Source organism: Lathyrus oleraceus, chromosome 7 (genome assembly GCF_024323335.1).
Source record: "Lathyrus oleraceus cultivar Zhongwan6 chromosome 7, CAAS_Psat_ZW6_1.0, whole genome shotgun sequence".
Lineage (NCBI taxonomy): Eukaryota > Viridiplantae > Streptophyta > Magnoliopsida > Fabales > Fabaceae > Lathyrus > Lathyrus oleraceus.
In genome coordinates this window covers 493,752,331-493,896,509 of record NC_066585.1, presented here as the reverse complement: position 1 = coordinate 493,896,509, position 144,179 = coordinate 493,752,331, and positions in this window count along the sequence as shown.

Genomic DNA, 144,179 nt, shown 5'->3' with positions numbered 1-144,179 from the left:
CCTCAACTTAATAATTTGAAGTCTGTTTTTCTATGTTCATCTTCAACTTAAACTTAGCTAAATAATTTGAAGCAACTAATTGAACACGCACTAAAAGTGTAAATTTTAATAAAGATATAAAATTAATTTTTTAATTATTTTTTCTAATATAAATTCTCTATAAATGAACAATTACGCAAGATATATTAAAAAAACTTATCACTGGCCATGTGGCACTAGAATGAGTATGAATAATAATGTGAAGATGTTATGAAAGAGCAACAATTACATGTTGAGAGATAGTGATAGATACGTAGATATGTAACATATAAACAAGTAGAATTAAATTGGAACTGGGGAGCCCCATGAAACATAATATAATAGTCATTAATTTGAGAGTTGTGATTGTGAAGGAGAAAACAACCCACGCCAAGGACAGAACAGTTTCAAGGATCGAAGTTATCTATTACCTAGTCTGGATAAGCTAATGTTGTCCAGAACAAAGCATTTCGCATCACATGGTTATGGGTCCTTATCAATACTCCATCGTGTCACACACTCACTTATATATTTTTTTATTTAAAAATATATATTTTTCTGTTTAAAATAATTATCTTATTTGAAAAAAAATTATTCCAAAATAATTATCATATTCAACTTTTTAGTCAAATCAGTCATACTCCTAATCATTTTTTAAAATATTTTTTTTTAGAATAATTATTTCTCACATTAGAATTAATAAAAAAAAACTTTTTCATGATATCTTTTCAGTTTTTATGCATGCATTAATTATAAAATGGAATAAACGTTTTTATAGCCTTTTTACTATGGTCAAAGACCACTAAGACCGGACAAATACCACTACTCAATCTAACTAAAGTTTTTCAGTGACAGACGAATATGTGGACCTCCATTCACGAGTTTCGCAAATGAGCGTGTCTCACGCTCATTTCCACCGGGTTGATCTTGAACTGAAATAAGCTTTTAACACTGGGTTGAGCTTTAACTGAATATTGGTTTTATCATGCGCTAACAAAGAACCTATGAGATTTTACCATTGGACTAATCTTGAACCTTGAAAGCTTTTGAACAGGCTGAACTTTTGAACCTACACGGAGACTTGATCACACAATCCTCAAACACTAGCTTTTTACAGGTTTAGCTTCGAACCCAAACAAACAATCCCTAAATGGATCAAATGTTTAATCAAGGTAAAAATAAAAACTTCCTTAGTGAATTTATAAAACTACCGTTCAAGAATTACAACTTCTTCACTCGCAAAATGACTTTATCGAAAAGCACTTTGGCCTAACTTTTAGTGAGAAAAAGTAGACAAAAAGAATTTTTAGAGAGAAAATGAAAAGTGAAAAATGAAATAACATTTCTGGATGTTGAAAAATATGGGAATGAACATCTATTTATAGGATAAATATTGACAAAAAAAATAGAAAAATTTAAGATCAATAATGAAGTGGCAATCGATTGGCAACATATCCCAATCTATTAGAGGCTTATTGTATATCTGCAAGATTATTATTCCAACACTTAAGTCAATGTTTGGAGAGATAGAAAGAAGCAAGTGTGAATGAAAATAATACTTAAGGATGACTCAAATTTACTCGTATGTAAAGGTAATAGTTAGAACCGTCGTTGGTTAATCGACATAAAATATAGAAGACCATTGGATATTGTTTAACGGTGGAAATGAGCGTGAGACACGCTCATTTGCGAAACTCGTGAATGGAGGTCCACATATTCGTCTGTCACTGAAAAACTTTAGTTAGATTGAGTAGTGGTATTTGTCCGGTCTTAGTGGTCTTTGACCATAGTAAAAAGGCTATAAAAACGTTTATTCCATTTTATAATTAATGCATGCATAAAAACTGAAAAGATATCATGAAAAAGTTTTTTTTTATTAATTCTAATGTGAGAAATAATTATTCTAAAAAAAATATTTTAAAAAATGATTAGGAGTATGACTGATTTGACTAAAAAGTTGAATATGATAAGGAGGTTCGAGAGTTCAAACTACTAAAATATCTTAAGTTTATTGGATATTGTGAAGAATAATTACTAGGGAGAGGACTAGATCGTTTTCTTTTTCGACTGAACCTCTATAACTCCTGGTGTCTTCTCTCTTCCATTAACTCTTTATATTTCCTCATTTTATCTTCTGCAATTTTATTTTCCCCTGTATAATGTCGCATCTCGAAAAATAAGACCTTGCGAGCACGTATCACACTCGCGGTTAACTAACAAAGTTACCACCGAACTTTATTTATTCTAAAAGAGAAAAGTTTAAATATCGATAAAACTATTACAAGAATTACATTGATATGGTCATCGCAATCAAATCGGGTTCGGGAGTCGATTATGCAAGGATAATGTATTATCACCCCTCATGTCTATTGTACTTAACGAGAACCATTTAGTTAGTTTGCACATAAGTGTTAGCTTTCAAATGTTTGCTTTCTCTAGTTATTAAAAATTCAAAGAGAAAGAAAAATGGGTCGCAAAAAAGTTTTTTATTAAGGTGCAAGGGTTAAAAGGTAAATTTTTTATTAGGGTGCCTGACGGGACTTTGAATCTCGCTCCTACGTATCTCCAAGAGCAATGGAGAACTCAAGGCTACGTAGTTATGGGTAGACAATATTTATTTGTTGGTCAATTTTAGCAAAAACTACTTTGTCATAATCGAATGGGAAACATTGCATACCCAAAACAGTTAGAAGAATGGGTGTTTGCATCACAACGAAGTTGATTTCTATATCAACATTCGCAGGAAAATGTCACTTAGCTTACTCACACATTTGTGGATGAGGCATTGTTTTATATTGTCTCAAGACGAAACATCTTTCGTTTAAAAGAGAGATTGAAGTTGAAAGCCAAAAGGCAAAATGGTTAGGATGTGTTTGATTATTTTTAGGGTTGGAAGACGAGTATTTGGGACTTGCAAGCTATTACGGGTTGGGTCTAGCACTCGGGACTAGTATTGGACATTACATTCAAGTAGTATTTTTCTTCCATTTTTGTTATGAAAGAATTTGGAATATTTACAAGTGTTTTGAGTGGAAGACAAGCGCTTGAGCTTGCAAGCTATTATAACTTGGGCCTAGTATCCGGGACTAGTATTGGACATTAAACCCAAGTATTATTTTTCATCCAATTTATTGCGAAAGGAAGCCACATTTGAATTTTGGAAGGAAGACAATACTTGGACTTGCAAGCTATTATAGCTTGGGTATAATACTTGAGACCATGACTACACATTATACCCAAGTAGTCTTTTTCTTCGATTATTGTTGAAAATGGTCAAAGTCTTGAAGTTAGTCAATTTTTTTTACCCGAGAAAATGGTTTGATGTTGGGTCAAGCGTTTTCAATTTGCGTTGCAAAGAAAAATTAAATTGGTTTGATTTTTTGTTTGGTTTTTGAAGTAATTTAAAATTGATTTTAAAATTATTTGCAAAGACTTTTTATGCTTTTGAATTAATTGAACAATCCAATAATCAACTAAAATAACTAATATAAATAATGAAATAATTAAACAAAATGATTTATAAAACAATTAAACAAGGACAATAATTAAATAAAAATGATCAAGAAAAATGGTACAAAAAGGGCTAAGAGGTGAAAACGTCAAAAACAAAATAGGCTCAACCCAAATAAAACACACAAACCCTAATTAAATATACATATCCCTTTTTAAAAAAAATAATAAAATAAATTTAAAAAGACAGAAGAATCAACATCTAGAGAAGTGCAAATAGAATATGAATTGGGCTCAAACCAAGTAAAACCCTAGAATCCTAACTAAATATATATCTCTTTTTTAAAGAATAAATAAAATAAAATAAAATGAAATAAAAAAGTAAAAGGGTAGGAAGTGAGAGCCGCCCCCTTCTATCCCTATTTTATTAACTTAAATTAATTAATTATAAATCAAAATTTGAAAAAAGTCAAAACTTTTATTTTTCCAATTCTAAAAACGCGAAAGTTTTTCCATCTGCAAAAAGAGAAAGAACAAATCCATATTCTCCCTCATGAGAAAAAGCATAACGAATGTTCATTTCTCTCTTGTATGAAAAACAAAATAGCAATAAAAAATCAACACTTCTTCAACTCTCAATTACTAAAAACAAATAAAGGTAAATATGGAAGAAAAAAAGAGAATTATTGGCGGCGATGAACGACAGAGAGCAAATCAACAGTGCTAACGTAAAAGTATAGCAAAAATTGAGTTTCCGACGGTGGCTTGGGAGATGTAACGGCGGAGCGACTCATGGATGATGTTTGGCAGTAACGTGATGGTCTTCCCAGGGAAGGAAAAGGCGTTTGGTGGCTAGTCTGTTCGTGTAGTGGTTGCAGCGAATGTTTCTGGCGAGTGTGGCTTGGATGGATCTGTGATCCGCTGTCGTACACGGGTCAAAAATGAGTTATTAAAAATGTAATAAATGGAAGCGACACTTGATTCGTATTGCAAGGACTCTAAGTTAATTTAACCAACGGAAATAAACGAAAATGAGGGTTTTAGATTTTTCAGATAATTGAAAATAAAGAAAACGATTACAATAATGATTAACAGATTAATCCACTGGTTCGGTAATTTTAAACTCATCATCGATTATTATATATTCAATTCCCTAAGTGGATTCAATTCCTATTTGATTATAGTATCAATTAACAAGCATGCTCATCAATATGTGAATTATATTCCTATTTGCCTCATTAAGCATGACAGCTGAAGATCGGGCGAAGTTAATGAATAAGCTAAGTTAATACGCAAAGTTAAGGTACATGCATCAATCAAATTTAATCAAAAATATTATGAAAAGATAGTTTAAGTTCCAAAAGAAGTTACGAATAAATAGAATAAATAAACATTTGTTATTAATCACATTGGTACATCATCATCATTTGGGCCTTCTCTTTCATATGATAGGTTGCTGTCTTCTGGTGTTGAAGCCTACTTTGATGAGTGGTTTAGCAAGACTCTAGCGGATTCCCGGGCTAGAGAGTCTCAGATTCATGCTCACATTGATATGGTAGCAAGAGAAGCTAAGGAAAGAGAAAATAAGAGAAGAGAGGAAGAAAAAGCAAGCAAAGAGAAGATTATGGTTGAGCTCATTGTTGTGAAAAGTGTCATAGATCACCTTCAAGGTTCTACACTTATGTTCAACCTTAGAGATAATGATGCTTCTCCCACTCCTTCCCCTGCTGATTTACCTTAGTTGTTCTTGCATCATGGCATATCATATGCATTTGTATTTTGTATTATTTATATTTTGTTGACTCTATCTTCTACTATTTTGGATATTGATCTTGGATATTGCTGTTAACGATATACATATGGTATGCATGTTTTAGACATCATTTTGATATGTTGGTCTGATGATTGTTATGATATATTTACCATTTCTTATCTCTTACTTTCTGAAATTGTGTCTATTATTGTTGTGCATGTATGCGAGTTTCGAGTGCTTGACTAATTTGAGTGCATGGCATTATGTTCTAGGGTTTTGTTTATAATGGTGATTTGTTTGTATTTTGTTTTATCTTATAATATTTATCAAAGGGGGAGTATTTGTTGAGATATTATCGATGTTTATGCGCAATAAGTGTTTAATGCAAGGGGAACATAAATGCTAAAGCCTCAAACTGTATACCCTCATAATGTTGTGTTGATCAATTGATGAACTCTCGACAAGTGTACCAATAGTATCGAAGTAATAATTAAAAAGATCATATCCATGAGGATTGTAACTTAGCAAAATAATTATGTGCGAGTAAAATTAATGCAAGGGATGGGGGGGGGGGGGGGTCGTTCGAAAATTGGTTCTAAAATGAGAAACTATAAGATTAAATTCAAGTCAAGAGAAGATATTAGGTCTTTATTTTTGAATCCCCTTATTTTTACCTGTTGATGAACTGTGTATCTGTTGAGTTTCAATTAAGTTATCATCTCAATGTGAATTAACATAACCACTACACCCAATTCCTTAGTGTATAGCTTACTAATATATACAATAATCCCCTAATTCCTTAGGCCAATTCAAAGATGAATTAGGCGTTTTAATTCATAAGCAACAACTTCTAATTATTTATCCCTAGTTAATTACAAAGTTGAATAAATTGTCTAGTTCAGATAATTAGACTAACGATTAGAAATTTCTAATGATCTAAATCGATTTGTACGCCCGTAAGCAACAACAAGCATTAAACACAAGAATAATTTAAATAAGATAATAACATTAAACGTATTCAACAAATCTCAAATAGACATATGATCCAATAGAGTAATAATAAGGTTCATCTCAAAAGGACCTAATCTAGAGAAACTAAGCTACTCATTTATAAATTAACAAATACCATGAATGCAAAAATATTCATCATCAAAATCTATGGAAGAATTGCTCTCCAATGGGCTATAAACTCGCCCATTCAATGTCCTTAGCCGTCAATTTCTATCTTAAATTCAGAATGCATGAAAAACTATCCAAAAGACCTTTAAATAGAAAAAAGCATGCCAGCAAAAAAGTGCATCATCGCACTATGATAAGTCAGTATCGCGCCACGATGGAAGTCTCATTGCGCCGCAATGAGATGCTTCGCGGGCGCGAGAATTCTAGAAGTGAATTTTAACTTTTTCATCTCTTTTTTTTCATATGTTATACTAAGTCCTTGTTTATTTTCTGGCCTTGACTTTTTTCTCAATTATTCATACTTGTACATGGATTTTGGTCATTTTCCTTCCGAATTCATTTGAAATTTTCATAAAAATCATGTAATGACGACTATCACCACAACACAAAACTTGAATTGTTGCTTGTCCTCAAGTAACCTGTCTGCACACTAAACATTCATCAGAGTTAAAATGCTTACCCTTACCAATGAGTGTCGCCTTTTTTTAATCAGCACTTCGGTTCTCTGCTTCAACTCAGAAAATATCTTCCGATATATAAAATACAGCAACAAACAAGTTTATTAATTTCAAGTAAATAAAAATATAAATAAGGGAAAAGTTTCATCAGAGATAACTAGTACTCTTCCTTGGATCATAGTACTAAAGGGAAATAACTAAAATGTAACAAAAACCAAAAACTGAAATAAATCTAAATAACATTGATATGTGGGTTGCCTCCTACAGAGCGCTAATTTAAGGTTTTTAGCTTGACCATTTGTTTCTCTGTTAGGGAGACATATATGACATAAAGGACACATCATCCTTCTTCTTTCTTTTGTTTGGTAGGACTCTCATTAACTTGAGGTATTGATGATGTTGCCTCCGTATCTTCTTTAATATGATGGTGACAAACAAGACAAATGAAATCTAATACTTTATCTATTTCTTCTTTTCCATCTTTTTTGTTGCCAAAATAGCTTATGGGGACATGGTTTTGTCGAAGATGTTCATGTTCAATATCCATGTCTAAAAAAATTCTTGCATTTGAAACTTCATCCAGAACCAGATCATCCTCCTTTTGAATTCTTGTTCTTTTCTCAAAGATATTCTTCCCCTTTAGTTCTTGTGTTATGAATTCGGTATTTTCATCTGATGGCATGCATTTTTCTTCTTATTATTCTTTTTCAACTCCTCCATAATCAAATGCTTCCCATTCATTTTTGACTTCTCTAGCAACTTCTTCATCCCTAGGATTATCCAAGATATTCACAACAAGAACTCCACTTGATTTAGTTGCCCATGCATTCTTCCATGATCTTGTATCTTTCTTCCATTTATGTTGACTCAACATGAATTAGTTTGTAGCTTATTCTATAGGAGATGACTCCCTTTCAGGTATTTCTAGAGTGTCCTCAGTTGTTCTAAAGTTATTTTGAGCATCCCTAATTAATTCATTAAAAGTCTCTTCTAGAAGGGATGACTTCCTTGGTGGTGGATCTTGAGGAGCTTCCTGGTTGAAAATTTGAATTCGATTGTGACTCCAGTTAAGACTTGAATGATCATCCTGTCATGGGTTATAGGTGTGGATGTAATGGTTTGGCTCTTGATAGTGTCATATATAATGTGCTTCTTCAATGGATGGTACACAATAACCATTGGCATGACCTCCACCATAGAAGTCACGTTGTATGACCCATTATACATGTGTTAACACTTCAATTATGCAGTCAATTGCTTAGATAACACTTCAGTTATGTTAATAGAAAAAGTTGAAAGTAAGCTCCATTATACATATGTTATGTTACCTCGCATGAACAATCAGAAGAAAAATTCCTTAGCAGCATTGAACTAGATAAAAACTAAATAAGAACATAAATTTGGAAATTAGAATAAAGCGAAAAATATTTACAATAACAAAAATTTAACTAAAAAAACTAAAAACAAAAAAAATTACAAATCTTAAAATTGTCGCACAAAAATATCCTTGTTAAAATCAACAATCCCCGACAACGACGCTAAAACTTGATGACTCATCGACAAAAGTACCGATAATGTCGAAGTAATAATTAAAAAGATCATCTCCATGAGAATTATAACTTAACAAAGTAATCATGTGCGAGTAAAATTAATACAATAAAGGGGTTTTCGTTTGAAAAGTGGTTCTAAAACGAATTATAAGATTAAATTCAAGGTGAGAAAAGCGATTAGGTCCTTATTTCTGAATCCCCTTATTTTTACCTTTTGATGAACTGTGTATCTATTGAGTTTCAATTAAATTATTATCTCATTCCTAATTAACATAACCACTACACTCAATTTCCTGTTGTCTAGCTCACTAATTTAATTAATAATCCCCTAATTCCTTAGGCCAATTCAAAGTTAAATTAGGAATTTTAAGCATGTTAATTCATATGCAACAACTTCTAATTACCCATCCCTAGTTAATTACAAAGTTGAATAAATTGTCTAGTTCAGATAATTAGACTAACGATCAGAAATCACTAATTATCTAGATCGACTCGTACACCTGTAAGCGACAAAAAAAATAAACAGAAGAATAATTTAAATAAGATAATAATATTAAAAGTACTCAACAAATCTCAAACAAACATATGATCCAACAAAGTAATAATAAGGTTCATCTTAAAAACACCTAATCTAAAGAAAATTAGCTGGCCATTGATAAATTAACAATTATTGGGTCAGTATGAGGAGCATCCACATTGGGTCAAGAGCAACACAAAAGTGATAGAGACACCACATATTCACCAAAAACCTTAAGATGATAGGTATATGAGTCCTCTCATTTATAAAGTGCTCAACCTCCATTTTTCTAAGTAATTCAGGGCTTCCAACTCATACTTGTACACAACAATCTCCCCCCTCAAGTGTGATTCCATCCACTATGTGAAGGTAAATTGTGATCCAAAATGCAGCGAAAATTAAAAATTTCCTTTAGTGATCCTTACGAATGGGCATGATCAGTAATAAAAACCTTTACCTCTTGTGGAGATTGAAACCTTTGATGCAGATCTAAGGAGTGATCACAAGTGTTGAATGGTGACAATGCCTCTACTCATTCCACATGAATGGGTTCCTTCAGTCTCAGTGCTAGCTGCTACGAATGAAGGCTTTGAGTGAGTGAGAGAGAGAGGGAAACAAAATTTCATCAAGTGAAATGCTTCTGCACAAGGGTTCTATTTATAGAACCACTTGTATGGGATGCAAGCTAAAAAACCCACTTAAGTGTATGTGGCCCATATCTTATGGTATACCGAAAGTCACTTAAGCGTGTGGTACCTTACCATATTTCGTATTCTACTTAAGTGCACCTTACCTTACGGTGTTCTACAATTAACTTAAGTGCACCATACCTTACGGTGTTCCTTATTTACTCTATCTCTCATCAACCCATCCTTTTGTGTGTGACCCTGTAGGTTTTTGCGATATTGGCAATTATATTAATTTACGTATTTAACATAATAAACAGTGAGTGGTATCTAGCAATACATCACAGCTACCCAAGACACGAAAATGTCATGTGATCTGACAAATCCCTTTTTGTGATAATACTTGTGTGTACAATTACCATTTTCCCCCTTGTGTCTATATTGAACACAAGCCATAGACCGTGTCATCCTTGTCTAGTTCAATATTGGGCCCTTAGACATTTATCCTGTTACGCAGGATGTGCAAATTCCATCTAGGTCACTCATGTCCCTCAGCATGCTTCGTGGAGTACCCATCAACTGTCTTTATGGTCATCCAGTTACGGACAATGTTTGATCAACAATAAAATATTCGACTCCACATTTAGGGTCCATAGTGGTTTCAGGTCGAATGGTGGTAAACACCACTATCGCCATGAGAATAACTTATGACACTTTGCATAACATTTTATGCAGTATTCTCATAGCGGGTCAATCTAGTATAAATATTACTCCTAATATTCATACCTATGTTTAAGACTTGATAACTCCTTATCCATGATCCATGAGATGTGATCATCAGTCTATATACATAATAGTCTTAATGCTTTAATGTTATCCCACTTCACAACAAAGCTCGACTACAAATACTTTAAGAATAACGTCCTTATATTTAATGGGATCTCATGATTAAGTCACACTTGATACATTAAACAGACTAGTTATTCTAGGAACTTTATTAAACAAACATAATAAAGAAAAAGCCTTTTATTATTCATTAAATAATTCGATACAAGTACCAAAAGTATTGACCTCTAGGGATTACACCAACAATCTCCCACTAGAACTAGAGCTAATCAGGCATACCCCTAATATCCATAGATCTAGTATGACCATCATGCTTCTGCTGTGCAAGAGGCTTTGTCAGTGGGTCAACAATATTGTCAAGTGTAGGTACTATGCATATTTTCACATCTCATCTATCTATCATCTCTCGAATGAGGTGATAACGCCTAAGTATGTGTTTGGATCGTTGGTGAGATCTAGGCTCCTTAGCTTGCGCGATAGCACCATTGCTATTATAATAGAGATCAATGGGATCCACAATGCTAGGAACTATGCCAAGTTCACTAATGAACTTTTTGATCCAAACAACTTCCTTTGTTGTACTTGAGGCAACAATATACTCGACCTCGATTGTAGAATCATCCACTGTATCTTGTTTTTAACTTTTCATCTCACAATGCCACCGTTTAAGTATAACACATAACTAGATTGCAATCTAAAGTCATCCTTATCTATCTGGAAGCTAGCATTGGTGTATCCAATTATAGCAAGCTCTTCCCGACCTCCATATATCAAGAATGAGTCCTTAGTACTTCTCAAATACTTAAGGATATTCTTGACAGCTACCCAATGAGCATCATCGAGATCAGATTGGTACTTACTCATTGCACTTAAAGCATACGAGACATCTGGTCGAGTACATAACATGGAATATATGATAGATCCTAATGCATATGCATATGGAATCTTATTCATGTGATTGCTTTCTTCCTTAGTTGAAGGGGATTGTATTTTTGATAGACATAGGCCATGTTGCATAGGTATGAATCCTTTCTTGGAGTCATGCATATTAAAGCGTCTCAACACTTTGTCTATGTATGTACTCTGACTTAGGCTAAGCATATTTTATGATCTATCTCTATAGATCCTGATTCCTAATATATAGGCTGCTTCACCTAGGTCCTTCATAGAAAAGTATTTCCGAAATCAAGTCTTTACTTCTTGTAGGGTAGGGACATTGTTTCCAATGAGTAATATGTCATCTACATATAATACCAGGAAGACGATCATGCTCCCACTATCCTTCTTGTAGACACAAGGCTCATCTTCATTCTTGATGAATCCATATTGTTTTACTATTTCATCAAAACTAAGATTCAAGCTTCTGGAAGCTTGCTTCAATCCATAAATTGATCTTTGTAACTTGCATATCTTTTGGGCTTCTTCTGGTATGTCAAATCCTTCAGGTTGTGTCATGTACACATCCTCAAGAAGATTCCCATTAAGGAAAGCAGTTTTGACATCCATCTGCCATATTTCATAATCATGATATGCAGCGATACCAAGTAAAATCCGAACAGATTTAAGCATTGCAACTGGTGAAAAGGTTTCATCATAGTCAACCCCATGAATTTGTTTATATCCATTTGCAACCAGTCTTGCCTTATAGGTATGTACCTTACCATCAATGTAAGTCTTCTTTTTGAAGACCCACTTGCATCCTATATAGGATTAGCTCCTACAGGAGGCTCTACCAAGGTCCAAACCTAGTTTGTGCACATGGAATCCATTTTATATTTCATGGCTTCTAGCCACTTCTCAGACTCAGGACCAGTTATAGCCTCTTGGTAGGTCACAGGCTCATCTTGATCCATGAGTAATACATCACCTTGATTAGTTATGAGATATCCATATCTCTCAGGTAGGTGACGTATCCTGCTTGACCTACGCTGATCTTGTTCTACTTGAGCAGGTTGCTTTTCCACAACTACTTGTGTTTTCTGCTCTAATTCCTCCATAGGTGTATCAATGCTTTGTGATTCTTGAATTTCTTCAAGATCTACTTTCCTCCCACTGATTCCTTTGTAAAATAAATCCATTTCTAGGAAAACTCCAGTTCGCCGACAAACACTTTGCCCTCAGAAGGATTGTAGAAGTAATACCCTCTTGTTTCTTTAGGATACCCCACAAATTAGCATTTGTCAGATTTGGGCTCAAGCTTAGTTGAAATTTTTCGTTTCACATAAACTTCGTAACCCCAAATCTTCATGTAATACATATGTGGTTTCTTACCACTCCATATCTCATATGGTGTATTCTCAACCTTTTTGGATGGAACACAGTTAAGTGTGTAAGATGCTGTCAATAGTGCATGTCCCCAAAAGGAGTTTGGAAGATCGGCGTGACTCATCATGGATCATACCATGTCTAACAAGGTTCGATTTCTTCATTCAGATACACCATTCCATTGGGGTGTTCCAGGAGGAGTAAGTTGGGATAGAATCCCACATTCTTTCAGATGGTCATCAAACTCTAGGCTTAAATGTTCACCACCTCGATCTGATCAAAGAGTTTTAATATTCTTACCTAGTTGGTTTTGAACTTCACTCTTGAATTCCTTGAACTTTTCAAAGGACTTTGATTTATGTTTCATTAAATATACATAACCATATCTACTGAAATCATCAGTATATGTGATGAAGTACTGAAAACCTCCTCTGGCAGGTATGTTCAGTAGTCCACATACATCAGTATGTATAAGGGCCAAAAGATCATTAGCTCTTTCACCTTTTCCTGTTAATGGAGAATTTGTCATCTTTCTAATTAAACAATATTTGCAAGTCTCATATGATTCATAATCAAAAGAGTCCAATAGTCCATCTTTATGGAGTTTGGAAATGCGTTTCTCATTTATGTGGCCTAATCGGCAATGCCAAAGGTAAGTTGGATTTAACTCATTAGATTTCATCCTTTTAGTATTAATGTTATAAATAGGAATTTCAAGATCAAAGACATATAGTCCTTTGTTCATTTGTGCAATAGCATATAATATATCATTCAAATAAATGGAGCAACAATTGTTCTTTATTATAAATGAAAAACCAAACTTGTCCAAACAAGAAATGGAAATAATATTCTTGCTAATTGCAGGTACATAATAACAGTTCTCTAATATAATTATTAAACCACTAGGTAAAGCAATACATAAGTTCCTACGGCTAAAGTAGCAACCTTTGCTCCATTGCCAACTCGTAGGTCAACTTCACCTTTTGCCAAATCTCTACTCCTTTTTAGCCCCTGCATATTGGTACAAATGTGAGAAACACATCCAGTATCTAATACCCATGATGCAGATGTAGATATATTAATTTCAATAAAAAATACCTGAAGTTGAAGTCTCTACTCCATTCTTCTTATCTTCCAAGTACTTTGGGTAGTTTCTCTTCCAGTATCCGGTCTTACCGCAATGGAAGCAAATGCCATCCTTTGATATGCCTCCACTAGGCTTCAAAGCAGGAGTAATGGGTTTGGGTTTGGCAACTTCCTTGCCTTTCCTATTACCATCCTGCTTGGTGGGCCTTTTGTTCTATTCCTTTCCATTTTCGATCATCAGAATGGACTTCCCTTTTGACTTCAGATTCTGCTCAGTAGTTCTTAACATGCCTAGCAGTTCAGGAAGAGTTTTGTCCATATCATTCATGTTGAAATTAAGGAAAAATTGACTGAAGCTCTCTGGCAACGATTTCAAGATCAAATCAGTCCCAAGTTCCTTTCCGAGTGCAAAACCCAACTTCTCAAGGTTCTCCACATACCCTATCATCTTGAGCACATGGGGACCTACAGGGGCTCCCTCAGCTAACTTGCCTTGAAAAAGGGATTTTGAAACTTCAAACCTTTCATGCCTTGCCTGCTCTTGATAGAGCATCTTCAGGTGTCCGATCATATCGAACACTGCCATGTTCTCATGTTGCTTTTGCAACTCCGAGTTCATGGTAGCTAACATGAGGCAAACAACTTCATTGGCGTCATCGACATGCTTCTTATAATAATTTCTTTCTTCCTTAGGTGCATAACTAGTAGGTTCCCCTTCAGGAACAAGTTTATCTAAGACATACAACTTTTTGTCATGCTTGAGGACAATCCTCAGATTTCGGTGCCAATCCAGAAAATTTGTCCCAGACAATTTTTCCTTATCAAGGATTGATCGCAAAATGTTGTTAGAGGTATTTGTTGTCATGGTAATATACATGAAAAATATGAAAATATAAGTATCATTAAAATAACATATTCAATTAGGCCTTTAATTAAATATGCTCCCACTAGTTTACTCAAAACAAATGACCCTCACCATTTGATTCGGAAAATCCCGTTGGAAGATTTTCTAGTGGGTCGAGATCCACATTTCACTTTGTTTTAAGTCCACGTAGACGGATTACACAAAACTAGGTTATTTAGGTAGTAACTCCTTCCAATTGTATCTAATATAACTCTCATATATTTTAGTTGGGTGAATAACTCCTTATTGCCATCCATCATATGGATCATTTCAAACTCTTGCTTCTAAACATATATAATCTTATCATAATCTGTTTAGTTAAGTTTGACCCATTTTTTTTAGCAATTGGATATTACAATTATCCCATCGCACCTTACTAATATAGAACATGCACCTCGCGTAGGCGAAACCTACATTATTCGATACTAGTCTTGATGAATGCTAAAACTTAGAAAACATAAACTTAATATTTAATTTGAGGGAATTTGCAATTATTTTGATCCCACCGGCTTATTTATCATATAAATCGTCTCTCACATGCATCAACATACATTCACATGCATCAACATACATACAAAATGAAACAGTTAAGTCCCCTAGTGCAATTGTTCTCCCAAGCCAATGAGAGAACCTAAGTTAACCTAATAACGATCTAAGTTTCTCCAAGCAAGATACTCAAGGTTGTCCTCCTTTTTTATTATATTCTTCTCTTTCTTCATAACATTACATTCAAACGGAGGGAGTGAGATGACAAAAGAAGTTACATTAAGAGATTAAAAGAGAGACACGACATATATGCCGTATTTTAAATAATAATAAATACATTATTATTATTAATTTAAATACTGTTAATTAAATAAACCAAATTAAATTTCGGCGATTGCTCATACTACGCAAAGTTAGCCAGGGGTCCCGCTGCCCGGTCAGCGAACGGTGGTCAAGGGGGCAGCGCCCTGACGCAAAATTTTAATGAACAGTTCATTTGAAACTGACGTCGTTTTTTGCATCAACACTTGATACTTTAAAGCATAACTCTTATGCAGTCACAACCCTAATCGCATAACTCTTTGACAACACAACCTTTGTACCGTCATGAATCCTATTGCATCAATTTGATACCCTTAAACACACCTCGGTTGATGATTCAGTATGATTGATCAACACGTCATTGCTTCACCATACTAATGTCGAATTCCGAAGAAAATGACTATTGGTCGCTCAAAGGAATATCAATCATTAAGTTTTTGAATGAACGAAATAGAAACAGTATATCATATATACCATATTTTGCATAAAAATTACTTATATCATATATATAAATTGATCGATCTCATTTGTGTAACCTATGGGCGATCGATGTATCGTTGCATCACCATACTAACGTCGGATTTTGAAGCATAGTCAACATCAATCATCCAAATCGTACACGCATGATGTCAAATTTAATTACTCGTTTATTATTTAATTCATTATGTATTTTAATTGTATTAATACAGAAAATACAGAAAATACACATCTATCCGATGCATGGTTTCATAAGTGGCTCTGATACCACTGAAGGTAAATTACGATCCAAAACGCAACGGAAATTAAAATTTTCCTGTAGTGATCCTTACGAATGGGCATGCTTAGTGATAGAAACCGTTATCTCTTGTGGCGATTGAAACCTTTAATGTAGATCTAAGGGGTGATCACGAGCGTTAAATGGTGACAACGCCTCTACTCAATCCACATGAACTGATTCCTTCAGTCTCAGTGCTAGCTGATACGAATGAAAACTTTGAGTGAGAGAGAGATATAGGGAAACGAAATTTCTTCAAGTGAAATGCTTCTGCACAAAGACTCTATTTATAGAACCACTTGCATGGGCTACAAGCTAAAAAATCCACTTAAGTGTATGTGTCCCATATCTTATGGTATACCGAAAATCATTTAAGCGTGTGGTATCTTACAACATTTCGTATTCTACTTAAGTACACTGTACCTTACGATGTTCTACAATTCACTTAAGTGCACCATACCCTACGGTGTTCCTTATTTACTCTATCTTTCATCAATTTGTCCTTTTGTGTGTGATCCTGTAGGTTTTCGCGACATTGGCAATTGTATTAAATCACGTATTTAACATAATAAAAAGTGAGCGGTATCTAGCAACACATCACTTCTACCCAAGAGACGAAAATGTCATGTGATCTGACAAATCCCTTTTTGTGATAATACTCGTGTGTACAATTACCCTTTTTGCCCTTATATCTATATTGAACACAAGGCATAAACCGTGCCATCCTTGTCTAGTTCAATATTGGACCCTTAGACATTTATGCTGTTACGCAGGATGGGAAAATTCCATCTAGGTCACTTATGTCCCTCAACATGCTTCGTTGAGTACCCATCAATTTTCTTTATGGTCATCCAGTTACGGACAATGTTTGATCAGCAATAAAACACTCGACTCTACATCTAGGGTCCATAGTGGTTTCAGGTCAAAGGTGGTATACACCATTATAACCATAAAAATAGCTTATGACACTTTGCATAACATTCTATGTAGTATTCTCATAGCGGGTTAATCCAATATAAATATTACTCCTAATATTCATACCTATGTTTAAGACTTGACAACTCTTATCCATGATCCATGAGATGTGATCATCAGTCTATACATAATAGTCTTAATGCTTTAATATTATCCCACTTCACAACAAAGCTCGACTACAGATACTTTAAGAATAATGTCCTTATGTTTAAGGGGATCTCATTATTAAGTCACACTTGATACATTAAATGGACTAGCTATTCTAGGGACTTTATTAAACAAACATAATAAAGAAAAAGCCTTTTATTATTCATTAAATAATTTGATACAAGCACCAAAAGTATCGACCTCTAGGGCTTACAATAACACTATGCTCCTCCCCAAGTGGAAGCTCTTTCATCCATATACACTTATATCGCCTTTGCGGGCACTACAACGGAACATGCCGCCTGACCACCACATTGTTAGGAAGATTTTCGATACAAGATTCGGTCCCTTAGTTGAACCATCGACTATGATCCTGCTGATGGATCATCATGAGAAGCATCCACATTGGGTCAAGAGCAACACACAAGTGAGACATACACCACATATTCACCAAAAACCTTAAGGTGATAGGTGTGTGGCTACTCTCACTTATAAAGTGCTCAACCTCCACTTTTCTAAGCAATGTGGGACTTCCTAATCACACTTGTACATAACAATACCATGAGTGGGTAAGTATTCATCATCAAAATATATGGAATAATTGCTCTACAATGACTCCAATATGCTCCCAAATCACCCATTGAATATCCTTAGCCGTCACTTTCTCTCTTTAATTCATAATCCTTGAATAAGTAGCAAAAAATACCTTTAAATAGAAAAAAAGCGCGGCGGTCAAAAAGTGCCTCATCACGCAGCGACAAGTCAGTATCGCACCACGATACAAGCCTCATCATGCCATAATGATGTGCATCTCGATCACAATAATTCTATAAGCGAATTTCATTTTTTTCATCTCTTTTTCTTCATATTTTTCACTAATTCCTTGTTTCTTTCTTGCATTGGATTTTTGCTCAATTCTTCATACTGTTACATGGATTTTGGTCACTTTTCTTTTGAATTCATCTGAATTTCCTCTTAAAAATCACGTAATGGCGACTGTCATCATCTATAAAACGGGATTCAAGAATTTTTTAATTCCACTTTAAATTCAAAGAATTGCTTAAATCAAATCACCAATAATATCTCCAAATTTGACAAACATAAAAAAGGGGGAGACTGAAATTATAGTTATCATCGATATCATCTTAGTTTTGATGATTGGTCAATTTATGTGTATGCATTATTTGATTTATCACATATTTGTATTTTTTTCAATTATGTGTTCATGCATCATTATTTGTAATGTATGTTTGTAATTCATTCAGAATCATTTGCATTCGTTTTCTTCGGTTAAAATTAGCATTGTACCTTTGATAACCTCTTCATTCAATGATTTAGGAGTTGAATCCTAGAAAATGTTTATTTTTTTAGCCAAGCAATTTAATTTATATCATTGTGTTAAATATTGCTTTATTCACAAGTTATAATGCTTGAATAAAGGCTATAGAGATGCTTGATTCAAATCATGCATAATGTGACTCAAACCATGAACTCGTTTGAAATCTAGAATTTTACACAAACTTATTTTGATTCGACAAATGAAACTGTGATTTGAATCATAACTCTCTTTGACTCGAATCATGGATCATACATGATTCAAATCATGACTTCATTCCCACACTTTCCATCATTTGATTCAAGTTGTTGTTTCTTTAATTCGAAACATTACTTCACGATTTGACAAAATCTCATTATTTTCTTGTTTTTCCAGTGCGTTTACCCTTTAGCACCATTTCTCTCATTTCTTATCTTTTGTCTATGATATCTAGAGAGTGTGTCCAAAAACCAAAAAGGTGATGAGAAGAAAAAAGTGTAACTCATCAAAAGTGTGGTAACATAATATCTTGTAACACCATTGTTTGTTTTTGTAGTAGAACAATAAATCAAAAAAATAGAGTTGATCAATCATGGATTGAATATATCAAGTTTTGAACTTTAACCAAGAACCTAGAAACCCATTTTTTCTAAGAACCTTGAGATAAACCAACTGTGTATTTTTCATTCACCAACACACATCTCCTTGTTGATACCTTGTGATTAATATCCTAGAATAGGGATCTTGTGAGAATTAGTTATGTGAGTGTGTGTGTGTGTGTGTGTGTGTGTGTGTATGTGTGCGTGTGCGCACATATGTGTGTAAGAGAGAGAGATTCCTTAGGTACTATTCATCATCTTCAACCTTTATCAAGAATAATTTTTGTGGACCTCCAACTCTAAATATTGAGTGTGAGGGGTAGACTAAATTTACATTAGGGAATTCTAATGTTTTTCTTTGAAGTTATGTTTTTGTGTATCAGGTAGAAGAATTGTTTCTTGGGCATGGATTCTGGTTGTGTTATTAATAAAGAGAGAAGAGTTCTCTATACTCCGTTAAAGTCTTTGGTGAAACCATGTAAAGGTTGTCGCATAACAAAGTTTGGAGTCATCCAATTATTTGAGACTAATGGCAATCGCTCAAACAATTCGTCATCAGATCCGAGGAAAAGATGTTGTAAAAATGAAGCTTGGAGCAGGTTATTGTGGATAGAAATATTTTTAGATCAAGATTATTGATGATCTTGAATGTAGCAATTAAGTATTTACATCAACAAAATCAATTGTTATTTGATCTGTGTGTAGGCTAATGCAGTGTGGCTATTAGTGTTCAGATTGATGATAGTTTGTTATGAAATTATGTTCTTTGCAAGAAAGATGTTAGACACAATGGCTGGGACATTGTGTACAATGTGGTTATAATAGATTAACAGATAATGAGAAATAAATCATAAAGCAGTAAATAACATAAAGTATTGTTAACTGAATTCAGTGTAACATCACCTCCGTCTGTGGGGCTTCTAACCCAAGAAATAAAATTCATCCTCAATAGTATTAGTATAAATAGTATTAGATGAACAAACCTTGTTCAATGCCTCTCTTCCTAGTAATATATGTGTCATTCTATTTAGGAATCCCCCTAAATATAAGATCCCCTATCACTTCCTCTTAATCACTATCCTAGTGAGAAATGCTTTCAAAAGATTAAAGATGTTGAATTATAACTTAACTAACAATTAATCACTATGCTTTGGTGATTTAGTTTAGGCTTCTTTAGAGGTTTAGAATAAACAACAATAATACAAAGACTCAAATAACAAAACCTTAGCACACTAAAACTTCAATATCTTCGTGTTTTTTTCATGGTTTCTTTGTTAGGTCTGAGTCTCTCTCTCTCTCTCTCTCTCTCTCTCTCTCTCTCTCTCTACCGCTCCATCTGCAGCGTCTTCAATATGATATAATTTGATGCACGTTTGTTTTTTATGAAGATTTGATTTGCTTGTCAAAAAAGATATGATTTTAAAATCAATTTAAATCTTATATTTCATATGGTCTTGGATAATCTTTTTGCAAATCTTCCTTAAATCCATATTGATAAAAGATACAAAACATTGTCGCAACCTGAAAAATACAGTGCGAAAAAAAAACAACCGGCGAAAGAAAAAGACAGAAGAGTCGCCACCGTGCGTTATTCATCCCAAAGGAGGGAAAGGAAACGCTCGAAGTAAACCTGAAAAAGGAAAGGACAAGACGGGGTCTCGCAACCAAATCTTGGGTTCGGGAGTCGGTTATGCGAAGGGAAGGTATTAGCACCCCTACGCATCCGTAGTACTCTATGGGATCCACTTTTGTAGTTCTTGTCTAAAGGGTGTGGGTTTATCTTGTGCTGTTTGCCAAAAAAAAAGGGTTAAATGAAAATGACTCGCGCGGATGTCGCATCCACTGCATACGTATCTCATCTGAATATGAGAATCAGAGTCTTCATAGCTCGGCTGACCTATGGGTTGGGGGGTGTGTGCTCGCTAAGACATCGCGTCTTATGCCTACGTATCTCATTTGGCCTGAGAATCAGAGCAAAACGTAGTTCGGCTAACTACGGGGTTATGGATTGGGTTTTGGACGAACGACGTCACTACGCAATCTACCGGATGCTCGACCTTTGGAGACTTACTCGCCTTTAGTAGAAGGAGTTAACGTGTTGCTTTGGGTTTTAGGGTTTGGGATGCTCGAGGGCAAAAAGGCAGTCCTTGATGAAGGAACCACGCTACCTGCAGGGATATGAATACAAAACACAAAACATGTATCTCAAAGTAAAATGCCACCAAGGGGCTCAAACGTTGCCTCCTATCGAGGTCTTCCAGCTAGGAAAGCAGTAAAATGCGGGAAAAATGTAAAAGTACCACGCGGATAAAGATCCGAAGTAACAACAATTAGAGGAATGGGAAACCCTGAGATCCTTCCAAGCTAATGCCATCAAAGAAAAGTGAGTCAGTACAGGTAATCGGAATGAACCTCCAGGGGTTATCCCACAAATAAAGTGGGAAACCACGCAAGTTATCCCTGCAAAAGTCATGTGAGCCCTCACAAAAATTCAACAAAAGGGTTAGTGAAACACCATAAGCATTTTTTTCATGATCAACAATATGGTTTCAAAAAACTCAAACCCTGTGGCATACATTTCAGAAATTAAACGGTTAAACATTCAAGGCATTGTTTATACATTCATATACATATTAAACCCATGGGCAAAGGTAATGGGAATAATGGCAAACCTGATTGGAGAGCTTGATTGAAATTGAGTTGCACCCGTGAGGTTTACAAAACAATCTTCAGGGTTTATGTGAGGCAGAGGTGATTCTGTGTAGTTGAGTTCCCTTCGGGGTTTGGAGGCTGCTCTGAACTCCGTTAGGTCTTCTCTCACTATCTTTTTCCTTAGGGTTTTGTTCCAAGGAAACCTCAGAGTATTTTGCTTCTCTTCAAAATCCCCCTTTGTTTTGTGTTCTCTCAAGTGAAGCCTTGGTATTTATAGACAGAATTTCATGGTTTTGTGGGCTCAAATGAGAGAGACCCTAGTCCAAATTTTTTTTATTATATTTTATTTATTTAATTAATTAATTAATTAAAATTTTTTATTATTTTTTTTTTGTAAAAAATTATTATTATTATTTTTTTTCGTTTTTTTTTTGGATCTAATTCTGATTGACATGATGAAATGCAATATGAAATGCTAAATGAATGCATGAATGAGGAGGGCAAATTTTGGGGTGTTACAGCTGCCCCTATTCAATCATCAGTTAAACCGAGTAGGATGAAAGCGAATAGCTTATCAGACAAACGGGGTGAGCTGTGATTGAATACCAAAGACAAACCGAAAATTTGTGCTCCGAGAATACCACAAAAACGCGGAAATACACCGCGCTGTTTATCTTTTTCCAATCCTCTGGCTTAATCTGGAGTTTCGATCCTCTGGCTGAACCTATACTCAATTTAGTCCTCTGGTCGGATATTAATTTTGATCCTCGGGCTGGATACGATTTTGATCTTCTAGCTAGATCTTCTTCGATCTTCTGGCTAGATCTCCTTCGTTTCGATTCTCTGGCTGAATCTATTTCCTTTGATTCTCTGGCTGAATCTACTTCGATCTTCTGGCTAGATCTGAATTGTTTTGATGATAAATTCCCATCATTAGGATCCCGCATCTGAGGCATGCGTTGGTTGACCCTCTTTTGAAATCTACACCCAACCTTCATATTAGATATGCAGCTTCGAGAATATTACACTTTTGGGCTTCGTACATATTCTTCGGGCTAGAACATGTTGTAACGACTCCTCAATTAGACTTGCTGGGGAAATAAAACTTGTAGGCGACTTCATTGGGGAATCTTCAAATTGAGCCTTAGGCTGGCTTACTGGAACACGATTCTTAGGCTGAATCTTCGAAATGACCCTCAGGCTGGATCACTGGAACACGATTCTCAGGCTGAATCTTTGAAATGACCCTCAGGCTGGATCACTGGAAAACGATTCTCAGGCTGAATCTTTAAAATGACCCTCAGGCTGGATCACTGGAAAACGATTCTCAGGCTGAATCTTCAAAATGACCCTCAGGTTGGATCACTCATGCTTGATCCTCTGGCTGGATCTCATGACCTTGGTTGTAAAGTAATTCTTCAGTCTGCTTGGAAGAACCTGTTTATCAGCTTATGTGTATGCTTGATATGATATGCATGCGAATGCAAATGCTATGCATGGTGTAAAAGAAAAAAAGAAATCTGCTAGGGGAAGCAAACTCCGGTAGGGAATAGATCGCTGTATCAATCCTTGAATGCTCTGTGGGGAATGATCCGTCTGCCGGGACCGATGAGCCACCAAAAATAAATTGGCTGCTTGAAAAGTCGACCTTGCGGGGGGAGTATCAACTATGGAAACTTGGTTCGGCGAGGCTCTGTGAGGAGAGTCTGTGGGGAAAACACTTCCTGGGGAAATGTCGTAGGAAACGACCTTTGCTGGGGATATGAACTTGCTAATCACCCTCAAGCTGGGGATTAACAAATCTGTTAAAAATAATCTGCTGGGGATAAGATGAACACTGGGAACACCACCCTCTTGTCCGTTGGGTATGCAACCACTCCGCTGTTGCTAGGAAGATACAGTCTGACACCGTCAACTCCGCTGGGGATATATAGTCTGGAGACTGTCAACTCTACTGGGGATAGACAGTCTGGATACTGTCAACTCTGTTGGGGATAGACAGTTTGGATACTGTCAACTCTGTTGGGGAACATGCTCTGCTGAGGAGAGACTTTGTCAACCGCTTGGGGATGAGGATTCATGACTTGGCATCCGGTTCCTGTGACCTGCAACCAAAAATACACATATGCCTCGGGGGAATTACTCGGTTTGAATTCACCGTTCGGGATTAAGCACATTCAAAGCAATTTTAAATGTTTTCCTGTGCGAATCATCTGCAAAAGCCACCATTATGTTCATATGCAATATGTTTTATCAAAAATTCGGACATTTTTGCAAACAAACTGATAAATGAAAAATAAAGAGGCTCTTTAACTGAATTATTCGACTCTTACTGGGGAGAAAATTTGTGCCAGGAATAGGCGAGGGTATCAGGAAGCTGATCCCTGAAACGACGTGATCGCTATAAAAAAAAGAACTATCCTAATGGCAATGGGGATACGGGGTCCCACTGAGTTTCGACTCTGCTATGACTCGTATGTCCTCAAGACGCTCTGCTCATCTTGCTTTCTGAAGTGGATGATTAGTCGATCTTTAACCTTCGAAGATTGCCGGATTGAATGAAACGGTGATATAACACTAATGAACTCAGATCACAGTCATTCGCTTATTCCCTAACTTTTGCCTGGATCGCCCCTTTTTCGGGTTTTCAATCCACCGGGATACCCATTTTTGCCTGAGCCGCCCTTTTGGGTTTTCGACTCACCGGATGTACTCTCTTTTTTATATCCCTAATTTTTGCCCGAACCTCTTTATTCTTTTTTTTGGTTCGTCGGGATGCCCCTTTTTTGCCTGGACTATTCTTTTTACTGTCCAGCGGGTCTATTTTATGCGAAGTATTTTTTAACCGCGTCTGAGTTAATAGGGGACGAGAATCCTTCGCCCTCCATGGTTATTAGCATCAAAGCTCCGCCATAGAAAATCCTTTTAACCACGTGCGGACCCTCCTAGTTCGGTGTCCATTTGCCCCTGTGATCTGTGTTGGGAGGAAGAAATCTTTTGAGTACCAATTCACCGTCTCGATACTCCCGAGAGCGCACTTTCTGACCAAATGCTTTCTTTATTCGTCTCTGACCGAGATACGTCAATTCTGGGTACGTAGTTCCAGCATAGCACCATTTCCCTGTTGGTTTGATTGATGACCAAAGCTGAGTCCCCGTATACATCCAGGGATTTAATCTGTATTTTGACGGCTTCCTCAAGTCTTAGGATACAAGCTTCGTATTCGGCTTCATTGTTGGTGCAGGGAAAAGTTATTCTGGCACCAAATGGCATATGAACCCCATTCCGGTGTGATCAACACTATACCAACTCCGCGACCATTGACGTGGACCGCCCCATCAAACATCATAACCCATTTGGATTCAGGGTCAGGCCCCTCCTCCGGGAGTGGTTCCTCTCAATCTTTCGATTTGAGAAACATGATGTCCTCATCAGGAAAGTCAAACCTCATAGGTTGGTAATCATCAATCGGTTGCTCTGCAAGATAGTCTGACAAGACACTTCCCTTGATGGCTTTTTGTGAAGTGTATTGGAGGTCATACTCTGTCAGTATCATTTGTCACCTAGTAACCTTTCCGGTAAGTGCTGGCTTTTCAAAAATATACTTGACTGGATCCATTTTTGATATCAATAGAGTCGTGTGAGTCAACATATACTGTCTTAGTCAGTGAGCAGCCCATGCCAAAGCGCGGCAAGTTTTCTCGAGCAATGAGTATCTTTGTTCACAGTCGGTAAACTTTTGCTAAGGTAGTATATTGCATGCTTTTTTCGACCTGACTCGTCATGCTGACCGAGCACACAACCCATCGACCTTTCTAACACAGTCAAGTACATGATCAACGGTCTTTTCTCTCTGCTTGTAGACTGACCCCGATCTTGATCTCTTTCTTGTCGTCTTGGGTACCAACGTTGATGGTCTCAACCACCTCCTGATAAGGTGTAATAGCTCGGTCCTCCTGTTTCAACAATCTGGCTAACCCTTCAGGCAATTCACAATCTTCCTCAGCCCCTTCTTCGGCTTGATAGATAGGATTGTCGAAGTCATACTTGGCCATAGCAGTGTCGTTAGCAGTGAGATCCGGGTGGTCGGCTCTGCATGATGGAGGATCATGCTTTACCTTAGAATGAGAGATTTTTTTTTGGAAAGAGAGAAAAAACGAAAAAAGAAACATTGCCATTTTTTTTGTAAAAGTAAAAAAAAACCGAAAGAAAGAGAACACAAAATTGTTTGCAAAAGCCGTCCTTTATTGATGATAAAAATAAATTACGAAATGTAACTAAATGGATGGCCCTACAAATGAGCCGTTACACCTTGGGCAAAGTGTAAGACTTTATTATGCATGTAATAAAGGAAAACAATAAAAATCACTCTTTCAGCAGAGTAACCCGAACGGTTTTTTCAGACGACCAATTGTCGAGCTTTTCTCCCGGGACACACGGGCGAATCCAGCTATCTAAGTCACAGTCGCTGTCAGCCTTGTCTTCATCTGCAGCATTGACGACGTGGGGAGAAACCAAACCCCCGCTGGAGAAAGTATCGGCTTCATTCTTCTGAGATCCCGGAGCATACCCCAATCCAAACTTGTCTTCTTTGATGACTGGCTCCACAAATTTGCCCCAACCGGGCATTACCAGCTTCAACCACCTCGACAGCATTAATCCCCTGCTCGCCGTGAGCCGGCATCGGGTTCTGGATAACATTAGGCACCGGAGCAAAATTGATAGCCTGGGCATCTCTCAAATCTTGTACCTTTAACTGGAGAGCCTTGCAATTATCTGCAGTATGGCCAGGTGCGTTGGAGTGAAAAGCACATCTGGCGTTGACATCATAACCTCTGGGCAAATTATTGGGATCGATTGGTGGGGCCAGAGTTCTCAACGTAACCAGATTCATGTCAATCAGCTTGGGAAGTAATACTGAATAAGGCATTGGGATTGGCTCGATGACCCGGTCCGTCTGCCTTGGACGTTGTTGATAGTGTCTCTGCTGACCCGGATTACCTCCTTGTTGTTGATTGTTGTACCTGGGTTGTTGTTGCGGATGATATTGCGGTTGAGGAACAGGTGTTGGAATAGTGACTGCGGCCACTTGATCTTGATAATAATTAGGGCGTCCTCTACCCCTGCCTTTGCCGGCATACACAGCGTTTGTCTCGCCTTCTTTTCTTCGCTGACCGTTACCAGCAAACAGTCTCTTGGGACCTGATGAGTTGGAAGCACTATTGTCTTGAATTCGGCCCATCTTCAATAGACTCTCGATTCTTTCTCCAGCAATTACTATCTCTGCAAAGCTGATTGACGGGCAAGCAGCCAATCTCTCAATATAATTGCCTTGAAGAGTGTTCATGAACATGTCCGCCATCTCCCTTTCAGACATAGGGGGTTGGACGGACGCAACAATCTGTCTCCAACACTGAGCATACTCTCTAAAGGTTTCCTTGGCAGTCTGAGACATACCTTGCAAAAAAGTCCGATTTGGAGCCATGTCCAAGTTGTATTGATATTGCTTGATAAAAGCCTCTGCCAAGTCTTTCCAGCTCTTGATGGTAGTACGAGACAAATGAGAATACCATTCACGAGAAGCTCCAGTTAGACTGTCTTCAAAATAGTACATCCATAGCTTTTCATCTTCCGTGTGAGCTCCCAACCTTCCCAGATAAGATTGGAGATGAGTGCGTGGGCAAGAAGCCCCGTTGTATTTCTCAAAAGTAGGGGGTTTAAACTTGTGAGGAATCCTTACTCCCTGAACCAGACCAAGATTTGTGACATCAAAGCCTAAGGAATTTTGAGACTCCAAAGATTTGAGCTTCTCAGCAAGCTTATCCATACGGCGAGTGGTCTCGAGGGCCTCGTCGTGCAAAGAAAATTGATCACACTGATAATCTTCAGTAACGGGGTGCCCGTTAATCCGAATTCCTTGATTCACATTGTACCTTCCGCCAATACCATTTCCAACATTCCCTGTGTTGCCAACATTACCCGGGTTTCCATCAGCATTTGCGTTACCCGCGTTACCAGTGTTCACAGGGTTATCAGCGTTCCCAGGGTTACCAGGGTTTCCCTTAGCATTTGGTATCTCCAAATTTGGATTGGGCCTCGGTTGCTCAACCAATTCCCTCAGCTTTTCTTGGCCTGCTGCCATACCAGTCATCAATGTCATGAACTGATCCATCCTTTCACGCATATCAGCCAGCTCTTTCTGTACTTGGTCCATCGCTAGTCGTGGACGGTTTTCCTTTATCGGGTATCTGTGAACTCGCTTGGGACCAATAACTGCCTGATACAGGGAACAAACATTAGACACTGCGGTGACACCTGTAAAACAGACAAGGGTTAATATGCATGGTATGCGATGCACTGCTTGTTCAGTTTTAAGGCACCCCCGTTTTGAAAGGGAATACCCTGCAAATGAATAAGCATGAGATGTTGGATGCAAATATGCAGATGATGTTATGCAATGCAAAGGCATGTCAATCAGAATTACTGGATCCGCTTGAACATCTGTCAGGTTGCACTGCCTGGAGAGAAATTAAGAGGATCAAGCAAAGCACACCAAACAAAGGTCATGGGATGGATCATGTTATCCTTAATATCAACCATCCATTTTTGGCGGATTATGGTTTACACCTTATCAACACCCAAGTTTCATTGATATTAAGGATACCTGAACTGATCAACCATGAATCAAGGGTTTGTTGCAAGTCACGAGCATGGAGTTTAGGTTAAGAACCACCCAAAAGGAGTGTACTAAGGTTTAAACCTGCCAAACATGTTCTACAAAAGGTTCCCATAGTCATAATCCCATCTTCCGGATATTATCAGAGGAACGACTACTCGTATTCCAACAATATTCTCAAGAGAGACTCTTATGAGTGTAGTATCGCGTAACAATCGTGTCAAATCTTACATTTGAACGACTTTCGCACTACGTCCTACAAATAGGCCAAGATGGGTTTGGTAAACTAAGGTCCTTGGCTTCTTAGGTCTATATTGGAACAAGTAATGTCTAACCACAACTTACTTGTGTGACATTATTGATCTCAACATGACCTCCACCAAGTGAATGGGCTTGCAAGTCGACTCGCTAAGGAATAACTCCACACAAGTCGACAGGACTATGCCATTCTCCTATCCTAAGTGCACTCGAGTTCGGGTATAGAACTCATCTCACAAAGATCACCAAGCAGCCAGCCAACAGAAACAGCAATGATATATACACAATGCAATAAGGTAAAGCAGGTAAATAAATAACTGTACAAAAGCATGAACACCCAACAAACAAGAAATCACACAAGCTAGGAGGGACTCGCTTAGGGCAGATGGACCAGCAAGAGGTCAACTTCTTTCAGTCCCCAGTGGAGTCGCCAGCTGTCGCAACCTGAAAAATACAGTGCGAAAAAAAAAACAACCGGCGAAAGAAAAAGACAGAAGAGTCGCCACCGTGCGTTATTCATCCCAAAGGAGGGAAAGGAAACGCTCGAAGTAAACCTGAAAAAGGAAAGGACAAGACAGGGTCTCGCAACCAAATCTTGGGTTCGGGAGTCGGTTATGCGAAGGGAAGGTATTAGCACCCCTACGCATCCGTAGTACTCTATGGGATCCACTTTTGTAGTTCTTGTCTAAAGGGTGTGGGTTTATCTTGTGCTGTTTGCCAAAAAAAAAGGGTTAAATGAAAATGACTCGCGCGGATGTCGCATCCACTGCATACGTATCTCATATGAATATGAGAATCAGAGTCTTCGTAGCTCGGCTGACCTATGGGCTGGGGGGTGTGTGCTCGCTAAGACATCGCGTCTTATGCCTACGTATCTCATCTGGCCTGAGAATCAGAGCAAAACGTAGTTCGGCTAACTACGGGGTTATGGATTGGGTTTTGGACGAACGACGTCACTACGCAATCTACCGGATGCTCGACCTTTGGAGACTTACTCGCCTGTAGTAGAAGGAGTTAACGTGTTGCTTTGGGTTTTAGGGTTTGGGATGCTCGAGGGCAAAAAGGCAGTCCTTGATGAAGGAACCGCGCTACCTGCAGGGATATGAATACAAAACACAAAACATGTATCTCAAAGTAAAATGCCACCAAGGGGCTCAAACGTTGCCTCCTATCGAGGTCTTCCAGCTAGGAAAGCAGTAAAATGCGGGAAAAATGTAAAAGTATCACGCGGATAAAGATCCGAAGTAACAACAATTAGAGGAATGGGAAACCCTGAGATCCTTCCAAGCTAATGCCATCAAAGAAAAGTGAGTCAGTACAGGTAATCGGAATGAACCTCCAGGGGTTATCCCACAAATAAAGTGGGAAACCACGCAAGTTATCCCTGCAAAAGTCATGTGAGCCCTCACAAAAATTCAACAAAAGGGTTAGTGAAACACCATAAGCATTTTTTTCATGATCAACAGTATGGTTTCAAAAAACTCAAACCCTGTGGCATACATTTCAGAAATTAAACGGTTAAACATTCAAGGCATTGTTTATACATTCATATACATATTAAACCCATGGGCAAAGGTAATGGGAATAATGACAAACCTGATTGGAGAGCTTGATTGAAATTGAGTTGCACCCGTGAGGTTTACAAAACAATCTTCAGGGTTTATGTGAGGCAGAGGTGATTCTGTGTAGTTGAGTTCCCTTCGGGGTTTGGAGGCTGCTCTGAACTCCGTTAGGTCTTCTCTCACTATCTTTTTCCTCAGGGTTTTGTTCCAAGGAAACCTCAGAGTATTTTGCTTCTCTTCAAAATCCCTCTTTGTTCTGTGTTCTCTCAAGTGAAGCCTTGGTATTTATAGACTGAATTTCATGGTTTTGTGGGCTCAAATGAGAGAGACCCAAGTCCAAATTTTTTTTATTATATTTTATTTATTTAATTAATTAATTAATTAATTAAATTTTTTTATTATTTTTTTGTAAAAAATTATTATTATTTTTTTTTGTTTTTTTTTTCGTTTTTTTTTGTTTTTTTTTTGTTTTTTTTTTCGTTTTTTTTTTTTTGGATCTAATTCTGATTGACATGATGAAATACAATACGAAATGCTAAATGAATGCATGAATGAGGAGGACAAATTTTGGGGTGTTACAAACATAAGCAACAAATGTTCTTAGAATGAACCAAAAACGCGCTCATAGTTACTCACTGAACATGTCTTCCAGACTGAGGACAAATGTTGCACACATACTGGAACATCTTATCCCACATGTTTTCTCTTCACAAATTCATCTTGTTTTGCCCATGTTGTTTTTCCTAAAACAGCCAACCAAAGGAACAACAACATCCCCTTTGGAAAATTTTGACTAAAATAACTTACAACCTTTTTACAAGATATAAAGGAGTAAATAAACAACAACTATCATTCATGAGAATACACACATACACACACATCAGAGCATATTGCATCAGTAATAACATACATCAACAACGAAAGACTTACACACATGCTCACATAATTGAAGGCCAGATGTCAGGGCAGATGTTCCATCATATGAGCTCATAACTATTACTCCCCCTTTTGGCTATAATTTGGCAAAGGTATGGAAGTAGTTCCAAAGACATACCCAGAAGGGTAACAATACAATCATATCCAGTTTCTGAACTTGAACACTAATTTTGATTAGCATGAGTATTTGTCATTAGTGTAGTAATATGCATCATACATGCCCATTTTAAAGGGACAAAATATTACATAAAAACATCATAACATTATTATTCAAAACAAATTCTTCAGAAGCAGCACAAATAACTCCAACCTGATGACTTTATTCTTCAGAGCTTGATTCTTCTTCTTCACTTGAGGATTCCGCACTTCCAGCTTCTTCTTCTTCCTCCATATCATGCTCTTCTTTGGACATCATCTTAATCAACCTATCCACATTTTTTTCTGAAGGTGTTTGATTTGATAGTTTCTCCAAGGGATTTTGAAACTTCCTTGAGTTTAAGCAATACATCCTTCTTGGTGGATTTGGATAAAAGGGAAGAAATCTTTTAAGCAACTTTATCTTGATTTCTTGATACCATAATGTATGGAACATGTGTTCCAAAAAATAACATGTAGTCAAAAGGTCAGTGGCACTTCCTTTTTTCTCTTCATTTCTTCAATATACACAATATTGGGGTGTTCCTTCAAGATAATTCCAGTTATCACAAAATTAAAAGCTATGGGAAGCTTAATAACATAGGAATCATCATGTTTCATGATTTGCTCAAACACATACTCTCCAAAGTTTAACTTGTATTTGTTTCCTATTTAATATATCAACTTAGCCAGGGAATAAGTTTTCCTGGATTGTGGTTAGATGGTGCCCAGTTAGCTGCACCAATCTTGTTCACCACTGCATATTTTACGCTCAAACTTCCATAATGGAGTAGACCTTTCTTTGGCCATTGCTTGACTTGCCAACCTATAATTTCTTTTGCTACTTTTTTAATGGAGGATACTTCATTAGATTCTTCGGTCTTAATTTTCCCTAAATATTTATTAATGATTTCAGGAGATAATTTCACACAACAACCTCTTACATACACCTTCATAAACTCTTTGCATCCTTCAACATTGCATTCATTGGATATGTTGACAATGAACTCCTTGATCATTTTCTCATAACAAGGACCAATTTCTAATATAGTCTTCATTAGTCCAGCATCCTTCAACAAATCTATAATATCTTGAGAATCAAGAGCTTATTTGCTAATCTCTCTTTCAGAAGAAATTCTTCTCTGAAACACATACTTCCACTTCTGCACACTTGCTTATGAGTGGAATGATACATTATCTAAGGGGGAGTGAGTATGTTTACATGAACTATTTTTACTCCAATATTTCTTATAGAAGAGGTTACAATGTCTAGGACATCTGGTTCACCATATGTCTCGGAGTCACTTGTTTGCACAATTTTTCTTTAGGGACTTCTTCTCATTAGCCTTTTCCTCTACTTTCTTCTTTTTCATAAGCTTTTCTTTAGGTCACTTGGTAACATTCTCAATAATCCTCTTCATGATATTGGCAACGGGAATATCAGCATCCTCACTGTCTTTATCATTATCTTTACCCTTCTTACTTTAAGCCTCATCCTCTACATGATAAGGTTACATATCAATCCAATATTCCGAGGAAGTATCATCCTGATGAGTGTCAAACAAATGAATATCCATAGCTGGTTCAATATAGGGTTCAATTTGTGGTTCACCAGATGTTGGAACATATGTTTCAACATTTGGTTTAACATGTGAATCAACATGTAATTCAACATGTGGTTCCTTAAGAGTGGTTTCAGCATGATCAATGATTTTCCCAATGGGGTTAGTATCAACTTCCTTAGAAATATTCATAGATTCAACGAGATTATGAGCAAGCACACATGGTTCCTTTTCATATGTACTAACCTTTTCAGATGTTCTCTTCGTCTTTGCGGTAACACTCTTTGATCTTTTATGGAAATATCAACTGGAACAACAATTTGCAATGGTACATGGTTGAAAATCACATCAGGTTCATCATCATTTCTACTTTATCCCCGAGCCCTAGATGTCTTCTTTGTAGATTCATCTCCTATCCTTAACTCCAAACATCTTAACCCCATAAGAATTTTTAATTGGCTTTGGTTCAGATGACTTATCATCATCAGATTTTTGGCTTATTTTTGAATGTGTATGATGAACTCGAGAGTGAGGGAGATGAACGGGTTTTTTCGAATATATATATATATATATATATATATATATATATATGTATATATATATATGTATATATATATATATATATATATATATATATATATATATATATATATATATATATATATATATATATATATATATATATATATATATATATATATATATATATATATATATATATATATATATATAGATAGAGAGAGAGAGAGAGAGAGAGAGAGAGAGAGAGAGAGAGAGAGAGAGAGAGAGAGAGAAGGTTCTTGAGATGTGCAAGAGTGAATAATTTGAAAAGGAAATTTTAACTGTATGATTAGTTTAAAGTCACATGTTCCACTTAGAAATAGAAAATACCCTCTACAATTTGTACGTCTCCTTTCCATTAATTGCTACAATTTTCACATATGTAAATACCAAAAGTTGTATCTAAGTCCTTTGTAAATATATCAGCAATTTGATTTTCAGTTATTACATGTTCAAGATTAACAACTTTCTCTTCTACAAGTTCCCTGATGAAGTGATGACGAATGTCAATGTGTTTTGTCTTACTGTGTTGCACAAGATTATTTGAAATATTAATCCCACTTAAGTTGTCACATGTTAATGTCATGACATTTTGTTCGAAATTGTACTCGTTCAACATTTATTTCATTATTGAGTGCACATGCTTCCTGCATCAATGTACTATACTTCTGCAGTAGATAAAAATACATAATTTTGATTCTTGTTGAACCATGAGATCAAGTTGTTGCCAAGGAAGAAACATCCACCAAATTTACTCTTTCTATCATCAACACTTCATACCCAATTTGCATCACAATACCCTACCAATATTGAATTGGTATCATGAGAATAGAGAATACCATAGTCACAGGTTCCATTTATGTGTGTCATCATTCTCTTTACTTTATTCAAATGAATGACCTTGGGTTTATCTTGGTATCTTGCACATACTCCTACACCAAAAGTGATGTTAAGTATGCTTTTTGTGAGGTATATCATACTTCCTATTATACTTTTGTAGAGAGTTTGATCTACATCAACTCCATTTTCATCTTTTAATAACTTCACATGAGTTATAGCTGGTGTTCGATTATAGCTAGCCTTATCAAGACCAAATTTATTCACTATACTATTTGCATACTTTCTTTGAGATGCAATTATTTTTTCTTCCATTTGCTTTACTTGAAGACCAAGAAAGTAAGTGAGTTCTCATACCAGACTCATCTCAAACTCAAATTGCATTTATTGAACAAAATACTCCACCATCTTGAAAACATCAAAAGTGTTAGATTTTTCTTTAATAAGGTTGATCCAAGTGTATTTGGAAAAATTATCCACCCGCACGAAGATATATCTTTTTCCACCCATACTTTCCACTTGCATAGGCCCCATGTGGTCCATATGCTACAACTTAAGAACTTTAGAGATGATTAGATGCTAGAGCTTCTTGTGAGACATCTTGGTTTTATTATCTATTTGGCAGTCTCCACAAACTTTTCCTTCTTCAATCTTGATTTTTGGTACTCCCTTGATTGCTTCTTCAGATATCATATTCTTCATGCTTTTGAGGTTGAGATGACCAAGTTTTTGATGCCATAGTTTGGTCTCATATACCTTGGATATCAAGCATGTTGAGGACTTGTTCTTGTTTTGAGATATCCACAAATAACAATTGTCTTTGGACCTTGAACCTTCCTATACACAGTTATTTAAAATGAGTAATCACTTAAGTAGAAGAATGTGAAGAAATCGCACCCTAGGTCTTAAGGAATCCTTAAAGGTACCTTAAGAAGGTCATCAAAATCCCTCAAAAAAATCTAGATAACCAAGCTTAGATAATGTAAGCGGTATAATAAAAGAAGTAGCTGACCTAAGTGAAACCCAAAGTAAAAAGATGTTTCACCTAATTTTTAAAACATTCTCGAGAAACTAGAAAGAAGCATCACACACACACGCGCGCGCACACACACACACACACACACACACACACACACACACATACACACACACACACACACACCACACACACACACACACATATATATATATATATATATATATATATATATATATATATATATATATATATATAAGATAATAGATTATTTAGAATCTTTCTGTTTTAATTGAAAGGATCTAAAGGTAACTGATCGGAAAAATAGCAAGTGTACTATTTTGCCTATTATAGTAATAACAGGTAAATTCCCCGAATGTCGATCTCAAGGACTGCACGTCAATGTGGAGTTCAAATTATCATTCAATTAAACAAAAAGTATGATTTGGGTTTTTAGACTCGAAATTATAAAAATAAAGGCAAAGGCAAATAAGAATGAAAATAAGGGTTTGCAAGGTAAGAGGAACAATGCCAGGGAAGGTGTATGATTTATCCCTGTAACAACTCTGAGTCACTATTGCATCAACAAATATCAATTACTACTAGTTCTCAAGGGTATTTTCTCCCAAGTCCTTGGTGAGAAAACCTTTAATCAATCTACCCTAATTTCTATGTCCATAGGCAATTAAGGTGAAGTTAAGCTTTATTATATCAAGAATACTCTGGTTCATACAGGGTATCCATAGTCCTAGGTGATATTTACTGTAGAGTAACCTTATGAAAACCTTATCAATGGCGGTCCAGCCTAATTGACAACCATAAACAATCTCGATTGGTCCGAAAGTGAAAGCTTGAAACACATCAAAAGGTTACTGTAAGAATAATATTATAAATGCAAAAGTATACTCAAATTCGTTACAATTCTAAATCAGGGACACCCCCTAGCATTGAGGGGTTTAGCTACTCATATTGTTCAAAACAAATGCAAGATAAAATTTACACATTATAAGTATTTGGATGACTTCGATCTTTAATCGCTTCCGCTCATGAAAACCTTCATCTCTCCGAACTCCTTGCTCTCTATAATACTTGATTGCTTGAGAATAATATGTTTTGCCTCGTTCCAAGATGATCTTTTCTCAGGTAGAAGGTTCTCTTTTATAATGAAAATTTCAAGCAACGGGTGGACATGTTCAAAAATCTCTCTGCAAGCCCGGTGAAAAGGGAAAATTTTGGTCTTGGGTTGACACGGCCCGTGTCAGCTCACTGCTTCCTGTGACACGCCCATGGTGCTTGACACGACTGGGGATACTGCCTGATGTAACACCCTTCTAAATACCCCAAATTATTATAATTAAAGTAACAATATGTTCATCAGAGTAATTATGCCCCGAAGGGTGTCACACAATCATTTCACAACAATTATCAAAATATCCTGTCATGCTCATTGTTTAATCAAATAAGATTCTTTGCATAAATCGCAGCGGAATAATTCAACATCAATGTAAAACATGTAACACAATACATGTCAATCATTCAACAACAGAAATCAAATAAATTAAAACATCCCCTCCCGATGTTACATCTATCAGAGCATGACCCATAAGAACTATTCTAGACTCCAAGCAATTGCTTCTACTCAACTCATTTCTCGTTACCTGAAAAATAGGTGTAAGGGTGAGTATCTCAATCAATATAATGAGCATTATAGAATAATATGTAATGCCAAGTAATTAACACATTAATTCACCCTAATCAGACTACGCATTCAGCAACAGCAATATTCGTTCAAACATCATACTCGACAGTAGATTCTCAACCATATTCAACATCAACAATATGACACACAATACACATATAATACTGGAATACATCCATTCATATTATATGCCATACATTTATTATGCAATGAGACTCTATGCATGCGGTACCGACTATTTGTGAACATATAGTTCAACCTCACCGTCCAAATCCAGGCACGGCTACCAAGCTCACTAGTCCCACTCATTTGAGACATAGTGACTCACTCACTAATTCCTCACCATGGGAATTAGCTACCACCCCAAATGGGCCATGAAATGCACGCTAATCACCTAGCATGCAAACATCAACAACAATAATCAAAATGATCTACTCACTAATTCCTCACCATGGGAATTAGCTACCACCCGAAGGCCACAATATGCATGCTAATCATCTAGCAATGCAACATCAACAACAATCAAGAATAGACACATGCTCACACTCTAAGCCATAATACAGTCTATTCACACATGTATACATTCACATCATCATGTATACCATCACACATTATCAACATAATTAATCACAAAAGCATATCATATCATGCCACAAAATCAACCACAGTATTAGCCCGTTCTACTAATACCTATACCACTCAAAACAACGGGAAATGATCCCTACAACATCATACCTCAGCTAAGTCTCACTACTCAGCCTAAACAGTCAAAAACTGCACAACAACAGCACAGGAAATCACAATCCTGCCCATACGCGTATTGCCTATGCCCATACGCGTATTGCCCAAATCCTGACCAAGCCATACGCGTATTGCCCACTTCCATACGCGTATGCTACGCGTACCAACTTCTCATACGCGTACCAACAGAGACAATTTTACGTTAAAAACATCATCTTCCTCATCCATACGTGTATTGCCTAGCGCCATACGCGTACCAGCCATCTCATACGCGTATTGCCTAGTGCCATACGCGTATGACCAGAAACCAGCATTCTCAGATCTGCAATGACTTTTCTGCTACGAGTTCTATTCGATCTAACCTTCCACGATTCAATTCTTACACAAAATCACTCCTATCGTCTTATACACTTCATATCCTGTTCAATCTCACAAAATCCTAACACTATTCCATCTAATTTCTACGGATTTGCTTCGATTTATCATCCAATTCCATTCATCAATCATTTTCACAAATTCACCATACTCATCCAATTCAAAGGTAAATTAAAGGTCTATCACTACCCATGACATATTATCATATAATACCCGTTAATCAACGATAAACCCCCCTTACCTGAGTTAATCCGGCAGCTTCCGAGCTCCAAGCTTCTCCTTCCTTCAACCTTCGTTCTCTGGCTTTTTGCCCTTTCTGCCTCTTTTCCCTTTTCACGTGAAAACCTTTTTCCAAAAATTGGGACTTTTTATTATTCCAACTTATATACTCCAATAATATTATTCCACTAAATAATTATCCCAATAATTATTATTCCAAAATAATAATAATAATAATAATAATTCAATTATTTAATTAAATCAATAAATATATTATTAACTTAATTTAAATAATTATTATATTATTATCGGGGTGTTACAACTCTCCCCCACTAAAAGAGTTTTCGTCCTCGAAAACATACCTCAAACGAACAACTCCGGATAAGACTCCTTCATTTGGCTCTCAAGTTCCCAAGTCACATTGCCACCTGCTGGTCCTCCCCAAGCTACCTTCACCAAGGCGATCTCTTTACCCCGCAACTGCTTCAACTCTCGATCCTCGATCCTCATAGGTGATGTTTCAACAGTCAGGTTATCTCTCACCTGTACATCATCTATTTGGACTACATGCGACGGATCATGAATGTACCTCTTCAACTGAGACACATGAAAAACCCCATGCAAATTTGCAAGCGACGGCGGTAAAGCGATACGATAGGCTACCTCTCCTATCCTCTCTAAAATCTGATAAGGACCAATAAATCGAGGTGTCAACTTCTTCGACTTCAAAGCTCGACCAACACCAGTTATCGGAGTAACACGAAGAAACACATGATCTCCCTCTTGGAACTCAAGTGACTTCCTCCTCTTATCATGATAACTCTTCTGACGACTCTGAGCAATTCTCATCTTCTCCTGAATCATTTTAATCTTTTCCGTAGTTTGTTGAACAATCTCCGGACCAACCACAGCACTCTCACCGGACTCATACCAACATAAAGGTGTCCGACATCTCCTACCATACAAAGCTTCAAACGGTGCCATACCGATGCTCGAATGAAAACTATTGTTGTAGGTAAACTCAATCAAAGGTAAATAACAATCCCAAGCACCTCCTTTTTCCAAAACACAAGCTCTCAAAAGATCCTCTAATGACTGAACCGTCCTCTCGGTCTGACCATCAGTCTGCGGATGATATGCAGAACTCAATCTCAGCTTAGTTCCCAAAGCCTTCTGCAAACCTTCCCAAAACTTCGATGTAAATCTAGGATCTCTGTCCGAAACAATACTAGACGGAATACCATGCAAACTTACAATCTTCTCAATATACAACTCAGCTAATCTCTCTAACGGATAATCCATTCTGATCGGAATGAAATGAGCCGACTTCGTCAATCTATCAACAATCACCCAAATAGCCTTAAAATTCTTACTTGTCCTCGGCAAACCAGAAACAAAATCCATACTGATACTATCCCACTTCCACTCTGGAATAGCCAACGGTTGCATTAGCCCAGACGGCTTCTGATGCTCAATCTTTGACTTCTGACAAGTCAAACAAGAATAAACAAAACTCGCAATTTCTTTCTTCATCCCCGGCCACCAAAATAACTTTTTCAAATCATGGTACATCTTCGTAGCTCCAGGATGAATACTCAGGCCACTACGATGTCCCTCTTCCAGAATACTCTTCTTAAGTTCGGTAACATCCGGAATACACACCCTATTACCAAATTTCAAAACACTATCCTCATCAACTCTGAATTCACCACCTTGACCTTGATTCACTAAAGTCAACTTATCAACCAAAAGCACATCGGATTTCTGACCCTCTCTAATCTCATCCAAAATACCACTCGTTAACTTCAACATTCCCAGTTTAACACTATTGTGAGTACTCTCACACACCAAACTCAAGTCTCTAAACTGCTCAATTAAATCCAACTCTTTAACCATTAACATAGACATATGTAAGGATTTCCGACTCAACGCATCAGCCACTACATTTGCTTTACCCGGATGGTAATTCAAACCAAAATCATAATCCTTCAGAAATTCCAACCATCTTCTCTGTCTCATATTCAGCTCTTTCTGATCAAACAAATACTTCAAACTTTTATGGTCACTGAAAACTTCAAATCTTGATCCATACAAATAATGCCTCCACAACTTAAGAACAAATACCACAGCTGCCAACTCTAAATCATGTGTCGGATAGTTCCTCTCATGAACCCTTAGCTGTCTCGAAGCATAAGCTATAACCTGCTTATTCTGCATCAACACACCACCTAAACCCAACAATGAAGCATCACAATAAACCTCAAATAATTCCGACGAACTCGGTAATATCAGAATAGGAGCAGTAGTCAACCTTCTCTTTAACTCTTGGAAACCTTCTTCACATTTTGAATCCCAAACAAACGCTTGCCCCTTTCTAGTCAACATCGTCAACGGTAACGCCAACTTAGAAAATCCCTCAATAAACTTCCTATAGTAACCTGCAAGTCCAAGAAAACTCCTTATCTCAGAAACTGACTTCGGAGCTTCCCACTTAGATACCGCTTCTATCTTAGAAGGATCAACAGCAACACCACCTCTTGAAATTACATGACCAAGAAAACTAACCTCTTCTAACCAAAATTCACACTTAGACAGTTTAGCAAATAACTTCTTGTCTCGTAGAACTCCCAAAACCACTCTCAAATGTTCGGCATGCTCTTCTTCAGATTTCGAATACACCAAAATGTCATCAATAAACACCACAACAAACTGATCTAGATACGGATGAAAAATCCTATTCATATACTCCATAAATACTCCAGGCGCATTAGTCACACCAAAAGGCATTACAGAATACTCATAATGCCCATACCTCGTTCTGAAAGCAGTCTTCTGAATATCCTCAGTTTTCACACGTATCTGATGATACCCAGATCTCAAATCTATCTTGCTGAACACACTCGCACCAACCAACTGATCCATCAAATCATCAATCCTCGGCAAAGGATACCGATTCTTGATCGTCACTTTATTCAGTTGCCTGTAGTCCACACACAACCTCATAGTACCTTCCTTCTTCTTAACCAACAACACTGGTGCACCCCACGGTGACACACTTGGACGAATAAACTTCTTATCCAACAAATCTTCCAACTGACTTTTCAATTCAGCTAACTCAACAGCAGACATACGGTACGGAGCCATCGATATCGGTCTAGTACCAGGTACTAAATCAATCGAGAACTCAACTTCACGCTCTGGCGGTAACTCATTCACCTCTTCCGGAAACACATCAGGAAAGTCACACACCACTGCTAGATCACGAATCACCAGTTTATCTTTAGCCTCTAAAGTTGCCAACAGCATAAACAACTCTGCCCCATCTGCCACTTCCTCATTCACCTGCCTGGCTAATAGAAACAGACTCTGCCCTTCCTCAATCTCAGGAAATATCACCGTCTTATCAAAACAGTTGATATAAACTCGGTTAAACACCAACCAGTTCATACCCAAGATAACGTCAATCTGCACTAATGGAAGACACACGAGATCTATCCCAAAGTCTCTACCAAAAATACTCAAAGGACAATTTAAACAAACCGAAGTAGTAGTCACTGAACCCTTCGCAGGAGTATCAATCACCATACTTCCACGCATCTCAGATATCTCTAACTTAAGCTTCACAGCACAATCCACAGATATAAAAGAATGAGTAGCACCTGTGTCAATAATAGCTACAAGAGGAAAGCCATTAATATAACACGTACCTCGGATCAAACGATCATCTACAGAAGTCTCAGAACCCGATAAAGCAAAAACCTTGCCTCCTGACTGATTCTCTTTCTTCAGCTTAGGACATTGTGGACTGATATGACCCAACTCTCCACAGTTGAAACAAGTCACAGTCTTCAACCGGCAATCTGCAGCCAAATGACCACCTTTTCCACATTTGAAACACTTCTTCTCGTTACTGGTACACTCATGGATACGATGTCCAGCCTGACCACATCTGTAACACTTAGCAGGAGCACTAGAATCTCCTCCACTAGGCCTCTTCATCCCACTCTGCCTCTGAAAACCCTTGCCAGCTGCATACGGTTTTCCACGATCAGTCTGATTCTTGCCTTTCCTATCAATTCTCTGCTGATAGCTCTCAGCTCTAGCCTTGGAATCCTGTTCAAAAATCCTGCAACAGTCCACCAAATCAGAAAACACTCTAATCCTTTGATACCCAATAGCCTGCTTGATCTCGGGACGCAACCCGTTCTCAAACTTCACACACTTGGAAAATTCCCCAGCAGCCTCAGCATAGGGAGTATAATACTTCGACAGCTCTGTGAACTTAGCAGCATACTCCGTAACAGACCTGTTACCCTGCTTCAATTCCAAGAACTCTATCTCCTTCTTTCCTCTGACATCCTCGGGAAAATACTTCCTCAGAAACCGTTCTCTGAACACAGCCCAAGAAATCTCAGCATTTCCAGCAGTTTCCAACTCAGTGCGGGTAGCAACCCACCAATCATCAGCCTCCTCTGACAGCATATGTGTACCGAACCTGACCTTCTGGTTATCAGCACACTCAGTTACTCTGAAGATCCTCTCGATCTCCTTCAACCACTTCTGAGCACCATCTGGATCGTATGCCCCTTTGAACATTGGAGGATTGTTCTTCTGGAACTCACTCAGCTGACGAGCAGCTCCCATTCCCACAACATTCGGATTTCCTCCAAGTACTCCAGCTAGCATACCCAGAGCCTCAGCAATCGCAGCATCATCTCTACCTCTTCCAGCCATCTCTATTCTGAAAACCCAACAAGCTAAACAAATAAGTACTGATAGGGTTACACAACACCTATCCCGTACAGGGGAAACAGAATAATTACGACTCGACACGACCGACTATGCTCTGATACCACTAATGTAACACCCTTCTAAATACCCCAAATTATTATAATTAAAGTAACAATATGTTCATCAGAGTAATTATGCCCCGAAGGGTGTCACACAATCATTTCACAACAATTATCAAAATATCCTGTCATGCTCATTGTTTAATCAAATAAGATTCTTTGCATAAATCGCAGCGGAATAATTCAACATCAATGTAAAACATGTAACACAATACATGTTAATCATTCAACAACAGAAATCAAATAAATTAAAACATCCCCTCCCGATGTTACATCTATCAGAGCATGACCCATAAGAACTATTCTAGACTCCAAGCAATTGCTTCTACTCAACTCATTTCTCGTTACCTGAAAAATAGGTGTAAGGGTGAGTATCTCAATCAATATAATGAGCATTATAGAATAATATGTAATGCCAAGTAATTAACACATTAATTCACCCTAATCAGACTACGCATTCAGCAACAGCAATATTCGTTCAAACATCATACTCGACAGTAGATTCTCAACCATATTCAACATCAACAATATGACACACAATACACATATAATACTGGAATACATCCATTCATATTATATGCCATACATTTATTATGCAATGAGACTCTATGCATGCGGTACCGACTATTTGTGAACATATAGTTCAACCTCACCGTCCAAATCCAGGCACGGCTACCAAGCTCACTAGTCCCACTCATTTGAGACATAGTGACTCACTCACTAATTCCTCACCATGGGAATTAGCTACCACCCCAAATGGGCCATGAAATGCACGCTAATCACCTAGCATGCAAACATCAACAACAATAATCAAAATGATCTACTCACTAATTCCTCACCATGGGAATTAGCTACCACCCGAAGGCCACAATATGCATGCTAATCATCTAGCAATGCAACATCAACAACAATCAAGAATAGACACATGCTCACACTCTAAGCCATAATACAGTCTATTCACACATGTATACATTCACATCATCATGTATACCATCACACATTATCAACATAATTAATCACAAAAGCATATCATATCATGCCACAAAATCAACCACAGTATTAGCCCGTTCTACTAATACCTATACCACTCAAAACAACGGGAAATGATCCCTACAACATCATACCTCAGCTAAGTCTCACTACTCAGCCTAAACAGTCAAAAACTGCACAACAGCAGCACAGGAAATCACAATCCTGCCCATACGCGTATTGCCTATGCCCATACGCGTATTGCCCAAATCCTGACCAAGCCATACGCGTATTGCCCACTTCCATACGCGTATGCTACGCGTACCAACTTCTCATACGCGTACCAACAGAGACAATTTTACGTTAAAAACATCATCTTCCTCATCCATACGCGTATTGCCTAGCGCCATACGCGTACCAGCCATCTCATACGCGTATTGCCTAGTGCCATACGCGTATGACCAGAAACCAGCATTCTCAGATCTGCAATGACTTTTCTGCTACGAGTTCTATTCGATCTAACCTTCCACGATTCAATTCTTACACAAAATCACTCCTATCGTCTTATACACTTCATATCCTGTTCAATCTCACAAAATCCTAACACTATTCCATCTAATTTCTACGGATTTGCTTCGATTTATCATCCAATTCCATTCATCAATCATTTTCACAAATTCACCATACTCATCCAATTCAAAGGTAAATTAAAGGTCTATCACTACCCATGACATATTATCATATAATACCCGTTAATCAACGATAAACCCCCCTTACCTGAGTTAATCCGGCAGCTTCCGAGCTCCAAGCTTCTCCTTCCTTCAACCTTCGTTCTCTGGCTTTTTGCCCTTTCTGCCTCTTTTCCCTTTTCACGTGAAAACCTTTTTCCAAAAATTGGGACTTTTTATTATTCCAACTTATATACTCCAATAATATTATTCCACTAAATAATTATCCCAATAATTATTATTCCAAAATAATAATAATAATAATAATAATTCAATTATTTAATTAAATCAATAAATATATTATTAACTTAATTTAAATAATTATTATATTATTATCGGGGTGTTACACCTGACACGGCCCGTGTCAGCTGACACGGGTGGCCGTGTCAGGCTACTGTTTTTCCTTTCCTTTTCCTTCTGCTTGACACGGCCAGTGTCAGGTGACACGGGTGGCCGTGTCAGGCCTCCTGTACCTGGGTTTTTCCATTCCTTTGCTTTCCGGAATTCCGCATTGTCTCGCTCCGAGTTCCTCAGTTCTTCTACCTGGACCTGTTGGACAAAAACACAGATATCCCACGCGTAAAATCACAGAAATATAAGTAAAATATGACAATGAATGGAAATGCTTAATCATTATGCAAGAAGTAAAATTGCCTTTGAAAAGTACTAAAATGCTTGCACAGTGTCTCAAAATCCTCAGTTTCTTGTCGGATCAGTAATGAAAACTTAATGAAAATGGTGACTGATCAGTAACCACCTTAGATTTTCTATGACTAATGTACCTGGACCCAAGAAGAAATAGGGACCAATAGTGAAACCTTAGTGTTTTACAAGTAGGATTTACTGCTTGGAATTATTAACATTGAAAATAGTACAAAGCAACCATATACCTTTGAAGTATACATTTGATGAAGTCTTTGATCTTGAAGAAGAACGATGATGGCAAATGCCAACAATTGTGATCAAATCACTTCCTTTAAGAAAAATCTCAAAGTATATGATTTGTAGTGATCAGTCTGAATAAATACGTATGTAATTGACCTATTTGTCTTGTAGCTTTACCAACTCTCACATTCAATGATGTGTAGAGAAGGATACACCATTTGGTGTTTTCCCTCTTAGGAAATATTTTTCAAGATTTCTTGATAAAAAAGGTAAAATTATTTTAATGTTGAAATAATCAGGAAAATCTAATTAAACCCTTACAATAATATTTATAAATATTTTACTCATCATAATTTAAATTCTTCTAACCCATAAAGATGAGATTCCTTCAAGTTTTTTTTATAGATAAGAGATGCAAACAATGACAATGAGTGGTACTAAAACAAATAAATTCAACATAAATCCCAAATTTCACCAAGAAGGAAACTAATTTCCGATCAGATCCAAGCTTAATGTGTGCCTCTAGAAAATCAAATAACATTATTTTTGAAGATCTCCCCAAACCATGAGATATTGAAAATCTAATCGATTAGAGAAATAATCTAATCGATTAGGAGACTCAAAAAAGGAGAATTCGAATTTGATTTTTGAGCAGCATAATTTGAATTTAAAGCTTGCTTAGTCTAGACGCTCAAACCCTAATAAAAGCACGCTATAAAAAGGTATCTTATTCTCACTCATTTTTTCATCACACACTTTTTATTCAACATATTTGGTGAGATTATTCTTATCATGAATCCCATAAGATTAAGTTCCACCTCCATCCCTTTCACTGATGATTTCACAACCAAACAACAAGAAATTAGATTCTTTCATCACTTTGCCAACCAAACTATTGTGAGAGTTCATACCCTAGCCCCTAGAGATTTCAAAGAATGCAAATTCTTCAAGAATTTTGAAGAACTCAATCTTTCCACTTTTCTCTGTATTCCTTAAAAGAGGATCTATACCTTCATTGTGAAGATGTTCTTTTCAAACCTTCATCTTTCCAAGGGAATACTTCAAAGTGAAGTAAGAAAACATAGGATAAATCTCTTGGTGCAAGAATTTGAAATTTTTCTAAGCCTCCTTCATGAAGATATAATCACTGAGCTTGAAGAAAAAGCCAACATATACAACTGCATTACCACTGCATCACCCCTTATGAAAGAACCATCATCACACATAGCTTACCCATACACTGCTGAATACATCCACCCTAAAAATCGGATGACTCATTATGTAATGAATCACATCCTTTTTCCCAAACAAGGTAACTTCAGTCTCTTAATCCAAGTAGATGTATAAACAATATGGTTGATAGAAAACAAAGTCAAGGTAAAGTGGGCATAACGAGTAATTGACTACATGTTAAAAAGCAAGACAAAAGGGACACACCTTCCATATGGAAATCTAGTCACACAAATATTGGAAGAAATAGGATACAACTTTAAAGATGAAGAGTTAAAAGAAAAAAACAATCCTAATAGGAAGCTTTGTCCTATCATCAATGCAGTTCGAACTAAAAGATTGAAAGATTACTAAAAAGGCACCAACAAAGAAGAGAAAAACCAAAAGTCAGGAAATAACCATAAGGATCGAGAGCTCAGACAACTCCCCTCTGATACTTATAACCAAATACCTTATGAAAATATTGAATCAAAAAATAGATATACTCAATGACAAAATGGACTTCATAGTACACTACTTCATTCCTGACTAAACCAAACTACCACATCACCTATTTCACTATGATGATCTTGATGCAGAATAATCTCACTTAGATTTATTAGTTGTTTTTTTCCCAAAAAAAATTCAATTTGGCAATTTCATTCTTGTATCATTTAATTTCTCAATTTTCATTTTTTCAATTTCAATTCTTGTAATTTAAATTCCTTAGTAATAATATAAGTGTTTGTTTCCTTTCCCTAAATTACCCTTGTTTGCATATTTACCTTTAGCAATGCATCTTTATCCTCCTTTTTGATTTTGACAAAGATGGGAGGTATACTCTTAGGGGGAGTATGGTATATTCTGTATCTAACTCCGGAGGGACCTAACCAATACAAATATATCTATATTATTTCTTCTACCACCTCCCCTGAGAGATGTGTTATCATCATTAAAAAAGGGGAGAATGTGGAACCTTATTTTGCAGGTGGTATGCTTTTAACAAGGACATTAACTTTTGATTGTGACAACTAAAATATTACGATAAGTCAAACATGAACGATTAAATAGATAAATAAGAAAACCTATTTTTAGGATTTGATAAACTTGACGATCCAATGATGGCAAACAAATAATAATCTAAAGCCTCATCTCAAGCCACTCTAGCATGTTTCAACATAAAGAGTAATATCTGACGAAGATTTGAAGCAATATTTGGTGATCTCCTAATTTAGTAATGAGTGAACGATTGTAAGGAAAAAATAATTTATTATAAAAATATGTGGCTAAAAGAACACATACACTAAAACATTTTTCAAACTGTCTTATCATAGAAAATATCTTCAAAAATGTCTTGAAATTGTGCCAGATGACTCGGGAGCTGTTAAAATAGCTAGAGGGAAAATCTTAGCTTATCTAATCGATTATTTTCTTTGTCTAATCAATTACATTAGTTCAAACTTATGCCCCAGGAAATTCAGACAACGCCTTAATGATGTACATCAGCTAGATATATTTTCCTTCCTTTTATGGAACTTACAAACTATTATTTTCAACTTCTAATCAGTTAGACATTGGTGTTAATCGATTAGATTGTTACAAAATGCGTTAAATGAAATTTCCTTTTTGAGCCAACCTTAGATCTATAAATAGAGGTTTCATTTCTCGTTTTAAATCAGCCAGAATTATGTTTTGACACTTTCATCTCTTTCTCTCTCTCTCTCTCACTCTCTCTCTCTCTCTCTCTCTCTCTCTCACACACACACACACACACACACACACACACACACACAGTAAACATTTATTTAAATTTTTCTCACTATGTTTTTAGCCTAAGTTCTTTTATGATGAAAGCCCCTTTGTGAGGGAGATCATTTTGAAATTCTGGAATGGGTGGAATTGTGAAATTCACCAAGGGAACCTTTTTGTGTGTACCTTGGTTGAATATTTTCCAATTAGAGATTTGTTTTGGCTAAAGCTAAACCCGTAAAAAGCTTTTGATTAGAATTGGGTATGCCAGTCCTAGTTTAGGTTGGAGATTAGCCTATGATAAAATCTCATAGGTTCATGGTCAGCCCGGAATGAAAACCAAGATAGGTTAAAGCTCAACCCGATATCTAAAAGCTTCACAAGTTCGAGATCGAACTGGTGTTAAAATCTCACAGGTTTTTGGTTAGTCAGTATAAAACCAAGGTATTGTGATCAAAGGTTATGGAACTTGAAGACTAACTGATCCAAGGTTCATGTTTATGGAGAGAAGACTAACCGCTTTAATCCACCATTTGGGAAGGAATATTTAACCCTTCAATCTCAAGCTTATTATGATGAAAAGACATAAACGCATACATCCATCATCCTGTATATTGTGATTGAAGATCAATCATTATTTCATTGTATAAGGGAGTGCATGAGTATTTCCTGCTAAAAGCTCTCAAAGTATTATTGGAAACTCTCAAGATCAATTCTTGAGGAGAGGAGCAGGTACTTTTGTTTCCCTCTATAAATATTGGTATTCCTCTTTTTCCTTAACTCCTTTTATTTCTGCAACTTATTTTCCGCATTTTATTTTCTGCTACTTAGATTTTATTAAAATGGTTTTAAACTCTGATTTATTTTCCAAAGTTTTTCCAATCCATATAGTTCACCCCCACCTCTTGTGTGTGAAATCTCAAGTCCAACACTCTACGAGGGACGCACATGTTGTAATACCCCAAAATTTACCCTTCACTTTTCTTGGAAGCATAGGATTATGTTTCACTCTTCATCAGCATCATACTAGGTCATACTCATTGCATACTGCATTAGTGACATGGAAATCAGGGTTTGATTGATCACTCCTTAACAGAAGGAGCCCACATAAAGCAAGATTGGGAATTGGACTTCATCTTCTAAATATGCAAGTCTCAAGGGTCTCAAGGGGTTCCATATGTCTTATTATGGTCCTCAGTTCATCAGTGGAAGATTTAGAGCTCCCAGAGTGTGCATCTGGATTTAATCAGGAAATTAGGGTTTCATGGCTACCCGTAACAGGAAATGTTTGGTTGGAAGTAGAGGGGCTCATTCATGTCATGATTGGAGAGGAATCTTGGCCTAGGAAGATTCACAATTATCTCACAAAGATCCATTGACAATCAGTGCAATCAGTGCCCGATCAATTTTGCCCTAAACTAGGGTTTGGTATAAAATCAGTTTATTTCTGATTCCTTGGGTGAAACTCTTTTCCATGGCCATCCATATGTGCACAAGGGTCTACATACCAAAAATCAACTCTTTATTTGAGCCAGAGGTGCTTCAATTGATCAATGGAATCGTGAATCAGACAGTTTGGGAAAAGTCAACTGTGGGGCCAGAAAAGTCAACTCCTGACATTTTAAAAGTGGAACCTCAAAATTCATGCCTAAGGGAGCCTACATGTGAAATTTGATCAAGGTTGGGTCATGGATTCATCATTTAATCAGGAGTTGGAAAAGTTACTAAATTTGGAAATAGTTGATTTTCGATTTAGGACAAGTTTTCATGATTGTTACACCCACTTTAAGCCCATTTTCCATCAAGATGCAAGCTCCATTTGAAAATTTCTTCAACATGAAAGTTGTTCCTCTTGTTCCAAGATTTCTAGATATATAAATTTTGTTCCATTTGGATTAGAATTGAGAAAGCTATGGTTGGTCAAAGTGAGACATTATTTTAGAACACTTAGAAAATTTTCTAAGTCCAAAATCTGCAAAATTTGTCAAGACTTCTTGGTCAGATTTCTTGCACTTCAAGGCATCTTTTGGAAATACTTTCTTCATGACAATTGTACCTTGCTATTTCCTCTTTCACATACTTTTGGAATCATCCCATTTTGATCATTGGTTTGAGAGATGCACTCATCTAAAGTTGGCATCATGAACTGAATTTTTAGGCAGTATTTAGGCCAAACTGGCCCAACCATTCTGCAGATGATGAGACACGATTTTATGGCCATTTTCCACCTCTTTCCACTCATCATTTCAACTTGTGTTCAACATGAAAGATGTTAAGCTCCATGCACTCTTCATACTGTTTGAATTGCCTTGCCATTTGGTCATATACTCATCAAGATACATAGTCATAAAGTCACCCTCTTGAACTTATTTCCAAGCCATGCCATGCTGCAGCCAGACCATAAAATCGACCAGCCCCATTCTTTACCTCTTTTGGATATGTACCTTTGTTTCCACTCACTTAACCTTTGCCAAAATTAGAGCTTGCTTTCACCACCTCACTTTTTGCACATTTTACATATGAATCAAAACCAAACATTGCAAGCCCATTAGACACTTTAAATCCAACATATATAAACGCTAAAACCCTAACCTGAAGGGTGCAGGCTGCTATTTTCGAGTTAAGCAAGCAAGCAAGGCAAGTTCAAGATCTGTTTTTTCCATTGCTTTTCCATTGCACAAGCACTCAAAGTTGCAGCATCAAGGCTCATTTCCTTTCATCCTCTCTAATACCAAGAGGCAGTGGACCTTACATCCACTAGGTAAGCTTTCTAATCCATTCCCATGATTATGGCTTTGCTCATTTCATGCTCATACCATGCTTACCATGCTCAGGTTATGCTTGTTACTATTTTTTTTCATGCCATTACCATGCCATTCCATGCTTGCTTTATGTTGTCAACAATATGCCATGCTTGTCTATGAAGCCTTCACCATGAGGCATTATTATTGAGCTTGAGTTTACACTATCCATATCCGTGTTCATGAGGCCATCTTTCTGTTCACTTTTCTTTATGTTCAAGCCATTATTTTCACTGAAATAAAATACCATGATGTTCTACTCATTGCACACTTGAACTTTGCTTTTTATACCATGTCATTTGGAGCACTATAGCATTTGTAATCTTGGTTAGAAGATTGAGAAAATATCCTGCTGTTTTGTCGCGTTTTCCGTCATTTGCATGGGGTTAGGGTTTGGCATGGTGAAGATGGAGACGTGTCGCTCCCAAGGCCCTTCGATCCCGCGCACTACTTGTTATCATAACCGTCCGTTCCCATTTTTGTCATGTAGTGTTTTAAAACAAGCTGACCGGTTGAGCAATGTTACATAACTTTTTTAATAAAATGTTTTTTTTTCTTGTCACGCTGGAATTTTCATTGTGGACCGGGCCTCCACCATTTTGCTTCCCACACCTCACACGTCTGGCCCATGATCCACCAACAGTCCAATGTCATTTCCTTTTTTTAAAATTCTTATTTTTCTGTTTTGTTTTAATTAATAAAAATATTTTATTTATTCATAAAAATACCAAAAAATACTTTTCACATTTCTTAATGTTTTATTTAATTTTATTTAATTTTTATTTTCATATTTATTTAATGTTAATATTTTATTTCAATTATTTATTTCAAGTGGATCATTTTAACACACATATTTTTATTAATTTTATTTTCATGACATAGAATTATTTTTAGGTTCTGATTTTTGGGATGAGGGTTGACCAATGTCTCATGGTCAACCTGACCTTTTCTTGGAATTTCATTTCCCATTTTCAGTTTATTTTGGATTTATTCTTGACCTAGTTTGCTTGGTTGACTTTTCATTTGACTTCTGTTTTATTTCAATTAATTTATACACTAATTCACATTATTTTTAAAATCTTTTTGGGGGATGATGATGTCCTGACCCCACCTCATTTAGTTTAATTTTTCATAATTTTCTTGATTAATTTACTATTTATTTCACATTTTTTAAGTTGACTTAATTTTTCAGTTGACTTTTCTATGATTGATGTTTGACTTAGGGATTGCTTAGGGCAATTGAAGAGATCTTTTGATCCTCCCTTGTTCATCTCATATGCCATGTATTAAAGGCCTCTCATCTTGATTTTATTTGATCCTTGCATCATTTCCCGATTAAATTATTCAGTGATCCTTTGTGTGCATAGTTTCATCTGTCTGATTCATCTAATACTTGTTATACTTGTTTCTTTCATCCATGTTTAATATTGTTTGATTGTTTAACATTTTCATACTCTCATGCATTGTTTAATGCTTCATTATTTCATTGTTTGATTCTTTGACTTGATCATATACTTGTTTACTTGTCTGATCTGATTAATATCTGTTGCCTACTTGTATGATGTATGAGACATATATTTTTTACTGTTTGATTGCCATGAACAATCCCCATTCATAACAAATGTACCCCTCTCCCATGAAATGTATAATATTTATTCTTTCATTCTTTATTCATCTGTTAATATAAGAATTAAAACGAACATCCGATAACCATTTCTAAACAAGATCAAAAGCTCGATCCAACGTCGAGTATTCATTTTCAAAACTTAACAGAACCAGCACGTATTCATCCATTCTCTTGTAAGTCGATTGCTTCTTGCATCGCCATTTCTCTTGTAAGTCGATTGCCTCGCGCATCGCCATATACCTTGTAAGTCGATTGCCTTAGGCATCGCCATCTACCCTTACCCATGGTCCCTCTCTTTGCTCCATCCGTCGACTCTTGTTCCGTTTAGGTACCATCCATTAGGTAGAACCCTTTGTATGATAACATAGGTAGGATTCCCTCATTCTTTGTATGATAACATAGGTAGAATTCCCTTATTCTTTGCGTGCTAACTGTAATACCTCAAAATTTGCCCTCCTCTTCTTGAGACTAGTTTGACACATTGCATTTCATATTTTAGAGCATTAGGCATTGCACTTTGCATCTCATATGAAAATAATAAGGCCATCCTCCAAAGTCTTTCAAAAGATGGAGAAGTTACATGATTCAAGCCTGAGGGTCTCTATGAATTGATGATCAACCATCTGAGGGCATGGGCTTCAGGTAGGGTTTCTTGATTCTTCAAAGGTCTTGAGTATTATCTTATTTGCAAGGATATGTCACCATCATCATGGTCCTATCATCATCAAGGGTTTCATTGTTCATTCTCAAGTTCCTTTGGATTAGGGTTGTGACCTCTGGTCAACCTTAATCAATGCCTTTCTTCCAACTAGGGTTTCTCAAAGAGATGAGGTATTTTCTTGGTATGGAGATCACATGGTTATCATAAGGGGCTTACATGTGATAGGGTTTCATTTTTGAGCAATTTCCCCAAGTGGTGGAGGCTTAAGTGGATCAAGACATTTCAAGGTCATTTAAGGACCAAAAAGTCAAATGTGCAGTCAACTGAGGGCTATGAGGTGGGGAAATGAGTTGAGACACCTCAATCATGTTCAAAAGAGGTCCATTCATCATTCTAAACATCCATCTTGGAAATTTAGAGGTCATGACAAAAGTTACCAAAAATGGAAAGTGACCTGTAATTTAAAGTTTCCAAAAATGGCAAGGTTTTGGTCCACATTCAACTTGACTTTTCAACATCAAAGAAGTTTCAAATGGATTTTTGGTGAACACTAAAGTTGAATATCTTTGTCTCCCCTTTCTAAAAAGTCCTAATTCATGTCCATATGGTGAATGGTTGAGAAGTTATGGCCATTTGATCACAAGGTGGGCATGGAAATTCAAAGTGGCATAATTTTTGATACAAAGCTCCAATTTGGTCCATTCTTTTTGCAAAATAATCCTCATGACCAATACTTTTCAAATGAACCCTTTCCATGCATGGAAAAAGTGTGTATGATCATCATTCCTCAAGTGATCATTTTGGAGGGAAATTCCATAATTCAAAATTGGCTTATGATACAAGCAAAATACCATTCAAATCTTGATTATTGGTTGATTTTAAGGGAATTCAAGCCTTGCATGAGTACTGTTCACGTGTAGCATGGCCATGCTAGCTCTCTTTTGCATTTTTGCAAATTGATCCAATATTCCCTAATCATGTTTAACCAATGCCTAATTTGGATTTCAGTGAGATTAGTGAACCATATAAAAGCCAAACCCTAATCCATAACTGCCATAACAGAATTTTCAGATCTCAAATTTTCATTTTCCCTCCATTTTTCTCTCTCTTCGAATCCTTGATTTCTCCACACAAACACCAAAAATTCTTCAAGATTCTTGATCATCATCCTTCATTGATCAAGAATCAACCTCTGTTTTGGACAATTGAGCCAGAAATCGTGCAATTCAAGAACACTCGCATGTTGATGGATTTTTGAAATTGAGGAAGATTCAAGTGGTTTCAAGTGTTGCTTCTTGCTTAGAGCTTCAACTGAAGTATAATGGAGTAGATCTGGAGCATATGAGAGCATGAGGATACGATTTCAGAAGCTTCCATTTCAAGTAAGTGAAAAATTCATCATCACCTTTTGTTGTTTTATGCACATAAACATGTAGATCGTGATTAGTAGAGAATGTACATGTTTTTAGAATTGAAAATGGTGGAGAATTGAGGCTGTTAGGTTAGATATAAGTTTAGATCTAGAATAAGTTTTGCTTCGATCTGAAGAATTCATGGAGAATTAGACTAAACCAAGGCCATATTTGAGATCCTCGTGGAGAGACGGTTCGAACGGTATGAGCCTTTTGAAATTCTGGAAAATCTCACGGCGGCGCCACCGTGGCGCTCGCCGGAGAAGACGACCGGAGCTGTAGCTCCGGCGTCTGTAACATATTAGGGTTTAGCTGACTGGGATGTTACGTGTGGCACTGCGTGGCGAGATGGTTGGTTGAGATTGCGTTGACCCAAGCCATGTGAGAGTTGAAAGGTGACTGGGACGCTGAGTGTGTAAGTGAAACACATCGTTTCATTTAGTCCTGCGTGGAGTCCAGGTGTTAGCTTGCGTGTATGTTCAATTGGTGGAAATTGCTTAGACTGCCTGCGTGTGCGTTTGGCTTGCTTAGTGTGCATGATGACTGTGTTAAATGATGTTGTGCGTTTTAATGTTTGAATATGGACCGTTTGATGGCTTTGCGCGCGTGATCTAATGGATGAGATTAATTCTGAGTTTATTTCAAATATTATTTTCCCTCCATTTCTTTTTAAATATGTCAATTATTTTGTTCATCTTTGAAAATTCATTAAAAGTTGAAAAATGATCCAAATTAACTCAATTTTTTTTTCATAGCTTTGTTTTAGTCCTCGTTTTTTATGGTATTATTTTCATGATTTGTTGATGTCTGATATTTTAATTGTGAATTTTTGATTGGACATTGTGTTAATTTGATATGTTGCATTCAATGCCTTGTGAAATGCTATGTGTTGATCTAATTGACCTGAGTTTTTGTATACTTGATCTTCACATATAATATGAACTTTTGAGCATTGGTTTGAATTTTTTCTCATATGCTATCATTATTTTTGACACATGGAGATTAATGTGACAATTTGTGTCACATTTTTGGCATTCAATTTGTGCATTTTTGTTCGCTTATCATTTGAAGCTTTCTGGATTTGATTTTTTGCACATTGCTTATTCATGACATGAGGAACTTGCATAAAAAATTTCAAAGCCATTGCATGTTTTTCTGTTTTGATTTGGATTTTCTAATTTGGATGTCCATTTTGTGCTCATTTGTTGGTCTTTGCATTACATGGATCATTTGATGCCTTTGCTTTTTGAATTGATGCTGGTTCTTTTGAGGAAATTTTGTGATATGTTTTAACTTGCTTTATGCAAAAGATTGACTTCTGTTTTGATCATTTGGTTTGGTTTTGGACCTAGTCTTTGTACTAGTGTTTTGTACATGAACTAACCTTGACTTGTGTTTCAGGTTTGGACATTTAGCATTAATGGTTGAGTTGCTCACTTTGTGAGATGCAAATGATTGGAATTCTAACTTTTGTTTGTTTTGTAGGATTCTAAGTGATAGGCTTGAGTTCATTTGAATGCTTGAGCATTGTCCATTGGGTTGTGTACAGTTGGATGGTTTCACTGTTTGTTTTCTGATTTTATGTCTGAAGTACTAACTGGTTAGCTTTTGTACAGGTACATTAGTTGCTTGCTTTTAGCTCTTGCTTGAGCTTTGGATTGTGGTTGATACACCACTTAGGTAGTTACCTTCTTACTCCATGTAGTCTGGAAGTCCTGTCACCTTTTTGGCAAGCATTTTGCTGGCAAGTCCTCCTTAAGAGGCTCTGTTTGTGTTTGTTTACATTTGTGCCAAAGACCTCCAAGATGAGGCATGTGACACTTGATAAGTCCTCCTAAATGAAGAGGCAATTGACAGATAAAAGGGATTAGTAGCCAATCCCCCGTTATTCAGTGAGTCGTTCATTATGCTTGCACTACGCGTTGATGCTTCTAAACATGAACCCAAGATCTTTGTCCAGTGTCTGTCAAATGGAATAGGATCCCTTTTTTTTTTCCCACGCTTTCTATGTCATGAGCTCACCCTGGCCAGGGTTAAGAGCTATGAGGTCTCATCCTCATTACCATTTTGATCTGCTCACCCTGACGTTCAATGTCAGTGGTTAAGAGCCCAGTTGATCACCCTTACAGTTTGGCTTGTTTGTCGAGGTCGATACGACCCCTCTTGACTAAAGCCTACCCATTGTTTGGGCCTATTGTACGGATATAGTGTGTGATGCTTGTTCACTTGTGCTGGTGTGTTTATCTGCTTTCCTCTTCTCATCTCCATTTCTGTAGGAGTTATATGATTGATTTCTGAGGAAGTAGGATGCATGGTTAGAGACCTCAACTTAGGGATTATTGATGGCATGACAACTATTAGGCTCGAGTCTTAGTCTCCCTAGTAGTTTGTTGTTTCCCTGGTCTCTGGTTAGGAGAGTGTTGTACCCCTGTTAAGGGGAACTACGTCGCCCTGATTCTCATTCCAAATGAGATACGTAGGCAGGAGGTTGCGAGCAATCTCTCCGGGCACCCTTTTTCTTTTTTGCTATGTTGTCTTGTGTGTGTTCACCCTCTTCTCTGTTTTGGTGTGAGTACTTGTATGTTTATACCTTGGGGGATTTCTTCTGTCATTCATTTGGGGTTCATTTGTGACAGTTGTCACTCACTTGGGGTTCATTTGTGATGATGGTTATCATCTTTGGGGTTCATTTGTGACGGTTGTCACTCACTTGGGGTTCATTTGTGATGATGGTTATCATCTTTGGGGTTCATTTGTGACGGTTGTCACTCACTTGGGGTTCATTTATGACGATGGTCATTCTATTTGGGGTTTAACTGTATCACTTGGGGTTCATTTATGACGATGGTCATTCATATTGGGGGTTCATCTTTGGGGTTCATTTGCGGTGACTGGCTGGATATTTGATTACTTTGTTGGGGTAATCTGATACCCTTTTTCTTTGGTGTTCGCTGGTTAGCGTGTGCTATTGTTTGGAGTCGGATGTGAGTCCATGTATTGGCATTCTGTTTCCTTTTGTTCGGTTGTTGTTTGGAGTTGGATATAAGTCCATGTATTGGCATTCTGTTTCCTTTTGTTTTTGTTGTTAGGAGTCGGATATAAGTCCATGTATTGGCATTCTGTTTCCTTTTGAGTGTTTCTTTTGACGTCTCAACGTCTCTTTTATGGTGTTTTGTTTCGGCGTGCGTTAGCCGAGCTACGAGTGCTTTGATTCTTCTCTGGATAGAGAAGATACGTAGGCATAGGATGCGATATCCTAGCGAGCATGTCTCCCTTTCCCCGAACCACGTTGACTCTGATGTTTGTTTCTGACAAACTACGTAGGCCCAGGATGCGACATCCTACCGAGTCCTTTTCCCCCATCTTCTTTCACCTGTTTTCTTATTCCAGTTTGTGCAATTTCTTTGAGCAGTTTATTAGCAACCTAATTCTATTCTTTTCCTATTCTTTTGAGCGTGGATCCCGTCGAGTACGGCGGACGTGAGGGGTGCTAATACCTTCCCCTTGCGTAACCGACTCCCGTACCTTGTAATCTCTGGTCGTAAGACCGTTCCTTTCCCTTTCATAGGTTAGTCCTGTGCTCCCTTTCCGTCATAGGATGAATAGCGTCGGTGGCGGCTCTGTAAACTGTATTTTCCCGCCGGTTGTTTTTCGCGTTGCGACAACTGGCGACTCTGTTGGGGATACGGTTGACCTCTTGCTGGTCCATCTTCCCTAAGCGAGTCAATCCTAGCGCTCTTTAGCATAGTTTTTAGAGTAGTTTGGGTTGCTTTTACTGCTTTATTTATTGCATTTGTGATTATTATACTGTGATTATATTTGCATATATGTTTGCATGCATCATATTATCACAATGTTGGATTCTGGACAGGTTTGGTTCCTATGATTTGGGGTGGGTGTTCTGAGTGGGGCTAAAACCCAGGCCCGAGTGTACACCTAGGATTAGCATGGTCTCACGTTCCTCACATGTTGGTTTGGCATGTTGTTGCGACGTGACATACCACAAGCCGGACGAGGTTCTTTTGAGGGAGCTTTTCCATTGTGGAGTTTCCATTATGGTTGGCTTATCTCTTCTGAGCTGTTGACTTCGGTGATCGTTCTTTCCCGGATCTTTGGTTTAGATGGTCTTATGAGAGCTGCACGGCACACCCGAAAGGGCAAACCCGTTGAGTATCTTGTCCGATCATCGAGACCATTATCCGCCTTAGGATGACCTTATTAGAATTCACCTGTGAGGGGAGGGGTTTGATTCTTACAGATACAGGTTTTGTTGGCGATTCTGTGATGATGACTTTGGTTCAGTTGGATTTATGGATATTTATTTCTGACACGCCGGAGTTTTGTCCGTGGTATTTATGAGCGGGTTCCGTTTATTTCGGATCCCCTGAGTTGGATTTGAGGTTACTTGTTCAGATGATCTGGTTGATATCCGTTCAGTGACTTTCCTGTGATGATGATGATATATTCTCCGGTTTCGTTTATGTCGGAACCCCCCGAGTTGGATTTGTGGTTATTTAGTCCCTCAGATGGTTGTGATCAGTTCTGAGACCGGGATCCAGTATAGTTGATGTTCAGATGACTTGGAGGATGGCACTATGCATTGCATTCATGCATCTGCATCATTCCCATTTCGCATTCATCCGCATCTAACTCATGTTTATCCATATCCAGGGTACGTTCTTGATTGAGATCCTGGTTGAGAGACATCTTCATAACTTGTTGTTCTGTATGGCAAAGCCAGATGATTTATGTCAGAATGCTGCTGTTGAATTATTATCCGTCTCCATGAAGCTAGGATCGAAGGAAAGAATGTTCCTCATATGGATAGACATTGCATTCATGCGTGAGTCATAATAACTTGTCTTCTATTTTGCAGGTGTCAGTATTTAACGTGTTTCATTGACTTAGGAATCCTTGCTCGCGCACGCCGAATCATTCCTCTGCACGTAGCTCGTCCGCACAGATACCCTACCAGACGCAACAAACCCAAACTGATGGATCCACCCAACGGTGACATTCTCGAGCTAAAAGAGAAGATGAGTGATTTGATCAACGTCATGCAAGGGTTCGCCTGGGGGCAGAAAGCACTCGTCGAGAAGGTGGAGAAGCTTGAGCTGGCTTCGATTGCCAATAATGGCAATAGTCAAGAGGGTAACTCCAACCATGGTCCTGGTGGTTCTAGGGGTGGTGTTGATCCTAGAAAGAAGGCAACTGATGGTGGGGTATTCATCAACAATGGTGGTGGTCTTGGTTTTGCTGCAGGCAATGGCCCGGGACATGTTGGCAACATTTTGAAGGAAACTCAGTTTTCTCCTTCCTTTGGGGCTGGTGAGAGGATTGAAAGCTGGTTAAAAATAGGAGAGATACAGGGAAATGCTCCGTCGTCTGGAGTAAAGAAGCCCTTTGGTAATGGTCAGTGCAAGAAGGAGGGTGAATCGAGTGTTGTGTATGCCCAAAGAGGACACGGTAGGGATCGTTACCACTCGTATGCTGCTGCAGTAACGATTCCGGCTGGTAATCAATCTGTACAACAGCAACAGCAGCCACGTCAACAGAGAACACAGAGAGCTGGGTACCAAGTGAGAGGAAGGATGGCAGGTCGTCAGTTTGATAGGCCACCCGTGACGTATGCATTTCTGTTAAAGAAGTTGAAAGATCTTGGGTTGGTTCAGTTGAGGACGTTGGCTCCATTAAGACCAGATCAGAGGCCTGCCAACTATGATGAGAACGCCAAGTGCGAATTCTATTCTGGTGCTCCCGGGCATAACATTGAGGGTTGCAAGGCCTTTAAACATGTTGTTCAGGACTTGGTAGATCCTAAAGCCATCAATTTTGCACCATCGCCGAATGTTAATGCTAATCCCATGCCGACGCATGGTCAGATGGGAGTGAATGCAATTTCGGAGAATAAGAGGAAAATTGGGTTGATGGACGTGGACCAGTTAAGGACTCCAATGTCTGTGGTCAAGAGACAGTTGTTGAAGAGTGGAGTTTTCCCTGGTTATGATAATTGTTTTGCTGCTTGCACTGTCGCTGCAAATGGGTGTGTAATATTGAGGGAGACAGTTCAGAGAATGATGGATGAGGGAAGTCTCCGGTTTGAGAAAGTTGATTTGGAGAAGGAGGATGTTTCAACAATAACCATTTATTTTGATCCTGTACACGTGTCAGCGCCGGCAGATGCGGCTCCAATTATCATCACGGTGCCTGGGCCTATTCCGTATGAAAATGATGATGCTGTGCCATGGGCCTATTCCGTATGAAAATGATGATGCTGTGCCATGGGACTATGGGGGGAGGTGTATTGTAATGGAAGAAAGATAGAAGATCAGGCTGCAAGTGATACCACAGTTTCAAAGGTGGATAATGTGGGACTTAGTGGTTTCACTCGCAGCGGGAGGTTGTTTGCGCCTGACACATTAAGAAGTCTGAGTACAAACTTATTGATCATTTGCCGCAGACTCCGTCCAAGATTTCGATCTTATCTTTGTTGTTGAGCTCAGAAGGCCATAGAGATGCTTTGTTAAAAATCTTGAAGAGGGCCTATGTCCCGCAGGAGATTACGGTCAATCAATTGGAGACAGTGGTGTCAAATGTCAATGCCAGCCATGGGTTAGGTTTCACTGATCTCGATATTACTGTGGACGGGCATAATCACAATAAGGCACTACACATTTTGATGGAGTGTAAAGGAGCCGTGCTTTCGCATGTTCTGGTTGATACAGGCTCGTCACTCAATGTGTTGCCTAAGAAGGCCCTGGCTAAGTTGGACTGCGAAGGTGTGGTTTTGAGGCCAACTGATTTGGTGGTTAGAGCTTTTGATGGCTCTAAGAGAGCTGTGTTTGGGGAAGTTGAGCTCCCTGTGAAGATTGGGCCCGAGGTGTTCAAGTCTGTGTTCTATGTCATGGACATTCAGCCGGCATACAGTTGCTTGTTGGGTCAACCATGGATACACGCTACTGGGGCAGTAACTTCGACTTTGCACCAGAAGTTAAAGTATATCTGGGACGGGCAGGTCGTAACAGTTTGTGGGGAGGAGGATATTTTTGTCAGCCAATTGTCGTCGTTCAAATATGTAGAAATGGACGGTGAAATATTTGAAACACCATGTCAGGCGTTTGAAACCGTCAAGGTGGAGAATGCCATTTTTGCTGAGAAAAAGAAGAAGCCGTCCATTGCTTCTTATAGACAGGCTGTAGAAGTGGTGAAAAATGGAGAGGCCCCAGGTTGGGGAAGAATGATAAACATTGCAGCAAAAGGGGACAGGTTTGGGATTGGCTATCAGTCGGGCCAAGGCTCGTCTGGGCAGAATAGAGGACGTCGTCAATCGTTCATGTTCACCAGTGTTGGAATGCTAGATCCAGATCGCGTCTGTGTGGTGGGTGAAGAGACTGACAGTGACTGCGAGCTTGACTCGTGGATAAAACCGTGCGTACCAGGAATGAAGATCCAGAACTGGAAGACCGAAAAGATCATCACTGTCACTCTGCGTGAAGAGTAATATTTATGTTTTTCAATTCTGTTTGCATGAAAGCCATACGTTTTGCCCGAAACGTAATGGTTCATTGTAAGGGCCACCTCATGTGTTTCATTTTGCAACATTTGCATCATTAATAAAAGGATGTTTTTCACATTAAAAGCGGTATTCTCTGTTTTTCATTTATTTTTTGCAGTTTAATAAAAATAAATAAAAATGGCAATGTTTATTTTCATTTTTTCTCCCTTTTAGTTTGTCTCGTCCCAACTTTAAAAGCAATGCATGAATCAACATTCATGCAAATGCGATCATTCTCCGGATCTCATTGATAATAATCCTGTTACACCCTCATATGACTTCGACAATCCGATCTATCACGCCGAAGAAGAAGGCGAAGAAGATTGTGAACTGCCGGAAGAATTAGCCAGGTTGTTGAAGCAAGAGGAGAAGGTGATTCAACCGCACGAAGAGCAAGTCGAGATTGTTAATCTGGGTACCTAGGAGGTCAGAAAGGAAGTGAAGGTTGGGGCCGCTTTGGAGGTGAATGTCAAGAGCAGAATGGTAGCATTGTTGAAAGAGTATGTTGATATCTTCGCCTGGTCTTATCAAGATATGCCAGGGTTGGATACCGATATCGTTGTACAGAAGTTGCCATTGAGAAAAGATTGTCCTCCAGTGAAGCAGAAGTTGCGCAGAACTCGACCTGAGATGGCCATGAAAATTAAAGAGGAGGTGCAGAAGCAGTTGGATGCTGGTTTCCTAGCTGTCACTAATTATCCGCCTTGGGTCGTGAACATTGTGCCGGTGCCAAAGAAGGATGGAAAGGTGAGGATGTGTGTGGACTACCGGGATTTGAACAGAGCTAGCCCGAAGGATGATTTCCCATTACCTCACATCGATGTGTTGGTAGATAATACAACTCAATTCTCGGTGTTTTCCTTCATGGATGGCTTTTCTGGCTATAATCAAATTAAAATGTCGCCAGGTGATATGGAGAAAACGACGTTCATCACACCATGGGGCACTTTTTGTTATAAGGTGATGCCATTTGGTCTCAAGAATGCCGGTGCCACGTATCAAAGAGCCATGGTGACTTTGTTTCATGATATGATTCATCATGAGATCGAATGCTATGTTGATGACATGATAGCAAAGTCCCAAACAGAAGAGGGGCATTTGGTAGACTTGGCCAAGTTGTTTGACCGGTTGAGACAATTCAAATTGAGGTTGAATCCGAGTAAGTGCACTTTCGGCGGGCGGTCCGGTAAGTTGCTGGGGTTTATTGTAAGCGAAAGAGGAATCGAGGTTGATCCTGCTAAAGTAAAAGCGATACAAGAAATGCCTGAACCGAGAACAGAGAAGGAGGTTCGTGGTTTCTTAGGTAGATTGAACTACATTTCACGGTTCATATCTCATCTAACGGCCACGTATGAATCCATATTCAAGTTGTTGAGAAAATATCAAACGGTCAGGTGGAATGATGATTGCCAAGCGGCATTTGAAAAAATAAAAGAATATTTGCAGGAGCCTCCGATTCTGATGCCTCCTGTGGAGGGATGACCGTTAATCATGTACTTGACAGTCCTTGAGGGGTCTACGGGGTGTGTACTGGGGCAGCATGACGAGTCTGGTCGAAAAGAGCATGCAATTTACTACCTTAGCAAAAAGTTTACCGACTGTGAAACAAGATATTCACTGCTCGAGAAAACTTGCTGTGCTTTGGCATGGGCTGCTCGCCGACTGAGACAGTATATGCTGGTTCATACCACTTTGTTGATTTCCAAGATGGATCCGATCAAGTATATTTTTGAGAAGCCAGCATTGACCGGACGGGTTGCGAGATGGCAAATGATTTTGACTGAACATGATATCCAGTACACTTCTCAAAAAGTGATAAAGGGGAGTGTATTATTTGATTACCTCGCCCAACAACCCATTGAGGATTATCAACCGATGAAATTTGAGTTCCCTGATGAGGACATCATGTTTCTCAAATCGAAAGATTGTGAGGAACCTATCTCAGAGGAGGGGCCTGATCCTGAATCCGAATGGATTCTGATGTTTGATGGGGCCGTTAGCGTGAATGGTAGCGGAGTTGGTGCTGTTTTGGTTACGCTGAAGGGATCCCACATTCCTTTTGCTGTCCGGCTAACATTTGAATGCACCAACAATGTAGCTGAATACGAAGCTCGTATCCTGGGTATCAAACCTCAGTGCGTACGTCTACTGGGGCAACGCCTTTCTCGCTTGTGTATGGGATGGAAGTTGTGCTACCGGTTGAGGTCCAGATTCCGTCATTGAGAGTCCTGATGGATGTGAAATTGGAAGAGGCTGAATGGGTAAGGACTCGGTATGAAGAGTTGAGCCTGATTGAGGAAAAGAGGCTGACGGCCATTTGTCATGGGCAGTTGTACCAGCAGCGAATGAAGCGTGCTTTTGACCGAAAGGTGCGACCTCGTGTGTACCATGTGGGGGATATGGTGTCGAAAAGGATCCTTCCTCCTCAGAACGATCGTCGGGGTAAGTGGACACCCAATTATGAGGGTCCATTCGTGGTCAAGAAGGTTTTCTCTAGCGGAGCCTTGTTGTTGACGACCATGGACGGTGAGGATTTTCCATCCCCTGTGAATGCGGACGCAGTTAAAAAATACTTCGTATAAGAGACCCGCTGGATGAAAAGAATAAAACAGTCCAGGCAAAAATGGGCATCCCGGCGAACCAAAAAAAATGAAAAGGTTCAGGCAAAAATTAGGGATAAAAAAGGAAAAAACTGTACACCCGGCAAGTCGAAAACCCCACCTGGGCGGCTTGGGCAAAAAAGGGTATCCCGGTGGACTGAAAACCCGAAAGGGCGGTCCAGGAAAAAGAGGGAATGAAACGAACAACTGCGTCTAGCATGATCGTTTGTACTTTGGTTAAGACAAGAGGATAACCCCTGGCAGAGAGCAGTCGGAATCGTCTTGTTCAGAAGGCAGAAAGCGCGGAGAGTCTTGAGGACGTATGGGTTGTAACCGGGTTGGAACTTGATGAGATCACGGGTTCACATTGCCATTAGGATAGATTTTCCTTTTGTGCGCAATTACCTCTTTTCAGGGATTGCTTCCTGTGTATTACTCAGTTACGAGCCACCTTTTTCAATCAATAAAATGCATATTCAGTCAAATAATTTTGTTTTTTGTTTTCATTACCGCTTTGATTGCAAAAACATCAGTTTATTTTGATAAAGAATATTTGCATTTTGAGACATAGGGGTCCCTTCCAATGCATGTTTATAGGATTGAAAACTTGAAATCTTATTCGGAAGGTTGAGTGACCTGGGTGTTGAAATTTTGGCACGTCTGGGGCACGTTTTATCTAACGATCTCTTTTGCAGGTGCTGTTGGTTATTTTCACTCACTTGCAGGTTGTGATGTGAAGCATTTTTGATAAAAGATTCCTTTGAAGTCCAATCAGGGACAAGGAGTTGAAGAATGGTGCGGAGACGGCGAGAGAATTGCGACGATCCTAGAGGGTTAATAAAGAAGACTCTTCAAAGTCTGAAAAATGGAAAATTGACACTATGGTTAGAGGGTGAATGCCAGTGTTCGACGAGTCGACAGGTGTTCCGTATCAATTATTCCGTTTTTCCCTAGAGGGTTCGAGGTCGGTGTTTCCTCGGCAGCCAGGCCCGAAGTTTGCTGTTTCCCCTAGCAAGGTGAGATTGTTATTTCCCTAGTAGGTCTGAAGGTTGTTGTTTCCCCGGCAGGGGTGTGCGTTGGAAGTTTTTTCCCCAACGAAGTCCCCAAGTGGATCGAGTTCAGTGGAGGTCATCCCTAGTGAGGATTATCCTTTCCCCAGCAGCAGTGCTATTCCCCAACAGGGTGGAGATTGGAGCGATATCGAGTTCCTCAACAGAGTTGCTCGTGCTGTCCCCTGAGGGGGATACTTTTTATGCATTCATCATTTAGGGAATCATATTGCATTGCATCCTCCCAAACTGCGTAGCATTTCCATGGTTATGGAGCATTACGCCATTGAAAAATTCAAACATACACATTTAAAGCATAAACTAGTCTTAAGCTGTGGTTACCGTTTGAGAATTGGTTTAGCTGGTTGGTGAAGATGTTACTCTGAGGAGTTTAGCATCGTGATTTTGAATTAATAATATTCCCCAGTAGCGCGATATTGGAGGAAGAATTTCCGTCGGACGGAGATGGAAATGAAAATCGGAGAACGTTACGCGATCAGCGTGAAAATTGGGGTTCAAATGGAGAAAAGGAAGTGCTAGACATTTTCTGGAGAACGGGGTTCAACTGGAGATTGGAGTTGAAGATTGTATCCGGGATGAGGTCCTCAGGATTGTCTTCTGATCATGTGTCACCTTAGACTTTGGCTGAGGCCAAGAGAAGTCATTATGGGTGTCTTCCGAGGAAGAAACGCACATGTTACCTTCCTTTTGTGAAGGTATACCCTCTGATATGTCGCCGTCAGAGTGGTGGTTGGTGTTATTTCCGGCATTGCCAATGGAATTAGCACGGGAAAATGAAGAACAGGGTCCAAATGGAGATAAGGAGACACAGGGTGTTTTCTGGAGAATGTGGTTCACAATGATGATCGAGAGCTATCATCAGGCGACTGGGGTTCAAATGGAGAATGGGGTTCATTGTTTGGCAGCAAGAGTGACATGAAGTTGTCGGGGTTCAAATGCGGTGATCAGGGATCATCCGCGCGGAAGAAAAATATTAGTTTTGGGGTTCGAGAAAAGCAAAAAAAAATCAAAGAAGTTTTGGGGTTCAAGAAAAGTAAAAAAAATAAAATAATAATTCCCAGCGGAGCGCAAATTGTTCGTCTGTTCTTTGTATTCAACCACTCTTCACCCTGATCATCTGAAAGCCGAGGCTGTTCATATCGACAAGTTCACAGTGGATTGAATAGGGGCAGCTATAACACCTCAAAATTTGCCCTCCTCTTCTTGAGACTAGTTTGACACATTGCATTTCATATTTTAGAGCATTAGGCATGGCACTTTGCATCTCATATGAAAATAAGAAGGTCATCCTCCAAAGTCTTTCAAAAGATGGAGAAGTTACATGATTCAAGCCTGAGGGTCTCTATGAATTGATGATCAACCATCTGAGGGCATGGGCTTCAGTTAGGGTTTCTTGATTCTTCAAAGGTCTTGAGTATTATCTTATTTGCAAGGATATGTCACCATCATCATGGTCCTATCATCATCAAGGGTTTCATTGTTCATTCTCAAGTTCCTTTGGATTACGGTTATGACCTCTGGTCAACCTTAATCAATGCCTTTCTTCCAACTAGGGTTTCTCAGAGAGATGAGGTATTTTCTTGGGATGGAGATGACATGGTAATCATAAGGGGCTTAAATGTTCTAGGGTTTCATTTTTGAGTAATTTCCCCAAGTGGTGGAGGCTCAAGTGGATCAAGACATTTCAAGGTCATCTGAGGACCAAAAAGTCAACTGTGCAGTCAAATGAGGGCTATGAGGTGGGGAAATGAGTTGAGACACCTCAATCATGTTCAAAAGAGGTCCATTCATCATTCTAAACATCCATCTTGGTCCACATTCAACTTGACTTTTCAACATCAAAGAAGTTTCAAATGGATTTTTGGTGAACACGAAAGTTGAAGATCTTTGTCTCCCCTTTCTAAAAAGTCCTAATTCATGTCCATATGATGAATGGTTGAGAAGTTATGGCCATTTGATCACAAGGTGGGCATGGAAATTCAAAGTGGCATAACTTTTGATACAAAGCTCCAATTTGGTCCATTCTTTTTGCAAAATACTCCTCATGACCATTCTTTTTGCAAACATACTCCTCTTTTGCATTTTTGCAAATTGATCCAATATTCCCTAATCATGTTTAACCAATGCCTAATTTGGATTTCAGTGAGATTAGTGAACCATATAAAAGCCAAACCCTAATCCATAACTGCCATAACAGAATTTTCAGATCTCAAATTTTCATTTTCCCTCCATTTTTCTCTCTCTTCGAATCCTTGATTTCTCCACACAAACACCAAAAATTATTCAAGATTCTTGATCATCATCCTTCATTGATCAAGAATCAACCTCTGTTTTGGACAATTGAGCCAGAAATCGTGCAATTCAAGAACACTCGCATGTTGATGGATTTTTGAAATTGAGGAAGATTCAAGTGGTTTCAAGTGTTGCTTCTTGCTTAGAGCTTCAACTGAAGTATAGTGGAGTAGATCTGAAGCATATGAGAGCTTGAGGATACGATTTCAGAAGCTTCCATTTCAAGTAAGTGAAAAATTCATCATCACCTTTTGTTGTTTTATGCACATAAACGTGTAGATCGTGATTAGTAGAGAATGCACATGTTTTTAGAATTGAAAATGGTGGAGAATTGAGGTTGTTAGGTTAGATATAAGTTTAGATCTAGAATAAGTTTTGCTTCGATCTGAAGAATTCATGGAGAATTAGACTAAACCAAGGCCATATTTGAGATCCTCGTGGAGAGACGGTTCGAACGGTGTGAGCCTTTTGAAATTCAGGAAAATCTCACGGCGGCGCCACCGTGGCGCTCGCCGGAGAAGACGACCGGAGCTGTAGCTCCGGCGTCTGTAACATATTAGGGTTTAGCTGTCTGGGATGTTACGTGTGGCACTGCGTGGCGAGATGGTTGGTTGAGATTGCGTTGACCCAAGCCATGTGAGCGTTGAAAGGTGACTGGGACGCTGAGTGTGTAAGTGAAACGCATCGTTTCATTTAGTCCTGCGTGGAGTCCAGGTGTTAGCTTGCGTGTATGTTCAATTGGTGGAAATTGCTTTGACTGCTTGCGTGTGCGTTTGGCTTGCTTAGTGTGCATGATGACTGTGTTAAATGATGCTGTGCGTTTTAATGTTTGAATATGGACCGTTTGATGGCTTTGCGCGCGTGATCTGATGGATGAGATTAATTCTGAGTTTATTTCAAATATTATTTTCCCTCCATTTCTTTTTAAATATGTCAATTATTTTGTTCATCTTTGAAAATTCATTAAAAATTGAAAAATGATCCAAATTAACTCCAATTTTTTTTCATAGCTTTTTAAAGTGTCTAGTTTTTTATGGTATTATTTTCATGATTTGTTGATGTCTGATTTTTTAATTGTGAATTTTTGATTGGACATTGTGTTAATTTGATATGTTGCATTCAATGCCTTGTGAAATGCTATGTGTTGATCTAATTGATCTGAGTTTTTGTATGCTTGATCTTCACATATGATATGAATTTTTGAGCACTGGAGATTAATGTGACAATTTGTGTCACATTTTTGGCATTCAATTTGTGCATTTTTGTTCGCTTATCATTTTAACCTTTCTGGATTTGATTTTTTGCACATTGCTTATTCATGACATGAGGAACTTGCATAAAAAATATCAAAGCCATTGCATACTTTTCTGTTTTGATTTGGATTTTCTAATTTGGATGTCCATTTTGTGCTCATTTGTTGGTCTTTGCATTACATGGATCATTTGATGCCTTTGCTTTTTGAATTGATGTTGGTCCTTTTGAGGACATTTTGTGATATGTTTGAACTTGCTTTATGCAAAAGATTGACTTCTGTTTTGATCATTTGGTTTGGTTTTGGACCCTGTCTTTGTACTAGTGTTTTTTACATGAACTAACCTTGACTTGTGTTTCAGGTTTGGACGTTTAGCATTAATGGTTGAGTTGCTCACCTTGTGAGATGCAAATGATTGGAATTCTAACTTTTGTTTGTTTTGTAGGATTCTAAGTGATAGGCTTGAGTTCATTTGAATGCTTGAGCATTGTCCATTGGGTTGTGTACAGTTGGATGGTTTCACTGTTTGTTTTCTGATTTTATGTCTGAAGTACTAACTGGTTAGCTTTTGTACAGGTACATTAGTTGCTTGCTTTTAGCTCTTGCTTGAGCTTTGGATTGTGGTTGATACACCACTTAGGTAGTTACCTTCTTACTCCATGTAGTCTGGAAGTCCTGTCACCTTTTTGGCAGACATTTTGCTGGCAAGTCCTCCTTAAGAGGCTCTGTTTGTGTTTGTTTACATTTGTGCCAAAGACCTCCAAGATGAGGCATGTGACACTTGATAAGTCCTCCTAAGTGAAGAGGCAATTGACGGATAAAAGGGATTAGTAGCCAATCCCCCGTTATTCAGTGAGTCGTTCATTATGCTCGCACTACGTGCTGATGCTTCTGAACATGAACCCAAGATCCTTGTCCAATGTCTGTCAAGTGGAATAGGATCCCTCTTTCTGGATCCCCACGCTTTCTTTGTCATGAGCTCACCCTGGCCAGGGTTAAGAGCTATGAGGTCTCATCCTTATTACCATTTTGATCTGCTCACCCTGACGTTCAATGTCAGTGGTTAAGAGCCCAGTTGATCACCCTTACAGTTTGGCTTGTTTGTCGAGGTTGATACGACCCCTCTTGACTAAAGCCTACCCATTGTTTGGGCCTCTTGTACGGATATAGTGTGTGATGCTTGTTCACTTGTGCTGGTGTGTTTATCTGCTTTCCTCTTCTCATCTCCATTTCTGTAGGAGTTGTATGATTGATTTCTGAGGAAGTAGGATGCATGGTTAGAGACCTCAACTTAGGGATTATTGATGGAATGGCAACTATTAGGCTCGAGTCTTAGTCTCCCTATTAGTTTGTTGTTTCCCTGGTCTCTAGTTAGGAGAGTGTTGTACCCCTGTTAAGGGGAACTACGTCGCCCTGATTCTCATACCGGATGAGATACGTAGGCAGGAGGTTGCGAGCAATCTCTCCGGGCACCCTTTTTCTTTTTTACTGTGTTGTCTTGTGTGTGTTCACCCTCTTCTCTGTTTTGGTGTGAGTACTTGTTTGTCCAGCGTGGGAGTGTGTGGTATGTTTATACCTTGGGGAATTTCTTCTGTCATTCATTTGAGGTTCATTTGTGATGATGGTTATCATCTTTGGGGTTCATTTGTGACGGTTGTCACTCACTTGGGGTTCATTTGTGATGATGGTTATCATCTTTGGGGTTCATTTGTGACGGTTGTCACTCACTTGGGGTTCATTTGTGATGATGGTTATCATCTTTGGGGTTCATTTGTGACGGTTGTCACTCACTTGGGGTTCATTTATGACGATGGTCATTCTATTTGGGGTTTAACTGTATCACTTGGGGTTCATTTATGACGATGGTCATTCATATTGGGGGTTCATCTTTGGGGTTCATTTGTGGTGACTGACTGGATATTTGATTACTTTGTTGGGGTAATCTGATACCCTTTTTCTTTGGTGTTCGCTGGTTAGCGTGTGCTATTGTTTGGAGTCGGATGTGAGTCCATGTATTGACATTCTGTTTCCTTTTGTTCGGTTGTTGTTTGGAGTCGGATATAAGTCCATGTATTGGCATTCTGTTTCCTTTTGTTTTTGTTGTTAGGAGTCGGATATAAGTCCATGTATTGGCATTCTGTTTCCTTTTGAGCGTTTCTTTTGACGTCTCAGCGTCTCTTTTTGGTGTTTTGTTTTGGCGTGCGTTAGCCGAGCTACGAGTGCTCTGATTCTTCTCTGGATAGAGAAGATACGTAGGCATAGGATGCGATATCCTAGCGAGCATGTCTCCCTTTCCCCGAACTACGTTGACTCTGATGTTTGTTTCTGACAAACTACGTAGGCCCAGGATGCGACATCCTGCCGAGTCCTTTTCCTCCATCTTCTTTCACCTGTTTTCTTATTCCAGTTTGTGCAATTTCTTTGAGCAGTTTATTAGCAACCTTATTCTATTCTTTTCCTATTCTTTTGAGTGTGGATCCCGTCGAGTACTGTAACACCCCAAATAAAGAAAAAAGAATTATTTAATTAAGTTGATAATATAATTATTAATTTAATTAAATAAATTGGATTATTGGATTATTATTTTTATTATTATTATTATTATTTTGGAATAATAATAATTGGAATATATATATATGTGGGAATAAAGAAAAGGGTTTCATATTTTTGGAACAGAAGAGTTTTCAAGTGAAACTCAGAGAAGCTGCAGAGAAGAGAAAAAGGGCAAAGAGCTGTAGAGCAGCGGTTGAAGAACGGAAAAGCTAAAGCTTAGAGAATTGCCGGATTATCCCAGGTAAGGGGGGTTTATCGTCGTTTAATGGGTATTATAGAATAACATGTCATGGGTAGTGAGAAGCCGTTGACTTTAACCCTAATTGGAACTGTATATGCTGAAATTGACGTTGAATAAACCGTGTTAAAAACTGTAAATTGAATTGATAGTTGTGTGAGTCGAAAATGTTAGACCAGGGTACGAATCCCAATTAGAAACTTGAATCGGCGCTACCAATTTACCGGACGAATGGTTCTGTTTAGAGATGGTTGTAGTTGAGGAAACGGCCGGAAAACCTGTGAAACGTAAGCTAACGGAACCCTGGAAAACTCAGAAAAATCTGAGTCTGCGCGCGAGCGGTCGACCATAGGGTCGGCGTGCGCTGACCCGTGAGGCATGCGCTGACTGCATGCGTCGACGCATGGTAGTTTTGCGCCGACCAGTGAGCTAAGCGTCGACTGTATGCGTCGACGCATAGGGCTTTTGCGCCGACTCCCTCCAGTTGAGCAGAGTCTTTGCAGAATGGAAAAATAGTTGATTTTATGTTGTGAGTGCAAGTGGTAGCTGGCCTATCATAGTTAATTGTGAGGAATGAATTTATTAGGTTTATGGTTGTGAAATGTTGATGCAATGATGTTGAAAAGTTGATTTTTTAGTTGCCTTGTTGAAATTATTAAGTTGTAGGCCGATGAGCCAACGTTGATTCTAAGTTGATTTGTTGAGAATTACTGAGTTGTAGGCTGAAGAGCCAAAGTTGATTATGAGTTGTTCTGTTGAAAAGCTGTTATGTGGCTGTTGTTATTATGTTGTTGAGCTTTCAAGTCGTACATGACATATACATTCATATGCATTAAGTCGGGGCTTTTGCTCACACCACGTTGGCCTGGATTGGCAAAAATATGGGGCTTTTGCTCACACCACGTTGGCCTGGATTGGCAAAATTTTAAGTTGAAAGTTGAAGGCTTATGCCTTGATGCCCACTAAACTGGCAATGATTTTAAGTTGGGAGTTTTACTCCAAATGGTACCACATGCATGAAGAGTCGAGTCTCATTGAGTTGCATTTTATGTTGTTATTGAGTTGCCTTTACGTTGTGTTTGAATATGATAATTGAGTTGACTGTGCCGTTGTCTAATGCATGATATAATTAGGGTGATTAACGTGTAGAATTACTTAACATAACATGATAATTTATAATATTTGTTATATCGATTGAGGAACTCACCCTTACAGCTATATTTTTCAGGTAACGAGCAGTGAGTCGAATAGAAGCTAGTGCTTGAAGTCTAGTGTGGTTAGAGGGTCATGCTCTGATAGATGTAACATCGGGACGGGATGTTTGAATTGTTGAATAAATGTTAATTTTGATGAATTACAGATGTTGAAATATTTTATCCGCTGCGTATTGTTAAAGAAGATTTATGTTGAATAAAATTGAGCATGACTGATTTTACGTTGACTTTTGTGAAGAAGTTGTTATGTGACACCCTTGAGATGTATGATTACTCTGATATGTATGATTTAATTGTTGTTATTTTATTATTAAACATTGGGGTATTTAGAAGGGTGTTACATTAGTGGTATCAGAGCAGGTCGGTCCGTCCGGCCAGTTGTCGTGTCGTTTTGTCTAACAATTGTGTATTGTTACCAACCTAACTTAAGTTGTGTTGTATTGATAAGTTGAAATGGCTGGAAGGAATGACGCTGCAATGGCTGCCGCAATGCAAGCAATGGCACAAGCTGTGCAGAACTTGCCAAATGCTGGTGGAGATGCTGGATCACGTAGCTTGGCGACTTTTCAGAGAGAGAATCCGCCGGTGTTTAAAGGGAAGCATGATCCAGATGCAGCTTTGGGATGGTTGAAAGAGATTGAGAGAATCTTCCGTGTTATGGATTGCACTCCAGCTCAGAAGGTTCGGTATGGTACTCACATGCTAGCAGTCGAAGCTGATGACTGGTGGCTAGAGACTCACGAGAAGTTGACCGTGGCAGGTGAAGACATTACTTGGGATGTATTCCGTAGGGAATTTCTGAGGAAGTATTATCCAGAGGATGTCCGTGGTAAGAAGGAGATTGAATTCCTTGAGCTGAAGCAAGGAAACATGTCTGTCACGGATTATGCTGCGAAATTTGTGGAGTTGTCCAAATTTTATCCTCATTACACTGGTGCTGGTGCTGAATTTTCAAAGTGCATCAAGTTTGAAAATGGATTGCGCTCTGAAATTAAGAAGGCTGTTGGGTATCAGAAGATACGCATTTTTACTGAGTTGGTTGATAGCTGCAGGATATTTGAAGAGGACAATAATGCTCATTACAAGATTGTCAGTGATCGCAGAGGCAAGCAACATCAAAACCGTGGCAAGCCGTATGATGTTCCAGCTGGAAAAGGGAAGCAAGTAGCTGCTCCGGCTCAGAGGACTAGTAGGGGAGGTGCTCCTACTGGTATAGTTTGCTTCAAATGTGGTCAGGCTGGTCATAAGAGTAATGTATGTACTGCTGAAGTGAAGAGGTGTTTTCGCTGTGGTAAGACTGGGCATGCAATAGCTGATTGCAAGCACAAGGAAGTGATTTGTTTTAATTGCGGAGAGGAAGGGCATATTGGAAGTCAGTGTCAGAAGCCGAAGAAAGGGAATCAGTCAGGAGGCAAGGTCTTTGCTTTATCGGGTTCTGAGACTTCTGCAGATGATCGTTTGATCCGAGGTACGTGTTATATTAATGGCTTTCCTCTTGTAGCTATTATTGACACAGGTGCGACTCATTCCTTTATATCTTTGGATTGTGCTGTGAAACTTAAGTTAGAGGTATCTGAGATGTTTGGAAGTATGGTAATTGATACTCCTGCGAAGGGTTCAGTGACTACTACTTCGGTTTGTTTAAATTGTCCTTTGAGTATTTTTGGTAGAGACTTTGGGATGGACCTAGTGTGTCTTCCACTAGTGCAGATTGATGTTATTCTGGGTATGAACTGGTTGGTGTTTAACCGAGTTTCTATCAATTGTTTTGATAAGACGGTAGTCTTTCCTGAGATTGAGGAAGGAAAGAGTTTGTTTCTATCAGCAAGGCAGGTGAATGAAGAAGTAGCTGATGGGGCAGAGTTGTTTATGCTGTTAGCAACTTTAGAGGCCAAGGATAAGATGGTGATTTGTGATCTAGCCGTGGTGCGTGATTTTCCTGATGTGTTTCCTGAAGAGGTGAATGAATTACCACCAGAACGCGAAGTGGAGTTCTCGATTGATTTGGTACCTGGTACTAGACCGATATCGATGGCTCCGTACCGTATGTCTGCTGTTGAGTTAACTGAATTGAAGAGTCAGTTGGAAGATCTGTTGGATAAGAAATTTATTCGTCCGAGTGTGTCACCGTGGGGTGCGCCAGTGCTATTGGTTAAGAAGAAAGAAGGTACTATGAGGTTGTGTGTGGACTACAGGCAACTGAATAAAGTGACGATCAAGAATCGGTATCCTTTGCCGAGGATTGATGATTTAATGGATCAATTGGTTGGTGCTAGTGTGTTCAGCAAAATAGATTTGAGATCTGGGTATCATCAGATACGTGTGAAAACTGAAGATATTCAGAAGACTGCTTTCAGAACAAGGTATGGACATTATGAGTATTCTGTAATGCCTTTTGGTGTGACTAATGCGCCTGGAGTATTTATGGAGTATATGAATAGGATTTTCCATCCGTACCTGGACAAGTTTGTAGTAGTGTTTATTGATGACATTTTGGTGTATTCGAAATCTGAAGAAGAGCATGCTGAGCATTTGAGAGTGATTTTAGAAGTTCTAAGAGAAAAGAGGTTATTTGCTAAATTGTCCAAATGTGAATTTTGGTTAGAAGAGGTGAGTTTTCTTGGTCATGTGATTTCAAGAGGTGGTGTTGCTGTTGATCCTTCTAAGATAGAAGCGGTGTCTAAGTGGGAAGCTCCGAAGTCAGTTTCTGAGATAAGGAGTTTTCTTGGACTTGCAGGTTATTATAGGAAGTTCATTGAAGGGTTTTCTAAGTTGGCGTTACCGTTGACGATGTTGACTAGAAAGGGACAAGCATTTGTTTGGGACTCAAAATGTGAAGAAGGTTTCCACGAGTTAAAGAGAAGGTTAACTACTGCTCCTATTCTGACATTACCGAGTTCGTCGGAACCATTTGAAGTTTACTGTGATGCTTCATTGTTGGGTTTGGGTGGCGTGTTGATGCAGAATAAGCAGGTTATAGCTTATGCTTCAAGACAGCTGAGGATTCATGAGAGGAATTATCCGACGCACGATTTAGAGTTGGCGGCTGTGGTGTTTGTTCTGAAGTTATGGAGACATTACTTGTATGGGTCAAGATTTGAAGTTTTCAGTGACCATAAAAGTTTGAAGTATTTGCTTGATCAGAAAGAGCTGAATATGAGACAGAGGAGATGGTTAGAGTTTCTGAAGGATTATGACTTTGGTTTGAATTACCATCCGGGTAAAGCAAACGTAGTGGCTGATGCATTGAGTCGGAAATCATTACATATGTCTATGTTAATGGTTAAGGAATTGGATTTAATTGAGCAGTTTAGAGATTTGAGTTTGGTGTGTGAGAGTACTCACAATAGTGTTAAATTGGGAATGTTGAAATTAACAAGTGGTATTCTGGAGGAGATCAGAGAGGGTCAAAAATCTGATATGCTTTTGGTTGATAAGTTGACTCTAGTGAATCAAGGTCAAGGTGGCGAATTCAGAATTGATGAGAATGGTATTTTGAAATTTGGTAGTCGGGTGTGTGTTCCGGATGTTACTGAACTTAAGAAGAGTATTCTTGAAGAAGGACATCGTAGTGGGTTGAGTATTCATCCTGGAGCTACGAAGATGTATCATGATTTAAAGAAGTTATTTTGGTGGCCGGGAATGAAGAGAGATATCGCGAGTTTCGTTTATTCTTGTTTGACTTGTCAGAAGTCAAAGATTGAGCATCAGAAGCCGTCTGGGCTAATGCAACCGTTGGCGATTCCAGAGTGGAAATGGGATAGTATCAGTATGGATTTTGTTTCTGGGTTACCGAGGACAAGTAAGAATTTTGAAGCCATTTGGGTGATTGTTGATAGATTGACGAAATCGGCTCATTTTATTCCGATCAGAATGGATTATCCGTTAGAAAGACTAGCTGAGTTGTATATTGAGAAGATTGTAAGTTTGCATGGTATTCCGTCTAGTATTGTTTCAGACAGAGATCCTAGATTTACATCGAAATTCTGGGAAGGTTTGCAGAAGGCTTTGGGAACTAAGCTGAGATTGAGTTCTGCATATCATCCGCAGACTGATGGTCAGACTGAGAGGACGATTCAGTCATTAGAGGATCTTTTGAGAGCTTGTGTTTTGGAAAAGGGAGGTGCTTGGGATTGTTATTTGCCTTTGATTGAGTTTACCTACAACAATAGTTTTCATTCGAGTATTGGTATGGCACCGTTTGAAGCCTTGTATGGTAGGAGATGTCGGACACCGTTATGTTGGTATGAGTCCGGTGAGAGTGCTGTGATTGGACCGGAGATTATTCAACAAACTACGGAAAAGATTAAGATGATTCAGGAGAAGATGAGAATTGCTCAGAGTCGTCAGAAGAGTTATCATGATAAGAGGAGGAAGTCACTTGAGTTCCAAGAGGGGGATCATGTGTTTCTTCGTGTCACTCCGATAACTGGTGTTGGTCGAGCTTTGAAGTCGAAGAAGTTGACACCGCGATTTATTGGTCCTTATCAGATTTTGGAGAGGATAGGAGAAGTAGCCTATCGTATCGCTTTACCGCCGTCGCTTGCGAATTTGCATGAGGTTTTTCATGTGTCTCAGTTGAGGAGGTATATTCATGATCCGTCGCATGTGATCCAAGTAGATGATGTACAGGTGAGAGATAACCTGACTGTTGAAACATCGCCTATGAGGATTGAGGATCGAGAGTTGAAGCAGTTGCGGGGTAAAGAGATTGCCTTAGTGAAGGTAGCTTGGGGAGGACCAGCAGGTGGCAATGTGACTTGGGAGCTGGAGAGTCAGATGAAAGAGTCCTATCCAGAGTTATTTGCTTGAGGTATGTTTTCGAGGACGAAAACTCTTTTAGTGGGGGAGAGTTGTAACACCCCAAATAAAGAAAAAAGAATTATTTAATTAAGTTGATAATATAATTATTAATTTAATTAAATAAATTGGATTATTGGATTATTATTTTTATTATTATTATTATTATTTTGGAATAATAATAATTGGAATATATATATATGTGGGAATAAAGAAAAGGGTTTCATATTTTTGGAACAGAAGAGTTTTCAAGTGAAACTCAGAGAAGCTGCAGAGAAGAGAAAAAGGGCAAAGAGCTGTAGAGCAGCGGTTGAAGAACGGAAAAGCTAAAGCTTAGAGAATTGCCGGATTATCCCAGGTAAGGGGGGTTTATCGTCGTTTAATGGGTATTATAGAATAACATGTCATGGGTAGTGAGAAGCCGTTGACTTTAACCCTAATTGGAACTGTATATGCTGAAATTGACGTTGAATAAACCGTGTTAAAAACTGTAAATTGAATTGATAGTTGTGTGAGTCGAAAATGTTAGACCAGGGTACGAATCCCAATTAGAAACTTGAATCGGCGCTACCAATTTACCGGACGAATGGTTCTGTTTAGAGATGGTTGTAGTTGAGGAAACGGCCGGAAAACCTGTGAAACGTAAGCTAACGGAACCCTGGAAAACTCAGAAAAATCTGAGTCTGCGCGCGAGCGGTCGACCATAGGGTCGGCGTGCGCTGACCCGTGAGGCATGCGCTGACTGCATGCGTCGACGCATGGTAGTTTTGCGCCGACCAGTGAGCTAAGCGTCGACTGTATGCGTCGACGCATAGGGCTTTTGCGCCGACTCCCTCCAGTTGAGCAGAGTCTTTGCAGAATGGAAAAATAGTTGATTTTATGTTGTGAGTGCAAGTGGTAGCTGGCCTATCATAGTTAATTGTGAGGAATGAATTTATTAGGTTTATGGTTGTGAAATGTTGATGCAATGATGTTGAAAAGTTGATTTTTTAGTTGCCTTGTTGAAATTATTAAGTTGTAGGCCGATGAGCCAACGTTGATTCTAAGTTGATTTGTTGAGAATTACTGAGTTGTAGGCTGAAGAGCCAAAGTTGATTATGAGTTGTTCTGTTGAAAAGCTGTTATGTGGCTGTTGTTATTATGTTGTTGAGCTTTCAAGTCGTACATGACATATACATTCATATGCATTAAGTCGGGGCTTTTGCTCACACCACGTTGGCCTGGATTGGCAAAAATATGGGGCTTTTGCTCACACCACGTTGGCCTGGATTGGCAAAATTTTAAGTTGAAAGTTGAAGGCTTATGCCTTGATGCCCACTAAACTGGCAATGATTTTAAGTTGGGAGTTTTACTCCAAATGGTACCACATGCATGAAGAGTCGAGTCTCATTGAGTTGCATTTTATGTTGTTATTGAGTTGCCTTTACGTTGTGTTTGAATATGATAATTGAGTTGACTGTGCCGTTGTCTAATGCATGATATAATTAGGGTGATTAACGTGTAGAATTACTTAACATAACATGATAATTTATAATATTTGTTATATCGATTGAGGAACTCACCCTTACAGCTATATTTTTCAGGTAACGAGCAGTGAGTCGAATAGAAGCTAGTGCTTGAAGTCTAGTGTGGTTAGAGGGTCATGCTCTGATAGATGTAACATCGGGACGGGATGTTTGAATTGTTGAATAAATGTTAATTTTGATGAATTACAGATGTTGAAATATTTTATCCGCTGCGTATTGTTAAAGAAGATTTATGTTGAATAAAATTGAGCATGACTGATTTTACGTTGACTTTTGTGAAGAAGTTGTTATGTGACACCCTTGAGATGTATGATTACTCTGATATGTATGATTTAATTGTTGTTATTTTATTATTAAACATTGGGGTATTTAGAAGGGTGTTACAAGTACGGCGAACGTGAGGGGTGCTAATACCTTCCCCTTACGTAACCGACTCCCGTACCTTATAATCTCTGGTCGTAAGACCGTTCCTTTCCCTTTCTTAGGTTAGTCATGCTCTCCCTTTCCGTCATAGGATGAATAACATCGGTGGCGGCTCTGTAAACTGTTTTTTTCCGCCGGTTGTTTTTCGCGTTGCGACACTAACATTAGGTAGATCTTCCCATTTGTAAATCCTAACACATAGGTCCACATTGCATGATAACTCTAGGGCAGAGCTTCCCCATTTTTTAGACCTACTGTGCGTCTCCGATCCTATGGCATGTCACTCCGTTCTATTGCAAAGAGGTAACTGCCTAAGACTCGATTCAGCGAGCTGCGACACCTATTGCTAGGACGTGAACCAATTTCCCACTTTCCTTTGACACAACTGGTGTCCTCCTCTGTAAGTCCATGTTCAGATGGCAATCCTTAACCCCTAGTTAGTCGAACTATGAAAATTCTGATTCTCATGTTCAGATGAGATACGTAGGCATGAGATGCGATGTCTTGCCGAGTTTTTGACTGACGACTAACAACTAACCCTTGTGTGCTTTCGCCCTCGTTGCGATTCTTTTCTCTCGCCCTTATTGCGATCGAGACCTTCCCTTTCTCTTGCCCTAGTTGCAATCGAGACCCTTGTTCCCGTAGGTTAGCTGAACTACGTTTTGCTCTGATTCTCATTCCAGATGAGATACGTAGGCATAAGATACGATGTCTTAGCGAGCACACTTCTCTTTAACCCATAGGTAGCCGAGCTACAAAGACTCTGATTCTCATGCTCAGATGAGATACGTATGCAGTGGATGCGACATCCGTGCGAGTCATTTTCTTTTAACCTTCTTTTAGCAGATAGTACATTAGATAAACATACACCCTTTAGACTAGAACAACAAGAGTGGATCCCGTAGAGTACTACGGATGCGTAGGGGTGCTAATACCTTCCCTTCGCATAATCGACATACGAACCCATGATTTGGTTGCGAGACCTTGTCTTTTCTTCGATCGTTTCCTTTCCCTCCTTTGGGATAAATAACGAACGGTGGCGACTCTTTTGTCTTTTTTTTTTGCCAGTTGTTTTTTCGCATTCTTTTTTAGGTTGCGACACATGTGAACCCATAAGGCTCTCTTTGAAATGACTTAACCAAAGTCCTCCACATGGGATGACCACGTGAACCCATATGACTCTCCATGAAATGACTTAACCAAAGTTCTCCACAAGGGGAGGCCACATGAGACCATGAAACTCTCTATAAAATTACTTAACAAAAGTCCTTAATAGAGGGCGACCACATGAATCCACAGGGCTCTCCGTGAGATGACTTAACCAAAATCCTTCACAGGTGGTGACCACATGAACCTATTGGGTTCTTTGTTAAATAACTTAACCAAATTCCTCCATAGGGGGCGGCCACGTAAACCCATTGGGCTCTACGTGAAATGACTGATCCCTGCATCCCCTCAGGGGCGGCCAACCGAGATCTACTAGGTTCTCCAAGTTATATAGATAAAATCCTACAGTAGCTTAATAGTTTGGAACACGTGAAAATAGTAAAAAATGATACTTCATTAATTTAAAAATAGTTAGTGATAGATAAAACACGACAAATTGATAAATGAACATTCCTTGAGTTTGAAAGTACAAAACATCGAGGCCCCTAAGGGGCTCCAAAAGTAATCTAACAAAAATCAAACAAGGAAAGAGACTAACTAAAGATCTAAATGTCAAATAATGGGCTTGGGGGTCACGACTTTCTCATCCCCGTTCCCTTCAGCTTCAATTTGATTGATTTTGTGGTCACTAGAGACAGCATAAGTCAAAAGCTCTTTTGGCTTTTGGTGGTCCAAGATCAATCTCAATGACCAATCGACCATCTACCACCTCTTTAAAAAAGTCCATCTCAGACAGATCCAGGTTGGTATACAAGCATAGAACTTGGGCTTTAGCTTTTTCGTAACCCATGTCGTCAGACAATAAGTCGTTCATATGCTCATCCTTGAGTTCGACCATAAAGTGATTTATCTGTGCCTGCGACTCCTTCTCATCCTAGGAGAGCTTAGTGTTATAACTATTTTCCATAGACTCATTTTCACTTAGCATTGAATCACGCTCCTTCTTGATGAACTTTAAATATTTTTCAAGCCCAAAGATCTTTTCATTGGTAGAAGTAAGAAAAGTATGATCATTCACATGAGCCTCTTTAGCTCTCTCCAAGGTAATTCTTGGCTCATCCGCCTACTAGTGGGATGAATCAACAACTTCGAACATGACCTACCCTATGACGCAACTTCTCATAAGGTAGGTACCTAAATACTGGAGAAGCTTCGGGGAACCTAATTTCATAGCCTTGTTGGCATCCTCGTTGCATGAAGATGAGCATACAAATGATTAAGACCATTAAAATCTTTATCTCGTAACTTGAATCCTCCACCAGCTATAATGGGATTCTCGCCGGCCTTATTCTTCTTTCCCTCGAGGGAGCCACAAGTGTCCAGGTTGATACAAGATGAATGATCAGAGAAAGAAACCTTTTTGCCTAGATCCATTAGCATTTATTTACATGGGATGATCTGGAAACACCATGATTCATTTTGCCGACAAAAGGGATGGACTTCACCATGCTCCCCTCAACATTTCTTTTTTCTTAACGAATCGGGTTTGGATCCCGACAGGGTCACTATGAGGGACAAGTTGGGCTAAACTTTAATGAGCTTTAGCTTCATCAATTCGTGCTTTCTTCTCAACAACAGTAAGCTCAGTCATTTTATCTACAAAAGCAAGAGGAGTTAACAAGAAGATGAAACAAGGTACAAACATAAAATATAATCACAAGGGACCATATACCGAGAAACTTGACCAACTTGTCCCAATCATCTTGGTACTTAATAGATCATGTATCCATATAGTCTAAAAAGTTTCTAGAAACTCAACCGCCTCTTTTTCTGTAGGACTCATTTTCCTGGATCATACCCCATGATCGGGGTGGGGATTCTGGTCTAATAAATAGGGAAGTGGCATGTACCATCTTCCTCATACATAACCTTGGGGAAATGAATACCCCATTTACCCTGAGGAATATACTTCTCCAACCTTTGTAATCGGATCTGTAGGGTGAGAAAATGGCCCAACCATGCATGTAATTAATCGACATCCATACCCTTTGAACAATCCCCTAGACTCATAAAATGAAACAAATGTCAATGGTAGGTGTAATGTCAAGATCCCAACATAGTATCTCAAAAGCACGGGAAAAGGCCCAACTGTTAGGATGGATCTGTGAGGGGAGACATTTAATGTCTTCAACAGTTTATTCTGGAAAGTAGTAAAAAGAGTCCCAATGCCAAAATCCCCAATAACATCGGGATAAAAATAAAAATATTCGACAGACACACCAGGAGGGCGATGCATACAAACTTTATCACCTGGAAAGAAAGACTCCCTGATTAAGTCGACCTTGAAACCTGTGTTTGAAAAATCCATTTTCTCCCTGAAATTGTTTACCCAAGACTCATGGCGGCATTCTGACTCGTAAGGCAAAATTTCATTGCTAAAAGAGCCGACAAGAAGCTCCAATATAATATTGATGAAACCTGAGGAAGAAAAAACCAAATCAGTGTCACTATTTAGAGAATCACTATTAGAAGTCTTGGCATATAATTCCCTCTCAATGAAATCCCAATCCACCTTATCAAGGGTGCATCTAGACCCTTATGCATAATGTTTCCCCAACTTATACCTCCCAGCTACATTTGTGGGTGGAATAATCACCCATTACCATCACACTTACGAATTAGAGCCATTGAAAAATAAGTAAAATAAAAGAAAAATCCGTAAAAAAAAAGAAAATTGTTCACCGTACTTGAATAACAATGAATGAGATATTAGAACCTGGTGTTGGAAGAAAATTCTGAGCGATTAAAAAGGCAAATTTTCAGAAAAAAGGATTAGATTATGCTTAAAGGGGATAGAAATAGGTTGGTAGAAGTTAACTATTTAAAAACACAACTTTAGAAGACCGAAAGCCTTATTGAGAAGGCGTGTAAGACCTACGAGTAAGGTAGCAATCATGACCCCTAGAAATAGTGAAAGTTCCCATAAATGACAATCATGAAGCGACACGATTTCTCCCTAAAGCATGAAAGCCAAAGAGTCCATAGTTGTAGATCAACTTGATATCTTAATGGTGAGGATCAGAGTCGTCACTCATTGCAAAAGGTGTCAGAAAAAGCATCAACCTTAAGCGCTTTGTCCCCTTGGGCCTCACGCTTAGGGGCTATGTACATCCGATATATGATGATATAAAGTGCGTCGGCCTTAAGATTTTCATCCCCTTAGACCTCTCGCTTGGGGGACTGTGTACATCCTAGATATGTCAACCCAAAATAAGGTGATATAAAGTGTGCTAACCTTAAGCATTTTGTCCCTTTGGGCCTCTCGCTTGGGGGACTATGTATATCCCATATATGTTTGTCAGGGATATTGCCAACCTCAAAGATGCCCTAACCCCTATTTTGACTTGCGCTGCACCCTTAAATCAACCTAGGGCGGGATACCCCAGACACGCCTTTATGAACATTTAGTGATATGTGTAGTGGGAAATTCATGATCATCAAGCTATTGACAAGCTAGAGATCAATTAACAAGAGTCGCCACCGCACTTTTATTGTTTCCAAGGGAAAAGGGAAAAAGTACGAACAAAAACCAAAAAGTAAGAATTTTTCAAATAAAAACTAATAAAAGTCAGAGATCATAGGTAAGGGGGTTGGTTACATAGAGGGAAGGTGTTAGCACCCAAAGTGTCCTAGGTACTCCTAGGGATCCCTTTTTGTGTGCATATGTATTTTGTATAAAGTGATGTTTATAAACAAATAGAATGGGGGGATGAGAAAATAATTCATTAATTATATTTTTGTGTTTGACAAGACCTTCAGTCTTGTGCCTACGTACCAACATAAAAATGAGGGATCAAAACCTCGTAGTTCGTGGTACAAATTTCAAAGTGGATACATTGATTTTAACAAAATTTAAGTTTGAAAGGCACAAAGGCCTAAAATGATTTGAATGAGTTAGTTCTTTTTGGCTTTTTAAAAGTTCAAGTCAAGTTTAGTTAAATTTATTTACAAGTTTGATTTAAGAAAATAAGCTTGAAAATGCAATGGCATAAGGCCAGGGTTTCAATCTTTTTTGCAAAAGTGGTCAAAGTTTAGAACAAAAATAGTTCACATAAAGAAGATTTTAAAAATGGAGGAAGATATTTTGAAATTAAAGAAATGGGGAGAAGATGAAGAGACTACCATATGCACAAAATTTAAAATTTTAGAGTTGAAAAGATCTGACCAAGTGGGTAGCAATCCAATAGACAAAAATGTCAATAGAAACCCAGAATTCCCTTGGACTTTTAGAATCAAGCAACACACAAATGCACAATTATATTATCTTGAAGAGCAAGGCATCAAATAAATATGGCCCCATCCAAGCTTATCCATTCCATGATCTTCTTCAAAATAGCCCATGCAACAAATGAATTCCACAGGTCACAGGTTTAAAATAACAGCTTCACAATGATCATGTTGCAGATGAATCTTAGAGAGATCTTCAAAGATGTATCATATGAATTTCAAATTGCAAGCACTTGGTTCTTCAATAATTTGGCATTGGCCAAGTCCATTAGCTTAGGAAGGTTGCCTAGATTCTAAGTCCATTTGTCTAAGATCAAGCCAATAGTCCACTCAAAAAGTTTTTTAGGGTTTTGTTATTATTATGTACATTAATGGCCAAAGACCACACAAACAAACAAAGTATATACAAACAAAATATATCACACAATATGGTCCAAATGGACAAAGTGAAAATTACATTAACATAAACAATTAGAATGATATGAATAATGGCAAATGAAATAAAATGCTAGAAGTAAATTGAATTAAAGTAAAAGCTTGAAATTAAAAGTTAGTAGTTAGTATGTTAGAAGTTAGTTTTGTTTTGCTTTTTCTTTTCAAGAAATTCTTTGGAGAACACTTAACCCACTTATCACAAGCATGAATCCTTGAACCAAAACATCTTCCAAAGGAAGGAAAGAAGGCCAAGTTTCCACACAATACCATGAAAGAGGGGAGACTTACAATCTCACTAACTGGAATACTTATGCCTTTTATGTCACAAATTTAGCGCTATGTTAAGCAATCGTAATTGGACTTATGTAGAAGTCACAACTATTTGAGGTCGGGCAATATAATTTTGGTGTTAATGCATGTTGGATACATAGTATAATTGACTATGCTCATGAAACATACCACATACAAAAAAGAATATGCAAAAGGTGTGGCATAATCTCATCCATACTCATGTTAAATTTTCAATCAACTAGCATTAGGACTTTGGGATGTCATAGGCCAAATGGAATGAATGAATTAAGAAGAGGAATGAGATGAAGTGGGAAGGGGATGAATGAAATCACAAATTGGTCAAATGAGGACTTTTACCAAATTAATATCATTCATTCATTTTGGGAGATGGAATGTACATTCCATCAATCCCCTAAATCCAATGATATTAATTTGACAAAGTCAAATCAACCTTGACCAAGGCCCAACAATAACAAGCAAACTCAAACAAGTCCATACAAGTGGTCAACAAAAATAATTGACATTTATTTAATTAAAAATAATAAAATAGTGCATTTAAATCAAATATGTTTTGTCCAAATCCTAAACTCTCATCAAAACACCAAAGAAATGGTCATGAGATTTATCATAGGTCAAACAAGGTCAAAGAACCTTGGAGAAAAAATTTCATAATTTTTGGACATTTAAAAATATTTTTAAACACATAAAAACAAATGCAAAATCAATTAATTCATGAAAAATATTAATAATGATCCAAAAAATAATTTTAATTCAGAATATGAAAGAGAAAAATATTTGAATTTTTTTGGTGAAAGTCCCATATTTTTTGGATCAATATTGAATTTAATATGAATTATTGAAAATAATGCAATTAAAATAAAAATTTAGAAAATCAAAAATACGTGGACCACTTGATCTCCCTCATTAATTGAGGTGGCAGATCAAGTGGCCAGGAGAACCCTATCCACCATAGACCTTAGTCAGTGCGTGGCAACTTTGGTAATCAAAACCAACACTCAGGATTAGAACAAAAGGAACAGATCATGTGGTTCAGAGCTTTGCAAACTCATCGTCGGAGCCAGAGCTCCGGTCATCTTCTCTGGTGGACCTCACTGGACTGGTCCACCATGAACCATCACCAAAATGAAAGACAAGGACATGATCTTAAAGAAAAAATGGCACTGAGCTCGAATCTGACCTCCATTCACTCCAACTCCAAGTATATTGAGAGATACATGAAGTTAAAATTTGAGGTACATGAACTGAGTTGCTTCGATTTGACCTCAAAGCAACTCAAACTTCTTGCCTGCATTGGTAGGACTTCAGACAACCAAAGAATCAATAGAATTGAGCAAGAATTTGAAAGAATCGAAGAGTTCAAATTTTTTGGAAAATACCTTCAATGTAGGTCTGGATTCAATTGATCTTGATCTTGCTTGTGCTTGATCTCACTCCACTTGTTTGCAGGAGAAGGATTAAATGGTTAAGAAGCTATGGATTCCTGGAGAATTGAATTTCAAAACAGTGGAAATTCAAGCTCAAATTCAAGAGAATTTTTCAGGCTTATCCTTTGCAAAGTGAGGGTTTAAGATAGGGGATCAAAGCTAGTGCGAAGGTGTCTTCATTTCTGAGCAATTGAAGCTCTATTTATAGCTGAAATGGTTGATAATTGCACACTCCAATTCACTTTCCAATTTTGGTAAATGGTGATGCAAGTGTGCACGGGCGCGCATAGGCCCATGAAATGATTGCTTGAGGTTCACAAATGAATATCAGATGCTCTGAACTAAGCTTGGATTGCAAGGCAAATGCACATTGATGTTTGAAGTTTGATCCTTGCCAAGTGATGTCACCCTGTTTAAGCCATGCGCAGCCTATGCATTTCTTGTCCAAAATGAATGAATTTGAGCTCTTTGGGAAGGTGAGATCAAGAGGAACAACTTTCATGTTCAACAATTTTTCATTTGGAGCTTGGAACTTGAAGAAATTTGAGGTTGAATTTGGAAATTTTTGACATATCAAACGTTTTCTAAGTATCAAGCCATATGTCTCAATATTCCACCTTGCTTAACTTTTTATAGGAGCTTCAAATGAGAAAAGTGTCTTCATCAAAGTTGTAGCTTCAAATGGTCACAAATTGCATGTCATTTGGATTTGAAATGATAGAGTTATGCATTTTTGAAGTTTGGAAAAATCACTTGATCAATGGTATAGGTCAAAAGTGACCTATAATGTAACCTCATATCACATGCTCAAAAAAGTTGAATTAGCTCCCACTCCAAACATCAAAGTTAAATTAGACACATTGAATTAGATTGTGCAACTTGGAAATATTTCATATCATAAAAATTGAGCAAGCTATGGCTTTGGGAAGTTGACTTTCAAATTAGGGTTTAGACAAAATGACCTATAATGTTTCAACATAGAAAATGATTTTCCAAGCAAAACTAGTTCTAGGTCTCAACATGAAAGTTGTTTGGAATGTTATTTAGAGTAAGTTTTCTCTTGGAATCATTTCTATATGGTGAAAGTTGTAGGAGATAGGGTCTAGGGAGACCCAGTTTTGATCAAATGAATTCATCTGGCCAACCACCATCAACCAACTTGCTAATTTCCAATTCTCTTGACTTTCTTGGCTCATGGTAGATCATATATGCATAAGATGATGAATTTTGAAGTGTCCATTGAGAAATTTGATCAATTGGTGAGATAGCTTGTTGGAGAAGTTACTCAAGATACCCAGTCAAACTAGGGTTTCCAAGGCAAATCACCCTCAAACTCTTGAAGAAAACTTGATCAATATAACATGTAGAGAACAATGGGACTCAAATATGATGTTCATCACCATTCTTGAATCAATTCTTGGTTGTGCTCTTTGTTCATGAGGGTCTGAAACCCTAGATGTGAACTTGATGAATCAATGAGATCATGCCCTTCCTACAAAAGAGTTAGGCAAATGCAAAGACATATTTTTGGTATTTTAGTTAGTAAAGATGATAATATACAAGTATGATATTGTAGCGGGGTATTCATTACCTTTAGAGATATTGACTAAATCCAAGGTAAACCATACAAGTCGAGTCGCCACCGCACTTCTATTTATCCAAAGGAATGGTTAGAAAGCGAACAAAAACCTAAAAGTTTTATCGAATCAGAAACTAGTAAAAATGTCAGAGATCTGGGTAAGGGGGTTGGTTATGCAATGGGAAGGTTTTAAGCACCCAAAACATCCTAGGTACTCCTAGGGAGCCCTTTTCATAAGTGTTGTTTTAGTCTAAAAGGTGTAGGTATATCTAAAGTACTATTTACTAAAAGGAAGGTTAAAAGAAAATGACTCGCAAGGATGTCGCATCCACTGCCTACGTATCTTATCTGAGTATGAGAATCAGAGTCTTCGTAGCTCGACTACCTATGGGTTAAAGAGAAATGTGCTCGGTAAGACATCGCGTCTTATGCCTACGTATCTCATCTTGAATGAGAATCAGAGCAAAACGTAGTTCGGCTAACTAGGGGTTAAGGATTGCCATCTGAACATGGACTTACAAAAGAGGACACCAGCTGTGTCAAAGGAGGGTGGGCAGTGTGTTCAACGTCCTAGCAGCAGGTGTCGCAGCTCGCTGAATCGAGTCTTAGGCAGTTACCTCTTTGCAATAGAACGGACTGACATGCCACAAGACCGGAGACGCACGGAAGGTCTAAAAGTGGGGAAGCTCTACTCTAGAGTTGTCATGCAATATGGACCTATGTGTTAGGATTTACAAAGGAGAACATATACCTAATATTAGCATGCAAAGAATAAGGGAATTCTACCTATGTTATCATACAAAGGGTTCTACCTAATGGGTGCTACCTAAACGGAACAAGAGTCGACGGATGGAGCGCGGAGAGGAGTTACGGATAAGGGTAGATGGCGATGCCGGAGGCAATCGACTTACAGGTAGATGGCGATGCCCGAGGCAATCAACTTACAGGTAGATGGAAATACCTGAGGAAATCGACTTACAAGAGGATGGATGAATACGTGTTGGTTTTGTTAAGTTTTGAAAATGATTACTCGACGTTGGATCGAGCTTTTAGTCTTATTTTGAAATGGTTATCGGATGTTCGTTTTAATTCTTGTATTAACAGGTGACTAAATAAATAAAGAAATAAATATTATACACTTTATGGGAGAGGGGTACATTTGTTATGAATGGGGATTGTTCATGGCAAACAAACAATAAGAATATATGCCTCATACATCATACAAGTAGGCAATAATTATCAAGCCAAAGAATCAAATAATGGAGCATTTAAACAATGCATGGGAGTATGAACATGTTAAATAATCAAGCAATAGAAAACATGAATGAGAGAAACAAGTATAAAAGATAACAGATGAATCAAACAGATGAAAATATACACACGAAGGGTCCACTGAATAATTTAATCAGGAAATGAGGTAAGGACCAAATAAAATCAAGGTAAAAGGCCTATAATACATGGCATATGAGATGAACAAGGGAGGATCAAAAGATCTCTTCAATTGCCATAAGCAATCCCTAAGTCAAACATCTATCATAAAGAAGTCAACTAAAAATTCAAGTCAACTTAAAAAATAACAAATAAATAGAAAATTAATCAAGAAAATTATAAAAAAACTTAAACTAAATGAGGTGGGGTCAGGATATCATCATCCCCCAAAAATATTTTAAAAATAACGAAAATTGGTATATAAATTAATTAAAATCAAACCGAGGTCAAACCAAAAGTCAATTAATGAGACTAGGTTAGAAATAAATCAAGAATAAATAGTAAATTAACCAAGAAAATCATGAAAAATTAAACTAAATAAGGTGGGGTCAGGGAATCATCATCCCTCAAAAAGATTTTAAAAATAACTAAAATTGGTACATAAATTAATTAAAATAAAACAGAGGTCAAACCAAAAGTCAATTAATGAGACTAGGTTAGAAATAAATCAAGAATAAATTGAAAATATGAAATATAATTCCAAGAAAAGGTCAGGTTGACCATGAGACAGTGGTCAACCTTCATCCCAAAAATCAAATGCTAACAATAATTTTAAGTCATAAAAATAAAATCAATAAAAAAGTGTGTTAAAATGGACCTTTTAGAATAAATAATTAAAATAAAATATTAATATTAAAATAATACGAAAATAAAAATTATATAAAATTAAATAAAACGTTAAGAAAAGTGAAAAATGTTTTTGGATAATTTTATGGACGAAGAAAATATTTTAAATAAGAAAAAGAAATATGAAAATGGAAGGATTAATGGTGATGAACATGGTAAGCAAGCGTAGATATATCAAAACATGGCCATGGAAGAAATGATTACCTAATGGAAAATAGAAGTGGAATGGAATCTGATATGTGATGAAGCTTTTCCTCCTGGCCACGAAATTCCAATGCTCCTTTAGGGTTAGGGTTTCAGCTTCTTAAATAGGGTGGATTAGGTGTTCTCATGGACTTTTTAATAAGTGATTTATCCATAAGAATAAAAGTGTGAAGTGAGGTGTAAAATGTTGTTATTTTGGGCCAAAATTAAGTGAATGGATGTCCAATGCATGGCCAAAAGAGGTAAAAAACGTGACTGGTTTATGAGCAGGCTTAGAAAATCTGATTGGGTCAGCCAGGCCCAAAATCTGCCTAGAAAATCAAGTCATGGTGCCCACTTTAAATGAATGTATCTCTCAAACCATGGATCCAAATGAGATGATTCCAAAAGGATGTGAAAGAGGACATGTCAAGGTACAATGGTTGTGAAGAAAGTATTTTCAAATAATGCCTTGAAGTGCAAGAAAACTGGCCAAGAAGTCTTGACAAATTTTGAAGATTTTGGACTTAGAAATTTTTCTAAGTGTCCTAAAAAATGTCTCACTTTGACTAAGAATAACTTTCTCAATTCTAATCCAAATGGAGAAAACTTTATATCTCTAGAAAGCTTGGAACAAGAGGAACAACTTTCATGTTGGAGAAATTTTCAAATGGAGCTTTTATCTTGATGCAAAATGGGCTTAAAGTGAGTGCAACGATCATGAAAACTTGCCCTAAATGGAAAGTCAACCATTTCCAAATTAAGTAACTTTTCCAATTCCTGATTAAATGATGAATCCATGATCCAACCTTGATCAAATTTCACATGTAGGATCCCCTAGGCATGGATTTTGAGATTCCACTCTCAAAATGTCAAGAGTTGACTTTTCTGGCCCCACAGTTGACTTTTCCCAAACTGTGTGATTCCCGATTCCATTGATCAATTGAAGCACTTCTAGCTCAAATAAAGAGCTGATTTTTTATATGTAGACCCTTGTGGACATATGGAGGGCCATGGAAAAGAGTTTCACCCAAAGAATCAGAAATAAACTGATTTTATACCAAACCCTAGTTTTAGGGCAAAATGATTAGGAACTGATTGCACTAATTGCCAATGGATCTTTCTGAGATAATTGTGAATATTCCTAGGCCAAGATGCCTCTCTAATCATGAAATGGATGAGCTCCTCTACTTCCAACCAAACATTGCCTGTTGCAGGTAGCCATGAAACCTTAATTTCTAATTAAATCCAGATGAACACTCTGATAGCTTTGAATCCTTCACTGATGAACTGAGGACCATAATAAGATACTTGGACCCCCATGAGACCCTTGAGACTTGTATACTTAGAAAATGAAGTCCAATTCTCAATCTTGCTTTGTGTGGGCTCCTTCTGTTAAGGAGTGATTGATCAAAACCTGATCTCCATGTCACTAATGCAGTATGCAATGAGTATGACCTAATATGATGCTAATGAAGTGTAAAACATAATCCCATGCTTCCAGGAAAAATGAAGGGTAAATTTTGGGGTATTACAGCTGCCCCTATTCAATCAACTGGAAACCCGAAAGGAAGATAGCAACGGCGTTCGCACTTTCGAGATATCAAGTGATTGAATACGATAAAAGCCCGAAAATTTACACTGAAGTGAAAAAATGAAGTAACAATGCCTGTCAGAATCGGCAAAGAGGTGGTCTTGAAAAAGAATCCGTTTGGTACGGTGAGAGTCGGTCTGAACACCAAAACAAGGAATGTTAGCCTGAATACCAAAATAAATGGTAACACAGAAATAACCATGGCCTGAATGCCTCTCATCAATCTGAATACTGGAAATGACTTCGATCTGAGCATCGGACGATACTTGATTATCAAACATCGGTCTGAACACCAGGAAACTGGCCTGAATGCCACTTCGGTCTGAATACCGGAAAACTGGCCTGAATGCCATAAGTTGCATCGACCTGAATGTCGGAAACTTCTTCGATCTGAACATCGGAAGATATTAGATTATCAAACATCGGTCTGAACACCGGGAAACTGGTCTGAGTGCCACTTCAGTCTGAATACCGGAAAACTGGCCTGAATGCCACAAGTTGCATCGACATGAATGTCGGAAACTTCTTCGATCTGAACATCGGAAAATTGGCCTGAATGCCACAAGTTGCGTCGACCTGAACGTCGGAAATTTCTTCGATCTGAACATCGGAAAACTGGCCTGAATGCCACTTCGGTCTGAATACCGGAAACTTTCATGCCTGTCAGCATCGGCAGAAATAGGGAAAATGATAATTGAGGCGGCGCGTGGGCCAACGACCCCTGTTGGGAATAATAAAGATAAGTCATGAACAATCTTCAGTCTGAGTACTGGAAACAACTTCTGGCTTATCACTTGGGATATCGAGAATGCCTTATGCTTTACATGTGTATGTTTGAATTTTCCAATGGCGTAATGCTCCATGAAAATGGAAATGCTACGCAATTTGGGAGGATGCAATGCAATATGATTCTACATGCAGGGATGCGAAATGCTTGATTAGAGAGAACGCCAAGCTGAGGCAAGGAATTTTGTTGGGGAAATGATCACCATCTTCTGGACCCTGGCAAGGCTCTTGGAGATGCACAACACAAAGAACTCTGTGGGGAAATGACCTGCCACACGGTGTTCTGGCAAATAACAAAATACCGAGGCTCTGACTGGAGAGAGAATGATACTGAAAACTTGATGCTGAGGAAAGCGACAGTGGTTCTGGCAACCACAATCTACGAGAGAGACGACTCAGCAGGGGAAGCAAACACCGATACAGTACCGAGATTCTGCTTCAAGGAAAGAGACCATGGGTCTAGCGTCGAGATCATCGATCTGGCATCGAACTCTGAGGAGCAACCGCTTCTGCTGGGAAGATATAGTCTGGCATTGTCAACTCCGCTGGGGATATACAGTCTGACACTGTCGACTCTACTGGTGAATGTATAATCTGAAACAAATGCTTGGGGAAGTACAATAGTGAGAGCCTGTTGGGGATTGAAGAATCCAACGCTCGGACCAGCTCTGCAGGGATAAGATACCAAATTCCAACTGTTGAGGAAAAACATCCGCGATCATTTGATGGGGACCTTAAGGAAATTCCCCGAGTGTACCTGTTCTGAATAGACGATCCAAAGCACTTAAAATTTACAGCAATTTTCAATGTTTATTAAGCACGTATCTGTAAAGCTCTTATGTTTCATGATGCAATGTTTATAAAAAATTCGGACGTCATTTTTACAAACAAAACAGTAAAATGAAAATGAACACAAAGATGTACTGAATAACATGATTTTATTGATTGAGTGGCCTCTGAATAGGTATTTACATCAGGAAGCAATCCCTTGAAAGAGGTAATTGCACAACAGATAAAAACAGAAATCAATCTAATGGCAATGTGAAATGGATTTCTATCGGGTTCCAATTCTGTTATGACTCGCTCGTCTTCAAGATCCTCCAGATGATCAGCTTTTCGAAAAAGGTGATTGGACTGTTTCCTATCCTTCGAAAGTTTCCGGTTATCGACACGAGATGATATTCAGAACTACTCAGAACGCAGTCATTCGCTTAATCCCTAACTTTTGCTTGGATCGCCCTTTCGGGTTTTCAATCCACCGGGATACCCATTTTTTCCTAAGTTTCCCTTTCAGGTTTTCAACTTACCGGGTGTACAATCTTTTCATTTTTTAATCCCTAACTTTTGCCCGAACCTTTTTCATTTTCTTGGTTCGCCGGGATGCCCATTTTTTTGCCTGGACTATTCTTTTTATCGTCCAGCGGGTCTATTTTATGCGAAGTATTTTTTAACTGCGTTTGAGTTCACAGGGGAAGTGAAGTTTTCACCATCCATAGTTGCAAGCATTAAGGCTCCACCATCAAAAACCTTGGTGACAATATACGGTCCGTCATAGTTAGGAGTCCACTTGCCCTTGTGATCTGTCTGAGGAGGAAGGATCCTTTTCAACACCAAATCTCCGACTTGGAAGCATCGAGGACTCACTTTCTGATCAAAGGCTCTCTTCATCCGACTCTGATACAACTGGCCATGACAAATGGCTACCATTCGCTTCTCTTCGATAAGACTCAACTCATTGAACCTTGTCTGAATCCATTCAGCTTCGTCTAACTTGACATCCAACATGACTCTTAGAGAAGGAATCTCCACTTCAACAGGTAGGACTGCTTCCATACCATACACAAGGGAATAAGGGGTTGCCCCGGTCGATGTATGTACTGAAGTACGGTACCCATGCAAGGCGAAGGGTAACATCTCATGCCAATCTCTGTATGTAACGACCATCTTCTTTATGTTCTTATTTGCTGCCTCAACAACACCGTTCATCTTAGGACGATAAGGGGAAGAATTGTGATGTTGAATGTTGAAGTTCTTGCACAACTCTTTCATCATTTTGTTATTGAGATTAGAACCATTATGAGTAATGATTCTTTCGGGAATCACATGACGACAAATGATTTCTTTCTTGATGAATCGGGCAACCACATGTCTGGTGACCTTCGCAAATGGCGCTGCTTCGACCCACTTGGTGAAATAGTCGATGGCAACAAGGATGAAGCGATGCCCATTGGAAGCAGTCAGCTCAATCTTTCCAATTATATCAATGACCCACATAGCAAACGGCCACGGCGAAGACATCACATTCAAAGGATTTGGCGGCACATGCACCTTATCAGCATAAATCTGGCATTTATGACACTTCCGAGCATATTTGAAACAATCAGATTCCATGGTCATCTAGTAATAACCCGCTCTCAACAATTTCTTAGCCATTGCATGTCCGCCGGCATGAGTACCGAAGGAGCCTTCATGAACTTCCTGCATTAACATGTCTGCTTCGTGTCTATCCACGCATCTGAGCAAAACCATGTCGAAGTTCCTCTTATACAACACATCGTCTTTGTTCAAGAAGAAACTGCCTGCCAATCTTCTCAAAGTCTTTATATAATTGTTGGATGCCTCTGCAAGGTACTCTTGATTCTTCAGAAAGCATTTGATATCGTGATACCAGGGCTTGTCATCAACTACCACTTCAACAGCAAACACATACGCGGCCCTATCAAGGCGCATAACATCAATCCTGGGAACATGGTTCCACCGAATCACCTTGATCATGGAGGATAGAGTAGCAAGAGCATCTGCCATCTGGTTCTCGTCACGAGGTATATGATATAGCTTTACTATTGTGAAGAAAGTCAACAGTCTTCTCGTGTAATCTCTGTAGGGGACCAAATTAGGCTAGAGAGTATTCCAATCACCATTCACTTAATTGATCACTAGAGCTGAATCTCCGAAGATGTCCAGAGTCTTGATTCTCAAATCAATGGCTTGCTCGATACCCAAGATACAAGCTTCATACTCAGCTTCATTATTGGTGCATTCAAAAGTCAGACGAGCGGTGAAAGGCATGTGGGCACCTTTCGGAGTGGTAATGACAGCACCAATTCCACTTCCTTTGGCATTGACGGCCCCATCAAACATTAAAGTCCACTTTTCATCTGGATCAGGTCCCTCCTCAATAACTGGCTCTTCACAGTCTTTCATCTTGAGGAACATGATATCTTCATCCGGAAAATCAAACTTCATTGGCTCATAATCATCAATCGGCTGCTGAGCAAGATAGTCTGACAGAATACTCCCTTTGATGGCTTTCTGGGATGTATACTGGATGTCGTACTCTGTCAGTACAATATGCCAACGAGCTACCCTTCCGGTGAGAGCTGGCTTCTCAAATATATACTTGACTGGATCCATTTTGGAGATCAGTAAGGTTGTGTGAGTCAGCATGTATTGTCTCAATCGCTTAGCAGCCCATGCAAGTGCACAACATGTCTTTTCAAGCATTGAGTATCGCGACTCGCAATCTGTGAATTTTTTACTCAGGTAGTAGATGGCATGCTCTTTCCTACCTGTCTCGTCGTGTTGACCGAGAACACAACCCATGGAATTATCAAGTACTGTCAAATACATAATCAGCGGTCTCCCTGGGACTGGAGGCATTGGGATAGGAAGATTATGCAAATACTCTTTTATCTTTTCGAAAGCCCGTTGGCAATCATCATTCCACCTGATAGCCTGATCTTTTCTTAACAATTTGAATATTGGCTCACACGTGGCTGTTAGGTGAGAGATGAACCTTGCAATGTAGTTCAACCTTCCTAAGAAACAACAGACTTGTTTTTTCTGTTCTTGGCTCAGGCATTTCTTGTATCGCTTTCACTTTGGCCGGATCCACCTCAATCCCTTTTTCGCTAACAATAAAACCCAACAGTTTTCCAGATCTCACCCCGAAAGTACACTTGTTCGGATTAAGCCTCAACTTGAATTTCCTCAAACGCTCAAACAGTTTATGCAAATTCACCAGATGTTCTTCTTCCGCCTGAGATTTGGCAATCATATCATCAACATAAACCTCGATTTCATGATGAATCATATCATGGAAAAGAGTTACCATAGCTCGTTGATATGTTGCCCCAACATTTTTCAGACCAAACTGCATTACCTTGTAGCAGAAGGTTCCCCATGGGGTTATGAAAGTTGTCTTCTCCATGTCTCATGGTGCTATCTTAATTTGATTATAGCCAGAAAAGCCATCCATGAAGGAGAATACCGAGAACTGAGCCGTGTTATCCACCAAAAGGTCGATGTGAGGTAATGGGAAATCATCTTTAGGACTAGCTCTGTTCAGATCCCGGTAGTCAACACGCATCCGTACCTTTCCATCCTTTTTAGGTACTGGAACGATATTTGCAACCCATGGCGAATAATTTGTAACCGCTAGAAACCCTGCATCCAACTGTTTTTGCACTTCTTCCTTTATCTTGACAGCCATCTCTGGTCTTGTTCTTCTGAGCTTCTGCTTGACCGGAGGACAATCCTCTTTGAGAGGCAAACGGTGTACCACAATGTCTGTGTCAAGCCCTGGCATGTCCTGATAAGACCAAGCTAAGATGTCAACATACTCTTGCAGCAATTCAATCAGCCCCTTCTTCATATTATCTTCCAAAGCAACCCCTATCTTGATTTCTCTCTTAACGTCCTCGGTGCCGAGATTAATCACTTCAGTAGACTCTTGATGCGGTTGAATGACCCTTTCTTCCTGTTTTAACAACCTGGCAAGTTCTTCAGGGAGTTCACAGTCTTCATCACCCTCTTCTTCAGCTTGAAAGATTGGATTTTCAAAGTCGAAGCGAGCCATAGCAGAACTGTTATCAATAAGATCCGGTGACGTGCATCTGCATGAGTGATGGTATGTGCTTATGAGTGTGAATAAGAAGTGGAAATAAAACAAAACATTGCCAAATGTATATATATATATATATATATTTTTTTTTATTTATATTTTTGATTTTTGAAAACTGCAAAAATTGAAAGACAGTGAACAAAATATTTGAATGCAAAAAGACGTCCTTTATTTATGATAAAAAATGCAGGTATCCATATAGATGAGCCCTACAATGAGTCATCACGCCCTGGGCGGAACGTAAGACTTGGATATGCATGAATAAACAAAGAAAATTACTCTTTAAGAAGAGTGACTTGGATAATCTCTTCAGAAGACCAATTGCGGAGAACTTCACCCGGGACCCTTGGACGCACCCAGTTGTCAATGTCGCAATCACTATCCCCATCTTCTTTGTTGATTGCAGAGACTTGGCCGTACTGAATGATGCCAGCACTGGAGAAAGTAATCGGCTCATGACGAGTCTGAGGCGTTAAAGTTGTAGAAGTCAATGCCGGCTGATACCCAATCCCAAACTTGTCTTCCTTTACAGGTAAATCCACCAGACGTCCCCAACCGGGAGCAACACCTGAATTTACCAAGGCCTGTGCCTGCTTGAAGGACGACAAAGATGCACCTGCTTCAACCTCTTCCACTGGATATGCATCCTTGACTTGAACTGCCTCAAAGGCCTGACACAGGGTCTCATGAATTTCACCTTCTACAACAACAACATCAAAATCAGCAGGAACAACATTTGTAAATTCTTCAGCATCTTCAGGAAAGAGAGGATCAACATCTGCATTCTCAACAACCCCTTCAACAACCCCTTCAACAGACCTTTGGGCAGATAATTCTTCAGCTTGGAGGATACCATCGTCAAGCAAGGCCTGGATACCCTGTTGCAGCTTCACACAACCCCCACTCTGTGCAACACAACCCAAACAACCGCTCCCACAACCGGGGAAAACATCTGCCTTTAGCAAGTATTCTTTGATTTCTAACAGCGGAGTCTTCAGCTTCAACACCTCCTTGACTAATTTGACTTCTCCTTCAACCATGTTAACATTTGCTCTACCATGCTGCGGCATATGATTGTTGACAACATTAGGAGCTGGCGCAAAGTTAATGGCCTTTGAATCAATAAGGTCCTGAACTACGTGCTTAAAAGCTTTGCAGTTCTCAATAGTGTGGCCAGGTGCCTCAGAGTGGAAATTACACCTAGCATTGGCGTCATAACCCACTGGAAGCCTGCCAACGGGAGGAGCCAAAGTGTGTAATTGCACAAGTTGCAAATGTTGAAGGTTGGGAAGCAACTGGGCATACGACATCGGAAGAGTGTCGGAACGCTTATCTATCATCCTATGTCTCTGTTGATAAGCAGGTCTGTTACCCTGTTGTTGTTGGTATTGATTTTGTTGACGTTAAGGTTGTTGTTGTTGCACCGGTGCTGCAGCCGGAATGGTCACTGCTGCAACATAAGGTTGTTGATGGTAATTCTGAAAGTTATTCCTCCGGTTACCCCTGTTATGATAAGAAGATATGGCGTTTGTATCCCCTTCTCTCCTCTTTTGTCCTCCTAAGAACGGCTTCTTTGACCCCGAAGATGATTCAACCCCATTTTGGATCTTACACGTCTTCAAGTAGTTCTCCACCCTCTCACTGGTAGAGACCACATCAGCAAAATTCGAGGCGTTGCAACCCACCAGACGCTCCAAATAAGATCCAGGCAGTGTGTTCATAAACATGTTGGCCATCTCTTTTTCCAACATCGAAGGCTGAACACGGGAAGCCAACTCTCTCCAGCGTTGAGCATACTCTTTGAAGCACTCGTTGCTCTTGAGAGACAGATTCTGGAGTTGAGTTCTGTCAGGTGCCATATCCGCATTGTACTGATATTGCTTCACAAAGGCCTTAGCTAAGTCTCTCCAGCAACGGATGTGGGCTCTGTCTAACCTCATATACCACTCCAAGGATGCCCTAGCTAGGCTGTCCTGGAAGAAGTACATGAGCAGCTTCTCATCATCGGAATACACGATCATCTTGCGAAAGTAAGCTTGTACATGAGTCTTCGGGCAAAAGTTGCCATTGTATTTATCAAACACGGGGACTTTGAATTTTGGCGGAACTCTCACGCCTTGGACCAGCCCCATGTCAGCAACATCCACACCAAGAGCATTCTGCCCTTCCACATCTTTCAACCTCTCTTCTAGTCTCCGAAACATAGGGTCCATACCATGGCCCATGCCAAAGTCCTCCTGAAGCAGGGGGAATTGATCCTCCTGATCATCATGGATGGGTTGTTGACCAAGGTTGCCATGTGGGATTGGGATAGGCCCCGGTCCATTGGGTCCATTAGCCTCTCCAGCGGGAGGATCAACCACAACCTCCGGTTGAGTAGTAGGGGGATTCCCCTGTACCAACAATCTAATCTCCTGTTGTCCCTGAGCCACTCCTTGGACCACTTCCATGAACTGATTCATGTGAATCCTCATCTCAGCGAGCTCTGCTTGTAAACCTTCCATTGCTCTCTGTTGATTCCTTCGGGTACCGTATCGGTGAATGCCTGAGTCAACTATCCTAATATGGAATACCAAACAAGATAAGAACACTGCGGCGGTACCTGTTATGCAAGACATGCTAATGAATATGCAAATGCAATGACATGTTTATCAATTTCAAAGGGTATTCTACCCCTTGATTCCAGTCTCACATTAGATAAACAGTGTAAGAAAACCCCGACTAGAATCAAGAAGAAGATATAAACCCCTAGGAATAGATAAACATGATTCATGCAATGCTTATGATTTAATTTTTATATCAGAGGAACTTTAGAGTCTTATTTGCAAATTTTGGAAATATTAAACGTTTATCACATACAGAAATATCACGTCAATTAATATTTGGAAATGTTTTTACACCAAAGAAGTACAGTCTTGGTAACCAAATACAATACAAGAGAGAAGGAAAATGAACATCCTATGGATCCCTAGAAGCAATCATCCAAAGCCCTCGAGACCGGAAGATAAGTTGTGTAGCGGGGTATTCGTTACAATTAGAGATATTGACTAAATCCAAGGTAAACCATACAAGCCGAGTCGCCACCGTACTTCTATTTATCCAAAGGAATGGTTAGAAAGCGAACAAAAACCTAATAGCTTTAACAAAAACTAGTAAAAGAGAACAGAGATCTGGGTAAGGGGGTTGGTTATGCAATGGGAAGGTGTTAGGCACCAAAAACATCCTAGGTACTCCTAGGGAGCCCTTTTCATACTTGTTGTGAAGGTTGTTGTTTTTGTGAAAAATTTGCTTGTGCAAACATGATTGAAGAGATGAGAGGAGAATGTACAAGTTATTTATATTTTGTGTTTGGATGGATAAACCCATTGCCTACGTACCATCTTATAAAGATTAGGATTAAAACCTCGTAGTTTGGGGTAAAAATCTCAAAAAACAAGTGGATGAATTGATTGGTCCAAAAGCCTTAAGGTCTTTTGTTATCAAAGGGAGAAAACTCAACCAAACCACAAATCCACCATGTGAGGATAACTTTAACATGCTAGTGAGGGGTTAACCCTATAATAAGCATGGAAGACTTATTGTCCATCACTAAGGATATAGGTGAGTATTACATCTACCACCAGGATAACTCAAACCTAATAGCTAAAGGTTATGAAAGATTTGGATTAAGAAAGTGGCCATTGGAACCACAAAAGACATTTGAATGGGTTATATTTACCAATTAAAAGTATATACAAAATGGTCAAAGTTGACTTAAAGATTCAATTCAAAATAAGTGTTATGAAAAGAAAGTTTGAAAATCAAAAGCATAAGGCTTAGGTTTCTAAGGTTGAAAACAATAGTTAAATGTTTGCACAAAAGTTTTGGCTTGGGTTAGAGTGGAGAGAAGAAGAAGAATGGCTAAGACCCTAGGTAAATAAAAAAGGTGAGGGATAAGGGATCAAAACCACAATGGAGTTCCTCTCTTGAGATCATATTGATGATCCAAGTAGCTCCCATCCTTTGGAATAAGCAATCACAAAGCATAAGCAATCAAACAAGTCTCTTAAGAGATCCTCAATGTATCTTGTATCTTTCACTTTGGATGAACATGGCAATGGTCCTTCAATTGAGCTCATAGAATCCCTAGCGCAAAAGCACACACATCAAAAGTTCCATGAAGTAAAACAAGAATAGACAAGAGTGAGTTTAGAGATTTGGTCCTTCTAACCCATCTTCATCATTAAGATCCATTTACTCCAACTTTTCACAAGGAAAGTCCTAGAATCTAAGTCCAATTCTCCATTTCTTTGCATAGGGAAAGTCCTAGAAACTAAGTCCATTTCTTTGCATTTGATTCACAACAATCAAAATAAAACACAAGCATAATAGTATATACACAATTATGTGCTCAAGTGAGCAAAAGGCAAATGGCATTATCATAAACATGTGCTCAAGTGAGCAAAGAGAAAAGCAAATGGATAATATGTACAAGAATAGTAAATTCCATAAAAGTAAAGAGCAAAAAGTAAATGTTAATGGTTAATGGTTAGTGTTAGTAGTTAGTGTGCCATAAGGCAAATTTAGCGCTATGTTAAGCAATCGTAATTGGACTTATGTAGAAGTCACAACTATCTGAGGCCGGTCAATAATAATGTAGGCAACAACATAAGTTAGAAGTCTTGATTAGTGAACCAAGTTCCAACAACTTTCCATGCCAAAAAGAAAAAAGAGAATTGATCTTGTATTGGTTTAAGCCTTTTGCATGATTTAGAAGACAACCTATCCTTAATGCAAAGCCATTCACTTGATCAATTGATCAAGATGAATTAGACTTGAATCAAGGAAGATTAAGTCTCCCTAATCAATGCCAACTTATCAACCTTCAACTTATTGATCAAAAGGAAAGAAGAAGAAGGAGATGAAGAAGAAGATGAAGAAAGGATAAGGAAATGGTAAGATCAAAAATGCATAAGATGAAATAATATGTACCAATCCATATGTATTGACCAAATGACATTGAAAGTCAAAGTCAAACAATGATAAATCAGAAATGAGATGAAGATTGGAGATCAAAACAATAAGCAAAATATTTTTGGCATTTTTAATATTAAAATAAACTTGAATTAAAAATAATGGAAAGGTCAAACTTCAAAATTACTTCAAATCAACCTTGAAAGGTCCAAGTAATTTATCCCAAGTCCAATAAGGTCAAACAATGTTTGACAAAATATTTCAGCATTTTTAAAAGTCAGAAACTATTTTTAATCAATTAAAAATGAATAAAAATAGCCTAATTGAACTAAAATCTCAAATAAATCTCAAATCAATTTAAAAATTGATGAGAATATTTTTCATAGATCCATCATCATTCAAATAGGTTAGGAAAATATTTTTGTATTTTTCGAATATCAAAAACTATTTAAAATGAATTAAAAATAACCAGAAAAGAGAAAATTCATGAAAAATATCAAATGACAAAATAAAAAATATTAAAAATCAGAAATGGAAACTAGAATTTATTTGGAGACTAATGCAATTGGTCCCATAATTTTTGGATAAAAAATGAAAGAGATATTGATTTTTGAAATAAAATGGAATTAAAGAAAATAAAATGGAAATAAAAACAGAAAATAAAAATTGGAAAAAAGCGTGGACCGTTTGATCTGAGCTCATTAATTGAGCTGGCAGATCATGAGGTCATGAAGCGCGCGCCTACCATGAGCCTTGGTCAACTGAAGCGCACCGTGCCATAAAACGAGTCATAACATTGGACGCACGGGATTGAATCTTGAAACGTGAATGAACGATCCAGATTAGATCTAGAGTTGGGACGGCCATCGGAGCCACCGTCTTCTCCGGTGATACCTCCAGTTCCGGTGAGAATTGCAGACATGGCAATCTCAACCAAATGGAGCGATCTATATACCAATCGAAAGAGGAAGTGATGTACATCACTCCTATACCATGCACTTCCACTCTAGATCCCTAGAAATGGAGAAATCAGAGCTGGAAGTATGATGGTGTTCATCGTGAACTTCATGCTTTTGCAAAATTGAAAGCACAAATCAAATGCCTCTATTGAGAGGACTTCAGCCAGGCCAAGAAACACAAGAAATAAGCAAGGATCAAAGAGTTTCGAAGAGAAAAAGTTATGTTATCCACCTTTGAAATGCAGGTCTTAAGAGCACGATTCTTCACAACCAATGCTTGCAATGAGATCTAGGGATGAAGAGGAAGCAAGGCTGAGGAATTATAGGTCTGAAAATCAACCAAGGAAGTTGAAATTCAGATCTGAATTTTTTAGAGAAAAGTGAAAATTCCTTTAGTGATGGTTATGGAGAGAATTCTGCAGCATTTCAGGTTGAACCAGGGTCCCTTTTTGAATGGCATAGGGTCTCTATTTATAGAAAGAGTGGCAAGGAATTGATGAACAAAGCCGTGTGCATGAGATTGGATAATCCTTGCATGGGCTTGCATGATCATGCACAAGGCCCAAAAACAATGCCAATTGCAAGCTGAACTCAGATGCCAAAGGTTTGGACGTGTAGTTTGCTTAGAATTTGCTTGTGCATCAAGATTTCAACATGAATTCCACAATTGAACCTAAACCTTCACCTCTTCGAAAATACTATTTAGAAAATCCAAACATAAGCATGTGGGTAATGGTTGGAAAGTTTTTTGTATAAGGAACAAATGTTATGTTGGACAAAAGCTCATTTGAATTGTGGAAATTAGTGAATTTTGAGTTTAAAGTGTGATGTGCAAAAAATGTCAATGCAAGGTTTCCAAATTTGGCCAATGTTCAAGCCCTTCTGTTTTGATGATGAAAGCCTCAAATGAAAAAACCTCCAACATCAAAGTTGTAGATAGTTTAAAGACAATAAAAATGGACTTAACTTTTGCATCATTTGGATTTTTTATGAAGAAGTTATGGGCACTTGAAGTTGGACTCTTTTGCCTTTTAATGCTTTTGGTCCAAAATGACCTATAATGTCTTGCATTATCACATGTATTTCCTTTGAGATTTTGAAATTTTGCTCAACATAACATTTGAAGTAGACATCTAAAGATTTCCAATTCATTTGATCCCACCTCAAGATCATAAACAATGAAGGCGTTATGTCCTTGGGGATCTGACCCAAAATTAGGGTTTCAGTCAAAATGACCTATAATGTATTGGAATGACAGATGGCCTTCCAAGCTTCAAATAAATTTTTGATGAACATGAAAGTTGTTCATATTGTCCTTAAGAACATTTTGGATTTAGGAACCATCTCCATTTGACCAAAACATAAAAAGTTAGATCTCAGTGCATTTCAAAATAGTCAGATGAATTGACTGATCAACTTCTCAAGTCCATGCCTCATATCTTGATGAATTGATGATTGAGGACACTCAAATAAGTTCAAATATGTATGAAATTAAGAGTTAAAGAACTTCCATTGATTGTATTCGATCATGGGCTGAGGTTGCTTCAAGAGCAAGGTATTGTGGTGCACAGATGAATTAGGGTTTCTTTGGGGAACCAACCTCAAACCCTTTGACTTGCTTTGATCAAAATGATGGATTGAGATACTAGGGAGGCATATTTAATATATGAGAGCTTTAGGAACCATTACCATTCTTGCTTTCATCTTCTCTTGACCATGTCTTTGTACCAATGACCTCCTAGAAGCTTTGGACCTTGTGATTGCTCAAGCTACAAACAAAAGATGTTAATGAAATATTTTTGTGCTTTTGGTTAGTAAACAAAATAGGAAAAGCAATGATATAGAATTCAAACATGCTTGGTGATCTCAAACCACTCACAAGGAGTCCCACCCAAAGGCAAGGGGAACCAAGATGCTTATGATCCTTGAGGCAATGCCAAATGCAATGTTATGATGCCATGAGGGATCTTAGGGACAAAATTGGGGTCTTACATATGCCCCTATTTAAGGTCATTCTAACCGGAGAAATGAAGGTTAAAATCTTCGTCTCGACGGGGTAGAATGGGCTTAAATAATAACAAAGAGACGAATTTTGGTCCCTAAGAGACCTCATGATGCAGATGGTAAAACTTTGTGGGGATGTGTGTGTCCACAAAGGCAAAGATTAGGAGAAGAATTAACAATTCCCATGAATAATTCATTCTATGGGGAAGAGACTCTAACGGGGAGTAAAGGGATGAAAACGCGTGAGCAGGTCACGACTCAAAGCTTGGGGAACAGAATTCCAAAGGGAATAAATCCAATGGAAAGACTCGAGCTGACTCGAAGACGTCCGTATTGGGGAATATGCCAATACAGCCAAAATTATCCACAATGGATACTTCGGATAAAAATCCGGACTTAGGTGAGGATGTCCACTAAGGACTCAGCTGAGGAGGATCCCAACAGCACTCTCTTGGGGAAGCAAGGGGATGAGGTATTACCGGTTACTGGGTAATAAGCTCAAAGGGACGTGTGGTCTGAACACCGTATAAGGGTGAGAGAACAACATGCTCGGGAAGAATGAGTATCTAAGACCGGTATAAGGGTGAGACATATCAAACAAACAAATCATCTGAGGAAGACCTAGAAAGGTATATTTTAACTCAGGAAAATCTGACTCCACAGGGGACAAAAAAAGTCATAATAGGGAGCAGAAGGAAGGAACACCAGGGATGCCGGTTACTGGGCATATAATAGGTGACCAACCAAAGCGTGAACTGAGGAATATTCCCAAAACACTCATCATCCAAAAAGAGGGAAAAAAGCAAACTCGATTATGGGATGGACATTCGATTCCAAAACAGGGATACGAATCTTACTCAACTGGGGAAGAACAAAAAGCTTCGACCAAAGAGTGCATGAGATATATTATCTATTACCGTCAGAGCATAGATAATATACTCGCATGGAAGATTATCCCCAACCGGTTACTGGGTTAATAAAGGATAAATCGACCGACAAAGAGAAAGGCATCGGGATACCGAAACTAGGTATATAATGATGACCATTCAAGGGGAGCAACAAACATTACCGGCAACCGGTATGAAAGATGATTTGCTGGGGATAAATTGTCTAAACAGAGCAATTATCCAAGAGAAGGGAATATCATCACCGAATATTGGATAATGATAACCATCAAGGAGGGGATTACATCTACGGATACTGGGTAGGAAACCACGAAAGAGTAACCGTCATCGATTAAGATGAACAAGGAGGTTAACTCTGCAAAGGGGAGAAAATAGGGTTTACAACTACCGGTATAAGGGTAGAAAACCACAGACTCCGCCGAGGATAAGATGAATGATTACTGATTGTTGAGCAATTATTCATTTATACCACGAGGAAACACAGGAAACAGTCATAAGAGGCCAATTTAGGATCAAACCAAGGAGGCAAACTGAATCAAGACTCGTCCTAGTGAGGATATAACTCAATAGGGAAACCCATCCCAATATATGTGTTGGGAGGAAACGAAAACAACCGTCGTCCACGAGGATATAACTCAGTGGGGAATGCGGAAGGAAAGATAAACACTTTCTGCTTAAGGGGGTGACTCTCTACATTGAGGGAACAGACACCGACATCTGCTTGGGGAATGTATTACCAACTAGCAGAGAACAACAAACAAAAATATATGGCAAAGAATGCAATATGAATATTTGAATTTTTGAAAATTATATGCACATATGCGTGTATGATGAATGTTGACAAACAGACATCTCTGGCACAATCAGGCTTCACAGGAATAAGCACACAAACATCCGGTACTACATCTCAAGAGAGAAAGCCAAAATCACCAGAGAGTATCCAATCTGCCGGGAATCAGAGATACCAGGAAGCAAAGACCTCCGCAGGGGATGAATCATCAGTCATTCCCACTGGGGAAAGGAATTTATTGCACAGGTAAAATCTCCCATATAAGCAACTCCACTGGGGAATCTATCTAAGGGATAAAGGGATTCTGGGGATCAACCACCAAGTGCAGTATCCACCAAGGAGATTACATCTGCTGAGGAGGAAAGGTTGCTACCCCGCTGAAGGAGAGAGTGGTGAATACCTCAACAAGCATACCACTCAGTAGGATAAACCACGAAAAGGCTCTGGAGGAAGAAGATACAGTCATGCCAGGAATATGAACAACTGCCTTACCCTGTTGGAGATCATACCATCCTTGGGAGAGCACTGAGGATCTCCTAAGTATCCTTTTCATCATTGTGAATGTTCACTTTGTTTATGAAAAAAATCATTTTTTCGAAACAATGATATTTTCTCAATTAAACGCATGCAAAACGTTTGTTGAATAGAAACAAATAAGAGTGCAAATAATTGGATAAAAGGCTTAAGTTTATTTGATGGAATGGTAGTCTGCAAATGGAAAGACTCCATAGATCTATACAAATTTGAAATTGGTGATATATATTGGAAAAGGGGTACATTGAACATAATGACCATTTCTCCACCAATTCTAAATTCGATGTATTCGAAGCTTCGGTTGATGACGAATGAGCAAGAATCTCCGACGGATGACAGTTGTAGAACAAAGTCTTGTCAGGATGCAGTTACTTGCCAAATCCCTAATTTTTGCCTAGATTGCCCCAGGATGAGGTACTCAATCTAGCGGGATACAAATATTCATTTTTTTCATGTCTCTAACTTTTGCCTGGACCGTCCTTTCGGGTTTTCAATCCACAGAGACGCTCATTTTTGCCTAAGCCGCCCTTTCGGGTTTTCAAGTTAGCGAGCCATTCTGTTTTTATTTCTATGCGAAGTATTTCTTGACTGCAAATGAATTCACAGGACGAGTGAAATCCTCCCCATCCATAGTTGTAAGTATCAAAGCACCGCCTGAAAAGGCTCTCTTAACAACATATGGACCTTCATAGTTTGGAGTCCACTTGCCCCTGGAATCGGGCGTGAAAGACAAGACTTTCTTGAGCACAAGGTCACCTTCTCGGAACACGCGAGGCTTGACCTTCTTATCAAAAGCTTTCTTCATTCTCTGTTGATATAACTGACCATGGCACATGGTAGTCAATCTCTTCTCTTCTATCAAATTCAGTTGGTCATAACGAATTTGAACCCATTCAGCATCAGTCAACTTGGATTTCATCAGGACTCTCATTGACGGGATCTCCACCTCTACTGGGAGTACAACCTCCATGCCATAAACAAGAGAGAAAGGGGTTGCCCCTGTTGAAGTGCGGACAGACGTACGATATCCATTTAAAGCAAACGGCAACATCTCATGCCAATCCTTATACGTGACGACCATCTTCTAGATAATCTTCTTGATATTCTTATTAGCAGCTTCAACAACCCCATTCATCTTGGGTCTGTAAGGAGAAGAATTATGATGGGCAATCTTGAACTCACTACACAGCTCTTTCATCATTTTGTTGTTCAAGTTAGATCCATTATCAGTAATGATCTTATCTGGCACACCATAACGACATATAAGTTGATTCTTGATAAACTTCACGACCACCTGCCTGGTCACATTTGCATACGACGCTGCTTTAACCCATTTGGTGAAGTAATCAATTGCTACGAGAATAAATCTGTGTCCGTTGGACGCTTTCGGCTCTATCATGCCAATCATGTTAATTCCCCACATGGAGAAAGGCCATGGTGACAAAATCACATTCAGAAGTGTCGGGGGAATATGAATCTTATCCGCATAAATCTGACACTTATGGAATTTCTTCATATACTTGCAACAGTCAGACTCCATTGTCAGCCAATAGTAGCCTGCTCTCAACATCTTTCTAGCCATGGCATATCCATTGGAATGAGTACCAAATGAACCCTCATGGACCTCAGTCATTAACAGGTCTGCTTCGTGTCTATCCACGCATCTGAGCAGAACCATGTCAAAATTCCTCTTATAAAGCACATTGCCATTGAGGTAGAAACTGCCTGATAATCTCCTCAAAATTTTCCTATCTTTCACAGATTCCCCAGGCGGGTAAACCTGGTTTTGAAGGAAGCACTTGATGTCATAATACCACGACTTATCATCTTTTACCTCTTCTACTGCGAACACATGAGCTGGTCTGTCCAAGCGCATTACAGTGATATTGGGAACTTCATTCCAGAGTTTCACCACAATCATCGAAGCAAGTGTAGCAAGAGCATCTGCCATCCGATTCTTATCTCGAGGAATATGATGGAAGTCAACCTCAGTAAAGAATTTTGAAATCCTCCTCGCATAATCTCTATATGGAATGAGACCAGGTTGATTCGTTTCCCATTCACCCTTAATCTGATTAACAACGAGGGCCGAATCACCATATACATCAAGATGCTTGATCCTAAGATCAATGCATTCCTCCAATCCCATAATACATGCCTCATACTCAGCCATATTATTCGTGCATTTGAAAGTTAGCCTTGCTGTAAAAGGAATATGTGTGCCCTGAGGAGTAATAATCACTGCCCCAATACCATTTCCATACTGATTTACAGCGCCATCAAACACCATACTCCATCTAGAACCAGGCTCTGGCCCTTCATCAAGTGTAGGTTCATCACAATATTTCATTTTCAAATACAGAATCTCCTCATCCGGGAAGTCATACTGAACTGACTGATAATCTTCAATCGGCTGATGTGCCAGATGGTCAGCCAAGATACTACCTTTGATAGCTTTCTAAGCTCGATACTCAATATTATACTCAGACAACAACATCTGCCAACGGGAAATCCTCCCAGTTAAAGAAGGCTTCTCAAATATATACTTAATTGGATCCATTCTGGATATCAACCAAGTCGTATGATTCAACATATACTGGCGTAAGCGCTTAGCAGCCCAAGCCAGAGCACAACATGTTTTCTCAAGCATTGAATATCGAGACTCACAATTAGTGAACTTCTTGCTCAGGTAGTAAATAGCATACTCCTTCTTCCCTGATTCGTCTTGCTGACCAAGGACACAACCCATTGAGTCTTCAAGAACAGTCAGATACATGATCAAAGGTCTTCCCTCCACGGGCGGAGACATGATCAGGGGTTCAGACAGATACTCTTTAATACTGTCGAAAGCTTTCTGGCAATCTTCGGTCCAATCATGAGACTGATCTTTCCGGAGAAACTTGAATATCGGTGCACATGTGGCAGTCATGTGGGATATGAATCTGGAAATGTAATTCAGGCGGCCAAGAAAACCTCAAACTTGCTTCTCAGTTTTGGGCGCAGGCATTTCTTGTATTGCTTTGACCTTGGCAGGATCAACCTCAATACCTCTTTCACTAACGATAAAGCCCAATAATTTGCCGGAACGGACTCCAAATGTACACCTGTTGGGATTCAGACGAAGCTTATACTTCCTTAAACGCTGAAAAAGCTTCAACAAGTGCTCTACATGTTCAACTTCCGTTCTTGACTTTGCAATCATATCATCAACATATACCTCGATCTCCTTATGCATCATATCATGAAACAAGGTAGTCATAGCTCGTTGATACGTGGCTCCGGCGTTCTTCAAACCGAAGGGCATCACTCGATAACAGAATGTTCCCCAAGGTGTGATGAATGTTGTCTTCTCCATATCCTCGGGTGCCATTTTGATCTGGTTATATCCGGAAAATCCATCCATAAATGAGAAGACATTGAATTTAGTTGTATTATCTACCAACATATCAATGTGTAGTAGAGGAAAATCATCTTCCGGACTAGTTTTATTCAAGTCTCTATAGTCCACACACATTCGGACTTTTCCATCTTTCTTAGGCAGGGGCACAATATTGGCCACCCATTGAGGATATGTAGAAGTCACCAGAAACCCTGCATCAATTTGCTTTTGAACTTCCTCTTTGATCTTCACTGCCTGTAGCGATGTATTCATCACTTTATGATTTATTGATTAAACCAAAAGCAAAGCATACAAAGAATCGAGTCACCACCACACTTTTATTTATCCTAAGGAATGGCTAAAAAACGAACAAAAGCCTAAGAAGTTTTACACATAGAAAACTAATGAAAAGATCAGAGAATCTGGGTAAGGGGTAAATTACGCAATGGGAAGGTGTTAGGCACCCAAAACGTCCTAGGTACTCCTAGGGAGCCCTTTTCACAACTTGTTGTATGACATGTTATTTGTTATGAAAATATTTATTGTGCAAACATGGATGAAGGGATGAGAAAAGAATATACAAATTTTATTGTTTTTGTGTTCGAATGGATGAACCCGTTGCCTACGTACCTTTCCATGGAAGGTAAGGATCAAAACGCCGTAGTTCGGCTAAAATATTTCCAAAATATGAGTGGGTTCATTTTAAAACAAAAGCACTAAGGTCTTTCGTTATCCACGGGAGAAAACTCAACCTTATACAAACAACAAGTCCACCATGTGAGAAAAGCTTCAACTTGCTAGTGAGGGGTTAGCCCTATAATAAGCAAAGGAAGTCTTACAATTCAATCACTAAGGACAGAAGGTGAGATTAACATCAACCAACTAAGATAAATCAAACCTATGGCTAATGTATGAAAACTTATCAAGAATGGACAAAGCCACAAAACAATTGAATGAGTGAAGTTAGCCAATTAGAATTTATTCACAAAAGATGGTCAAAGTATGATTAGAATTCAATTCAAAGAAGTATTAAGAAAATGGAGTTTGAAAAAAGTCAAAGGCTTAGGGCCTAGGTTTCTAATTTGAAAAGAAATGAGAATGTTTGCACAATAGTTTTCAAATTGGTATTAACATGCAAAGATGGAGGCTTAAAGAAACAAAAGGTGGGAAGGTGAGGGAGTGTAAAACTTCTCAGATGACAACAGGCTCAGGGCCTGCAGGCTTGATTATCAGAGAAGGAGAGACCTTCGGCTTGCTACCATCATAACGGATGACAACAGGCTCGGGTAATTTGAACACAGGAGAAATAACATTTACTTCTGGTTCATCTTCATCAACATTTCGATTCTGAAGAATCTCTATGGTTCCTTCATCCAACAGCTCTTGAAGCTCTCTTCTCACTTGGCGACAACCCAGTCTATTGACGGAGCAAATGCGGCATCTGTCATGGTCATGCTCCATATGACTGTACTGACATAGCAAACGATGCAACTCGACCAATGACTGTCGAATATGACTCACATATTTGACTTTATACTTCCCAGGGCACCCCTGGACCATATTCACTGATTTCCCATGCTCGGGCAATGGGTTCTTCGTAACATTGGGGCCTGAGTCCTCAAAGCTCAGAATGCCGCATCGCATAAGGTCTTGAACCTTAGTCTTCAATGGATAGCAATTCTCAATATTGTGTCCCGGAGCACTGGAATGATACACACAGTGTTGATCTGGCTTATACCACCACTGCGGATTCGCAGGCACAGCTGGAGGATCCCTGGGAGTAACCAGCTTCCTCTCCAACAAGGAAGGATACAATTCAGCATATGACATAGGAATGGGATCGAAACTGATCTTCTTCCTATCATAATTCAGATTGGCTTGATTGCTGGTACTGCCACGAGGCTGGTAAGCCTGTTGCTGTGGACGATGTTGCTGTTGATACTGAGGTTGTTGCTGATGCTGATGCTGATTAGGCTGCTGATACTGAGCACTATCTCGGAAGACAGGTGATATATGAGCCACCTGGTGCTGATGACGCGCCGGCTTCCTCTTGACAGAGGGTCTTCTTGGTTTAGCATGGGATTGCACAGCATGTGCCTCTCCATCTTTCTTCTTAAACGCCCCATACCGTTTAGAAGAGCTCTCATCTTTACTCAAACGTCCTTCACGGACTCCTTCCTCCAGACGCATCCCCATGTTCACCATGTCGGTGAAATCAGAGGGAGCACTCGCAACCATCCGCTCATAATAGAATGAGCTAAGAGTCTTCAAAAATATCTTAGTCATTTCCTTCTCTTCCAGCAGAGGAGTAATCTGAGCTGCCAGCTCTCGCCACCTCTGGGCGTACTCCTTAAATGTCTCTTTATCCTTCTGAGACATGGCCCTGAATTGGTCACGGTCAGGCGCCATATCAACATTATATTTGTATTGCTTGACGAAGGCTTCGCCAATATCGTTGAAGGATCGGATGTTTGCACTATCAAGGCTCATATACCAGCAAAGAGTCGCACCAGACAAACTATCCTGGAAGTAATGAATCAGAAGTTGATCATTATCTGTCTGAGTAGACATTTTCCTGGCATACATGACCAGGTGAGCGAGAGGGCAGGTGTTCCCCTTATATTTTTCAAAGTCAGGCACTTTGAACTTGATTGGAATCTTCACACCGGGAACCAGGCAAAGTTCAGCAGCAGACTTGCCAAACAGATCTTTCCCTCGGAGGGTCTTCAATTCCTTTCGCAGCTCAAGGAATTGATCATTCATCGCTTCCATCTTTTCATTGACATCTGGGCCCTCAGACGGCTCAGAATTATAGATGGTGTCGTCTACCCTAGGAATGGTATGCACGACAGGAGGAGGAGCAGCAAGGACCGGGCTAGATGCCGGCATAGAAGCAAATGTCGGAGCTGGAATATCCGACATGAAACCCGGAGGCATACCCCACGGAAACCCGGCTGGCATGGCATTAGGCATGAAATGAGCACTGGCAGCTGTCACAGTCGAAGCAACGACTTCAGATATAACCGTCCTCTGGGGAGGAGTTGCAGGAGGTGGAGAAGGTTGATTCTGAGCAGACAAAAACTGCTCCATCAGAGCACTCAAACGGGCGACTTCTTCCTTCAGCTCTCTGTTCTCTTGTTCAAGTTGATCCATCACTCTAGCAGAATTGGCTCTGGTATAGTACCGGTGAGTCAGCTTGTCTTCAAAATAAATGAACAGCACAGAGTTAGGCCACAGACAAGAAGACCAGAACAACCTGCTTATGCAAAATGATGCATGTAATGCTTGTGCATATGCTTTGTTTTTATTTCAAGGAACCTTTTAGGGCATTTATTTGCAATTTTTTGAATATTTAAGCATTTAATAGCATATGGAAAATATCTCATCAAATATATTTGGAACAAAGAAGTACAGCATTTTTGATTATTACAAGAGAAAAGGAAAATAATCATCCTATGGATCCCTAGAAGCTCGGGATGCTGGAAGACGAGATACACACAGCTTCTTGATCTCTCTCCCATAAGCCGCTTCCATATCCGCTTTCTCCTTCGCAAGTCGATCATACTTCCTCTTCCAGAACTTGGAAGACTGAGGAAGCAGAGAAGTTCAAGTATCATTCGGATCATCGATCACCTGATGCTCGAGAAACTCAATCAGAGCGTCCTTCTCCTTAAGCTGATGAAGCAACTCCTCTCTTTCACGGATCCAAGCACGTGAAAGGTCTTCTTCTCTCAACTCCTCTACACCTTGGTTAGGGAGGGTTGAAGGCCCAGCCACATCCAACGGTGTAGGTCTCGGATGATCATACGGCATAAGGTAATCAACAGCTCTCTGTCTGACCCAAGAAGTATATGGCTCCAAAGCAATGCAGTTCTTCGGACCCAATTCGTTTCTACCCTTCTTATGAATATTGCGCCAAGCGCGGACAAATCTGGCTTTCAGGCCTTGGGGATCTTTACCCTCCTGAAAGAATACACCTTCTAACAGAATGTTATGAGGTTTATCCTTTAGGGGGAACCCAAGTTGACGATGTGCTAAGATAGGATTGTAGCTGATCCCACCACATGTACCAAGAAGAGGCACATTAGGGAACTCACCATAATAATCAATGATCTGAACAGTATCATACACGCTATCATACCAAGAGATATCATCATTAGTGAGAGACATGAGTCTCTGAGACCACCGTAGACATCCCTTGTTCTCCTTGAAAGCGACCGTCTGCGGTAAGTGAGAAATAAACCACTTATACAGCAGAGGCAAACAGCACACAATAACTCCTCCACCCTTTTCATTCCTCAAATGCAAAGAGACATAGGCATCACCCAACAGAGTCGGAACGGGATTAAGAACTGAAAAGATCCTAATGGCGTTCACATCCACAAATTTGTCGATGTTGGGGAACAATACCAAACCATAGATGAGTAGCACAAATAAAGCCTCAAAGGCATCCTCACTCATGGCCTTCCCATAAACGGTAGCTTGAGCGATGAGGAACTCGGAAGGAAGACCTTGAATTCCACCTTTGGTAGTCAGATTAGCTTTAATCAAAGATTCATCTATGTGCAACAAGTCTGCTATCTCTCGAGAAGTCGGAATACTCTCCAAGCCACTGAACGACACCTGATCCAGAATAGGAATACCCACAAGATGAGCATACTCCTCCAAGGTAGGCAACAACTGGAAGTCCAGGAAAGAGAAGCAGTGATACAGAGGATCATAAAACTGCGCCAAAGTACTCATCAGCCCTTCATCAACCTGAGTAGTCAACAGAGGCAAAAGCTTCCCATACCGAGCTTTGAAACCCAAGGGATCTAATACATAAGATGTCAGATTCCTTAACTCTTTCACATCAGGTTGTCTAAAGCTGTACTTCTTTGTATGCCTTTTCGGTCTTTCCATGTCTGAAAATTTTGCAAATAAACCCTTTACGTTCCTTGAAAATTTTCTCATTTTTCTGATGACATGAATGCAGATGAATGTATGAATGCGTGAATGCAACAATCACACTCAAGGATCAAGCAAATCACACCAGACAAAGGTCATGGGAAAGCTCATAGTATCCTTAATATCAATCATCCATTTTGGTGGTTTATGGTTTTCACCTTATCAACACCCAAGTTCCATTGATATTAACGGTACATGAATCGGCTCAATCATCCTTAATATCAACCATCCATTTTGGTGGATTAGGATTTACACCTTATCAACACCCAGGTTCCATTGATATTAAGGTTGTCTGAACGACTCAACCATGAATCACGGATTTGTTGAGAGTCACGAGCATGGAGTCTCGGTTAAGAACCACCCAAAGGGAGTGTACTAGGGTTTAAACCTGCCAGACATGTTCTACCAGAGGTTCCCATAATCATCGTCCCATCTTTCGAATATTATCGGAGGAACGAATACTCGTATTCTAAAAATATTCTCAAGAGAGACTCTTATGAGTGTAGTATCGCGTAACAATCGCATCAGAACTGACATCTGAACGACCTCCGCACTATGTCCTAAAAAATAGGCCAAGATGGGCTTGGTAAACTAAGGTCCTTGGCTTCTAAGGCACATGATTGAAAGAATAATGCCTAACCACAAATAACTTGTGTGACATTATTAATCCAACATGACCTCCACCAAGTGAATGGACTCGCAAGTCAACTGGCTAAGGAATACTCCACACCAGTCAACAAGACTATGCCATTCTCCTATCATAAGGTGCACTCGAGTTCGAGTATAGAACTCATCTCACAGAGATCACCAAAGCAAACAGCAATTGTATATCAAGCAATTCAAACATTACAATCAATACAGTTATCCCAAATTATACAAAAATATGTCAAATAACAAATAACAATATCACACAACAAGGGTGAAAAGTAGGCAATACCACCAAGGATATTTGTCCCCAGCAGAGTCGCCACTTTTCTGTAGCGGTGTATTCATCACTTTATGATTTATTGATTAAACCAAAAGCAAAGCATACAAAGAATCGAGTCGCCACCGCACTTTTATTTATCCTAAGGAATGGCTAAAAAGCGAACAAAAGCCTAAGAAGTTTTACACATAGAAAACTAATGAAAAGATCAGAGAATTTGGGTAAGGGGTAAATTACGCAATGGGAAGGTGTTAGGCACCCAAAACATCCTAGGTACTCCTACGGAGCCCTTTTCACAACTTGTTGTATGACATGTTATTTGTTATGAAAATATTTATTGTGCAAACATGGATGAAGGGATGAGAAAAGAATATACAATTTTTATTGTTTTTGTGTTCGAACGGATGAACCCGTTGCCTACGTACCTTTCCATGGAAGGTAAGGATCAAAACGCCGTAGTTCGGCTAAAAGATTTCCAAAATATGAGTGGGTTCATTTTAAAACAAAAGCCCTAAGGTCTTTCGTTATCCACGGGAGAAAACTCAACCTTATACAAACAACAAGTCCACCATGTGAGAAAAGCTTCAACTTGCTAGTGAGGGGTTAACCCTATAATAAGCAAGGAAGTCTTACAATTCAATCACTAAGGACAGAAGGTGAGATTAACATCAACCAACTAAGATAAATCAAACCTATGGCTAATGTATGAAAACTTATCAAGAATGGACAAAGCCACAAAACAATTAAATGAGTGAAGTTAGCCAATTAGAATTTATTCACAAAAGATGGTCAAAGTATGATTAGAATTCAATTCAAAGAAGTATTAAGAAAATGGAGTTTGAAAAAAGTCAAAGGCTTAGGGCCTAGGTTTCTAATTTGAAAAGAAATGAGAATGTTTGCACAATAGTTTTCAAATTGGTATTAACATGCAAAGATGGAGGCTTAAAGAAACAAAAGGTGGGAAGGTGAGGGAGTGTAAAACTTCTCAGATGTTCACCTCTTGAAATCATATGGAAGATGATTCAAGTGATTCCTTTGGAATAGGCAATGAGCAATAACAGATAAGCAAAACAAATGATACCGGATGCCAATTGCTGGACTTACACCAATCTCGCAAACAAAGGTGGATACCGGATACCAATCAATGGATTTACACCAATCTCCTAAAACAAACAATGATATCAGATGCCAATAAATGGACTTATACCAATCTCCTAAAGCAAAACAAAACATGGACATCAGATGCCAATCTATATGGACTTATTCCAATCTCCAAAGAAAAACAAAACATGGATATCAGATGCCAATCTATCTGGGCTTATACCAATCTCCTACCATATCACAGGAAACAAATGCCAATAACTGGACTTATAATTGACTCCTCAATGGTCATAGGAAACAACTGCCAATAAATGGACTTACAGTTGACTCCTCAAAACAAAATGATCACACAGATATGAACAATGATTATGCAATTATGTACAATTAATGATGATAAATGCACAAGGGCACACATAAGCAAATATGCACAAATGAATCAAGTAAGCAATCAGACAAACAAGTCAACTAGCACACACTATATACAAGCAATTAGGCTCAAACAAGGTTAGACTTTACAGTCAACTGGAATGGGGTAAGTTGTGCTCTTAACCTTAACATTGAGAGTTAAGGTGAAGCAGATGAAATGGAGATGAGGGGTGTGCCTCATAGCTCTTATCCCTGGTCAGGGAGAGCTTTGAATATTAGAAGGTGTGGGAGTTCAGAAAGTTGGAACTCTCTCCACAAGTGAATGACTCTATAGATCTTGGGTTAATATCCACCATGCATCAACATGTTATGTGAGCAAAGGGATGACACACTGAATAGTAGGAGATGGACTACACATCTCTTTTATCTACCAATTGCCTCATCAAAGGACTTTTCCTGCTTGGCACAAAGATAAACAAACACAAGCATTGCCTCTTAAGGAGGACTTCAGACAGGTGCCTGACCACATAACAGGCCAGGTCTTCCAGACTACATGAAGAAGAGAAATTATACCTAATTGGTTAAGCAACCAAGCAAAAGCAAGTTCAAAATGAACTTAAGCAACTAATGTACATGTGGAAACATCAAACAAATCAGTATACAACTCAGATAAACAACCAACAGTTAATATCAACAGTCAAACTCAATAAGCAAAGGCATAAGCCACAAGTCAAGCTCAAATGAATTAACAACCCTATAAAACACACAATGTTAGTAGTCAAAGGCAAACATCAAATGCTCAAATGATAAAAATGCAAACTCAACACCAAAATATCCAGCAAAGTGTCTAGTTTCAACATGTAAATTTTCAGATTCATTGGATCAACAACCAGAATTTCACAAATGCAAAAGCAAAGCAATGTCCAAAATGCACACATGTACAAGAACCCTAGGGCAAAAATAAAATCAGCCAGGCACAACTTTGATTTTCATGTTGATAAAAAACTAGAGAGAAAAAGAAAACCATAGCAAAAATCCCCATATTATTTGGATCATTCTTTGATTTATTATGATTTTTCAAAGATGCAAAATAAAAATTGAAATGGAAAATGAATAATGAAAATTAATTGAATTAAAATTTGAAATGTGTGATTGGCGCCACTTATTGAAACGCGGCGTTTCAATTAAATTGGCCAGAGCCAATCAGCGCTCAGCATGGCGCTCTGCATGGGCCAATAGCGTGTAAGCCCTAAGGAACCTAAGGCAACGGAAATGCATGGCAATAGAGATCAAAAACCGTTCCCTAATCTACTGAACTTCATCTTCTCCAGCTCGCGCGTATGAACAGTAACAGAGCAAGAACACGATGAACAAAATTCTCAGAATCAACCAATAAGCATATCATCGTGTAGCCTAAACCTCATAGATCATCAATCAAACAATAACTAAGCATCTAACATCCTAAATCGCATGGATCGAGCAAATAAAATTTTCAACATGAAACTTTAATCAATCGAAACTAAGTGAATAAGGCATGGTTTTTAGTGATTCAAAGCTCAGCATGCTCACACAAACACGATCTACAAGAACCACATGACAAAAATGAGAAACAAGAGGATCGATTTGGAACCTCTTGAAGAGCAGCTTTGTGATTCCACGTGTTCCAGGCCTTGTAATGCTTAGATCTTCCTCTAGCAAGCTTGTGAAGTTGATTGGAAGAAGTCTTGATGTTCAATTGAGCACGATTCTACAGATTTAGGATTTCACCATTGTTGTTCAAGCTTCATGTATGCTTCCAAACTGCACGAACTCATGTGATTCTTGCTTGAATCTTGTTCTATGATGATGCTAGATGATAAATTTGGCAAGGAAAATGCAATTGGATTGAAGAATTATGAAGAAAAATTGAGAGAAAGTTTGAGAGAAAAATTCTAGATCTGAGATTTGTGAAGTGTGGTTATGATTTTCTGTTATGCTTAGGGTTATATACCCCCTGTTAATCCAATCCTTAATCATGTTTAAGCATATGCAATTGTAATTAATGAAAATGAAGGTGTAAGTGCAAAATGGCAAATTCACCTTATGCATGGTGTGCATGATGAACAGTGCACGTGGCTGAGTTCAAATTCGCTTAAAAATGCATTTTGGAGCTATTGGCAATGCTAGAAAGTTCCAACAATTGGCCAATTTTAAACTTTGAAAATTCCCTCCAAAAATCAAGTGGATTATCAAATAATTATGTGATGAGAATTCATGAGATGCAATGCATGATTTGGATAGTAGAAGTCAAGAGAAGAATTTAGCAAAACGAACCACTTCATTTGGACATTTGGTTGAGAAGTTATGCACATTTGAAGTTCAATCCACACTTGGCCATGTTTTGATGATATCTCCTTAACCACACATGAGAAATTGATGATCTTGGACTTTTTGGAAATGGGAGAGAAAGATCTACAACTTTCATTTTCAACAAAATTTCATTTGAAGCTTTCTTGATGATGTAATTTGAAGTTGAAGTTAGGTTAAAACCTTTCCATTTTTGGCAATTTTGAATTATAGGTCACTTTCTATTTTTGGAAAGTTTTGACCTGACTTTATTTTCTTCAATATTGATGTTTGAAATGTCAAATGAGACTTGTTTGAACATGAATGAAGTATTTCTAATCACTTCCCACCTCCAAATCCAACAGTTGACTGGGCAGTTGACTTTTCTAGGCCTTCAATTGACCTGGCTATGCTCTGATGAAATTCAAGCCTCTACCACTTGAGATTTTGATTCAAAATGATGTCATAGCTCATATAAGCTCTTGTGAATGATTATGGTGCCCAAATTCTCAAGAATGGCCACCATCTACTGCTCAATGACTGCCTTTGACTGCTTTGACTATTGATTGCTTCATCTGCAAGTCAAGGGTTAGATGACATATTTTTGTACTTTTGGTTAGTAAACAAATGAAAAGCAATGATATACAAATGCAAAACATGCTTGGTGATCAAGAAACACTCTCAGAAGATGACCCACCCACAGGGAAGGAAGCAAGGTGCACAATGATCCTTGAGGCAATGATATGATATGATATGATGCCATGAGGGATCTTAGGGACAAAATTGGGGTCTTACAGATGCCCCTATTTAAGGTCATTCTAGCCGGAGAAGTGAAGTTTAGAAATCTTCATCTCGACGCGGTAGAATGGGCTTAAATAACAGTAATGAGACAAATTTTGGTCCCTAAGAGACCCCATGATGCAAATGTATGCATGCAAAAGAAATACACTCTGTGGGGAATACGGGTCCACAAAAGAAAAAAACGATTCGTCGGAGTAGTATACTCACCAGGAACAGAGACTCTAACAAGACTCTCATGGGGATAAGAAAAAGAAAAGAAATGCGTGAGCAGGACACGACTCTGAATTAAGGGAAAAACTGACACTGCGTGAACAAAACACGACTGGACTAGAGACCTCACTGGGAAGTGAAGGACTCAAACTGGAAAAAGAAAGAATTCCAAAGGAAGACACATCCATTGGAAAGACTCAAGCTGACTCAAACTATCCACAAAGGATGCTTCGGATAAAAATCCGGACTCGAACTGGGGAAAAGATTCACAAAGAACCTTCCTGCCGGGGAAAATTGTATATATTGGTGAAAACACCAATACAGCAAGAGGGTAAAATCACCACAAGAAACTCCACTGGAAAAGGTCTAACAAAGAGACTCTCCTAGGGAAACAACAAAGAAATGAGGTGTTACCGGTATAAGGGTAACAAACTCAGGAAGAATGAATATCTAAGACCGGTATAAGGGTGAGAGATATCAATCAACCAAACATCTGAGAAAGACCTGAAAAAGGTACACCAACTCAGGAAAATCTGACTCCACAGGGGACCAAGGTCATAATAGGGAGCAGAAAGGAAGGAACACCAGGGATACCGGTTAGGGTATATAATAGGTGACCGACCAAAGCGTGAATTGGTATATATGCCAAAACACTCATCATCCGAAAGGAGGGCTTGAAAAAGCAAATCGACTTACAGGATGGACATTCGAATCCACAACGGGAAAGCGAATCTTACTCAACTGGGGACACAAACCCAAAGAGCGCATGAGATATAATATCCATTATCGTCATAATGTGGATAGTATACTCGCATGAGATATATTATCTATTACCGTCAGAACGTAGATAATATACTCGCATGGAAGGAAACACCAGGGATACCAGGGTATATAATAGGTGTCCTACCGAAAACGTGAATTGGTATATATGCCAAAACACTCATCACCCGAAAGGATGGATATTCGATTCTACAAAGAATACGAATCTTACTCCATTGGGGAAAATCGACAAAGGATTTCAACCAAAGAGTGAAAGAGATATATCATTCATTACCGTCAGAACGTGAATAATATACTCGATAGGAAAAGACACCAGAGATACCGGTTACTGGGTATATAATAGATGACTAACCAAAAGAGAGACAATCGATACCAACAACAGGGTAAACGAAAGACAACTCACAAGGGATAAATTGCAAGCATCCGACAATTATCCAAGAGATCAACAAATGTTCGATTCCGCAAAGGGATACGAATCTTACTCGACTAGGGAAACACAACAGGCTTCGATTGAAGAGTGCATGAGATATATTATCCATTACCGTCAGAACTTGGATAACATACTCGCATGGAAGATTATCCACAACCGGTTACTAGGTTAACAAAGGATAAATCGACCGAAAAGAAAGGCATCGGGATACCAAACTAGGTATATAAAGATGACCGATCAAAGGGAGCAACAACATTACCAACAAAAGGGTAAATGAAAGAAGACCCGCTGGGGATGAATTGCATAAACAGCAATTATCCACAAAAAGACTTGTTGGCGACTTCAAAGGGGATAACATTGCAAGCATACGACAATGATCCAGAAGACCGCTGAGGATACAATTGCTAGCAACCGGCAATTATCCAGAAGCAAGGGAGGAATATCAACATCGAATACTGAATGAAGATAACCACAAAGAGTAACCATCATCGGTTAGGATGAACAACAAGGTTAACTCTGCAAAGGGGAGAAATTAGGGTTTACATCTACCGAATACGGGGTAGAATACCAAAACTCTGGCTGGGGATAGGGTTGCTAGCATCCGGCAACTATCCACAAAAAGCACAGACTCCGTTGGGAATAAAACCACAACAACACCAAATCCACCATCAACCAGAACGAACCACAAAGGTTACCTCTGCTAGGGGAAAAGAGATAGGACTTACGACTACCAAATACGGGGTAGTAGCAATCCACTCTGATGAGGATAAAAAGTAGGGTTTACATCTACCGAATACGGGGTAAAAAACCAAACAACTCCACGTGGGGAATGAAAGAATCACAAATCCGCACGGGAACAAAAATAGGGTTTATAACAAACCACCAACTACTGAAGAGCAGAAAAAACTAGGATTTATGACTACCGAATATTGGGCAGAAAACCAACCAACTCTTGCTGAGGAATAAAAGGTATATAACCACAAATTCCGCCAAGAAGAGGGAACGTAGGACTTACAACTACCGGTATAAGGGTAGAGGCCCAAACTCCGCTGGGGATAAAAAGAATTATTGCCGGTTACTGGGCAATTCATTCATTTATTCCACAGGGAAGTACGAGAAACAGCTGACAAATAGCCAATTCAGGATCAAACTGAAAAGACAGACTGAATCAAAACTAGTCCTATGAGGATATAACTCAATAGGAACATCCATCCCAATATATGTGTTGGGAGGAAACGGAAACAACCGTCATCCACGAGGATATATCTTAGTGGGGAATTGCAGAAGGAAAGACAAACACTTTCTGCTTATGGGGCTGACTCTATATGGAGAGATTTAAACACCTGACATCTGCTTGGGGAGATCTATTAGAGAGATCTATATCACCAATTAGCAGGGAACAACAAACAAGAGATATATGGCAAAAAATGCAACATGAATATCTGAATGTTTATGATTATGCATGAATATGCGTGATTTATGTTTGATGAATGCTAACAAAACAGACATATCTAACACAAACAGGGTCCAGGAAATCAAACGCCCGGTACTACCTTCTAGGGGAAAAACCAAAGAATCCAACTGGAAAGCCAATCTGCTGGAGATCTACATGCTAAAAAGCAAAGATCTGTGGGGAGGCAAAACAACTCCAAAGACATCACGAAATCTCTGAGTGATGGATCAACAAATCAACCCAACTGGGGTACGGAAAGTCACAACAGGCAAGAAACTGCCACAAAGACCAATCTATTGGGGAAATGGAGAAATCCCACAATCTGCAGGGGTCCTCAGTTATCAACTGGGAAACAAGAGTTCACTGCACAAGCAAGAACTGCTATGAAAGCAACTCCACATATCTCCACTGGGGAACAACCCACTGAGGGAGAACAGATCATCCACATAGAATCTGGCTGCACAAGCAACTCTACCGGGAAAACACAAGTAGCCACTCCATCGGGGATACACCCACTAAAGGAAAAACAGATCACACAAGTAGATTCTGCAACAAGCCACTCTACTGGGGATCAAAAGCATCAGGGAATCAACCAAATCTTTGGATGATAGATCACCAACCAACCCTACTAGGGAAACAGAGGTTTCAACAAGCAGAAACTGCCACAAAAGCAACCCTGTCGAGGATACCAGCTCTGGCGGAGACTCTGAGGGGATACCACCTCCTTTGGGGATTTTGCATAAATACAATCCACCAAACCACAAATCTACTGGCAGATCCACTGGGGGAATCCACTGAAGAATCCACTGGGGATATGGAGGAGAGCTGGGGATCAACCACCAAATGCTACACCCTCCAACAAGGAAACCAACAACTGCTGAGGAGGAACATAATCACTGCCCTGCTGAAGGGAGAAATGCTCTGATGGAGAGATATAGCCTAAAATGCAGTATATCATATCAACAACTCTACAGGAGACTGCGCTGAGGAAAGTGGTAAAGTACCAGGATATCAATCCACCAACCACTGAATCTTCAAAAAGAAAACGACCATGCTGAGGAGAGAAACAACAACTTCGCTCCGGCGACTGCACTGGGGAGCGAGACGGGGTACCGGGGTCTCAAACCACCAACTACCGAATCTTCCAAAAGGAAAACACCCATGCTGGGGAGAATAAAACTGTTGGAGAAGAAAACGAAGTCTTCAACAAGCACTCTGCTTAGGGAACAACCCCAACAACAACTCATCTTGGGGAACAACCCCAACAACAAAGCAGGATAAAGAGGATACAACCAAGCCAGGAATATGAACAAATGTCTTACCTGTTGGAAATCATGCCACCCTTGGGAGAGCACTGAGAGATTCTTAAGTATCCTTTCATCATTGTGAATGTTCACTTTGTTTAAAACAATAATTTGAAAAATTTTATTTGTTTAAAACAATGACATTTTATCAATTAAAACATGCAAAACATTTGTTGAATTGAAACAAATAAGAGTGCAAATAATTGGATAAAAGCTCAAATTGATTTGATGGAATGGTAGCCTGCAAATGGCAAGACTCCATAGATCTGTACAAATTTGAAATCAGTGATATATATTGGAAGAGGGCTACATTGAACATAATGATCCTTTCTCTACCAATTTGAATCTCGATGTATTCGAAGCTTCAGTTGACGACGAATCGAGAACCTCTGACGAAATGTCGGCTGTGGAACAGAAAGTCCTATCAGGATACAGTTACTTGCCAAATCCCTAATTTTTGCCTAGATTGCCCCAGGGTGAGGTACTCAATCTAGCGGGATGCAAATATACTTTTTTTCATGTCTCTAACTTTTGCCTGGATTACCCTTTCGGGTTCTCCACCGAGACGCTCATTTTTTCCTAAGCCGCCCTTTCGGGTTTTCAACTTAGCGAGCTGTTCTGTTTTTATATACTCTTTTTTTTAGGCAAAGTATTTCTTGACTGCATCTGAATTCACAGGACGAGTGAAATCCTCCCCATCCATTGTTGTAAGCATCAAAGCTCCGCATGAAAAGGCTCTCTTAACAACATATGGACCCTCGTAGTTTGGAGTCCACTTGCCCCTGGAATCGGGAGCGAAAGACAAGACCTTCTTGAGCACGAGGTCACCTTCTCGGAACACGCGAGGCTTGACCTTCTTATCGAATGCTTTCTTCATTCTCTGCTGATATAACTGACCATGGCACATGGCAGTCAATCGCTTCTCTTCAATCAAATTCAGTTGGTCATAACGACTCTGAATCCATTCAGCCTCAGTCAACTTGGCTTCCATCAAGACTCTCATTGATGGGATCTCCACCTCTACAGGGAGAACAGCCTCCATGCCGTAAACAAGAGAGAAAGGGGTTGCCCCTGTTGAAGTGCGGACAGATGTACGATAACCATGCAAAGCAAATGGCAGCATTTCATGCCAATCTTTGTACGTAACTGTCATCTTCTGGATAATCTTCTTAATATTCTTATTAGCAGCTTCAACAGCCCCATTCATCTTAGGTCTGTAGGGAGAGGAGTTATGGTGTGCAATCTTGAACTCAGCGCACAACTCATCCATCATCTTATTATTCAGATTAGATCCATTATTAGTAATGATCTTATCCGGCACACCATAACGGCAAATCAGCTGGTTCTTGATAAACTTCACAACCACCTGCCTGGTCACATTCACATACGAAGCGGCTTCAACCCATTTGTTGAAGTAATCAATCGCTACGAGAATAAACCTGTGTCCATTGGACGCCTTCGGTTCAATCATGCCGATCATGTCAATTCCCCACATAGAGAAAGGCCATGGTGATGAAATCACATTCAGAAGTGTCGAAGGGATATGAATCTTGTCCGCATAAATCTGACATTTGTGGCATTCCTTCACATATTTGCAGCAGTCAGACTCCATTGTCAGCCAATAGTAGCCTGCTCTCAACATCTTTCTTGCCATGGAATGTCCATTGGAATGAGTACCAAATGAACCCTCATGGACCTCAGTCATCAACAGGTTTGCTTCGTGTCTATCCACGCATCTGAGCAAAACCATGTCAAAATTTCTCTTATACAGCACTTCACCGCTGAGGTAGAAACTGCCTGACAACCTTCTCAAAGTTTTCCTATCTTTCACAGATGCCCCAGGCGGGTAGACCTGGTTCTGGAGGAAATTCTTGATATCGAAATACCAAGGCTTGTCATCATTCACTTCTTCAACTGCAAACACGTGAGCTGGTCTATCCAAGCGCATCACGATGATATTGGGCACTTCATTCCAAAGTCTGACCACAATCATGGAAGCAAGCGTAGCAAGCGCATCTGCCATCCGATTATCCTCTCGAGGAATATGATGAAAATCAACTTCAGTAAAGAACATTGAAATCCTCCTCGCATAATCTCTATACGGAATAAGACCAGGCTGATTCGTCTCCCACTCACCCTTGATCTGATTGACAACTAGGGCCGAATCACCATACACATCAAGATGTTTGATTCTCAAATCAATACACTCTTCTAATCCCATAATACAGGCTTCATACTCAGCCATATTATTCGTGCATTTGAAAGTTAGCCTTGCTGTAAACGGAATATGAGTGCCATGAGGAGTGATGATTACTGCCCCAATCCCATTTCCATACTGATTCACAGCGCCATCAAACACCATCGTCCATCTGGAACCAGGCTCCGGACCTTCATCAAGTGTAGGCTCATCACAATCTTTCATTTTCAAATACAGAATCTCCTCATCCGGGAAGTCGTACTGAACAGACTGATGATCTTCAATCGGCTGGTGCGCTAAGTGGTCAGCCAAGATACTACCTTTGATAGCTTTCTGAGCTCGATACTCGATATCATACTCAAACAACAACATCTGCCAACGGGCAATCCTCCCGGTTAAAGCAGGCTTCTCGAAAATATATTTGATTGGATCCATTCTGGATATCAACCAAGTAGTATGATTTATCATGTACTGGCGCAAACGCTTAGCAGCCCAAGCCAAAGCACAACATGTCTTCTCAAGCATAGAGTACCGAGACTCACAATCAGTAAACTTCTTACTGAGGTAGTAGATAGTAGATTCTTTCTTCCCTGATTCATCTTGTTGACCGAGTACACAACCCATCGATTCCTCAAGAACAGTCAAATACATAATCAGAGGTCTTCCTTCTACAGGCGGAGACAAGATCGGAGGTTCAGACAGATACTCTTTGATACTGTCGAAAGCTTTCTGGCAATCCTCGGTCCAATCATGAGACTAATCTTTCCGGAGGAGCTTGAATATCGGCGCACATGTGGCAGTCATGTGGGATATAACTCTGGAAATATAGTTCAAGCGGCCAAGAAAACCTCGGACTTGCTTTTCAGTTTTGGGTGCAGGCATCTCTTGTATTGCTTTGACCTTTGCAGGATCAACCTCAATACCTCTCTCGCTGACAAAAAAACCCAATAACTTGCCGGAACGGACTCCAAATGTACATTTGTTCGGATTGAGACGAAGCCTAAACTTCCTCAGACGCTAAAAAAGCTTCAACAAATGCTCAACATGTTCAACTTCCGTTCGGGACTTAGCAATCATATCATCAACATAGACCTCTATCTCCTTGTGCATCATATCATGAAACAAGGTAGTCATAGCACGTTGATACGTGGCTCCGGCGTTCTTCAAACCGAAAGGGCATCACTCGATAACAGAATGTTCCCCAAGGTGTGATGAATGTTGTCTTCTCCATATCCTAGGGTGCCATCTTGATTTGATTATAACCGGAAAATCCGTCCATAAACGAAAAGACTTTGAATTTAGCTGTATTGTCTACCAACATATCGATGTGTGGTAGAGGAAAATCATCTTTAGGACTAGCCTTATTCAAATCTCTGTAATCAACACACATACGGACTTTTCCGTCCTTCTTAGGCACAGGCACAATATTGGCCACCCATTGAGGATATGTAGAAGTCACCAGAAACCCCGCATCAATTTGCTTCTGAACTTCCTCTTTGATCTTCACCGCCATATCTGGATGAGTTCTTCTGAGCTTCTGCTTCACAGGCACGCACTCAGGCTTCAAAGGCAGGAAATGTTGCACAATATCTGTATCTAAACCCAGCATGTCTTCATACGACCAAGCGAAGATATCGAAATATTCTCGTAGCAAACTGATCAACCCCTTCTTGACAGACTCTTCAAGAAGTGCCCCAATCTTCACCATACGAACACAATCCTCAGACCCCAAGTTGACTGTTTCCAGATCTTCAAGGTGCGGCTGAATGATCTTCTTCTCGTGCTCAAGGAGATGGGTAATCTCGTCAGGAATCCCTTCAACATCATCTTCCTCTACCTCGAATACAGGGAATTCAAAATTGGGAGATGGCGTTGGATCATTATGTTCAATGGGTTTTAGAATCAACCTGCATAATGATTTTGGTTAATAAAAACTTCAGAATTTAAACAAGCAAATCATTATGCAGATGAAAAAGGATTGCTTTTATTCTTGTTTTTAGGGTTTTTTGTGATCACTGATTTCATGCAAAAGCAAAAAGTGAAAACAAATGGAAAAACAAATGTTTAACAATGCATTAATTGAATGAAAACATCATTGTATATATGCTACCAACAATGTCATCACTTCTCCTTTTGGCATGGGAGAAGGGTTTTGAACAAAGTGAATCATTACTCCGATCTATGAATGACTGTAGGAACATCCACAGCGACCCAATTATGGCAGACACCACCAGGTATGATGAAGTTGCTCAAGTCCTCTGCATCCTCTTCCAAGATAGCAGCAGCTTCTTCAGTCTGATCAGCATGGATGAAACCTCCACTTGTGAACAAACCTTGCTCGTTGAATGCCCCAGAAGAATAGCCAATGCTAGCCCGGGATTTGTTGTCTTCAAGCTCAATCATCTTCCCTAAACCAGCAACTGCACCATATTCAATGGCCAGTTTCGCATCTTTGTAGGAATCAAATAAAGGAGACTTCTTCTCAATCGGCTCAGCAATAGATAAACCTTGGAAAGGCGTTCCAACTTCATCCTCAGCATCAATATACGAGAAAGAAGACAGGTGGCTAACCAGGAGAGCCTTTTCTCCCCCTACCACAACCAGCTTCTTGTTCTTGACAAATTTCAGCTTCTGGTGTAGGGTGGATGTCACGGAGCCAACCTCGTGAATCCATGGTCTACCAAGGAGACAACTATAAGATGGGTGGATATCCATAACCTGGAAGGTAACCTGGAAATCACTTGGTCCAATTTTGATTGGGAGATCAACTTCCCCAATCACGGTCTTACGCGACCCATCAAAAGCCTTCACAACAACACCACTCTGCCTCATGGGAGGCCCCTGATAAGACAGTCTCGAAAGAGTGGTCTTCGGCGGTACATTTAGAGATGATCCAGTGTCCACCAATACATTGGACATGGCATCAGTCTTGCAGTTCATAGAAATATGTAAAGCCATGTTGTGGTCTTTTCCCTCCTCAGGGAGATCAGCGTCACAGAAACTCAAAGTGTTGCAAGCAGTGATATTTGCAACTATACTATCGAACTGTTCAATCGTGACATCATGATCAACATAAGCCAGATCCAAAACTTTCTGCAGAGCCTCCCTATGGGGTTCTGAATTCAGCAGCAAAGATAAAACGGAGATTTTGGACGGCGTTTGTAGAAGCTGGTCTACAACATTGTACTCACTCTTCTTGATGAGCCTCAGCATCTCATCACATTCTTCATTCACAGTGCCACTAGGGCCAACAGAAGAAGTAGGAGTTTTTTGTACAGAGGAGGGTTTGGCAACAGCAAGTGCCAGATTCTGAACATTCACAGCAGTCCCAACCGGACGCTCAACAGTATCAGAAACAACATGAGACTTCGGGGGTGCAGAAAACACACGACCACTACGGGTCAACCCGCTCACGTCAGCAATATTAACAACGGAAGTCGAAGGCAACGACACTTCCTTCCCATCTTCCACAGCAACGGGATTATACCGGAAAGGAATCGCTTTATCCGGAGAATAAGGCACAGGGCCTGCAGGCTTGATTATCAGAGAAGGAGAGACCTTCGGCTTGCTACCATCATAACGGATGACAACAGGCTCGGGCAATTTGAACACAGGAAAAATAACATTTACTTCTGGTTCATCTTCATCAACATTTCGATTTTGAAGAATCTCTATGGTTCCTTCATCCAACATCTCTTGAAGCTCTCTTCGCACTTGGCAAACAACCCAGTCTATTGACGGAGCAAATGCGGCATCTGTCATGGTCATGCTCCATATGACTGTACTGACATAGCAAACGATGCAACTCGACCAATGACTGTCAAATATGACTCACATATTTGACTTTATACTTCCCAGGGCACCCCTGGACCATATTCACTGATTTCCCATGCTCGGGCAATGGGTTCTTCGTAACATTGGGGCCTGAGTCCTCAAAGCTCAGAATGCCGCATCGCATAAGGTCTTGAACCTTAGTCTTCAATGGATAGCAATTCTCAATATTGTGTCCCGGAGCACTGGAATGATACACACAGTGTTGATCTGGCTTATACCACCACTGCGGATTCGCAGGCACAGCTGGAGGATCCCTGGGAGTAACCAGCTTCCTCTCCAACAAGGAAGGATACAATTCTGCATATGACATAGGAATGGGATCGAAACTGATCTTCTTCCTATCATAATTCAGATTGGCTTGATTGCTGGTACTGCCACGAGGTTGGTAAGCCTGTTGCTGTGGACGATGTTGCTGTTGATACTGAGGTTGTTGCTGATGTTGATGCTGATTAGGTTGTTGATACTGAGCACTATCTCGGAAGACAGGTGCTATATGAGCCACCTGGTGCTGATGACGCGCCGGCTTCCTCTTGACAGAGGGTCTTCTTGGTTTAGCATGGGATTGCACAACATGTGCCTCCCCATCTTTCTTCTTAAATGCCCCATACCGTTTAGAAGAGCTCTCATCTTTACTCAAACGTCCTTCACAGACTCCTTCCTCCAGACGCATCCCCATGTTCACCATCTCGGTGAAATCATAGGGAGCACTCACAACCATCCGCTCATAATAGAATGAGCTAAGAGTCTTCAAAAAGATCTTAGTCATTTCCTTCTCTTCCAGCGGAGGAGTAATCTGAGCTGCCAGCTCTCGCCACCTCTGGGCGTACTCCTTAAATGTCTCTTTATCCTTCTGAGACATGGCCCTGAATTGGTCATGGTCAGGCGCCATATCAACATTATATTTGTATTGCTTGACGAAGGCTTCGCCAAGATCGTTGAAGGATCGGATGTTTGCACTATCAAGGCTCATATACCAGCGAAGAGTCGCACCAGACAAACTATCCTGGAAGTAATGAATCAGAAGCTGATCATTATCTGTCTGAGTAGACATTTTCCTGGCATACATGACCAGGTGAGCGAGAGGGCAGGTGTTCCCCTTATATTTTTCAAAGTCAGGCACTTTGAACTTGATTGGAATCTTCACACCGGGAACCAGGCAAAGTTCAGCAGCAGACTTGCCAAACAGATCTTTCCCTCGGAGGGTCTTCAATTCCTTTTGCAGCTCAAGGAATTGATCATTCATCGCTTCCATCTTTTCATTGACATCTGGGCCCTCAGACGGCTCAGAATGATAGATGGTGTCGTCTACCCTAGGAATGGTATGCACGACAGGAGGAGGAGCAGCAAGGACCGGGCTAGATGCCGGCATAGAAGCAAAAGTCGGAGCTGGAATATCCGGCATGAAACCCGGAGGCATACCCCACGGAAACCCGGCTGGCATGGCATTAGGCATGAAATGATCACTGGCAGCTGCACAGTCGGAGCAACAACTTCAGATATAACCGTCCTCTGGGGAGGAGTTGCAGGAGGTGGAGAAGGTTGATTCTGAGCAGACAAAAACTGCTCCATCAGAGCACTCAAACGGGCGACTTCTTCCTTCAGCTCTCTGTTCTCTTGTTCAAGTTGATCCATCACTCTAGCAGAATTGGCTCTGGTATAGTACCGGTGAGTCAGCTTGTCTTCAAAATAAATGAAGAGCACAGAGTTAGGCCACAGACAAGAAGACCAGAACAACCTGCTTATGCAAAATGATGCATGTAATGCTTGTGCATATGCTTTATTTTTATTTCAAGGAACCTTTTAGGGCATTTATTTGCAATTTTTTGAATATTTAAGCATTTAATAGCATATGGAAAATATCTCATCAAATATATTTGGAACAAAGAAGTACAGCATTTTTGATTATTACAAGAGAAAAGGAAAATAATCATCCTATGGATCCCTAGAAGCTCGGGATGCTGGAAGACGAGATACACACAGCTTCTTGATCTCTCTCTCATAAGCCGCTTCCATATCCGCTTTCTCCTTCGCAAGTCGATCATACTTCCTCTTCCAGAACTTGGAAGACTGAGGAAGCAGAGAAGTCCAAGTATCATTCGGATCATCGATCACCTGATGCTCGAGAAACTCAATCAGAGCGTCCTTCTCCTTAAGCTGATGAAGCAACTCCTCTCTTTCACGAATCCAAGCACGTGAAAGGTCTTCTTCTCTCAACTCCTCTACACCTTGGTTAGGGAGGGTTGAAGGCCCAGCCACATCCAACGGTGTAGGTCTCGGATGATCATACGGCATAAGGTACTCAGCAGCTCTCTGTCTGACCCAAGAAGTATATGGCTCCAAAGCAATGCAGTTCTTCGGACCCAATTCGTTTCTACCCTTCTTATGAATATTGCGCCAAGCGCGGACAAATCTGGCTTTCAGGCCTTGGGGATCTTTACCCTCCTGAAAGAATACACCTTCTAACAGAATGTTATGAGGTTTATCCTTTAGGGGGAACCCAAGTTGACGACGTGCTAAGATAGGATTGTAGCTGATCCCACCATATGTACCAAGAAGAGGCACATTAGGGAATTCACCACAATAATCAATGATCTGAACAGTATCATACACGCGATCATACCAAGAGATATCATCATTAGTGAGAGACATGAGTCTCTGAGACCACCGTAGACATCCCTTGTTCTCCTTGAAAGCGACCGTCTGCGGTAAGTGAGAAATAAACCACTTATACAGCAGAGGCAAACAGCACACAATAACTCCTCCACCCTTTGCATTCCTCAAATGCAAAGAGACATAGGCATCACCCAATAGAGTCGGAACGGGATTAAGAACTGAAAAGATCCTAATGGCGTTCACATCCACAAATTTGTCGATGTTGGGGAACAATACCAAACCATAGATGAGTAGCACAAATAAAGCCTCAAAGGCATCCTCACTCATGGCCTTCCCATAAACGGTAGCTTGAGCGATGAGGAACTCAGAAGGAAGACCTTGAATTCCACCTTTGGTAGTCAGATTAGCTTTAATCAAAGATTCATCTATGTGCAACAAGTCTGCAATCTCTCGAGAAGTCGGAATACTCTCCAAGCCACTGAACGGCACCTGATCCAAAATAGGAATACCCACAAGATGAGCATACTCCTCCAAGGTAGGCAACAACTGGAAGTTCGGGAAAGAGAAGCAGTGATACAGAGGATCATAAAACTGCGCCAAAGTACTCATCAGCCCTTCATCAACCTGAGTAGTCAACAGAGGCAGAAGCTTCCCATACCGAGCTTTGAAACCCAAGGGATCTAATACATAAGATGTCAGATTCCTTAACTCTTTCACATCAGGTTGTCTAAAGCTGTACTTCTTTGTATGCCTTTTCGGTCTTTCCATGCCTGAAAATTTTGCAAATAAACCCTTTACGTTCCTTGAAATTTTTCTCATTTTTCTGATGACATGAATGCAGATGAATGCATGAATGCGTGAATGCAACAATCACACTCAAGGATCAAGCAAATCACACCAGACAAAGGTCGTGGGAAAGCTCATAGTATCCTTAATATCAATCATCCATTTTGGTGGATTATGGTTTTCACCTTATCAACACCCAAGTTCCATTGATATTAACGGTACATGAATCGGCTCAATCATCCTTAATATCAACCATCCGTTTTGGTGGATTAGGATTTACACCTTATCAACATCCAGGTTCCATTGATATTAAGGTTGTCTGAACGACTCAACCATGAATCACGGATTTGTTGAGAGTCACGAGCATGGAGTCTCGGTTAAGAACCACCCAAAGGGAGTGTACTAGGGTTTAAACCTGCCAGACATGTTCTACCAGAGGTTCCCATAATCATCGTCCCATCTTTCGAATATTATCGGAGGAACGAATACTCGTATTCCAAAAATATTCTCAAGAGAGACTCTTATGAGTGTAGTATCGCGTAACAATCGCATCAGAACTGACATTTGAACGACCTCTGCACTACGTCCTAAAAAATAGGCCAAGATGGGCTTGGTAAACTAAGGTCCTTGGCTTCTAAGGCACATGATTGAAAGAATAATGCCTAACCACAAATAACTTGTGTGACATTATTAATCCAACATGACCTCCACCAAGTGAATGGAATCGCAAGTCAACTGGCTAAGGAATACTCCACACCAGTCAACAAGACTATGCCATTCTCCTATCCTAAGGTGCACTCGAGTTCGGGTATAGAACTCATCTCACAGAGATCACCAAAGCAAACAGCAATTGTATATCAAGCAATTCAAACATTACAATCAATACAGTTATCCCAAATTGTACAAAAATATGTCAAATAACAAATAACAATATCACACAACAAGGGTGAAAAGTAGGCAATACCACCAAGGATATTTGTCCCCAGCAGAGTCGCCACTTTTCTGTAGCGGTGTATTCATCACTTTATGATTTATTGATTAAACCAAAAGCAAAGCATACAAAGAATCGAGTCGCCACCGCACTTTTATTTATCCTAAGGAATGGCTAAAAAGCGAACAAAAGCCTAAGAAGTTTTACACATAGAAAACTAATGAAAAGATCAGAGAATCTGAGTAAGGGGTAAATTACGCAATGGGAAGGTGTTAGGCACCCAAAACATCCTAGGTACTCCTAGGGAGCCCTTTTCACAACTTGTTGTATGACATGTTATTTGTTATGAAAATATTTATTGTGCAAACATGGATGAAGGGATGAGAAAAGAATATACAATTTTTATTGTTTTTGTGTTCGAACGGGTGAACCCGTTGCCTACGTACCTTTCCATGGAAGGTAAGGATCAAAACGCCGTAGTTCGGCTAAAAGATTTCCAAAATATGAGTGGGTTCATTTTAAAACAAAAGCCCTAAGGTCTTTCGTTATCCACGGGAGAAAACTCAACCTTATACAAACAACAAGTCCACCATGTGAGAAAAGCTTCAACTTGCTAGTGAGGGGTTAACCCTATAATAAGCAAGGAAGTCTTACAATTCAATCACTAAGGACAGAAGGTGAGATTAACATCAACCAACTAAGATAAATCAAACCTATGGCTAATGTATGAAAACTTATCAAGAATGGACAAAGCCACAAAACAATTGAATGAGTGAAGTTAGCCAATTAGAATTTATTCACAAAAGATGGTCAAAGTATGATTAGAATTCAATTCAAAGAAGTATTAAGAAAATGGAGTTTGAAAAAAGTCAATGGCTTAGGGCCTAGGTTTCTAATTTGAAAAGAAATGAGAATGTTTGCACAATAGTTTTCAAATTGGTATTAACATGCAAAGATGGAGGCTTAAAGAAACAAAAGGTGGGAAGGTGAGGGAGTGTAAAACTTCTCAGATGTTCACCTCTTGAAATCATATGGAAGATGATTCAAGTGATTCCTTTGGAATAGGCAATGAGCAATAACAGATAAGCAAAACAAATGATACCGGATGCCAATTGCTGGACTTACACCAATCTCGCAAACAAAGGTGGATACCGGATACCAATCAATGGATTTACACCAATCTCCTAAAACAAACAAGGATATCAGATGCCAATAAATGGACTTATACCAATCTCCTAAAGCAAAACAAAACATGGACATCAGATGTCAATCTATATGGACTTATTCCAATCTCCAAAGAAAAACAAAACATGGATATCAGATGCCAATCTATCTGGGCTTATACCAATCTCCTACCATATCACAGGAAACAAATGCCAATAACTGGACTTATAATTGACTCCTCAATGGTCATAGGAAACAACTGCCAATAAATGGACTTACAGTTGACTCCTCAAAACAAAATGATCACACAGATATGAACAATGATTATGCAATTATGTACAATTAATGATGATAAATGCACAAGGGCACACATAAGCAAATATGCACAAATGAATCAAGTAAGCAATCAGACAAACAAGTCAACTAGCACACACTATATACAAGCAATTAGGCTCAAACAAGGTTAGACTTTACAGTCAACTGGAATGGGGTAAGTTGTGCTCTTAACCTTAACATTGAGAGTTAAGGTGAAGTAGATGAAATGGAGATGAGGGGTGTGCCTCATAGCTCTTATCCCTGGTCAGGGAGAGCTTTGAATATTAGAAGGTGTGGGAGTTCAGAAAGTTGGAACTCTCTCCACAAGTGAATGACTCTATAGATCTTGGGTTAATATCCACCATGCATCAACATGTTATGTGAGCAAAGGGATGACACACTGAATAGTAGGAGATGGACTACACATCTCTTTTATCTACCAATTGCCTCATCAAAGGACTTTTCCTGCTTGGCACAAAGATAAACAAACACAAGCATTGCCTCTTAAGGAGGACTTCAGACAGGTGCCTGACCACATAACAGGCCAGGTCTTCCAGACTACATGAAGAAGAGAAATTATACCTAATTGGTTAAGCAACCGAGCAAAAGCAAGTTCAAAATGAACTTAAGCAACTAATGTACCTGTGGAAACATCAAACAAATTAGTATACAACTCAGATAAACAACCAACAGTTAATATCAACAGTCAAACTCAATAAGCAAAGGCATAAGCCACAAGTCAAGCTCAAATGAATTAACAACCCTATAAAACACACAATGTTAGTAGTCAAAGGCAAACATCAAATGCTCAAATAATGGAGCATCATGAACCATATAACTTGGATGTTCAACCTGAAATCAAAGCTCAAACATGAGAGGCAAACCACTAGGTCAAAGCCTAGGGTCAAAGATTAGGAAAAAATCCAAAACAGAAGCTGAAATTTGACATGATGAAACTTCAAACAATTATTGACACATTGCAAAAAGTCTCACATCAATATCATATACCAAATGCATTTTATGATCAATTGAAGTTCAAGGCAATTTTAAAGTGCAAATATGACCAAACAGAATGAAAAATCTCAATTAAATCAGAAATGATTCACAAAAATCTGGAAAAATTCATGCATATTCAAGACATCTCATGTGATCAGCATGCAAAAAATCAAAACAATTGAGCATCATTTGATAGGGTAAACACATAGCACAAGATGAACATCACAAGGTGTGACACAAATTGTCACACCTACTTAGAAAAATCACAAACCAGAAACCACAAATGATAAAAATGCAAACTCAACACCAAAATATCCAGCAAAGTGTCTAGTTTCAACATGTAAATTTTCAGATTCATTGGATCAACAACCAGAATTTCACAAATGCAAAAGCAAAGCAATGTCCAAAATGCACACATGTACAAGAACCCTAGGGCAAAAATTAAATCAGCCAGGCACAACTTTGATTTTCATGTTGATAAAAAACTAGAGAGAAAAAGAAAACCATAGCAAAAATCCCCATATTATTTGGATCATTCTTTGATTTATTATGATTTTTCAAAGATGCAAAATAAAAATTGAAATGGAAAATGAATAATGAAAATTAATTGAATTAAAATTTGAAATGTGTGATTGGCGCCACTTATTGAAACGCGGCGTTTCAATTAAATTGGCCAGAGCCAATCAGCGCTCAGCATGGCGCTCTACATAGGCCAATAGCGTGTAAGCCCTAAGGAACCTAAGGCAACGGAAATGCATGGCAATAGAGATCAAAAACCGTTCCCTAATCTACTGAACTTCATCTTCTCCAGCTCGCGCGTATGAACAGTAACAGAGCAAGAACACGATGAACAAAATTCTCAGAATCAACCAATAAGCATATCATCGTGTAGCCTAAACCTCATAGATCATCAATCAAACAATAACTAAGCATCTAACATCCTAAATCGCATGGATCGAGCAAATCAAATTTTCAACATGAAACTTTAATCAATCGAAACTAAGTGAATAAGGCATGGTTTTCAGTGATTCAAAGCTCAGCATGCTCACACAAACACGATCTACAAGAACCACATAACAAAAATGAGAAACAAGAGGATCGATTTGGAACCTCTTGAAGAGCAGCTTTGTGATTCCACGTGTTCCAGGCCTTGTAATGCTTAGATCTTCCTCTAGCAAGCTTGTGAAGTTGATTGGAAGAAGTCTTGATGTTCAATTGAGCACGATTCCACAGATTTAGGATTTCACCATTGTTGTTCAAGCTTCATGTATGCTTCCAAACTGCACGAACTCATGTGATTCTTGCTTGAATCTTGTTCTATGATGATGCTAGATGATAAATTTGGCAAGGAAAATGCAATTGGATTGAAGAATTGTGAAGAAAAATTGAGAGAAAGTTTGAGAGAAAAATTCTAGATCTGAGATTTGTGAAGTGTGGTTATGATTTTCTGTTATGCTTAGGGTTATATACCCCCTGTTAATCCAATCCTTAATCATGTTTAAGCATATGCAATTGTAATTAATGAAAATGAAGGTGTAAGTGCAAAATGGCAAATTCACCTTATGCATGGTGTGCATGATGAACAGTGCACGTGGCTGAGTTCAAATTCACTTAAAAATGCATTTTGGAGCTATTGGCAATGCTAGAAAGTTCCAACAATTGGCCAATTTTAAACTTTGAAAATTCCCTCCAAAAATCAAGTGGATTATCAAATAATTATGTGATGAGAATTCATGAGATGCAATGCATGATTTGGATAGTAGAAGTCAAGAGAAGAATTTAGCAAAAAGAACCACTTCATTTGGACATTTGGTTGAGAAGTTATGCACATTTGAAGTTCAATCCACACTTGGCCATGTTTTGATCATATCTCCTTAACCACACATGATAAATTGATGATCTTGGACTTTTTGGAAATGGGAGAGAAAGATCTACAACTTTCATGTTCAACAAAATTTCATTTGAATCTTTCTTGATGATGTAATTTGAAGTTGAAGTTAGGTTAAAACCTTTCCATTTTTGGCAATTTTGAATTATAGGTCACTTTCTATTTTTGGAAAGTTTTGACCTGACTTTATTTTCTTCAATATTGATGTTTGAAATGTCAAATGAGACTTGTTTGAACATGAATGAAGTATTTCTAATCACTTCCCACCTCCAAATCCAATAGTTGACTGGGCAGTTGATTTTTCTAGGCCTTCAGTTGACCTGGCTATGCTCTGATGAAATTCAAGCCTCTACCACTTATGATTTTGATTCAAAATGATGTCATAGCTCATATAAGATCTTGTGAATGATTATGGTGCCCAAATTCTCAAGAATGGCCACCATCTACTGTTCAATGACTGCCTTTGACTGCTTTGACTGTTGATTGCTTCATCTGCAAGTCAAGGGTTAGATGACATATTTTTGTACTTTTGGTTAGTAAACAAATGAAAAGCAATGATATACAAATGCAAAACATGCTTGGTGATCAAGAAACACTCTCATAAGATGACCCACCCACAGGGAAGGAAGCAAGGTGCACAATGATCCTTGAGGCAATGATATGATATGATATGATGCCATGAGGGATCTTAGGGGAAAAATTGGGGTCTTACACTGCCATATCAGGATGAGTTCTTCTGAGCTTCTGCTTTACAGGCACGCACTCAGGTTTCAAGGGTAAGAAATGTTGCACAATATTAGTATCTAAACTAGGCATGTCTTCATACGACCAAACAAAGATGTCGACATATTCTCGTAGCAATTCAATCAACCCCTTCTTAACAGACTCTTCCAGGAGTTCCCCAATCTTCACTTCTCGCACACAATCCCCAGACCCCAAGTTGACTGTTTCCAGATTCTCAAGGTGCGGCTGAATGATCTTTTCTTCATGCTCAAGTAAACGGGTAATCTCGTCAGGAATCTCTTCAACATCATCTTCTTCTGCCTCAAATACAGGGAACTCAAAATTGGGAGATGGTGTTGGATCATTATGTTCAATGGGTTTGATCAACCTGCGTAATGATTTTGGATATGAAAAGCTTTAGAATTCAAACAAGACAATCATTATGCAAATGGAAAGATTGATTTATTCTATTTTTAGGTTTTATGTGATCACCGATTTCATGCAAAAAGCGAAAAGGGAAAATAATTGGAAAAACAAACATTTAACATGCATTTATTGAATGAAAATATCATTGTATTTATGTGCCAACAATGTCATCACTCCTCCTTTTGGCATGGGAGAAGGGTTTTTAAACAAAGTGATCATTACTTCGACTTATGGATAACTGTTGGAATATCCACAGCGACCCAATTATTGCAGATTCCTCCAGGGATGACGAAGTTGCCAGAATCCTCTATATCTTCTTCCAAAATAGCAGCAGCTTCCTCGCCTTGACTGGTGTGGATGAACCCTCCACTCTTGAACATCCCTTTAGTGTTGAAAACCCCAGAAGAAAAGCCTATGCCAACCCGAGACTTGTTGTCTTCTAGCTCAATCATTTTTCCTAAACCCGCAGTTGCACCACACTCAATGGCCAACTTTGCATCTTTATAGGAAGCAAATGAAGGAGTTCTCTTCTCAGTAGGCTCAGCAATAGATAAAGCTTGGAA